General features: G+C 45.5%; 1 protein-coding gene across 1 annotated transcript; it reads left to right on the top strand.

Moving 5' to 3' along the window:
• The first annotated feature begins 55,164 nt into the window (after positions 1-55,164).
• On the top strand, positions 55,165-114,400 carry MARCHF7 (membrane associated ring-CH-type finger 7). The gene is made up of 11 exons (XM_082261330.1): positions 55,165-55,298; positions 86,950-87,114; positions 90,443-90,595; positions 96,381-96,555; positions 97,441-97,587; positions 98,088-99,186; positions 107,770-107,939; positions 108,053-108,162; positions 109,908-110,021; positions 110,468-110,516; positions 114,207-114,400. The coding sequence occupies exons 2-11, from the start codon at positions 86,956-86,958 to the stop codon at positions 114,236-114,238; spliced, it is 2,208 nt and encodes a 735-aa protein (XP_082117456.1). The 5' UTR covers positions 55,165-55,298; positions 86,950-86,955; the 3' UTR covers positions 114,239-114,400.
• Positions 114,401-144,179: the final 29,779 nt, after the last annotated feature.

Genomic DNA, 144,179 nt, shown 5'->3' with positions numbered 1-144,179 from the left:
CAGAGCAAATGAGAATCATGAGGTCAAAGGAACTGCCTGAAGAGCTCAGAGACAGAATTGTGGCAAGGCACAGATCTAGCCAAGGTTACAAAAAGATTTCTGCTGCACTTAAGGTTCCTAAGAGCACAGTGGCCTCCATAATCCTCAAATAGAAGACGTTTGGGACGACCAGAACCCTTCCTAGAGCTGGCCGTCCGGCCAAACTGAGCTATCGGGGGAGAAGAGCCTTGGTGAGAGAGGTAAAGAAGAACCCAAAGATCACTGTGGCTGAGCTCCAGAGATGCAGTCAGGAGATGGGAGAAAGTTGTAGAAAGTCAACCATCACTGCAGCCCTCCACCAGTCGGGGCTTTATGGCAGAGTGGCCCGACGGAAGCCTCTCCTCAGTGTAAGACACATGAAAGCCCGCATGGAGTTTGCTAAAAAACACCTGAAGGACTCCAAGATGGTGAGAAATAAGATTCTCTGGTCTGATGAGACCAAAATAGAACTTTTTGACCTTAATTCTAAGCGGTATGTGTGGAAAAAACCAGGCACTGCTCATCACCTGTCGAATACAGTCCCAACAGTGAAGCATGGTGGTGGCAGCATCATGCTGTGGGGGTGTTTTTCAGCTGCAGGGACAGGACGACTGGTTGCAATCGAGGGAAAGATGAATGCGGCCAAGTACAGGGATATCCTGGACAAAAACCTTCTCCAGAGTGCTCTGGACCTCAGACTGGGCCGAAGGTTTACCTTCCAACAAGACAATGACCCTAAGCACACAGCTAAAATAACGAAGGAGTGGCTTCACAACAACTCCGTGACTGCTCTTGAATGGCCCAGCCAGAGCCCTGACTTAAACCCAATTGAGCATCTCTGGAGAGACCTAAAAATGGCTGTCCACCAACGTTTACCATCCAACCTGACAGAACTGGAGAGGATCTGCAAGGAGGAATGGCAGAGGATCCCCAAATCCAGGTGTGAAAGACTTGTTGCATCTTTCCCAAAAAGACTCCTGGCTGTATTAGATCAAAAGGAGGTTTCTACTAAATACTGAGCAAAGGGTCTGAATACTTAGGACCATGGGATATTTCAGTTTTTCTTTTTTAATAAATCTGCAACAATGTCAACAATTCTGTGTTGTTCTGTCAGTATGGGGTGCTATGTGTACATTCATAAGGAAGAAGATTGAACTTAAATGATTTTAGCAAATGGCTGCAATATAACAAAGAGTGAAAAATTTAAGGGGGTCTGAATACTTTCCATACCCACTGTATATATGTGTGTGTGTGTGTGTGTGTGTGTATGTGTCTTGGTAAATCCAGGAAATGAACGAGCAGCAGCTTCAGCTGCCCACTGTAAAAATGGCTGCAGCCAGATTTAGTGGAGGGAGATTTCTGCAGCATATTTGACAAGTACAGAATCACAGTATACTATATGTAAAATAATATGCAAAGTGGCTCTGACTCACTGGGGGCATGTCGGACCTCAGTAGAAAAGGCCACAGTCCAACTCTGCTAAATAGCTGCAGGGGACTTTTTACTATAGCCATGGGCTGCTTTACCACCTAAATGAATAGTTTGACTCTGGTCACTTACATTTTAAGACTAGCGTTTAGGCTTTATGATGGATCTTACCCCCTGTATTTTTTTATTTCTCACTTAAGCAAGAATGCTATTCCCAAGCATTCACACCTAATGCAGTAGTGAAGAATCATTGCCAAAGCTACTGCCACCAATACTACCCAGCCCATGTGCACCCTGCACTCCAGCAGAGATCATTTATGTTTACATGTTGCCATTACTAGGGAAATGTATAAACCAAATTATTCCCCTCTGGAATGTAGAGTGCACATGTGTGGGATTGGTGGCAAAAATCTTGATATGCCCCTACCCAAAATGGAGGTGTAGAAGAGACAAGGCTGTTGGAATAAAGTTCACTGGACTGCAAAAGAAGGTAAGCCTGCATGGAAAACTAAGAAAGTATTTTACATTTGGCAAACAATGACATTTTTAACTGTACTTTTTTTTTCTTTAAAAAAATGTGGGTGACGCTCCTTTATTAAGCCCAGAACCAAAAATCGATTATATTGCAGCTTACCAATCATTAGATGTGGTGGCTGCATTTGTTTTCTTTTGTAGGCTTTGTTCCCTCTATTTTCACCTGCTGATCTGGCCAGTAGGAATGGGCTCAGGTGTGTTCGGGATCCCACCTGCCTGATCCCGCCAGGAAGCCGACACTGAACACCGCTAATCACAGGCAGTGAGACATTTCCCAGTCCGCAGCTGCACAGATGGGGAAATGTCTCACTGCCTGTGATTCACCGTGTGCAGTGTTGATTTCCTGGCGGGATCGGGCAGGTGGGATTCTGAACACACGCAAGCACATTTCTACTGGCCAGTAACACATCTCCCGTATCAGTGAGGCACAAATCTGGAGGAATGCACACAGTAGACATAACAAACAGCAGCCTCGTCAGTATGGGGGGGGGGGGGGAAGGGGGAGAGGGTAGTGGTAAGGCCCCTTTCACACTGTCCGCTCCGTCAGCGGACTCCGTTCTTCTCAGCGGGGAATCGTTCCGCCGATCCCCCACTGAGCAGGTGGATGGCAGCTCAGTCTCCGCTCTGTGTGCAGAGAACGGAGCTGTCAGGTTTCTGCTGTCCTCTATGGGGGAATTGGATGAGAACGGACCGCCTGTCCATTCTCATCCGATCCCATCCGATCTGATCCGCCAGACGGATAGAAAATAGGGTTTCCATCCGTCCGAAATTGACGGACAGGATCAGATCGGATGTCAGCGAACATGTCTCCGCTGACATTCACTGCCCCATAGAGATGCATGGGGCATCCGATCAGATCCGCCTGAAAAACGGACAGGATCTGAACTGTCCGCCTGTGTGAAAGGGGCCTAAATGTATTAGCAGATTTAGATACAATAACAGCAATACTCCAGCTCACACTTTATAATCAGTTACAGCTAACAACTTGTTTTATTTTGGGATAACAGTTTTGCATGAATAAATCAAAGCTGATCATTTTAATCAGCCCTGCCAGTGTTAAATGGTTTGTCTCATCCATGTAAACTGATACATTCTGCTGGAGAGATTTTGCTTTTGAAAAACAGCAAACTTACTGTGGGATCACCAGATGAAAAAGAAGAAAGAAAGCCTAAAAAAGAAAATGAATGCAGCCATCACATCTAAGAATTGGTAAGCTGCAATAAAATGAATGTTTGCTTTTGAGTTTAATACTGCTTTAAAGAGTAAGGATGGCCATACATGTTCCAATCCCTTCTACAAGTTTCCTTAAGTGCCGGTTCACACTGAAGCGGCATGACTTTCGGGGCGAAATGTGAAGTCGCTTGCACCGCGACTTCGGCACGACTTGCACGGACTTCATAAAATGAATGTCTATGCAAGTCGCTCTAGGTCGCCCCGAAGTAGTACAGGACCCTTTTTCTAAGTCGGAGCGACTTGTGTCGCTCCTATTAGAACCGTTCCTGTACTACACTATGGGACACGACGGTGCATGACTTGTCAGGCTGACCAAGTCGCCTGACAAGTTGTACTAGTGTGAATGGAGATTTAGATTTACCACAAAGAAAATAATATGAGGTCAAACAAACTAAACAACTTTCAATTGTATCAAATTAGGGAGGTGATTGAACTACATAATTTAAGGTAAATCTAAAGGAAACTTGTACAAGAAAATGTAACATGTATGGCCAGCCTATCTCCACTTTTGCTAAGAAAAAAACATTCCCCTCTGCGTGATCTCTGTACATTACAAGGATTTTAATAAACTTTGTTGCATTTTCCTACTTTTTGTTATTCTGAAGAAATCACTGTGTGTTTGTCTGTGTCTATGTGGAAAGTGAATCTAATGGGAGTGGTTTCATAAATAGCAATCAGCTGCAGCGCCTGCAGGGCTCTAATGGGGAAAATTGCAGGGTCTGCATCCCTTTACACGTGATTTCCTCTTGGGATTATTTCACCAAAATGACATTTTTGGTGCAAAATCTGACTTGTATCTTAGTGCGTGCAGACTTCTGGGAAAATCAATGAGCCAATCACACAAGCAGGAAATGATGTTTTTAGGGGGGGCGTTCCGTATGTGTGTATGGAACACCTCCATGTATTATTATTATTATTATTATACAGGATTTATATAGCGCCAACAGTTTGCGCAGTGCTTTACAATGTGAGGGAAGACAATACAGTTACAATACAATTCAATACAGGAGGAACTAGAGGGCAGGCAGCCATATTGCATTGCATTTACAGAAAATTGCAGAGCTGCAGACTGAAAAGGAAAGATAATTTTTAATAACATTCAATTACAATATGACTTGTGTCACAATTGTATACGCTATATTATTTTTTTATTATTATTTATTTATTTGCTATTTTTTTCCCCACAAAAGTGGAATTACCCGTTAGCCAAAGGACACGGCTATAAAACTCAGTTTATGATGGTAGAAAACCTTCATTTTCCCACAGAAGACTAAATATTAGCATTATTCTCAAAAAATAAAAAAAACATAGGCATCTGTGGGTCATTGTACACGGATAGATCTGCAATAACATAGACGGGAAATTTTTACACCAGACAGCTGTTCCATCAGATTATATACACTCAGTGTATGGTAGGACTCTATTACTGTAATAAACTTAGAGTTTAATCATGAAAAAAAATAGAAAATATTAAAACAACAACTTGAAGAACATCATTTTTTTTTTTTTTTTTTTTACATTTTAGGTGTCTTATTTTTGCGTGCCAATTTACAGCAGGCTACAATCTCAGCACTTCATGTGTTAATAAGTAAAAGATTGTGAAAAGTAGGTTTGTACTTTCACAAAGAACTCAAGAATCCTAAAAAGTCCCCTTTTGTGTCCCCCTCACTTGTCTGCTAATCCCATACAGACCTCAACGCAAGGCTCACAGTGCTACAATCTATTTGCCAGTTTGTTTTGCACAATATCAGCCCCAGACATTTGACATGTGATTGCTTTACTGCTTTGAATTTAAATTGTAGTTTTGTGACCATGTGAACACAACCCAGAGGGGTATCTGCTTCAGGCTCCCAGGAGTATTTGCACACAAGCAAAGCTACCATGTTATGCCTCCTTTGGAGAAGCTTTAGACTTCATAAAATGTAAAAAAAAAAAAAAAAAGAAAGACAAAATGTCAGAGTTTAAATAAATAATCTGCAAATAGTTAAAAACAGAAAAAATAACTTCATAAAATGTAACAAAAAAAAAAAGAAAGACAAAATGTCAGAGTTTAAATAAATGATCTGCAAATAGTTAAAAACAGAAAAAATAATAATAAATTATTTCTCAGTCCTGATAATAAACACATTTCTGCCACTAATATTTTTATTAGTAATTACCATTTTTGTTGTTTACTTAAGATGTTTACATATTTCAATAACTCGGTTATTTCAAATCATTTCTTCGTGATCATTTTATTTATTTTTTTTTTAACCAAAAAACAATCTTGCTGTCTATACATTTCTTATAATTCTATAAGAGAATATATTGGCAGACAAGTCAGACAATTGTTTAGTACTACTACTAATTAATACTGTTTGTTGCTCTTTTGAGTAGACTGTGTTTTGGATTATTTTTTGTAATGAAAAACATAATTAGAAAAACGAATAATCAAACAATATAATGCTTTTTAAAACTCCTTAATTAAAACAAGTGGAATCCATCTTTACTCTGCTTGGTTATTCTTGCTAATGAGAGCGTGTGTATTTTTAGAATTAGGTTAAAGAAAATGGTTCCAGTATATTCAGTTTGAAACAGAATAAGAAAGTGAAATTGCATTGTGTGTAGACAAAAGGATATATTTTCTGTTTAAAATCAATAGCCTTGACAGCTTGGTGACACCAAAGAGTCTGAACAGAATGCAGATGAATTACTCGGCAGCAAAGTGACTCATTGCAACATGGGGCTTAAGATAAAGATAATGCAAAGGGCAACCATGTGAGGTTACAAATAGCAACCAATCAGATGCGTTTTTTCTCAACAATTCACTCACTCTGGATTTTGAAAGATTGTTAATGAATGGTCACTAAAACTATTGCATTAAAACAATTATAGATAATGCAGGACAAGCAACTTAAAGCGGAATTCCGGGCACAAAAACATTTTTTCCATGAACATACCCCCGGGACAGTCAGGGCTAGTACATTCCACAATGGATAGCCTCTGATCTGTCCCGGTTCGCACTTACCTGCAAGAAGAAATACTCAATTATAAAATTTATTCTCCAAAGTTGCCATCTCTGTTGTGGGCAGCTGAAGCCAGCGCGATCCTCTTCTGCGTCCTCTTCTGTGTCTTCTTCTCCCAGAATGCGCCTGCACCGGCCCCTCTCGTCACTTTAGGTGCGGCGCCACATTCCTCCACAGCTTCTGGGCATGCCCAGAAGCTGTTTAGCAGGGAATGCGGCGTCGCACCGGAAGTGACGAGCGGGGCCGGTGCCGTCGCATTGATTCCTGGGAGCGATGACATTCAGCTCCCAGGAATCATTGCAAACCGGAAGTGACGGCGCGGGCCGCGGCCACAGAGGGAGGACATGGAAAATAGGTGAGTATTTCTTTCTACAATTACAAGGTAAGTAAAAAAAAAAAAAATAATCCTAACTATCCAATTCCTTTTCAGGTGAAGAAGAGCAAGCGGATGGCCACAAAATCGATTAGGTTGATTTTGTGCCCGGAACTCCGCTTTAAGGCACCCGTACACACGATAAGAAAATATGAAGGGAAAATTCGTTCGACGACCGATCTGTCGATTTTTGGATCGTTAGTGTGGTGCTTTCGACAGCCGACACCGACTTTTCGGCTGACAAAATCCTGATGTGCAGGCTATATCATGTTTGTCGTCCGTCAAAACAACGTCCGATTTTCGTCTCATTAGTACGGATTTTGACTGAAAAAAATCTTAAGAGCAAGACTAGGCATGCTCAGAGACGAAATAACACATACAAAGCAATCCAGCACATGACATCACTTCTGAAGTAGAATTCTGTCGTGCGGGAAAATTCGTATGAAAATAACCTCTTCACTTTCCACATCAGACTAGCATGCCACAAAAAACAGACGACAGATCGCTCGATAATCTGATCGTGTGTACAGGGCTTTACTCTGAAATTACAAAGCACCAGGAGCAAGCATGCTTCCTCCACCCAAAAGGGGAAGCTCCGCTTGTTTGCCCACACCCCCTCCACTGCCATTTTTTGGGGGAGGGGATGTCTGTCAAAACCAGATACCCACTCCCACTTCCGGATAAATTCGCCACATAACGATCGCAGCGATCTATGTATGAAATTTCGGGCCCCTCCCCATTCCGCCCCCCCGCTGCCTTCTGGGAAACACACATTTCACTTCCTCTTTCCCTTAGGCCCTGTTCACACCTGAGCATTTTTCAGCTCGTAAAATGCTCATCTCTAAAGTCTCAAAAACAAGCAAAATCCCATTCATTTCAATGGCCCCTGTTCACATATGAGTGTTTTGTCACCTGAAGCAAAGCGCCTGAAGCTTAAAAAAAGAACATGAGCTTCTTTTTTGGCAGATTACAAGCATTTTTGTTAGATGTCAATGCCTGTCTCCAAACACCTGCAAAAAATGCCAAAAAAAAAAAAAAAACGCCTGAAAAAAGCCAAAAAAAAATCAAGAAAAAAGCCCCCCAAAAAAAATGCCAAAAATAAAAAAAAAAAACAAGAAAAGCCTGAAAACGAAATGCTCAGGTGTGAATGGAGCCTTAAGCTGGATACACACTATACAACTTTTATTGTTTGATTTGCTTTAGATTTACCTTCAACTATGTAGTGCAAGGGCCTGCCTGATTGCATTACAAATTGAAAGGGTTTAGGTTTGACCTCATATTATATGGTTTTGGTAAATCTAAAAGAAAAAATCTAAAGATAATTGTATAGTGTGTATCCAGCTTTAGGGAAGATGCCAGCCAATGCACCCACAGCCGATGGGCGAATCGGCTAGGGGTGCTGACATTGCGAGATATCTGGACAGGTAAGTGTCCTTATATTAAAAGTCAGCAGCTACAGTATTTGTAGCTGCTGACTTTTCATTTTTTTTTTTGACAGACTGGAACATCTCTTTAATGCCAGCTTTCTAACATATTTCATCATAAAGGTATTTGGAAACTAAGGGCCCATTCACACTTAGATGTTACTTTGCGTGTTCAGGAAAACATATTCATTAGAATGGGCTGCCTAGCGCACTGCAATGGACCAAAATTGGGACCTGCTGCATTTTTGCTGGTGCAGAATAATGCAAGGTAGTGCATTTTGGTACATTACAGGTGCTGCATAGCAGGTTTGTTGTGAAGGTACATTGGGACGCCATTCACAATCAGCACATTAATGTGCATAACGTCTTACCGCAGCGCAGGGGTGTGAGTACACATGGACATTTTTGTACCTTTTAAATGCAAGCCTGGAAAGCAAAATATTCATCAGACATATACTAAGCATTTAGTGAGCATCTGCAGGGATAATTTCTGTAGTCTCCCAGAGCTTGCTGAAGCCAGATGCCTGCTGATGATTGTAAAACACTAATTAAAATATCACTCCTTTTTGAGAAAAAAAAAAATCTATGCCTGAACTGGAGCACATAATTATCTTTGCAGTGGAGTCCCCCCTTCCCCCCACATTGCAAAGGTTAAATGTTTGGTATTTCTAGTGGATAGAGAAACAGGCTGTATTACTTATCCTTTTCCCTGTTCCAGCAGACTCCAGTAAGGCTCTGGCCTGTGGGTGGTCCCTCTGCATCATCATGTACAACGCAGGGCTATTAACCACTTCTGGACCGGAAGGATTTGCCCCCTGAATGACCAGATTATTTTTGCGATATGGCACTGCGTTACTTTAACGGACAATTGCGCAGTCATGCAACGATGTACCTAAATAAAATTGCCGTCCTTTTTTTCCCACAAATAGAGCTTTTTTTTGGTGGTATTTGATCACCTGTGCAATTTTTATTTTTTGCGCTATAAACAAAAATAGAGCAACAATTCTGAAAAAATATATATATATATATAATATCCCCCCCCCCCCCCCCCAAAAATCTAAAAATCAAAATTTTTTAACATTTTAGGCCAATTTGTTGTCTGCTACATATTTTTGGTAAAAAAAAAAACGCAATAAGCGTATTTTAACTGGTTTGCGCAAAAGTTATCGTGTCTACTAACAACGGAAAAGATTTATATCATTTTTATTGTTTTTTTGGGTTTTTTTTACTAGTAATGGCGGCGGCGCGGCGATCTGTGATTTTAAGCTGGACTGCGACATTGCGGCGGACAGATCGGACCCCTAACTGACATTTTTGACACTTTTGGGGGGACCAGTGACATTACTACAGTAATCAGTATAGAAGGATCACAGGGGCTCTGTGATCATTCCAAAGAGAAGAACGATCAGCTGTGTTTACAACAGTTGCCCATCCTCCTCTCTCAGCGGGGAGCGATCGCGGGTGCCAGGCGGCAATTGGAGCCGCCTGCCCCATGCATCAGAGTCCCCGCCGCTGAGTGGAGGCAGGAGCGTGCCTTCAGCAACGCGCGCTCATCCCTTGCTGCAGGCGCGCAACTGACGTATACCTATGGCGGTTCACGCAGGAGGGCCAGCCTTTAACTGAAAAGGTTTTTTGTTTTTTCTAATCCGGGGTTCAGCTTTAAATAGGTATTCCCGGCATGGTATAATCTTACTTGGACCAATGTAATTATGTATATACTGTATGGGCGATGACCCTGAAAGTTGGAAATCACTGTAGTAGACATCACTACTACAATGATCCACTTGCTACTGGGACCCGTGCTGAATGGCTTGCCTGCTGCACTGTAAACACAAGAGAAAAGCCTTTAATATCACTTTAAGTATATACAGTATATATGAGTATAGAAAAAAATCAATTTTTTTCATCCATACTAAGTAAAATATTTATATAATAAACTGTTACATATACAGAGACAGGTGTTAGGCCCCTTTCACATTGGGCGGACGGTTTTGACGGAGTAGGATGACAGGTCCGTCTCTGCTCACTGTGCAGAGACAGACCTGTCAGAGTCCCGCTCTCCTCTATAGGGAGATCAGGTAAAATCGGACAGCCGCAAGACCCCCTGGACTGATGGCGAATGTATCACCACCCGTCTGTTTTCAGCAGGTCTTTTTGGATCGAATGCCAGGCGGGTGACAGGGGACACATGTCTGCAGACATTCTCCTCCCTATAGAGGGCAATGGGTGGTCAGATCGGGTCCGCCAGAAAAACGGACAGGCGGACCCGATCGGTCCGATTTTGTGAAATGGGCTTTAAAGTTTCATATACAGTGGGTACGGAAAGTATTCAGACCCCCTTAAATTTTTCACTCTTTGTTATATTGCAGCCATTTGCTAAAATCATTTAAGTTCATTCTTCTTCCTCATGAATGTACACATAGCACCCCATACTGACAGAAAAACACAGAATTGTTGACATTGTTGCAGATTTATTAAAAAAGAAAAACTGAAATATCACATGGTCCTAAGTATTCAGACCCTTTGCTGTGACACTCATATATTTAACTCAGGTGCTTTCCATTTCTTCTGATCATCCTTGAGATGGTTCTACACCTTCATTTGAGTCCAGCTGTGTTTGATTATACTGATTGGACTTGATTAGGAAAGCCACACACCTGTCTATATAAGACCTTCCAGATCACAATGCATGTCAGAGCAAATGAGAATCATGAGGTCAAAGGAACTGCCTGAAGAGCTCAGAGACAGAATTGTGGCAAGGCACAGATCTGGCCAAGGTTACAAAAAGATTTCTGCTGCACTTAAGGTTCCTAAGAGCACAGTGGCCTCCATAATCCTCAAATGGAAGACGTTTGGGACGACCAGAAACTGAGCTATCGGCGGAGAAGAGCCTTGGTGAGAGAGGTAAAGAAGAACCCAAAGATCACTGTGGCTGAGCTCCAGAGATGCAGTCAGGAGATGGGAGAAAGTTGTAGAAAGTCAACCATCACTGCAGCCCTCCACCAGTCGGGGCTTTATGGCAGAGTGGCCCGACGGAAGCCTCTCCTCAGTGTAAGACACATGAAAGCCCGCATGGAGTTTGCTAAAAAACACCTGAAGGACTCCAAGATGGTGAGAAATAAGATTCTCTGGTCTGATGAGACCAAAATAGAACTTTTTGGCCTTAATTCTAAGCGGTATGTGTGGAGAAAACCAGGCACTGCTCATCACCTGTCCAATACAGTCCCAACAGTGAAGCATGGTGGTGGCAGAATCATGCTGTGGGGGTGTTTTTCAGCTGCAGGGACAGGACGACTGGTTGCAATTGAGGGAAAGATGAATGCGGCCAAGTACAGGGATATCCTGGACAAAAACCTTCTCCAGAGTGCTCTGGACCTCAGACTGGGCCGAAGGTTTACCTTCCAACAAGGCAATGACCCTAAGCACACAGCTAAAATAACGAAGGAGTGGCTATACAACAACTCCGTGACTGTTCTTGAATGGCCCAGCCAGAGCCCTGACTTAAACCCAATTGAGCATCTCTGGAGAGACCTAAAAATGGCTGTCCACCAACGTTTACCATCCAACCTGACAGAACTGGAGAGGATCTGCAAGGAGGAATGGCAGAGGCTCCCCAAATCCAGGTGTGAAAGACTTGTTGCATCTTTCCCAAAAAGACTCCTGGCTGTATTAGATCAAAAGGGGGCTTCTACTAAATACTGAGCAAAGGGTCTGAATACTTAGGACCATGTGATATTTCAGTTTTTCTTTTTTAATAAATATGCAACAATGTCAACAATTCTGTGTTTTTCTGTCAGTATGGGGTGCTATGTGTACATTCATGAGGAAGAAGAATGAACTTAAATGATTTTAGCAAATGGCTGCAATATAACAAAGAGTGAAAAATTTAAGGGGGTCTGAATACTTTCCGTACCCACTGTAAATACAAAGACCATAAAGATGAATCACTGTAAAAGTGGAGACCTTTGTAGAGGTTTATTTAGGTTATGATGATGTGACAGCAATTTTGTCACAATATTTTTTCCTTTCTCAAAACACATTTCTGATTATTTCTATGCAAGTTCAACGCAGGATCACCAAGCTGCCTATTATATAATCTATAGCGCCATCTAGTGTGCAAACATATTATACTGTGGAAATGTGGCTATGGATACTGAAGGTGGGTCCTGAATATAGAGGATATTGACTTGTAAAAATCTAAATGCATTGGATTGCTAGTTTCTTTTGGGGACAATAAAACACAGTGAACTAACACCAGCAGACTTCATACTGGACTTCATGCCACTTGGATTCCTTGCCTCTTCACTCTTCCTCCAGACTCTGGGACCTTGATTTCCAAATGAAATGCAAAATTTACTTTCACCTGAAAAGAGGACTTTAGACCACTGAGCAACATCTACCCCAAATTCTTCACAATTGGACCACTGTGTTTTATCAAATCCAAAGTCAGCGCAGCCCTCTACCAGAAAATTCTAGAGCACTTCATGCTTCCCTCTGCTGGCCAGCTTTATGGAGATGCTGATTTCATTTTACAGCAGGACTTGGCATCTGCCCACACTGCCAGAAGTACCAATACCTGGTTTAATGATCATGGTATCACTGTGCTTGATTGGCCGGAAAACTTACCTGACCTAAACCCCATAGACCGTAGAGCACAGATGTCAATCTGGCGGCCATGCAGCTGTTGCGGAACTTCAAGTCCAATCATGCTTTGCAGTTACAAGTATGACTTCCATATGCAGAGGCATGGTGGGACTTGTAGTTCTGCAACAGCTAGAGGGTCGCCAGTTTGACACCCCTGCGATAGAGAATCTGTGGGGTATTGTCAAGAGAAAGATGAGAGACACCAGACCCAACAATGCAGACGAGCTGAAGGCCATTATCAAAGCAACCTGGGCTTCCATAACACCTCAGCAGTGCCACAGGCTGATCGCCTCCATGACACGCCGCATTGAAGTAAAGATTCATGCAAAAGGAGTCCCTACCAAGTATTGAGTGAATACTATACTGTACATGGACATACTTTTCAGTAAGCCAATATTTCTGTATTAAAAATCTTTTTTTTTTTATTGGCCTTATGTAATATTCTAATTTTCTGAGACACTGAATATATCACGCTGTGTGTATTTAATCTATATAATATATGAGTTTCACTTTTTAAATTAAATTAGTGAAATACATTTTTTGATGATATTCTAATTGTTTGAGATGTACCTGTAAATGAATACAGAACCAATGTGACATTGAATATTCACATGTAATAAAACAAAACATGCATATTAAAAAGTGCCTAAATCAGTTTAAATCCCCAGAGATTATAGAGGAAACAAATAAAGTAGAACTATAGGCACACATTTTTTTTTTTTTACATTTTGGATAGTGTAGGAGAGGGTTGTAACCCCTGTCAGATTATTTTCCGCCATCTGTGTCTCATTTTGGAGATTTACCTTCTGTGACGTACCTGGTTGGTGAGCTTGACTTGAAGAGGAAGACCTCTCGTTCACCTCCGGCTCAGGCACCACTGATAGTTGAACAGTAGGCGCAAGAGCACGGTGAGGTATGAGCGCCTGTGATCAGTCTGGTAGTCTGCGCTGGTAAAAGCCAAGGGAGAGTGCCAGGAAAAGGAGCAGCAGGCAGCAGGTAGATGAAGCAGGCTGGGTGAGCCAGTGGAGGACAGACTGGCACGGAGCTTGGTTGGCAGCTGGCTGTGGATGCAAGGTAGGGAACAGAAGCCAGATGACCGTGTGCAGGTCTGAAGGAGCTGTAGCAGGTTGGATGAGCAGAATGCACGGTCAGGCAAACTGGGTCGGTAACAGACAGATGTATCAGGCATAGATGGCAGGCAAAAGAGTAGTCGAGTCACACGCCAATGTCAGCAATGGTGAGGCAAATCAGGCAGGAACACAAGGCTGAAGACAGAGCTAAGGTCAGGGCACATAGCAGGTAAACATAGTCAGGAGCAAGCTGGGCCAAGATCAGAGATTTGGCACAGGGATCAGAAATAGGCACACAGAACACTGTAGACCAAACAGCAATTAGCCAGTACAGCAGCCCCATTTAAATAGGCCATTTGGCACCAGTATTGGTGACAGACGTGCTCCTGGGAATGTGTGTGCGCATGTCTATGCACATCTGCTCGGCCAGTTCCCGACCGGCACATACGCACATGTATGCGCCTGGGAATTCCATAAGTACTATGGCGAAGTCTGCCCTGACACCTTCACTTCCTGTCCCATAGCCAAACAGGAAATGAGAGAAAATCCTTGCAAGGGATCCATTGGGGTCCCCCAGGTCACTTGAACTAGTGTCTCCATTGTAATATTTCCCCTCAATTATGTTTCTGGGGAAAACCCAAAACGTAGAATTTTCTTTTACTTTTACTTTCAAATATAATGGTAACCAGGACAAATAGAGAGGGTGAATCTCCCTGGAACCTCCCCAACAGTAACAGCATACCTCCCAACTTTTTGAGATGGGAACGAGCGACACCTATCAGAAAAAGTATGTAGGCATTGGATGCCCCCTTAAAGGAGAATCATACAAAAAATACTAGTTAAACCACCAGTGTTTTTTTTTTAACACTACTATTTATTTATACTGGCTTTTGACATTTACAAATGCAGCAATTTAGAAATTGGATGAAAGGTTTCGCACTGGGAAACACTTTTTGAAAGATAAAAAGTGCTTTTTATATACAACTATACAGATCAGACCAAAATGAGGAACAAATGAGGAGGAAAGAGGGACAGAGGGACTTTGTTCCAAACCAGGGACAGTCCCTCGAAATCAGGGACAATTGGGAGCTATGGTAACAGGCAGAAGCAATAAACATACTAAACTTAGGGAAACTAGCAGAGTCCAGAAAAAACACACTGAGGGTAAGGTCCCTACAGCAACTAAATACAGAATGGTTAAAGAAACATTTTTCAGTTCAGCATTGTGGCTTTGAAAGTACGACAAAGAGCTAATAATCAGTGACTTTTGACCGCATGATTAAACATAAAAACAGGAAGCAACCATTTTCAGCAGTGCTGGCGCATGGAGTGCTGCGGATATTCAGTTGCTGGTGATTTTGAGACTTTGGAATTGTTAAAATAATTGACATTTTCCTACTTAACCGCTTGCCGACCGCCGCACAACTATTTACTGCGGCGGTCAGCCCCTCACAGGCAGAGCGACGTAGTACTACGTCGGTAGCCTGTGATGGTCTAGGGAGCGAGCGCGCGCCCCCCGGAGGCGCGCTCCCGCGCGGTCACGGACCCCCCCCCGCGCGTGTGACCGGCGGACCCGATGTCCGCCGGTCAATCGGCGATCATCAATGCACAGGGAGAAAGGCAGGCGGCTAATGTAAACAAACAGTCATTCTCCCGTGTAGAAGCAATGATCATACGGTTCTACTATGTAGGACCGTTGATCACTGTTCCTACACCTCAAGCCACAGCCAATCACAGTTAGAATCACGCCCCTAGGGACACACACCACCCCTCCCTCTCAAAAAAAGTTAACCCCTTCACTGCCAGTGTAATTTTACAGTAACAGTGCATATGTATAGCACTGATTACTGTAGAAATGTCACTGGTAACCCCAAAAAGGTCAAAAATGTCAGTCAAGGGTCCGATCTGTCTGCCGCAATGTCGCAGTACAGCAAAAAAAATCGCAGATCGCCGTCATTACGCGTTAAAAAAAAAACAACAAAAACGACAAAAATCTTTCCCTTTGTTAGTAAACGCGATAACTTTTGCGCAAACCAATCAAAATACGCTTTTTGCAATTTTTTTTACCAAACATATGTAGCATAAAACAAATTGGCTGAAAATGTTAAAAAATTTTGATTTTTACATTTTTTTTGGGGAATTTCATATAAAAAAATGTGAAAAATATTGCTATTTTTGCAAAATTGACGCTCTTTTTTTGTTTATAGCGCATGATCAAAAAATCGCACAGGTGATCAAATACCACCAAAATAAAGCTCTGTTTGTGGGAAAAAAAGGACGTCAAATTTGTTTAGGTACAGCGTCCCACGACCACGCAATTGTCCGTTAAAGTCATGCAGTGCCAAATCGCAAAATAGGCCCTGGTCAGGAAGGGGGTAAAATCTTCCGGGACTTAAGTGGTTAAAGTGGAAGTAAACCCTCTTATCGTATTCAGCCAAGGAAGCTGCCATCTTGGCCTCTGTTTAATCTTTAGTCATCTACCATGTCATCCCCATCCTGCACACAGCCATCTACCATGTCATCTCCATCCTGCACACAGTCATCTACCATGTCATCTCCATCCTGCACACAGTCATCTCAGGCTCAATTGAACCCCCCCCCCCCTTTTAAACCATGCCTAATATTTAGCGTATTTTAAACCACGCCCACTTTTCACTGCAGTTTTACTTCTCTTGCTTCTCATAGAACCACCCCCATAATAAATTAATGCCCCACCCACAGTGGCTTTCTGAACACACAGAAAAAAAAGTGTCCCTAAAAGCTTTTTGGAAATGTTGGCAATTATGGCAATTGGATTGTACATGTCTGAATTCTCAGAGACTCCGGCCCATTTACTCCAAGTTGTAGTTCAATGGGAAACATTTATGAGCTTTGCTGGTGAAAATATGTAAAGATTCTAAAGACTGAGCTGCAGAGTTCTAACCAGAGTCAGGTCAAGCAGTAAGAAACTTTGCACATCTGTATGTATCATTCTCAGTCAGATTTTTTATCTTGTTCTTTTGCGTTAAGGTGATATTAAAAGAGACGGATGCATGATGGATGCAGCATCTGTCCCCGCCACTTCTGAGGCCAAGAACTGAGCAATCAAAATCACTGATCGCTCAGCTCTTGGTCTTCACTGAGCAAAGACATGGTGACTGTCAGTTACTGGCTCTCTGCTTTGCCCCTCCAGCTCTCATTGGAGCCCTGGATTCTAGAGCTCTTAGCACGCTGATAGGCTGAGCCAGCTGCCGGTCCAGGCATCTGTATGGATCCCAACATTAAAGTCGACCTTTCTAGAGTCTGGACCGATTGAGTAATGCCAGCCGACAGTGGACTTTAGCCCGCTGTCAGCTGAATATGGGTCACAGGGGTGCAGAATAAATTGCACTTCTATGATTCCCAGGGGAAGAAGGGTCAAATGAGCTTTTACCCCTACTTCTCCTTTAAACCAAAAATGTAACATATTGCAGCTTAATAATCCTTAGATGTGGTGGCTGCATTTGTTTCCTTGCTTACACTCTGGATGAAGAAGCAACAGAGACACTTTCGGACAGCTGCATTGTTAATCTGGCGGAAGAGGAGTGTTAAATGTACTAGCAGATTTGGAAACACTAAAAAATTGCAGCCAAACTACAGCTCACACTTTTGAAGCAGTTACAACAAAAGCTTTTTTTTCTTTTGGAATAAAGGTTTAAATAAATGAAAGCTGGCCATTGTATTGCACCACTGTCGGTGGTAAATGGTTTGTCCCAACACTCACTAACTGCTACATTTACAGTACAGGTTGTTCTGTTGAAAAACAACAGAGTTACCGGCCAGATGAACAGGTGAAAATAAAAGAAAGAAAGTCTAAAAAAAAATAAGTGTAATGCAGCCACCACATCCAGGAATTGGTAAGCTTTATTATAATGAATGTTTGCTATTGGGTGTTATATCACTTTAAACATAGATTCTGTTTTCGTTAAACCACTCAATTCAGTGTTTGCTAAAAGCGAAAAGAGTCTTTCACAACACAGAAATTGAAGAAAAGTACATGAGAAGTTTGTATGCATTGTGCAATATGCTCCTTCACTTAAATGTAAGGTTTTGTAAAAACTGCAGGGGAGGGGGAGGCCTACATAGTCAGTCCCTGAGTTACAAACAAGATAGGTTCTTAAAGTGTTACTAAACCCAGATCCTGCATGGAAATGCATTTATTTTAGTAACTATAAACTGATAAATACCTTTTCTCATCAGCAGTTAGCGCAGTCTTGTGATTTCTTTCAATGTCTGGCCGAGCACTGGTTAACCATATAAGGTAGGGTGACCAGACGTTCCCGGTTTCCGGGGACAGTCCCCGGATTGAGGACACTGTCCCCGGAGCCAGTCTGTCCCCTGTTTTGTCCACAGATTGCAGGGGCAGCGCTAGGTGCAGGGCTGATCCTGGGCGGGTGCTGAGGTAGAAGGGGGGGGGGGTGGGGGGGCAGACATCCCCAGGTGGCACTCACCGACTGGGGGGTGTCAGGCCAGCATCACCCGCTGTGTCAGCTTTAATTTGAATCGCCGGTGCCCGCTGTCACACAAAGTCCCGCCTCCTGGTTTGGCTCCTTTGATAGACAACACAATTGTCCATTGCCAGGACATGTGCTGTATATCATAGGTAGGAGCCAATCCAGAAGGCGGGACTTGTGTGAAAGCATGCACCCCGCAGTTCAACTTAACCACTTAAGCCCCGGAAGATTTTACCCCCTTCCTGACCAGGGCCTATTTTGCGATTCGGCACTGCGTGATTTTAACGGACAATTGCGCGGGCGTGCAACGCTGTACCTAAACGAATTTGACGTCCTTTTTTTCCCACAAACAGAGCTTTCTTTTGGTGGTATTTGATCACCTGTGAGATTTTTTGATCATGCGCTATAAACAAAAAAAGAGCGACAATTTTGCAAAAATAACAATATTTTTCAAATTTTTTTAATATGAAATTCCCCCCCAAAAAAATGTAAAAATCAAAATTTTTTAACATTTCTGGCCAATTTGTTTTCTGCTACATATGTTTGGTAAAAAAAATCACAATAGGCGTATTTTGATTGGTTTGCGCAAAAGTTATTGCGTTTACTAACTAAGGGAAAGATTTTTGTCATTTTTGTTGTTTTTTTTTTTAACGAGTAATGGCGGCGATCTGCGATTTTTTTTGCGGGACTGCGACATTGCGGTGGACAGATCAGACCCTTGACTGACATTTTTGACACTTTTGGGGGTACCAGTAACATTACTACAGTAATCAGTGCTATAAATATGCACTGTTACTGTAAAAATTACACTGGCAGGGAAGGGGTTAACTTTATTGGGGAAGGAGGGGTTAAGTATGTCCCTAGGGGCGTGCTTCTAACTGTCATTGGACATGGCTACTGGTGTAAGAACAGAAATCAACGGTCCTTCATAGTAGAACCGTGTGATCTCCATTTTTACACAGGGAAGAATGACAGGCGGCTTTGTTTACATTAGCCGCCTGCCTTTCTCACTTCACGGCGCACGATCGCGTGTGACTGGCGGACATCGGGTCCTCTGGTCACACGCACTGACTTGTTAGGGAACGAGCCGTGGCGGGCGCGCGCTCGCCCACTATTGGCTCACAAGCTAGTGACAGGCTAGTGACGTACCGGTACGTCACTTTGCCTGGCCGGGGCTGACCGCCGCAGTATATGTACTTGCGGCAGTCGGCAACCGGTTAAAGCTGACACAGCGGGCGACGCCAGCTTGTGATGATCTGGTCGGCTCTCTTCTCTCTGATCCCCTGCACTAGTAAGGCTGCATTGCTGGACACTGTTCAGGCTGCATTGCTGGGCACTGGTCAGGCTGCATTGCTGGGCACTGGGCAATTGGAAAGCTGAGCCCTGCGTTCTTTATGTAGCGCACTCCTGAGCCCTGAATACTTTATTTAGCGCACTCCTGAGCCCTGCATTCTTTATGTAGCGCACTAATGAGCCCTGCATTCTTTATGTAGCGCACTACTAAACCCTGCATTCTTTATGTAGCCCACTCCTGAGCCCTGCATTCTTTATGTAGCGCACTACTGAGCCCTGCATTCTTTATGTAGCCCACTCCTGAGCCCTGCATTCTTTATGTAGCACACTCCTGAGCCCTGAATTCTTAATGTAGTGCACTCCTGAGCCCTGCATTCTCTATGTATCACACTCCTGAGCCCTGCATTCTTTATGTAGCACACTCCTGAGCCCTGCATTCTTTAACTAGTGCACTCCTGAGCCTTGCATTCTTTATGTAGCACACTCCTGAACCCTTCATTCTTTATGTAGTGCACTCCTGAGCCCTTCATTCTTTATGTAGCATGTTCCTGAGCGCTACTTAGCCCTGCATTCTTTATGTAACGCACTCCTGAACTCTGCACTCTGTTTTTTCTCCATCTTATCTTCATAACATTTAGTAGTCATCTCTTAAAAAAATTCTCATGGACGAAATGTGAGAAATAACGTATATATCATACAGTCATTCCATAAACACATACCACATACACTTCATATATCATTTGAGGAAAATAGGCATATAAAATAGTTTACCATTTGCCAATAAAAAATGTCCCTGGATTTCATTTTAAAAACCTGGTCGCCTTAACTTAAGGACTAGGCCTATTTCTGACACTTGTTGTTTACAAGTTAAAATCAGTATTTGCTGCTAGAAAATTACTTAGAACCCCCAAAAAATTTTTTATCAGAGACCCTAGAGAATAAAATGGAGAGCGTTGCAATACTTTATGTCACACCGTATATGCGCAGTGGTCTTACAAACGCAATTTTTCTGGAAAAAATACCCTTTTTTTAAATTCAAAAATAAGAAAACAGAAAAGTTAGCCCAATTTTTTTTTATATTGTGAAAGATAATGTTACGCCGAGAAAATTGATACCTAACATGTCATGCTTCAAAAGTGCGGACGCTTGTGGAATGGTGACAAACATTGGTACTTAAAAATCTCCATATGCGTCGCTTTACACATTTCTACAGGTTACCAGTTTGGAGTTACAGAGGAGGTTTGGGGCTAGAATTATTGCTCTCATTCTAACGATCACAGCACATGTGGGGTTTGAACACGGTTTACATATGTGGGCGCGACTTGTGTATGCGTTCTCTTCTGCATGCAAGCTTTTTTTATTTTTTATTTTACCTTTTATTTTTTATCTTTACACTGTCCCTTTTGCTCACTTTTATTCCTATTACAAGGCATGTAAACAAATAAGCAGCACAGGTCCTCTTTAATGTGAGATATGGGGTCAAAAAGACCTCATATCTAACATCTACTCTAACAAGCAAAAAACATTTTAAAAATTGAAAAAATTTCATTTTTTTTTGCAAGAAAAAAAATGGGCCCTTTAAGGCCGTTGGGCAGAGGAAATGTATGATGTCGCTCCGGTCCTTCAAGGCCATAGAGTCGAGTGGGGGCCAGCTTACCGTCACTCGACTTCCTGCCCAGGACTGCAATGGACCGGATTGTTTTCCCTGCTACCGACGGCTCAGGTAAGCAGGAAAAATGACCGGGAAGTGGCGGGCGTATCCGGCACTGGGACCACTTTTATGATAAAGAAGACCGCCGGCTGCGTAGAGAAATATATAGCAATCTGCTGCCATAACACCAGTATTTAATGTCAAAGTAGCAAAGTAAATACGCGGCAGGTGGTCCGGAAGTGGTTAAAGCTTGTAGGAGCAGTTTTCATTCTACTCTGTCCTATGAGACTGCATGACCCCTGACCCTCTGTCTGGACAGTGCTGATTGGGCCTGTGCTGATCACATGCACCATCCCAGAAAAAAAAAACTCTCTAGCAATAAACACCAAACTGAGCATGTGCAGAGTGCCACTAAGGCTCTGTACTATCAGTAGATGGATTGGGGACTGTGGAAGAAGGGGAGGATTAGAGAAGACAGGCTCAATCCCAGGCTCAATCATTAATCCCTTAGGTTCCAAAATGAGTATAACAAGCATGCTTAAGGCTCCTTTACGGCGTTCCGGATCACGGGCAGAAATGCTTGCAATCCCTGTAACTTTCAATGGCACCCAAATTGCGGCGCGGATTTGCCGTGATTGTCGCCCCATAAATCGCAGTAAAATCTTTCAAACAGATTAGCGGGGCGCCTGTCACCCAAAGCGTCCCGCGATTGTTTGTGCGATTGTACCGAGATTCATCGGGCGACAATCACAGCAAAATCGCGCCGCAATTTGGGTACCATTGAAAGCGTTTCAAAATCGTGGGCAGAATTGTGGCGATCCTGCCCGCGATCCGGGAATGCTGTGGTGTGAATGGAGCCTAATTGCATATACAGACTGATTTTACTGTTGTGGGTTTAGTAACAATTTAAAGGGTAAGTTCACCTTTACAGAAAATCTGTTTTATGAACTTACACGGACCCCCTCCCCACCCCCCAGGTCCCACTACACAGGAGTCATGCGATCTCCCGCTGTGAGAAATCAGGTCGCTGCTTTACCGGTCCAGGGATTTGAAATCCTTGCGGCTTAATCTCCTAAATGTACCTCTCAGCGTGTACCAATAGGAGGCATTCTAATTAGTTGGCGCCGTCACAAGGACAGTGCTGACCAATCAGAACCTGCCTAGCCCGTCCTGTAAGCGCTGTAGAAGAGGAGAGAAAGCCACAAAGATTTTAAATCCCTGGACCAGTAAAACGGTGACCTGATGTCTCACAGCTGGAGATTGCGGGACTCTGGTATAGCAGGACCGGTGGAGATAGGGAGGGGGTCCAGTGTAAGTTCACCCTACAGATTTTCTGTAAAGGTGTATTTTCCCCTTAAATTTTACCTATAGGTAAGCCTATAATAGTACTTACCTATACTATAGGTAGTGTAAATATCTCCTAAACGGGCGCCGTTTAGGAGATAATTACTGTGACATCACTGGCGCATGTGCTCTGAAGGAACGGCCACCTGTACTGTTCCTTCAGAGCCCTGCGCCGTGACTGGCTGCTCCGGTGCGCATGCCCTGGCCAGTCACAGAGCTGGAGTCTGCAAACCCGGAAGCAAGATGGGTGAAGATGGAAGCTGTCTCTGTGTCTGGAAGGCTTCCATTTCAGGTAAGTTATACTTAGGTAATAGAAAAAAAAAAAGCATGCAGCAGTTTATACGTTTGGAAGAGGTATATTTTTTAAAGCGGAGTTCCACCCAAAAATGGAACTTCCGCTTTAGGTATTCTAACCCCCTGACATGCCACATTTGGCATGTCATTTTTTTGGGGGGAGCGGGTACCTAGTTTTGACAGGTACTCGCTCCCACTACCGCTCGGAGCGCCGCGGCGCCCTGAACGGAAGTTCTCCTCTCCCCCTCCCTCCCTGCAATCTTCTGGGACATGTCAGAGGTCCCAGAAGATTGCCGGCCAACCAAGACGCGCAGCGCGACTCGCGCATGCGCAGTGGGTACCCGGCTGTGAAGCCGCAAACTGTCACAGCCGGGTGCCCACAGCAGTGATGCCGGCGCCGAGGGAGAGGATCGAGGCTTCGGGCGGCCGCATCGCTGGACCGTTGGACAGGTGAATGAAATGGCTGGAACTCCGCTTTAAGTACAACTCCCGAGTCCCGTCACAAAAATAATTTTTACGTTTTTTGGATAGCATAGAGAAGGATTAACACCCCTGTAATGTTTGTTTTGCTGTCTATGTCCCTGTTCAGAGGATTTCACCTCTGAATTGAGTGACGGAGTGAATTTCCCTTCCTAGGGGGAGATTTCCTCTCACTTCCTATTGTCTCCCTCCGTTTGTAAGTAGGAGTCGTATGTAAGTCGGATGTTTGTAACTCTAAGACTGCCAGAAGCTGACTGGCAACTTTCGGCCCAGGGGACAAGTACAAGCCCCCTCTCCCACTCTCCCTCTTCCCGGCCTTCTCCTGACCCTCATTCCAGGCTGAAGCTCTGCTCCAGGTACTCTCTACTAACCGGCTGAATCCGGGTTCCCGACCCGGCCAGCAGAGGGCGATTGGGGGGAGCTGGGACAGCATGGTTTGGGCTGGAGGAGAGTCTCCAGTGGGGCATGGAACTGGCCTCTGTTCATGCACAGTTTACATCATCCATGCTGGGGGGAGGGGGGGGGCCTGTGCTCTGCCCTGGTCTTCAACCCGCACTCAGTAGGTCAGTGGCAGGGATTTTTTACTTCTCTTCACCAGAAAACTTTAGGCATGTCTGTGGCAGAAGCGGTACAGCCTTTTTACAGGGGCATCAGAGCGGCCCAGGGGGCAATTTCCTCCCTGCCCCCTGGCCCAGTCCTCCCCTGGAGACTGCCTGTACATTGCCCATAACAACCCATCAGATGCCAGCTAATATACAGATCAGCTTGGAAAATGCCATCCTCAATCTAGTTTATGGTTCTTGCTAGGACCAGAATTTGTTATACCTTTTGAACCACTTATACAAGGTTGTTTTGTGTGATTACAAATCTTGCTGTGTACACAGATTTAAACAACATGTACAAGTGCAATAAGTGTTTTGTGCATACTATATAATTAAAATGAAATGTGTTTTGTTGCAGCAGGCTTATACAGATATAAAACATAAAAACTTAATGGAAGGTTTAACACCTTAGGCTGCACCCTTTATTCCACAACTAATATAATTGCTCTGGCCCTCATTTTTGTGTAAATATTTATTTGCAGATTATGTATATTAGGCCTCTTGCACACGAACGGAAAAAAAAATCCTGCTGCCATGTAGCAAATTTTTTTATGACCTGAACACAGGTGCATTTTTGTCTACGGGACAAAGCACACAGCTGCGTAAAGATCTGTAATGCAGCGATGCACTTAGAGCTGAAAAAATAAAATTACATTTTTAAATTTGAGTGCAGTCATTTAAATGTATTTATATGTATATTTGTGTGTATTAGGCCCCTTTCACACATGGGAGTCTGTCGGCGGACTCCGTTTTTCTCAGCGGGGGGTCGATCCACCGATCCCCCACTGAGCAGGCGGATGGCAGCTCTGCCTCCACGCTGTGAGCGGAGACAGAGCTGTCAGGTCCCCACTGTTCTCTATGGGGGAATCGGATGGGAACTGACCGCCTGTCCGTCAGTGGCGGCTGGTGAAGTTTTAAGATGGGGGGGCGCAAGACCCCGCCCTTCTATTTTGGCCCCTCCCATTTCTCAGAAGCCACACCCCTTATAGACCCCACCCATTTTGTCCCCTGTATTTTGCTTGCGTGAACCAATTCTCCCAATATATCACATATTAAGGGCTCCATCAGTACTAGTATATCCCATAAAAGGGAGCAGGGGCCCTATTATGGGATATACTGTGAGAGACACCCTATTATGGGATACACTGACTGAGAGTGGCACAAACCCCACAGTACAGGCCCCTTGTACAAACCCCACAGTACAGGCCCCTTGTACAAACCCCACAGTACAGGCCCCTTGTACAAACCCCACAGTACAGACTCCCTAGCACAAACCCCATAGTACAGACCCCCTAGCACAAACCCCACAGTACAGGCCCCTTGTACAAACCCCACAGTACAGGCCCCTTGTACAAACCCCACAGTACAGACTCCCTAGCACAAACCCCATAGTACAGACCCCCTAGCACAAACCCCACAGTACAGGCTCCCTAGCACAAACCCCACAGTACAGGCTCCCTAGCACAAACCCCACAGTACAGACCCCTTAGCACAAACCCCACAGTACAGACCCCCTAGCACAAACCCCACAGTACAGACCCCCCTAGCACAAACCCCACAGTACAGACCCCCTAGCACAGACCACACAGTACATGCCCCCTTTCAATGTAGTGACCAGCGTACATGCCCCCTTTCAATGTAGTGACCAGCGTGCATGCCCCCTTTCAATGTAGTGACCAGCGTACATGCCCCCTTTCAATGTAGTGACCAGCGTACATGCCCCCTTTCAATGTAGTGACCAGTATACAGGCCCCCTTTCAATGTAGTGACCAGCGTACATGCCCCCTTTCAATGTAGTGACCAGTATACAGGCCCCCTTTCAATGTAGTGACCAGTATACAGGCCCCCTTTCAATGTAGTGACCAGCGTACATGCCCCCTTTCAATGTAGTGACCAGTATACAGGCCCCCTTTCAATGTAGTGACCAGCGTACATGCCCCCTTTCAATGTAGTGACCAGCATACAGGCCCCCTTTCAATGCAGTGACAAGCGTACAGGCCCCCTGCAGAGGTATGGCAGTGGTAGAGATGGGATCAGGCAGAGGGATGGTGGTGGGAGAGATGGGATCAGGCAGAGGGATGGAGGTGGGAGAGATGGGATCAGGCAGAGGGATGGAGGTGGGAGAGATTGGATCAGGCGGTGGGATGGAGGTGGGCGGGATGGGATCAGGCGGTGGGAGGGATGAGATCAGGCAGAGGGATGGAGGTGAGAGAGATGGGATCAGGCAGAGGGATGGCGGTGGGAGAGATGGGATCAGGCAGAGGGATGGCAGTGGGAGAGATGGGATCAGGCAAAGGGATGGCGGTGGGAGGGATGAGGGCATGAGGCAGAGAGGGATGGCAGTGGGAGGGATGGTCATGGGATGAGGCAGAGCAGAGGGGGATGGCAGTGGAAAGGCTGGATGGTTGGATGATCATGGGATGAGGCAGAGCAGAGGGGGATGGCAGTGGAAAGGCTGGATGGTTGGATGATCATGGGATGAGGCAGAGCAGAGGGGGATGGCGGTGGAAAGGCTGGATGGATGGTCATGGGATGAGGCAGAGCAGAGGGATGGCGGTGGAAAGGCTGGATGGATGGATGGTCATGGGATGAGGCAGAGCAGAGGGGGATGGCGGTGGAAAGGCTGGATGGATGGATGGATGGTCATGGGATGAGGCAGAGCAAAGGGGGATGGCGGTGGAAAGGCTGGATAGATGGATGGTCATGGGATGAGGCAGAGCAGAGGGGGATGGCGGTGGAAAGGCTGGATGGATGGATGGTCATGGGATGAGGCAGAGCAGAGGGGGATGGCGGTGGAAAGGCTGGATGGACGGATGGTCATGGGATGAAGCAGAGCAGAGGGGGATGGCGGTGGAAAGGCTGGATGGATGGATGGTCATGGGATGAGGCAGAGCAGAGGGGGATGGCGGTGGAAAGGCTGGATGGATGGTCATGGGATGAGGCAGAGCAGAGGGGGGGGGGTGGCGGTGGAAAGGCTGGATGGATGGTCATGGGATGAGGCAGAGCAGAGGGGGATGGCGGTGGAAAGGCTGGATGGATGGATGGTCATAGGATGAGGCAGAGCAGAGGGGGATGGCGGTGGAAAGGCTGGATGGATGGATGTCATGGGATGAGGCAGAGCAGAGGGGGATGGCGGTGGAAAGGCTGGATGGATGGTCATGGGATGAGGCAGAGCAGAGGGGGATGGCGGTGGAAAGGCTGGATGGATGGTTGGTCATGGGATGAGGCAGAGCAGAGGGGGATGGCGGTGGAAAGGCTGGATGGATGGATGGTCATGGGATGAGGCAGAGCAGAGGGGGATGGCGGTGGAAAGGCTGGATGGATGGATGGTCATGGGATGAGGCAGAGCAGAGGGGGATGGCGGTGGAAAGGCTGGATAGATGGATGGTCATGGGATGAGGCAGAGCAGAGGGGGATGGCGGTGGAAAGGCTGGATGGATGGGTGGTCATGGGATGAGGCAGAGCAGAGGGGGATGGCGGTGGAAAGGCTGGATGGATGGATGGTCATGGGATGAGGCAGAGCAGAGGGGGATGGTGGTGGAAAGGCTGGATGGATGGATGGTCATGGGATGAGGCAGAGCAGAGGGGGATGGCCGTGGAAAGGCTGGATGGATGGATGGTCATGGAGGACTGACAGGACAGGAGGACCACGAGGACTCACTTACCGGTGGTGATGTCTTCTCTTCTTCCAGCAGATGACCTCCGCTCCTCGAGCTGCGGCCTGGTGAGGTGACCGGTCCGGTCGTCTGGATCAGATGCTGGTGGTCTCCTCTCCGGTGCCGCCGTCACTCCCGTCCGGTGTCCACCCGACTCCATCGTCCGTCCGGGTCCGGTCCACTGCTGAGAATGACGCACGCGAGTGACGTCAGCGGCGCTCAGCGGGGTCAGCGTCGGATGTCCTGGATGCTGTGATTGGTCCAGGCTGGAGGCTGGACCAATCACAGCCAGGAATCCACGAAGTGGGGGTTTCCAAGCAATGTGCCTTGCGCCCAGGTTACGCCCCCACGCCCCCCAGAAGGCAGCCAATCGGCGCCTCTTCTGGGTGGTAACCCCACCCCCCCCCCCCACATCGGCCGGCGGCGGCGGCGAACGCAATTTTTTTTTTTCAAACTTTATTGCTCGTTTTGTAATTTTTTTTTTCTTTTTTTAGGGGGGCGGCGCCCTGGCGCCCCCTATGCACCGGCCGCCACTGCTGTCCGTTCTCATCCGATTAGATCCCCTGGACGGATGGAAAATAGGGTCAGATTTGACGGACCGTATCGGATCAGATGTCAGCGGACATGTCTCCGCTGACATCCGATGCCCCATAGAGATGCATGGGGCGTCCGTTTAGATCCGCCTGAAAAACTGACAGGTGGATCTAAACGGTCCGCAAATGTGAAAGGGGCCTAAGTGTAAATTGCAACACTGGCAGCTGGAAGGAGATGAAGATTTTTACACATGTGTATATATACAGATGTTTACATGTCTGTATCTGCGTATACGTGATGTTTTTACGGAACATAACTTTTGTGTTTTTTTCTTGTAAAAATAGAGTATACACTGAGGCACTTCAGAAAAAAAAAGTCAGCAGCTACAAATACTGTAGCTGCTGACTTTTAATAAAAGGACACTTACCTGTCCAGGGATCCTGTGATTTCAGCACCCCAAACCAATTCTTTAATCGGCTTGGGGTGCAGGTGCCAGCATCTGTAGGAAAGGAAACAGGAAGTGAATCCTTTGCGGCTTCACAGCCTGTTTCCTACTGCGCATGCGCGAGTAGTGCTGTGCTGTATGAATGGTCCCCCCATCTTCTGGGACCTGAAGGCAGCTGGGGGGGGGGGGGGTCGGAAATGTCGTAGATTGCTGATCGGCGATCTTACCTAGAAGCAGAAGTGGGTACCTGTCAAAACCAGGTAGCCGCTCCCCCCAAAAAGAGCCAAATGTGACAGTGGAGGGTAAAAACAAGCCTTTTGGGTGGAGCTCGGCTTTAATGTGTACCAGCAGTTGTTGAAGTGTTTGTCAAACAAATATAGGAATGTTTAGACGGCTCGTCAGCATTGTATTAAGAAAATTCAAAAACAACATAGAAATTGTTATTGGATACTTTCCTCGTGATAGAGATACAGAGACCAGAAGACGCACAGGACCCTCTTTCAATGCAGACCGCGGCCGCCCTGGAGGTGTGTGAACTGGCTCCATTGAGTGCCGGTGTTCTGTCAGAATACAGCTACCTGTCAGTTTCTGCTACCGGAAGAGACTTTCAGACTAGAACAACTTACTGCGCATGCACCATGCGTTCCAACATGGCCGCTACTGCTAAAATAAATGTAAAATTCAGGACTTGCATGGGTGTAAGACAGTGTTAATTTTGGCAGCAAATTTCAATTTAGTTTTAGTCTTAGTCTTAGGACTAAAATGGCATTTTAGTTTTAGTCCTATTTTAGTCTTCTGCAAGTGTTTTAATTTTAGTCGTATTTAGTCGACTAAAACTCCAGTATATTTTAGTCGACTACAACGCCCTACATTTTAGTCGACTAAAACTCATTTTAGTCATCTATAATCAAATGGGTGTAGTTCAATTGTAATTTGTAAAGGCCCGTACACACGTACCGATCGTCGGCATACAAACGTCGGTGGACGAAGGATCTGCCGATTGTACGCGTGTTAGTATGGTGCCTCCGACAGATGTCTGCGCACAATCCGCGGACAAAAGTCTTTCTTGCAAACATGAAAATATTTGTATGCCGACACCAGAACGGACGATTGTTCGCCTGTCAGTACACAATTCGGCTGACAGACCGCAGATTTGCAAGACTGGGCATGCTCAGAAAATAGAAAACACAGGGAAAGTTAACCATTACATGACATCACTTCTGCAGTCGGCGGACAAAATTCTTGTGCTGTCCTTGTGCTGTCTTTGCACTTTTCAGCAGACACCGACATCCCGGGGAGAAAAGAGGAACATTTGTATGCCGACCATCGGTACGTGTGTACGGGGCTTAATGCATTATTTAAGCATTTCTCTACAATTTCCAAACTCATTATATACTACTGCTGGTCCTGGAGTGAAAAATCGAATATGTTATTATTTATGCTTTGAGCATGCACCAGTGTTAATTTTTGGCAGCAAATTTCGATTTAGTTTTAGTTATAGTCTTTTGACTAAAATGCCATTTTAGTTTTAGTCATATTTTAGTCTTAAGACTAAAATGCCATTTTAGTTTTAGTCGTATTTTAGTCATCTGAATTGTGTTAGTTGACGAAAACGTTTTAGTCAGTTTTAGTCGACGAAATTAACACTGGTGTAAGAAGATGTCCACCTCTGCTTCGTGTTCTGTCACATTATGAAACCTATTAGAACGCATATCGGCCATGTTGGAACGCATGGCGCATCCGCAGTATGTTGTTATAGTCCGTACGTCACTTCCAGTAGCAGAATCTGGTAGGTAGCGGTATTCTGACAGAACACCGGTCACACTTGCCTGTCATGCGAATTAGATGCAGGGAAACCAGCATCCAATTTGCATATGTGTGAACCCGGCCTTAAACTGGCCATACATTGTGCAGCTAGTGAGATGAAGGGAACAAAAACAGTCCTTCACATATACAAAGTAGATAAAGGAATCCCTCCCCTGGGACTAATTGGCTGCAGCTGTTGAACGAGGAAAATTTTTGAACATGTCCTTTCAGCAGTTGTCAATCAAACGATCAACTTCTCTCTGGAGGGGACTTCCACACACTGATTAAATTTGGCAAGTCCCTGCTGAATCAGCCGCATGTTGACCAATGTATGGCCTGTTTTAATTGCACACATTTGCAAATTCTTGTGGAAGTTGCACAGCTGTGACAAGCTAACCCTATCCTAAAAATGTGTTAGCACTGAGCACTAATCACCAGGTACTGGATATTCACAACCTTACTGTAATAGTGTGTAGATTGTGGAAAATAAAAGGGAAGTATGGCTAAAGCTCTTTTAGTCATACTTCTTCTGTGGGTTACAGAAGTGTACTTACCTGTGCTCTCCTGTGCCCCAGAAAATGTCGACTGTGGGCTAAAGTCATTGTCACAGAGCCGTTCCAGACTCTGTATGTAGCCCGACAATAATGTCCGGATCCAAATATACTGAAAAACAACAAGAGAAGGGAGCACCGACCTTGTGCATTACCACTTAAAAAATGTTTCAAAATCCAAAAAAGCATACATGGTACTCCCAATGCACTACTGCAGTAGTACTTTTGGCTCTGAAGAAGAGGGTTCTCCCTGGAAACGCGTCAGACAGGCATATACAGATGCCATCACGTCAGCCAGCACCATAGGAGTATCCTGGCAGTCCTGGAGGTGATTGGTTCCATTTTCCTTACATGTGTGCTATTATCATGTGTTTGTGAGTACAATGTATGCTTTTTTTGGATTTTAATACATTTTTAAAGTGGTAATGCACAAGGTCAGTTGGTCCTAAAGCGGGCAGAAAGACCCTAGGTGGTGATAACAAAGACCACACAAGACCACTCACCTTCCCACATAGCACTTGAGCACAGGAGAGATACTGTTTTGGATTATCTAATGTCCAGATTCACCCAGATGCCTAACATACAGCTGGCTCAGCTTCTCAGCGTGCCGTTTTGCAGCACCCATACTAGACAATAACACTCTACAGAGAGGTGTGGTGGCACCTTTTTTGTTTTCTGAAATGCATCGGCTGCTTTTGCACAGCACAAAGCATAACAAGTTAAAACTTCATAGCAGTGTGATTCCAGCCCTTAGGCTCCGTTCACATCTAGGCGTTTTGGGGCGTTTTTGGGGTGTTTTTCTGCTCTAGGATCAGCTCTCAAAACGCCCAACAAGACAAATCCTATTCATTTCAATGGCCCCTGTTCACATCTGAGCGTTTTGACGCTGTATACAAAACGCCCAACGCTCAAAAAAGTACATGAGCTTCTTTTTGGGCAGATTACAGGCGTTTTCCATTGATCTCTATTCAATCTAAAAACGCCTGCACAAAAATCGCTGTAAAAATCGCGGTAAAATCGCGGTAAAAAACGCCGCAAAAATCGTGGTAAAATCGCGGTAAAAAACGCTACGCTCAGGTGTGAATGTAGCCTTACAGTATGAGCAACAACAATGGGACATATTCAGTATAGGTACTACTGACTGAATGTAGATGAAAGTTGGTCTTACACTCAGGGCTGCTGATAAGGCAGCACAACTGGTTCTGTTGTACTGGGCCCAGGCCTCATCAGCTAAACAGGGGGGTCCCGGGCAGCTTTATTGTTCATTTCTGTCTAAATTAATACATTGATTTTTCTAGACCACACCTCCGCTCCAACTTGCTTACCAGTACTTAAATTACATTTCTCTAGGCCCCATCATGTCAACAGAGGGGCCCAGGAGGTGGGATCAGAGGAGGGACTTTATTTTTTTTTTTCATTTTCGGGGCGTATCCAGATAAAGTCAGTGCCGCTGTTCTGAGGGGGCAGGGTGGAGGCCGGATTGGGGGGGGCCCTATCAGGAACGCTGTATGGGGCCCCATGGTTTCTAAAAGCAGCCCTGCTTACACTAGGAGAATTTTGTTCGAATTTTTTAATTTTAGGGCCCCTTTCACATGATTTCATTCTGATCAGCAGGGAATCAGCTCACAGATTCTCTTCTGATCGGAGCAGAGCAGGTGGATAATATATCTGTATCTGCTCAGTTGCTGGAGAGTGGACACGGACAGAGCCTGCTCTGCTTTATGGGTGGCCGGGAGTAATAAATGTACTCTGCTGTCCATTTACACCCGACTACCTTCCGATTCAATCCACCCAATCAAAAGAGGACGGATCCCCTTGCATTTTTTTCGTGAACTGGGTCGGATCCAGAGGTAGGCGGGCGTACACAGACACAAATCTGTTTACACCTGCCTGTCCATTGGAATACATGCACCTTCGAAACAGGCCCACCTGAAAAACTGACAGACGGACCTGATTGGATCACCAATGTCAAAGGGTCTTAAGAATACTTGTTTGAATTTTCATGATTGGTCAGGTCAAATTGACATTAGTTTTTAATTTCCAATATTTTTTATTTAAATTTTGTAAAAATTATACAAATGGTTGAAATTTGAACAATTGTCAAGAAAAGAATAGTGACATCAAAATATTATCGTACCAGAAACAATTATAGGATTCCAGAAAATTATGTATACGAACCCAATTACATAGCAACATGTGTCTAATAATAACATCTGAAATCAGTAATCACCAACAATATCCATGTATCACATCAGTGTATTAGACGTCAACTGAAACCGAGCCATCTGGTCCATACAGAACTATCCTGTTCAAGTAAAATTCAGAATAACGAAGGAAGAAGAAAAAGGAAAAAGAAAAAGAGAAAGTAGAAATAGAAAGAGAGAAAAGAGCAAGTCAGATCCCATCCCCCCTAGAACTGTGATCCATTAAAACGTAGTATCTCATGTCACTTAATACTCAGGGAGCCTATAGATACGCTTTGACATACGTTTTTGACCACACTGACATGAAAATTTTTAACAGGGTATCTGGTTTATATTCCAGAAAGTCCATTCTGTCCGAAATCTAATGTGAACAGTAAACAAATTGTTAAATACTTAAAGCGGAGTTCCACCCTAATTTTTTACTTTACACCGTCAGTTAGATTAAAAAAACCTGAAAAAATATTTGGATAATTATAATTTTTTTTTTTTTTCACTTACCTTATTTTTAATGAAAATGAACTTACCTTCCTTCCTCTTCCTCCTTATGTGGCTTCGGCCCCCGACGCCACTTCCTCCATCGCATTGACTCCTGGGAGATGAGCGTCATCAATCCCAGGAGTCAATGCGCCTGCCCCAGTGTCCCTCGTCACTTCCGGGACAGGCGCGTCATTCCATGCTAAATGAATTAGAACAGCTTCTGGGCATGCGTAGAACCAGCTGCGGGATGACGTGCCTTCCCCGGAAGTAACGAGCATGGCATTCTGGGACTCCGACATCCAGGAAGAGGGACACGAAGAGGGACGCTACGGCTTCAGCTGCCCACACTGCAGATGGCAGTGCTGGGCAAGAAATTTTCAAGGTAAGTTTTTCTTCTTACAGGTACACTAAGCAGGGGACAGTTCAGAGGCAATCGTTGCTTAAATGCACCAGCCCTGACTGTCCTAGGGGTATTTTTATAAAAAAAAAAAAATTTTGGCCAGAACTCCGCTTTAACATTTGTCATGTCATCGAATATACTGAGAATTTTGCAAAGAATTTTTAATGAACGTTCGTTCGAAAATCTACTAGTGTACGGCCAGCTTAAAGCCCCGTACACACGCAACGATTATCGGCCGACCGATCGTCCGACTTTTGTCCAGAGTGGTGTTTTGTTGGTTGGAATGTGCCTAGACTGCACACAAATTTTCTCGCCCAACAAAAATCTACTTCAGAAGTGATGTCATGTGTTGGTTTGATTTCTTTGTGTTCTTTCTTCTCTGAGCATGCCCAGTCTTGCTCATCAGATTTTTCCCTGTCGAAATCTGTACTGACTGCACGAAAATCGGCCAACAAAAATTTTATAGTCTGCACACCAGATTTTTTTCGGCTGACAAGTCGAAGTCAGTTGTCGGAAGCATCATACGAACAAGCCGAAAATCGGCAGATCGGACGTTGGCCAAAAATTCCCTGCCAATTTTCGACGCGTGTGTACGAGGCTTTAGTTTATCTAGGAATTGCCCCAACCTTACTATGGTGCATGAACGTAACAAATGAGGACGTAACAAAATGCAGCTGCTGGCTCTTCATGTGCATCCAAAGCAATTAACTGAATAAAGGAGGTTCTGGATCACTTTAAAACATAAATGGGCAGTACCCAGTGGGAAGGATATTCTCCAAAAGCACAAACAAAACACTTTAATACACATATGGTCTTGCTAAGGAAGGCATGATTCACTTGAATACAATGTAGCTCCCATCTGTTACTTGTAACCTGCTATGCAGAGCTGTCAGCCCAACTATCTGCACATTCCAGAGGAAACGCAGGGCTTTCATACCACTTTCCTCATTGTCTGCCATACCGTCTCTGATATTTATACAGAAGATAGAAAAACAATGGAAGATAAAGTATAAAAGGGACACAGGTCATTGTTTGAAATCCTGTCTCAAAGATTTACACTGGCCATGCACTGTTATTTTGTTTTTAGTCATCCAGCAGAATAACAAAAAAAAACCCCAGATTCCTCTACAGTATATACACATACAAGGGGGATTGAGGAATCCTACCTTCCCCCACCGGGGCATTGTATCGCTGGTGTCAGAATACATTGAGCAGCAGCTGAAGCTTATTGGCTGCAGCCGCTGATCAAGGAAAAAATTTCAACATATCACTTCAACAGAAGAAGTCGATTGTTTAATTGACTTCTGTTGAGAAGGAATGACTGCATGTTGATTAAAATTCAGCCGATCTCTGCTGAATGGGTCAAATTTCAATCAGCGTATGCCCAGCTTTGCCTAAACCAAAGCATGGATGTAAAATGGCATGTAGGGCTGCCAATCACAGAGACTGCATCATAGGCGTGCACAGGGTGTGCCAGATGTGCCTGGGCACACCCTAATCACCCTGTGTGGTGCAGATTCCTGTTTGAACCCCTGATATTTCAGCAAAGCCCCCTAGCAGGGCTTCTACAAAAATTGTAAAAAAAAAAATGCCCATTTTGTATTGTGAAAATGCTTGAAGTGGCGTGTGTTTTTAATGCACATTATGCATTTTTTTTATATTGCAACAGCATGTATTTTTCTGTATCTCACTCTTGCAGCTTGCATGTTTTTCCCTAAACAAAATCTTGCATGTATACAGTGTGAAAATGTACTACATGCACTTATTGCTGAATTAACACTAATTTCTATGGGCCCCCAAAATAAGCAACGATTTTATAAAATCCATGCAGTCTGCATTTTCTGTCACTCGGTGCACTAGCGATAAAATATAAACAGATCTGATTGAACTGTATGACAATACAATTGCAATGCAATTTCCCTGCACTAGCTGACTGAGTTATACCGCTGGGATCCACTTAAATGTAAATGAAGCCTGAATTATTATTCTTTAGAAGGATCAGTTAACTATGTGTATTTTATATCAGTCAAAGAGACACCCTGGATGCCAGTCTAATCTCAGTGGAGCAATAGCAGTCATAGCAACCCATTCTTCTTGTGAGTTTGGTCAGCCAGGCAGTGTCCACACAGGTCCCCTGGTCCAACAAAACTACCCAAATTATGAACCGATGGGCATCCTTAAATGTGCTGAGTTTATAGGCTGGCAGAAACTACTGCTGAGAACAGGAGCTACGCCAGTGGTGCATACAAACACTACAGTCTGCACTTGGTTTAGTCCAGTGCTGTGTAAAACATCAAATACCTCTTTTTGGTGGTCCCCACAGAACAGTATTTCTCAATTACAGGTCTCAAGTATCCCTCCCTGGTCCTGTTCTCTTGATTGCTTGGTCTGCTTCCTTGGTGGTTTAACCTGTATTGCATACTTGATGATTATCACAATTGTTTTTGTAGCACCGTCCTAGGTAGGTGCAAGGAAAACGCATTTTGTGGCTCTTTTCTGCTTATCAGGAGAGTCAGATCTGTTAGTTAAGCCTGTCACATGTTTCCAGGTGTGATTTATTGTGTCTAAGGGAATCTCCCTACTGTATCCATTCAGGTTGGACAGTGGAGGAAACCTAACCAGTAGCACACCAGTTTATGGCTGTCTCAGTGGGTGGGCATTGCTGCAATGCATCCTGGGATTGGCTATAAATCCGGGGGAGCATGTGACAGGGTGTCTTTTGGCAGGAGCAAAGTCCCAGGAGGAGGTGGACGGCTGTCACTCCTCCTGCATGTGTGAGGAAGGTGGTTCAGGCAGTCGGCCTATTGAACCAGGTGTGGAGCTGAGCTGCAGAGGATCCAGAGAACTGACAAGTGGAGCAGCTGGCAGAATCTTGTGGGAAAAACAGTATCGTGAGTACCAGGGGATCTGCCTAAGGGTCTGCCTAAGAGAGGGGACCACTCCAGAGAGGTCAGGGGATGAAGGAGCTAGCTCACACAGAAAGTTGACAGTAAAGGGGGTACCGTGTAGTTGACCCTGAAGATTAGGAACAAACGGGGCGCCAGGAAGGACCCTGAAGTTGTTCTGCAGTACAGTCCAGTTTACCTCAGGATACAGTTTACCTCAGAGAGCTTATACAAATTTACTTCACAGCCAAGGGCAAAATGAAGCAGCGGCCTAGCCATGACTAGCACAATTCAGCATTACTCAAGTCGCCCCAGCCAATTGTGCATAGTGTATAAAGTTGGAGTATCCCACTCATTCCCTTCTCCTATCCAAGTTCCAAAAAAAACCAAAAGCCAAGCTACTGGACTGTTTCCTGACTGAGTTAAAACACTTGGGAAAAATGTCAAACTGCCATGTTGTTGCTAATGGTAGCCCAGGGGAACCCGTAACCAGCAGCTCCCAAGGGAGTAGTGCAACATTTTATTTGAGAGAGAGTCTCAAAACATGACCTTGTGGGCATCCTTGAGCCGAGAATCAAATTTCGAGCAACATTTCATTAGTTTGTTGGATGTCCTGGGTACATGAAGCCAAACACTTTCAGGTTTTTACTGCTATCTGTGCCCCTGTGATTCACTTCCTCTATTTATCCTGTTGACCATTGTCAATGGGACTGATTGTAAGGTAAAACACAAAATATGGAGCTGTCACCAGAGCAAGGATATAAAGGAAATCTTCAAACGGGGCCACCTGTCCCAGTGACAGCTGTCTAAGGGGGGATTTAGCTCACTTTGCAGAGATTGTCTTCCATTTCCTGTTGTGTTTACAATATGGGAATCAAAGGGAACTTTAGGTATGGGTCATGTAGCACTACCCTCAAAGGGGCCCCTGAGAATAAGCAGAGCTTTCTTGCTAGTTCAGAGGCTGCCAGACCAAGACACAGTTCCATACACACCGACAACACAGGCTTAGTCTAGGGCAGTGGTCCTCAACCCTGGCCTACAGGGCCCACTAACAGGCCAGGTTTGCAAGGTAACTCAAATACATCCCAGGTGATATAATTTGCTGCTCAGTGATTGCAGTACTCTAGTCTGCATCTCCCCAAGGTAATACTTAAAATCTGGCCTGTTAGTGGGCCCTGAGGACCGGAGTTGAGGACCACTGGTCTAGGGAATGTCTTTCTGTAAATTTATTGCGGCAATCCAAAAGAAAGAGGGATAGGGGTTCAGGATATTCCAAAACATTAAGAGAAATAAGCAGGAGGAAATAAAATTTAGCCAAAATCATCTTGTAATAGTCTTTGCTTGAGGTAAGAGGGAATGAGCAGTTCATCTAGAACTCCAGTCCCAGTCCTTACAGCAACCTCTATCACGTAGATCTCCAAGCACATGCAAATCTGGGATCTATAATCATAGTCTTGCCCACAAAGTCCAGGGACACCTGTCTACCGCCCAGGCTCCATGCCACTCTCTCAAGTCAGGAAGAAAAGGGTCCCTCTTATAGGCCAATCTCTGCAGGTGATTCCCTCTAGCAAATGTGTCTCAATCAGATCTCCTTCATGCCCTCAGCCAAGCACATTCTTAGGCCCAAACAGCAACTCCAGTACACAGGCTGCCTCCCAATGGCAGCAGCCCCAGAACAAGAACACTCTAAACAGGCCTCTCAAACATTTATCATTTCCCCCCACCATCTTCTAGGTGTCCCTGCCCAAGGATTGGCTGAGGTCTAATAAATATTCATAACTCAGTGGTTGACCCTCCTACTCTACTTTCTTAAGCTTCATCAAAGGGCAGACAGGAGTAGTCAACTACTGAGCTTACAGAAACCTGTTCAGACCTATAAGGTTGATTGCTGCTCCACTGAGTACAGCAGAGCCAACACATTTAATTCAGGCTGATTAGGACAGGGTGCTTCACTATTTTTGCATAGCTACATTGGTCCAGCTAAGACTAATGTAGGTATGCATGTGCCATACCTTGCCGATTCTCATGGAAGCTAGAAATCAATATAGTAGACACCCCTACTTCAGTGATCCCCATTAGCTTCTGGGTTCCGTGCTGAGCAAGTCCCTGTCTGCTTAGCCAACACCGGTGATTGCCCTGCCTCTCCACCTTGTCCAGTCAGAGATGTGCATTCATTGAGAAAATGCAAACTGTTCTCTGGATGCCATCTGTGGGTGGGTGCAGTGTAGTGCAGCGGAAATAACATGCATTCAGTCAAGATGCAGATAATGGAACTTGTATTGAAGTCAATGAAAAACAGTTCACAACAAGCCTGAAGGAAGCAAGCCCAACCGACAAAACTCACGGATGACAGCAGCATGTAAGGGAGCATGTCTAAGCCGAGCTGACAGCGTCTATCTGGAGAGGCAGAATGTGGCCTGGCCAGTCCGAGCCCAAGTGGGAAGGTTTCCCAGAAGAGTGGCGGATCCCTAAGCTTTCATTACTTATCTGGAACCTTTCCCTACCGCTTATACTGTTCCTGACAGACGGGTGACCTGTCCCTACACTATCCACACGATGAATGCATGCCAAACCCAGGAGCCCGGGTCTTAAACAGACTCTGCCTGCCCCAAAATGGCGACCAGGGTCACATGGGCTGTCAGCATTCAACCCGATCACAGCCCCAGTGACCCAGGAAACCACTTCCTCTGCCCTGCCACTGTGGTTGAGTGCCACCTGCAGTGGAGAAAACAGACTGCACCTGCCTACACACCTGAGCTGATGAGTGAGCTACAGCCTGTGTTCACTAAGCAGCAGGACAGTCACAGGGTTCCGGAAGCTAGCAGAAATCACTGAAGTGGGAGTGACTGCAACTGTTATTTCCAGCTTCCACAAGGATTGACCAGGTATAGCACATACAGTATATACTTACATTAGTCCAACCGATAACCATTATAACAATGCAAAAATATCCATTCCTAAACTTCCGCTTTAAGCCCTTCACTTTGCTATATTACAGCTTCTGCAAAAATCTAAATCTTCCCTACACAAATCAAGAAAGGAGTGTAAGGACCATCATACCCGCTTACAAGTGGCAGGAATGAGGGTTAATACTATGCCAGACAATGCCTGAACACAGTCCAGACAAATTCCTTTTTGTTTAAAACAAAGAGCTGTTACATAGAAGGAAATGTGGATTTATAAAGGTGTGTTACACCTTGCCAACATATGCTACAGAGGAGTGACTAAATGACAGAAACAAAACAGGTTTGATGGGAATTATTCTGGATTAGAAAAATAATACCATGGAACAAAAGCACAAAGCCTTATACAGTATATTATGATGAAAAAAAAATAGTTGAAAGCAAACTGTTGAGGCATTTAAAGCCCAAATGGGACCTTGGCAGTTAAATGTGTTGTGAGCTATACTAAAATAACACTGAAAGCCTAACTCCATTCTAAGAGAATAGTTGCAGGTACTCCCCTCTTCCAAGTCACCCCTTGTCTCCATCCCCTACCCACCTCCGAGCACCGTCCCTTGGTTCCACCCACTACCTACCTCCCAGTACCGCCCCTTTTAGAGAAAACAGAACCAAGTATAATTTTGTGCTGTTAAAGTGTTACTAAACCCAGAACCTGCATTCACTATATTTGGTCTCCCACAGTACACAGAACATGAAAATGCAAATATTTTAGTAAATATAGTTACATAGTTACATAGTAGGTGAGGTTGAATAAAGACAATAGTCCATCCAGTTCAACCTGTGTAGGTGTGTGTGGCTGTAATCATCTAACATAGCCCTTAATGTCCTGATCCTTGAGATGTAAGTCTAAGAGTCTTTTGAAAGTCACCATACTACCCGCAGAAACCACTTCTTGTGGTAGACAATTCCACAATCTTGTAGTCCTAACAGTAAAGAACCCTCCTCGTTGCCTGAGGTTAAAACGCTTCTCCTCTAATCGCATTGTATGTCCTCGAGTCCTCATGCAATTCCTTCGAATGAACAGCTTTTTTTCTAAGCTGAGATCCCCATTAAGATATTTAAAAATTGCTATCATGTCCCCTCTCAGACCTCTCTTCTCCAGGGAAAATAAATTGAGCGATTGCAGCCGCTCTTCATAGTTAGGGTCCTCCAACCCCCTAATCAGTTTAGTTGCCCTTCTCTGGACTCTCTCCAGCTCCAACACATCCCTCCTGAGGACTGGCGACCAGAACTGGACAGAATACTCCAGATGCGGTCGGACCAGAGTTTTATAAAGTGGAAGGATTATAAACTATAAACTGATAAATATCTTTTCTCATCAGCAGTATATAGCAGTCTTGTGACTTCTATCAGCTCCTAGTAAAGCTTGTAGGAAGAGTTTTCATTCTCTCCTGATCCCCTGTCTAGACATGTCTGGACAGTGCTGATTGGCCCTGTGCTGATTACACACACTCTCCCAAGAAAAAAAAAAACTCTCTAGCAATACACACCAAACTGAGCATGTGCAGCCGTCCCCTGCCTCTGTAAATTTCAGGCTATTTTCTGGAGACAGTGGGAAAAGAGGAGAATCAGAGACATGATCAAACAGCCTTTATAGACAATGCAAAGAATTAACCCCTTAGGTTCTACAGTGAGTATAACAAGCATGCTTTACTGCATATATAGACTGATTTTACTATTGTGGGTTTAGTAACACTTAGTAATTTGTATAGAGTTTGTTAGGGATAAATTAAAAAGCAGTAAAATAGATTCCCTGCAGCCAGCAACAATAGCCTCAAAGCAACAATAGATCCCTCCAGCTACAATAGATCTCCAAACAGCCAGCATTAATAAATCCTCCAACAGCCAATAACAATAGACCCCTGACTCAACAGTAGATCCCTCCCAGCAACAATTGACCCCCAAGCAACCTAAGACCCCCTCTCAGCTAGACCTATCCCTGAACAATAGATCCCCAAGCAACAATAGATCCTCCAGCAGCCAGCATCAATGGACAATCCAGCGCACCCCAGCACCCTTTGTCATTAGATACATTCAGTGTTGGAGGTGCTGGGACTGCATTCCCCCACGTTCCTGCTGAAAAAAAGCCTTGTCCATACCTTGTTTAATCTTTGCAATTAGTGGACAACTTTTTCTTTTAGTTTTAGTATGGATATGGTACAAGCCAGTTGTTTTTGGCTGTCTTTCTCTAAATTTTCCTTGACCCCGAGAAACAACAGAAAGCACAGGAATATCTCTACAAACTGAGAGGAAATCCCTTTTTTTAAACTGACAGTGAATTTTGTTAACATCTGGCCACCTATATAGATGTTTTGGGTCTGTCTGTGTCTACCGGATGCAAACTGTATGGGCACAAATGTAAAAGACTGACATCTGTTTGGCTCCGATTCAGCAGGAGATCTGCTCACAGATGCCCTGCTGATCTGGACAGACACTGCCCCGTGTGAAAGAGCCCTCAAACATTGATATAACATATTTACCTTTTGTGGTTTAGTGCTCATAAAAAATACCATTCTAATTCATTCCACAGCTGGCTATGACTTAATACACCTGGAACAAACTCAGTGTTTTGTTGCACAGGTTGTGCAAACAACAACTTCACTTTTTTTTTCATATTATAACACTTAATGTGATACTAAATTCTCAAACATGTTAAACTGACCTCCTCTGTGCAGTTGGTTTTGCACAGAGCAGCCCAGATCCTCCTCTTCTCGGGTCTCTCTTTAGTGTTCCTGGCCCCTCCCTCCTGTGGAGTTGGCCAGACAGCAGGCAGCTTGCAAGGGGGGCTCCTGAGCCGAGCCACAGCTCTGTGTGTCAATTAGGGCTGTGCATCTTCACTTACCTCACGATTCGATGCGATTACGATTATTAGGGTCGCGATTCGATACGATTCGATTCTGCGATGCATCACGATGCATCACGATTACTGCCCAATGCCCATGCCCAGCCCACTGCCCAATGGTTTTCAAAACTTTATCAAAAAAAACAAACAATCAAGCAGTCACAAATAAAAGAATCCTTTTTATTTTCATTTGCTTCAAAGGACACTTTCCTGGACCCTGTCATGGCCTGCAAGCCCTGCATACTTTAGTGCACTTGCACTGCAAATATATAGGAAGGTCTGAAAATGCAAACAGCATAGCAGAGACAGACAACAACACTAGTATTTTACTAGAAGTAACAGTAAAATTAGTAAAAACATGTAGTAGTGCAGTTTACTGCTTCATAAAGACCTGGGTGGATGTCCCACACCTTCCCCAATCCCCCACAGCACTGACAAACACTGAGAGTGAGTGAGTCCCCCCCCCCTTGCCCAGACCCCCACACTGACAGAGACCTGGAAGTCCCACACCTTCACCAATCCCCCACAGCACTGACAAACACTGAGAGTGAGTGAGTCCCCCCCCCTTGCCCAGACCCCCACACTGACAGAGACCTGGAAGTCCCCCACCTTCACCAATCCCCCACAGCACTGACAAACACTTGAGTGAGAGTGAGTCCCCCCCTTGCCCAGACCCCCACACTGACAGAGACCTGGATGTCCCCCACACCTTCCCCAATCCCTCACAGCACTGACAAACACTGAGTGAGCCCCCCCTTGCCCAGACCCCCATAGCTGACTGACACTGACAGAGACCCCCAGGCCCCCACTGACACTGACTGACCCCCCTGGCTGCCAGACTGCCACAGCAGAACAGTACCCCCGGGCCCCGACCGACCGTCCCCTGTCCCAGGCCCCCCCCATCACAGACATCCCCCAGAGATACAGACGAGAGACCCCCATGAATGATTACACAATTATTTGTTCGGACATACCTGCTGTGTGACTGTGTGGGTTGTTGTGCACTGCATTGCAGAGGAGGACAGGTGCTGTGCTGCTCTCTGGGCTCTGTGGCGGGCGGCTGGCGGCACTGGCAGTGGCGTGGCGGCTGGGCCTCCAGGGCCTGTCGGCTACGGTGAGGTGAGGTGAGGCTGGCGGCGCTGGCTGGCTGCGATGGGGACGCACTTGGGGCTCCTCGCTCCTGTGTGTGAACTCACTGGACTGGCGGCTTCTGGCTTGGATGGCTGGCTGGCTGGCTTCTAGGCCGCAGGTGGGACGCCGATACACGCGGGGGATGTCTTGCTGCGCCTCGGCCCGGGTCAAAGAGGCGGAAGGGGAGGGGCGGAGCCTTTTTATTAAGCTCCCGCCACTAACCCGCCAATCAGCTGCCGATCCTGCGATCTTGTGATTCTTTATTTTTTTTCCCTTGCACGATAGGGCGTGGCCACGGCTGATGACGTCATTTCATATAATCTATTATCCTGGCAGCCCGCATCGATGCAGAATCGCGAAGGGTCGAATCGCGATGCATCGATCTTTCGATTATATTCCCCAGCCCTAGTGTCAATTCAGACACAGAGCCGTGACTCAGCCCCGCCCCCTCCCTCTCCTTATTGGTTCACTGACTTTGATTGACAGCAGCAGGAGCAGTGTTGCCAACCCCCTGAAGTGAAATTTACTGGCAGGATGCCAAAATTTACAAACGGCATCAATTTTTTACTGGCAAAAAATCATGAAATTAACTGACAGAGCCGCATTTTTTACTGACACTGCAAAAAAGTACCTAAAATGTCAGTTTTCAGTGCTAAACAGTGCAAATATCAATATTTAAACTATAGACATGTAGCTAGTGCTATTAGCAAAGTGTTTACGTTAAACAAAAGTCAAAAACCATATTTCTCCTTTTATATGAAGGTCAGATTAATATACCATAACCCAGCCAGCGCAGAGTTCTCCCATATATAAGAGTGTATAGGTTTCCCCCTTACAGTACAAGGGAACTCTGATGTAAAGGGGAATGCTGCAGATTATGATCTAAGGGGGAACTCTGATGTAAGGGGGGGCTCTGGTCACCAGAGCCCACTGAATTCTCCTTTACTTTAGAGTTCCCACTTACATCAAGGTCTGCAGCATTGTCCCCTTTTTTTTTGCTAAGGTGGGGGGGGGGGTTACTGATATAAGGGGAACCATTATATCATTGCCCACTTACATTATTGTATTCACCCCCCCCACATCAGTGAATAAACCCCCCCCCCCCCCGCTCATACTGGCCTGGCAGCGCTGTCGCTGACCTTCTCTCAGGTGCACCGTGCAGGCACAGTCAGGCTGCTCCAGGTTGGTGGCTCTGGTTTTATCTCCTAGTCTCCTCTCCACAGTCCACACACGTCTGACTTCTCCCATAATATCCATCCCCGCTCTCACTGTTGATTCCTCTCCAGATTCCCCCTCAGAAACTACAGACATGATAAAATACAAGAGATGGTCAGAGATTGCAGACATGATACAAGAGGTGGTCAGAGGACGCGCACAGGTTACAGGAGATGGCTAGAGGATGCGTACAGGATACAATAGATGGTCAGAGGATACAAGAGGTGGTCAGAGGATGCGCACAGGATACAAAAGGTGGTCAGAGGATGCGCACAGGATACAGGAGGTGGTCAGAGGATGCATAAATGGTACAGTTGGTGGTCAGAGGTTGTGGACAGGATAGAGGTGGAGGTCAGAGGATGCGGACGGGATACAGGAGGCGGTCAGAGGATATGGAAATGGTACAGGGGGTGGTCAGAGGATGCAGACAAGATACAGGTGGCGGTCAGAGGATATGGACAGGATACAAGTGGCGGTCAGAGGATACGGAAATGATACGGGGGGTGGTCAGAGGATATGGTCAGGATACAAGTGGCGGTCAGAGGATGCGGAAATGGTACAGGGGGTGGTTAGAGGATACGGACAGAATACAGGAGGCCGTCAGAGAATGCGAAAATGGTACAGGGTATGGTCAGAGGATACGGACAGGATACAGGAGGCAAGCAGAGGATACGGAAATGGTACAGGTGGTGTCGGAGGATGCGGACAGGATACAGGTGGCAGTCAGAGGATACAGACAGGATAAAGGTGGCGGTCAGAAGATGCGGACGGGATACAGGAGGCAGTCAGAGGATATGGAAATGGTACAGGGGGTGGTCAGAAGATACAGACAGGATACAGGTGGCGGTCAGAGGATGTAGACAGGATACAGGTGGCGGTCAGAGGATATGGACAGGATACAAGTGGCGGTCAGAGGATACGGAAATGATACGGGGGGTGGTCAGAGGATATGGTCAGGATACAAGTGGCGGTCAGAGGATGCGGAAATGGTACAGGGGGTGGTTAGAGGATACGGACAGAATACAGGAGGCCGTCAGAGAATGCGAAAATGGTACAGGGTATGGTCAGAGGATACGGACAGGATACAGGAGGCAAGCAGAGGATACGGAAATGGTACAGGTGGTGTCGGAGGATGCGGACAGGATACAGGTGGCAGTCAGAGGATACAGACAGGATAAAGGTGGCGGTCAGAAGATGCGGACGGGATACAGGAGGCAGTCAGAGGATATGGAAATGGTACAGGGGGTGGTCAGAAGATACAGACAGGATACAGGTGGCGGTCAGAGGATGTAGACAGGATACAGAAGATAGCAAGACAGAGATTGTGAACTTTTATGATTCTGTACATTCCCACCACTGCCATTCTTGTCGGATAACTGCTGTCTGTGTCTGCCAGTGAGCATCACATAGATAGCAGCCAGCCAAGCAATGGATGGATGTTGCAGGCCAGGTGGTGGGACTCACTCGATGTTAAAATTAGCTTGTATGCTTACACTCCACTCACTCACCAGAGGGCTGCAGCCAGGGCAGGGTGTGCTCAGTGCCGGCTGGTGGCAATAGTCAGGGCCTTGGAGGGCCAATTTGGGGGGTCGGGTCCGCGCTGTCCGTCTCTCGCAGATATTGGTGCCGCCAGTCCTCCAGCTCCCCTGCACTGTCCACACCACAACAAGTCTCCTCCGTCAGCCCGCAGCTCGGCTCCTGGCATTTTAAATTTTATAGGCCAGCGGCCATGTGGCAGGAAATGCGGCTTGTGGCATTACATCATCAGTGGGCAGTGCGGACTCAGGATCGGATTGACTTGGGGATTTCTGGAACTGCACATTCGCAGTTCTCACCCGAGCCTGTCGTAGCCATTTAGACTGGCACTTTTAGCTCCTACGGCCATTTATGGGCAGGAGAAAAAATGCCCTGTTTTTCTGGGCTGAAGGTAAATCTACGGGCAGTTGGCAACCTTGAGCGGGAGTCGAAAGCTCTGCTGTGTCTCAGCCAATCAGGAGGAAGAGTCCTGGACAGCCGAGTCTCTCTTACAACATTCCTTGATCGAGATGGGCTCAGGTAAGTATTAGGGGGGATGAAGAGGGCTGCTGCACATAGAAGGTTTTTTTCTTAACGCATAGAATGCATTAAGATAAAAAAAACCTTTTTGCCTTTATGGATGCTTTAAGCCCCATGCACACAGGCCGAATACAGACATCGGGCAGTTCCAAAAAACGGCTCATATTCGGTCAGTGTGTACGACAGCTGGTGCGACAAAAGCCAGCTGTTTGGCCGGCTTCTGTTGGACGTGCATGCTGGAAAACCAGCAGCCAACTGTCTCCCAATCAGTGCTCTCAGCCAATGGCAGAAAGCAGTGATCAGAGTGTTCTGGCATGGAGGCAACCCCCTGTAAGAAAACAATTGCTCAGCGGGGGAGATCACTGTACTAACATTGGATAGTTAGTACAGTGGCTCCCACTGAAGCTGACAGTTTTTTTGTTTGTTCAACCTGCTGGGTTGAACGGAAAAAAACGAATAGTGTGTACCAGACTTTAGACCGGCCATTCTCTACCAGGGTTCCATGAGCTGTGGCTGATTGTTTCCTCCCAGATCTGGACCAGGGCATCACTGAGGTCCTGAACAGACTGAGGTGCCACCTGTTGGCGTAGAATGGACTGAAAAATAATGTCCCAGAGGTGTTCTATTGGATTTAGGTCAGGGGATACCATTCAATGGTATCAATTCCTTCATCCTCCAGGAACTGGCTGCATACTCTTGCCACATGAGGCCGGGCATTATAGTGCACCAGGAGGAACCCAGGACCCACTACACCAGCGTAGGGTCTGATAATGGGTCCAAGGAATTCATCCCGATACCTAATGGCAGTCAGGGTACCATTGTCTAGCCTGTATAGGTCTGTGCGTCCCTCCATGGATATGCCTCCCCAGACCATCACTGACCCACCACCGAACTGGTCATGCTGAATGATGTTAAAAGGTTGCATAACATTCTCCATGGTTTCTCTAGACCCTTTCACTTCTGTCACATGTGCTCAGGGTGAACCTGCTCTCATCTGTGAAAAACACAGGGCGCCAGTGGCAGACCTTCCAATTCTGGTGTTCAATGGCAAATGCCAATCAAGCTATTGGTGCCGGGCAGTGAGCAGAGGGCCCCCTAGAGGACGTTGGGCCCTCAGGCCACCCTCATAAAGTCTGTTTCATGAGGAGACCTACTGCGGCCCTGTCCAGCTCTCCTGGAATCTTCTCCATGCTCTTGAGACTGTGCTGGGAGACACAGCAAACCTTCTGGCAATGGCACATATTAGTGTGCCATCCTGGAGGAGTTGGACTGCCTGTGCAACCTCTATAGGGTCCCGGTATCACCTCGTGCTACTAGTAGAGACACCCACCCTAAAAAATAGGGTTCTGTTCCGTTCCAAAAAACGGAACAGAACTGAAAGGAGGAAAATCGGATGTCAGCGGATGGTATTCCGCTGACATCTGCAGTGCCATTCACTTACATTATGTCCGCAAATCATCCGCAAAAAAATAGGATGATTTGCGGACACACGGAGCGGCCGTGTGAAAGGACCCTTAGGCCTCTTTCACACAGGCGGACCGTTCAGATCCGCCTGTCCGTTTTTTTGGCGGATCTGAATGGTCCCCCCATGCATTCCTATGGGGCATCGGATGTCAGCGGAGACATGTCCGCTGACATCCGACCCGATCCGATCCGTCAAATCTGGACAGATGGAAACCCTATTTTCCATCCGTCCAGCGGATCGGATGGGATCGGGTGAGAACGGACTGACGGTCCGTTGACATCCGATTTCCCCCATAGAGATGCATAGGGAACTGTCAGCTGTATCTCCGCACGTGTCTCGTGGCTCATCCATGCATGCGCAGGGGGGCAAGACACACAAATGCATTCTTGCCAAGGCGAGAAATTAGGAAGTGTTGCTTTGTAGAACAAAAAAAAAAAACACACATTTATATCCATCTGTGAGAGAGGGAGGGGGGATACAGACATTTACCTAAAGTGCTTGTAAATGTTGAAAATGTTTTACCTTCGTGCATTCTATGCACGAAGGTAAAAAAACTTCAGTGTGCAGCTCCCCCCTCAGCCCCCCTAATACTTACCAAATATAAATATATATGTGACTGCTCAACGTTAAAGCCAACCCAGTGAGAGGCCGTATACAGTATACTGTATGCAGAGATGTATAGTAACTAAGTAGAACTACTTCACTACTGTACTTAAGTACCGAAAGGCGGTATCTGTACTTTCCTAGAGTAGAATTTTTTTCTCCTACTTCCACTTTTACTTCACTACATTTTTTCCATGATTTCAATACTTCTACTCTGATATATTTTTTTTGTGCTGCATAGTTACTCGTTACAATTATAAAAATTACCACTGCCAGAACAGTAGATGGCAGGTTTCATGAAGCTCAAAACATGTGTATTATCATCGCATACGAAAAATAAATGCTACTGTATGTATAAATAAAAGCTGCATTTGAAATAATAAAAAACAATATGATGTTCAAACTTTTTACTTCTTTCTTTAATAACTACATAACACAGTACTTGTACTTTTACTTTCAGTACTTGAGTAGCAAAATGTTTAAAAAAAAAAACTACTTGCAATACTTAAGTTCAAAAAATTACTTCTACTCAAGTCACTTTTTGATTGAGCACTTGTACTTTTACTCAAGTATGGGTTTCGAGTACTTTATACAACTCTGGCTGTATGTGGCCAGCTGGCAGAAAGTGCATCATAAAATAAGGGCAGAGACAGCCGATGTTTGTTGTGTTTACATCGGGAGTGTAGGGATGTCATGGAGCTTTTTCACAATACAGAGGCCGGCACAACTCTGCCCAGTCTCTCTCTAAAGCAGTAGGTGACTGCTATAATGATCTATTACTGGACGATTGCTGGGGCTGGGCGCTTTTCTGAGCAGTCCTCACATACAAGGACATACAGTATGTGTACAGGGGCGTATGTGTACAGGATAGTATGTGTACAGGAACGTATATGTGTACTAGATAGTATTTGTACAGGATAGTATGTGTACAGGAATGTATATGTGTACTAGATAGTATTTGTACAAGGCTGTATATGTACAGGAATATATATGTGTACAGGAATGTATGTATACAGGAATGTATATGTGTACTAGATAGTTTTTGTACAGGATAGTATGTGTACAGGAACGTATATGTGTACTAGATAGTATTTGTACAGGGACGTATATGTGTACAAGGCTGTATATGTACAGGAACATATATGTGTACAGGAATGTATGTATACAGGAATGTATTTGTACAGGAATGTATGTGTACAGAGACATATGTTTACAGGGACGTATGTGTACAGGAACATATGTGTACAGGAACATATTTGTACAAGGACGTATGTGTACAGAGAGTCGTATGTGTACAGGGACATATATGTACAGGAACATATGTGTTCAGGAACGTATGTGTACATGGACGTATGTGTACAGGAACGTATGTGTACATGGACGTATGTGTACAGGAACGTATGTGTACATGGACGTATGTGTACAGGAACGTATGTGTACAGGGACATATGTGTACAGGAACGTATGTGTACAAGAATGTATTTGTACAGAACGTATGTGTACAGGGACATACGTGTACAAGAACATATGTGTACAGGGACGTATTTGTACAGAAACGTATGTGTACAGGGACATATGTGTACAGAAACGTATGTGTACAGGGACATATGTGTACAGGAACGTATGTGTACAAGAATGTATGTGTACAGGGATGTATTTGTACAGAACGTATGTGGACAGGGACATACGTGTACAGGAACATATGTGTACAGGGACATATGTGTACAAGAACATATGTGTATAGGGACGTATTTGTACAGAAACGTATGTGTACAGGGACATATGTGTACAGGAACGTATGTGTACAGGGACGTATACCTCTGAAATCTACTTTTAAAATCAAAATGTTCTTTTTTTTTACATTTTCAAAGTATAACTAAAAGCAAAACTTTATGTTTTTTTTAGTTTTGGATAGAGTGGAGTGGGATTAGAACCCCTGTCAGGTTTTATTGCTGTCTGTGTTCCTGTTAGGGAGATTCACCCTATTTTTCCTGTTATCACTGAGTGTAAAAGTGAAGGAAAATACCATATTTTGAGTTGTCACCCGAGCAGAAATAAAGGAAAATCTTTCAACAGGGAAAATAGTTCTGGTGACCCCGATTCCCTCACTTTGGAGGGACTTCCTGTTTTGGCTATGGAACAGAAAATGAAGGGAAATCTCCCCAATGTGACACAGATGTCACATAAAAATAAAAACAAAACAGTCAGGGGTTTAAAAACGATTTCCGGACTGCCCACTGAATGTATATGTCATTACTTTGACGTTATATACCGTGGTTTTGGCAGCAGGTGTATTTTTTTTATACAGCAGGCGATCCTCTTTCACATAAAAGTAGTCCAGGCTGTGGATTCACCACGGGATCACTTTTGTGGGCAGCGGGAGAGGTGCCCCCCGGTAGCGGCGAAAATGATCCAACCCTGTGTAGTGATGGGCAGGAAGTCAAGTGAAGGCAAGATGGCCCCCACTCGACTCTATGCCCCTGGAGGACCGGAGCGACGTCAAACGTCACTTTTTTTTTGCTTTTAGGTGTGAATGAGAGATCTGAGGCTCTGTCTTCCCTATTTCTATTACAAGGGATGAATTGCTTGTAATAGGAATAAAAGTGATCAAAAACATTTTTTGAAAGTGACAGTGTAAAAATGAAAAGGAAAATAAGAAAAAAAAAATGTAAAGTGGCCCGTCCCTCCGAGCTTGTGTGCAGAAGAGAACGCATACGCAAGTCGCACCCACATATGTAAACAGTATTCAAACCACACGTGAGGTATCGCCGCCTTGGTTAAACCGAGAGCAATAATTCGAGCACAAGATCTCCTCTGTAACTCTAAACTGGTAACCTGTAAAAAATCTGATAGCGTAGCCTATGGAGATTTTTAAGTACCGTCATTTGTCGCCAATCCATGAGCGTGCCCAATTGTGAAGTGTGACATGTTAGGTATCAATTTACTCAGCATAACAATAATTATCTAAAAAGATTGGGCTAACTTTACTGACTTCTTATATTTTTTTTTTTAAAGTGTACTTTTCTCAAAAAAATTGCGTTTGTAAGACCACTGCGCAAATACGGTATGACATAAAGTATTGCAGTGATCTCCATTTTTGCCAGGATCTCTGCTAAAAATATATATATAATATTTGGGGGTTCTAAGTCATTTTCTAGCAAAAAATACTGATTTTAAAGCGGAGTTCCGCCTTCCTCTCCAAAAATTAAAAGTCAGCAGGTACACATACTGTACACACACTATACACATACCGTACACATACTGTACACACACTATACACATACCGTACACATACTGTACACACACTGTACACACACTATACACATACCGTACACACACTGTACACACACTGTACACATACCGTACACACACTGTACACACACTATACACATACCGTACACACACTGTACACACACTATACACATACCGTACACATACTGTACACACACTATACACATACCGTACACATACTGTACACACACTGTACACATACCGTACACACACTGTACACATACTGTACACACACTGTACACATACTGTACATACACTGTACACATACCGTACACACACTGTACACACACTATACACATACCGTACACATACTGTACACACACTGTACACACACTGTACACATACTATACACACACTGTACACATACCGTACACACACTGTACACATACTGTACACACACTATACACATACCGTACACACACTGTACACATACTGTACACACACTATACACACACTGTACACACACTGTACACATACCGTACACATACTGTACACACACTGTACACATACTATACACACACTGTACACACACTATACACACACTGTACACACACTATACACATACTGTACACACACTGTGCACACACTATATACATACTGTACACACACTATACACACACTGTACAAATACTGTACACACAATATACACACACTGTACACATGCTATACACACACACTGTACACACACTGTACACATACTGTACACACACTGTACACATACCGTACACACACTGTACGCACACTGTACACACACTGTACCCTACACATACTGTACACATACTGTACACACACTGTACCCTACACATACTGTACGCACACTGTACACATACCGTACACACACTGTACACATACTGTACACATACTGTACACATACTGTACACACACACTATACACACACTGTACCCTACACACACTGTACACATACTGTACACACACACTGTACACATACTGTACCCTACACATACTGTACACACACACCGTACACATACCGTACACACACTGTACACATACCGTACACATACTGTACACACACTGTACACACACTGTACACACACTGTACACATACTGTACACATACTGTACACATACTGTACACACACTATACACACACTGTACACATACTATACACACACTGTACACATACTGTACACACACTGTACACATACCGTACACATACTGTACACATACTATACACATACTGTACACACACTGTACACACACTATATACATACTGTACACACACTATACACACACTGTACACATACTGTACACACAATATACACATACTGTACACATACTATACACACACTGTACAAATACTGTACACACAATATACACACACTGTACACATACTATACACACACACTGTACACACACTGTACACATACCGTACACACACTGTACGCACACTGTACACACACTGTACCCTACACATACTGTACACATACTGTACACACACTGTACCCTACACATACTGTACACATACCGTACACACACTGTACACATACTGTACACACACACTATACACACACTGTACCCTACACACACTGTACACACACACCGTACACATACTGTACACATACTGTACACATACTGTACCCTACACACACCGTACACACACTGTACACATACACCGTACACACACACTGTACACACACTGTACACACACTGTACCCTACACATACTGTACACACACTGTACACATACTGTAGCTGCTGACTATTAATATCAGGACACTAAAGCCCCGTACACAAGTACTGATCGTCGGCCGAACGATCGGCCGTCTTTTGTCCAGGGCTGTCTCGTCTGTTGAAAACTGCAAAAGACTGCACATGAATTTTGTCAGCCAACAACAGCCGACTGCAGAAGTGATGTCATGTGATCGTTAACTTTCCGTGTGTTTTTTCTTTTCTGAGCATGCCCAGTCTTGCAAATCTGCTGTCTGTCGGCCGAAATCTGTACTGACTGGCGAACAATCGGCTGTTCTGGAGACGGCCAACAAATATTTTAAAGTCTGCACGCCAGATTCTGTTCGGCCGAAAATGCGATGTCGGCTGTCGGAAGCATCATACTAACAAGCCTACAATCGGCCGAATATTTACGGCGGACGATCGGTACGTGTGTACGGGGCTTTACCTGTCCTGAAGTCCAGCGATGTCGGCACCGCAGCTGATATTTCCATCGGCTGCTGCCGCCGCCATTGCCGGTAAGGGAACCCGGCAGTGAAGCCTTGTGGCTTCAGGGCCGGGTCCCTACTGCGCTGCGCATTTCTATTGGCTCGGTGGTAAGGGGAAGGAGGCGAACTTCCAGGACGTACAGCCGCGGCCCCATGTCCCGGAAGTGAGGAAGGGTACCTGTTAAAAACAGGTAACCCCCCCTGAAAGGTGCCAAATGTGGCACCGGAGAGGGAGGGGGATGAAGCAAAAGAGCGGAAGTTCCACTTTTGGGTGGAACTCCTCTTTAACTTGTAAACAACACGTGTCAGAAACAGGCCTGGTAATTAGGTGGGTAAACTCTCTCTTTAACCAATATGGGAAAACATGCCTTTAACTCCACTTTAAATCAAACATAAAACAAGCACTTCAGATATGCCGATATGACACCTTCAGATAATGTTTTATGAAAAACACAGGAAATGTATAGGGAAGCTAGACAAATCTTCAAAATCATACACAGCCACATAACACTCCTTCCCGTTCCTTCCCGCCCGCATTTGCCCATAACAAACATGGCGGCAGACGCGCACGCCGCCAGTCAAGGTCTGGTCACATGGTGTGGGTGAAGGGAAGGGCGTCGAGAAGAGGAGCGTTTCCATGTCACCTGACCTGCGTGCTGGGGCCCGTATGCCATAAAAAGACGACGCCATTTTTCCTACGGGTTGTGGCAGGCCGAGAGAAGCGGAGCTCGGACGGTGAGAGGAGGGGGAAAAGTGGCGGATGTGGTTTGGAGGGGCGGTCAGGGTAGCAGAGAGGGGAGTAGGAAGGGACTCCCCGCCGCCTGTATCGTCTTATGTTTACTATGATTGGTGTTCTAAGGAACGGTGCCAGCCCCGGCCATGTAAGCGGACCTGTCATGGCTGTGCGGGTTGTACAAGGCCTGGGCGCTGACACTGGGGACTTCTATGGAGATGAGGGGCTCTTATTGGCGGTCAGTGGAAATATTTAGTCTTTGCTTTGTCGTGGAAGTTCTGAGACCATGTCCCCCCCCCCCCCAATACAGGGGGAGAGGGTGTGGTCACTAGGGCTATGGGGGGAGTGACCCTGACCACTCTAGATTAACATAAGGAACAGACAGAATACCCCCCCCCCCCCCAAATACTAATGTATGGAGTATGCAGGGTCACTAGACAGGGTACCCCAATACTAATATATGGAGCATTCAGGGTCTCAATAAGACAGGGTCACCCCCCCAATAATAATAAATGGAGTATGCAGGGTCAATAAAATACAGGGTACCCCCCACCCCAATACTAGTATATGGAGTATGCAGGGTCAATACTAAAATAAGACAGGATAACCCCCCCCCCAATAATAATAATAATATATGCAGTATGCAGGGTCAATAGTAAAATAAGACAGGGTACCCCCCCCCCATACTAATATATGGAGTATGCAAGGTCAATAGTAAAATAAGACAGGGTACCCCCCCCCCCCCAAATACTAATATATGGAGTATGCAAGGTCAATAGTAAAAAAAGACAGGGTACCCCCCCCCCCCCAAATACTAATAATATCTGAAGTATGCAGGGTCAATAATAAAATAAGACAGGGTACCCCCCCCCTCCCATACTAATATATGGAGTATGCAAGGTCAATAGAAAAATAATAGACAGGGTACCCCCCCCCCCCCAATACTAATATATGGAGCATGCAAGGTCAATAATAAAATAATAGACAGTGTTACCCCCCCTCCCCCAATACTAATATATGGAGTTTGCAGGGTCGATACTAAAATAAGACAGGGTACCCCCCATATGAATATATGGAGTATGCAGGGTAATTACTAATATAAGACAGGGTACCCCCCCAAATACTAATATCTGAAGTATGCAGGGTCAATAATAAAATAGACAGGGTACTCCCCCCCCCCCCCCCATACTAATATGGAGTATGCAAGGTCAATAATAGACAGGGTACCCCGTAATACTAATATATGGAGTATGCAGGGTCAATAATAGACAGGGTACTCCCCCCCCCCCCCCCATACTAATATGGAGTATGCAAGGTCAACAATAGACAGGGTACCCCGTAATACTAATATATGGAGTATGCAGGGTCAATATTAGACAGGGTACCCCCCAATACTAATATATGGAGTATGCACGGTCAATAATAGACAGGGTACCCCCCAATACTAATATATGGAGTATGCAGGGTCAATATTAGACAGGGTACCCCCCCAAAATAATAATATATGGAGTATGCAGGGTAAATAGACAGGGTACCCCCCATAATAATAATATATGGAGTATGCAGGGTAAATAGACAGGGTACCCCCCAATACTAATATATGGAGTGTGCTGGGTCAATAATAAAATAAGACAAGGCCCCCCCAATAATAATAATAATAATAATAATAATATATGGAGCATGTAGAGTCAGTAATAAAATACAGGGCCACTCCTCCAATATTGGGGATGTGACCCTGTCTGCTCCAAATAACAAATGGAGCTCACACTCTAATATGGACTCTGTATGGTCTCTATATAATTCACTGCTCAGAAAAATGAAAGGAACACTTGTTTAATCAGCAGTACAGGAGTACAGCATCAGGTCATTAAACTCCAGGGATAGTGATGTGGTCAGTTATGTAGCAGAGGGGGTTGTTAGGCCCCTTTCACACATGCGGTCCGTTTTTCATGTATCCGTTGAAAGATGGACATCAATGCATCTCTATGTAAAAATTTACGTTTTCATCCGCTTCCTTCAGACCCCATTCACACTAGCGCGACTTGTCAGGCGACTTGGTCGCCTGACAAGTTGCGGTAGGTCGCCTGCCATTGATTAGCGCATGACCCGTTCTAATAGGAGCTCCGACTTAGAAAAAGGGTCCTGTACTACTTTGGGGTGACCTGGAGGCGACTTGCATTGACTTCAATTATATGAAGTCCGTGCATGTCGCGCCGAGGTCGTGGTGCGAGCTGTGCACCGTGACTTCACAGGTTGCCCCGGCAAGTCGTGTCGCCCCCTGTGTGAATGGGCTCTCAATGTCTGTTTTTTGGAATGCCCTATTTCTCATCTGTCAAAAAAAAACAGATCGGATGAAAAACTGATGTAAACGGACAGACGGTCTGTTTGTCATCCGTTTTTGCTTTGGTAGTGGATGTATAAAAAAGATACATTTTGACGTGGACTGAGCTGGTGAACTGAACAGACTGTATGTGTGAAAGGGGCCTTAATCAGTTTTAGCTGCTTTGGTGTAAATTAAAAGGTGCACTAGATGGGCAACAATGAGACGCCCTCCAAAACAGGAATGGTTTTACAGGTGGAGGCAACTGACTTTTTTTTTTTTTTTTTTTTTTCTTCTCACTGTTTTGCATTTGGCTAGGGTGAGTGTCACTACTGGTAGCATGGGGCCATTCTTGGACCCTATAGAGGTTGCACAGGCAGTCCCAACTCCTCCAGTATGGCACATCAATACGTGCCATTGCCAGGTTTGCTGTCTTCCAGCACAGTCTCAAGAGCATGGAGGAGATTCGGGAGCGCTGAACAGGGCCTTAGAAGGTCCTTGACCCATCAGCAGAACTGGTATCTGCTCCTCTGTACAAAGAGGAACAGGATGAGCACTGCCAGAGCTCTACAAAATGACCTCCAGCAGGCCACTGGTGTTAATGTTTCTGATTGTGTGGTCAGAGACAGACTTCATGAGGGTGGCCTAAGGGCCTGATGTCCTCTAGTGGTCCCTGTGCTAACTGCCTGGCATCATGGAGCTTGTTTGGCATTTGCTATTGAACACCAGAATTGGTAGGTCTGCCAGTAGCGCCCTGTGCTTGTCACAGATGAGAGCAGGTTCACCCTGCGCACATGTGACAGACGTGAAAGGGTCTTGAGAAGCCGTGGAGAATGTAATGCTGCTTGTAACATCGTTTAGCATGACTGGTTTGGTGGTGGGTCAGTGATGGTCTAGGGAGGCATATCCATGGAGGGGTGCACAGACCTCTACAGGTTAGACAATGGCATTCAGACTGCCATTAGGAATCGGGATGAACTCCTTGGACCCATTGTCAGACCCTATGCTGGTGCAGTGTGTTCTGGGTTCCTCCTGATTCATGACAATGCCCACCCTCATGTAGCAAGAGTATGCAGACAGTTCCTGGAGGATGAAGGAATGTATGCCATTGAATGGTCCCCATGCTATCCTTGCCTAAATCCAATAGAAAATCTCTGGTACATTTTGTTTCGGTCCATCCGATGTTGCCAGGTTGCACCTCAGTCTGTTCAGGAGCTCAGTGATGCCCTGGTCTGGGAGAAAATACCCCAGGACACCATACGTTGTCTCATTGGGATCATGCCCTGACGTTGTCAGGCATGCATATAGGCATGTGGATGATTACAAACTGAGTACAATTTTGAGTTACTGCAATGTAATTTCATCAAAATGGACTAGCCTGCTCATCACTTTTTCACTTTGATTTTGGGGGTGTCTTTGAACTTAGCCCTCTGTAGGTTGATAATTTTAATTTCCATCAAACAATGTGGAATCCTTTCATTCCTAACAGATTAAATCTACCCAGTCCATATCCGTATAGATATCCAGCATATCTTTCTCCATTGAGATCTAATGTGTTCCTTTTTTTTCTTTGAGCAGTGTATATGGAGGGTGGTAGATGGAATGTACTCTGTGTGGGTGGTGTGACCATGTCTGTTTCATATTGTATTGTTGGCAAAACCAGGTCAGCAATGGGCTTTAGACTGAAGGATGGCCAACAGTGATCATTGTATTCTGACAGTTGGGAAACCTCCCTGTCAGAATACAATAGTGTAGTGGGAGGGATTCCCCTGTCAACACTGACTGTTGTGGGTGGGGGAATTGTATAAGGAATGGCCAACTTTAGGGTCCTTTCTCACGAGTGATCTGATCCGCCTGTCAGTTTTTTTAGGCGGATCTGATCCTCCATGCATCCCTATGGGGCAGCGGATGTCAGCGGAGACATGTCCGCTGCCATCCGCATCCCATCCTGTCCGTGAAATCCGCACGGATGGAAACCCTATTTTCCATCCGTGCAGGGGATCAGATGGGAGCGGACAGTCGGTCCGCTCATCCGATTCCCCCATAGAGATGCATGGGGCTCTGACACCTCCCTCTCTGCACACAGAGCGGAGATGGCGCTGTCACCTGCCTGCTCAGTAGGGATCTGTGTATCCATCCCCTGCTGAGCAGCACGGATCCGCCTATGGAGGCGGGCCGTGTGAAAGAAGCCTTAAGCTGGATACACACTATCCAATTTTTGTGGTCAATTTCCTTCAGATTTACCTTTTCTATGTAGTGCAAGGGCCTGCCAGATTGCATGCAAATTGAAAGTGTTTAGGTTTGATCTCATATTATATGGTTTTGGTAAGTCTTGAAGGAAAGTCTTTAGAAAATCTTATAGTGCAGTGGTCTTCACAACTATGGACCTCCAGTTGTTTAGGAACTACAATTCCCATCATGCCTAGTCATGTCTGTGATTTTCAGAGTTTTACAATGCCTCATGGGATGTGTAGTTCCGCAACAACTGGAGGGCCGAAGTTTGAAGACCCCGGGTATAGTGTGTATGGCCCATTAGTCTTGGAGTGTATAAACCAACACTCCCATCAGACATTAATACTAGAACACCAATACGTTTGGGTCCCGACCTTCCTCAGGGAAGCAGCCATGTAACCAGCAGCTGAGTGGCTGTATTGGGTGCTTCATTATTCATAAAGTCAGTGTCTGTTGCACATGCGTATCATTCTTTCTGAGAGCAGATCTCTTGCGCATGCCCTGGTATTTACACTCCATCGAAATCACTGATTTTATAAATATCCTCCCACCGCTCACTACACAGGAATGGTGGGGGAAGTGGTCATGTGATGTCAGAAAACATGAAAGGTATTTCAATGCAACTTTTTAAACAATTGTTTCTGCACTGAAGTGAGTTATCAAAAAGCCGCACCTGTATATCACCTGAATACCAAAAGTGATGGGAAAACATAAAAAAAAGTGCTTCTGGTTACTATGCAAGAAAGAAATGAAGTATTTATTTATCCATGTACAGTCAAACAGTGGCTTGCGTTCAATATGGAAAAGTCCATGTGCAAAAATCAACGAAAGAATAAAGTGGAATGAAGGTGTATCTAATTTGCCTCAAGGTAATCTATCCCACTGGGTGGCAAACCATGTGATTTGTTGAAGCGGTGCTCCCCTCCCCCCTTTTCATTTATTTTTTTTCTCTCATGATCATTGCAAGATAATGCCCACCCACAGAACAGTGCCATTTTTTCTTAATGCTAAATACCTTTTTATATGTGCAGTCTGCACTTTCCTGTCCCAGCTGCCTAGGCGATTTCCCTAAGACTCCTGGGATATCGGCGTCTTCTATCCCAGAAGTTCTAGGGAACGCTAACAATAAAATCTCACAGGATTTCGAGGCAGGAGTTTCTGTGTTGACTGAGAGTTGCCATAACTGGGTGGGAAATTATGGCAACCTGTAAACACGCCGTGTCATTACTGCGCAGCCATGAGCCAGCTGCTTGGAATCCCGGAAGCAAATGGGGAACAGGCTTCAGTGCCCACTTCATGATTGGTCGCTGCCTGCCTTCTGGGATCCTGTGGATAATGACAAATTGGTAAGCTTTACACTTACAGCTGTAACCTAACCTAATTGTATGGTACAACTAACAAGAATCAAGGAGGATGGAACTCTGCTTTAAGGCCCCTTTCACACAAGCAGTGTAACCGAGCAGGCGGATGAAGGCTCCGTCTCCACTCAAGCCCCGTACACACGCACCGATTGTTGGCCGTAAACTTTTGGCCAATGTCCGATCGGCCGATTGTCGGCTTGTTAGTATGATGCTTCCGACAACCGACTGCAACTTTTCGGCCGAACAAAATCTGGTCTGCAGGCTATAAAACTTTTGTTGGCCGTCACCAGAACGGCCGATTGTTCGTCAGTCAGTACAGATTTCGGCCGACAAGTCAGATGAGCAAGACTGGGCATGCTCAGAGAAGAAAAAACACACGGAAAGTAAACCAGAACATGACATCACTTCTGCAGTTGGTTGTTGTTGGCAGACAAAATTCTGTGTGCAGTCTAGAGCACATTTCAACCAACACAACAACACTGGACAAAAGACGGCCGATCGGTCGGCCAACAATCGGTGCGTGTGTATGAGGCTTTACTTTGCAGAGACACTGAGCTGTCAGAGCCCTGCTCCCTGCTTTCCTATGGGAGAACGGATTGCCTCTGTTTTCATCCGATCCTCCAGACGGGTGGAAAATAGGGTTTCCATCTGTCTGGCTTTCACGGATCGGATTGCAGCGGGTGCTAGCGAAAATGTTGCTCCATAGGGCTGCATGGAGCATCTGATCAGGTCTGCCTGAAACTGACAGGCGGACCAGATTGGAAAGCCCGTGCAAAAGTGAAAGGGGCCTTAGGATTTCCACCATATACTTGCCCTCCACTGTAATCAAGCCTCTCAACAGATGGTTGCGATCCCCAATTACAGAAATCAAACATAATGGACCCACTCCAGGTGTCTCTAAATGGGGATCAGTTGGTCCACTGGGTTTCAACAGGATATTCCCCATTACAAACGCCACAACTTTAGATCCAACTCAGCCGCCATAGTGGAAAAGGAACATTGGCCGCATGTAGCGTGAATACAGTACTGCTAGTACACATTGTTAAAACGCCACAAGGTAATCTCATGATCAAGAACAATAAAAAGCATTTAAAGAGGTTGTAAACCTTCTTTTTTTTTTTTTTTACACCCTGCAAAAGAAAGACATAATGAGCTAGTATGAATCGTATATTAGCTCATTATGCAATACTTACCTCAGAACGAGCCCCCGCCGTGCCGCTCACTCACCTCTGACGGGCGACATGTCTAGTCGCCCGTCTTCCGGGATCGCGGCATTCGGCCATCTGATTGGCCGGAGCCGCGGTGACGTCACTCCCGCGCGGGAGCCGACAGTCACGGCACGGGGCTCTGAAGGAACGGCACGATCGGCCATTCCTTCAGAGCACATGCGCCAGTGACGTCACTGGCGACATGTAAGGTAAATATCTCCTAAACGGTACATGTTTAGGAGATATTTACAGTACCTATAGGTAAGCCTTATCATAGGCTTGCCTATAGGTACAAGTTGTAGAGGAGGGTTTACTTCCTCTTTAAATGACATTGGGGCCTTGCACGGCATCGGCGGGTGTGATGGTGCCACATGTTTAAGCCCCCTTCAACACGTTTCACATCAGGGGAACAGGAGCATAAACAAACATGTACTAGCAGTGTTCATGCTATGTTCCAGGAGTGTTGCGGGAAGCCACATGTGATTTGGACAGGATTTGCACCCCATTCCTTTTCAAATCGCATATGATTCTTTGCATTGCGATTTGAGCCCATTCATTTTGTGCAAAGGTATCGGTAATCAGGATTGGTGAGTCATGGAGCGCAAGTCCCGGTAATTGCTATCTTAAAAGTATCAGTGCTACCCTATTTTTAATCCGTTCCCTACTTGGGTGTACCTCTCCATAGACCTAATTTACATGTATACTAATAAAATAAATAATGCACAATTTTTTTAGCAGGTGAAGTGCATTTATTGTATGTAAAAAAAAAAAAAAAAAATAAATAAATACATTGGCAGCCTGGAAAACATTACAGCTGTAATCGGCAGATCTTGGTTGCAATGCAGGACTTTCAGACTTTTCAGTGTGAGCTGTTTGTACAGGCAGGCAGTTGCACAATGATAGGAAGCACCAATTCACTATCACAGTGCTCAACAGTGCCCTGGTAGTTCATTGAGAACTTTAATGCCTACAGCTGCAGAGGAGGTTGGTACTTGTAGTTCTCCCATTCACAGAACTCTCAAGGAATGTGGGTGGAGCCCCGCGTGGTGGCTTTTTTTTATTTATTTTTTACAGCAGGCGTGAAGATTCATCCTACTGTCAGAGGGGAGTGCAGGTGGGGGTTGGAGATGCTGCAACAGTAACATGTTACCCTGAATATGGGTGTAACCTGTTCTAAAAGGTGAACTTGTGCCTTAAGCTGCAAAGGCTGCTGTACAGGGTATACACATGCTGTGTTGCTTTGTACCCTGGCAAAAGTTCTCTCTCCTGTTATGTTTGGTACCACAAACGAATGCGACCCACTCGCGTGAATAGGGCTTTGCCATAAATGCAAGACAAATGCAGGGCTTGTGGTTGCTGAGCACCATTTTGAGGCGTTTTCAGACAACACAACTGTAAACAAGTACATACACAGCTTTTTCTTGGCTTTTATGGGGCGCAGCTGGTGAGTTTTGTGTTGCTTTGGTGTTTGCCATGCTAGTGCATTGATTTTTGTCCAGCTAATAAAGGCTTTGTACTAGGGATCGACCAATTATGGGTGAGGTCGATATGCCCCTTTCCCCCCCATATAATGGGTGAGGTCGATATGCCCCTTTCCCCCCCATATAATGGGCGAGGTCGATATGCCCCTTTCCCCCCCATATAATGGACGAGGTCGATATGCCCCTTTCCCCCCCATATAATGGACGAGGTCGATATGCCCCTTTCCCCCATATAATGGGCGAGGTCGATATGCCCCTTTCCCCCATATAATGGGCGAGGTCGATATGCCCCTTTCCCCCATATAATGGACGAGGTCGATATGCCCCTTTCCCCGATATATCGGTATCGGCCCTGGAAGGTATTGATATTGCCGATTTGGTGATTTCATTCTGCCGCCTTAGGCCACCTCCCTCGCCTTGGACAGCCTCGTCTGGAGTCGGCGGACTAGTCTCGCAGGAGTGTATCACAGCCATACACCACCCACAGCAGCCCAGTGCCAGCCAGCCACAGGCCCTGTGCCAGCAAGCCATTAAACAAAAATTAACATGCTCAGTACCAGATTTGTGTCAAATTGTCTTAATTTTCAAAACTTTAAATTTACAAAATATTGGCCCATATTGACTGAGACTGGTATGCGATGGCCACAATATCGGCAACGATAAACCAATATCAGTCGATCCCTACTTTGTAGGGTGGACAGGTACATCTTGAATAGATCTGGCAGTCATATGCTGGCAACATCCGCAAATGTCTCTTGGCCTTCCTCCTAGTTTAGAATTTAGGCTTGGATACTTTAGTTTAAATCTGCTAAACTATACTGGTGCTTCAAAACAAAGGAGTGCAAAGTATAACCATTCATATTTTTTAGAAATAGGCTGCAACCGAAGTCTGTACCCTGCTGGCCTGCTGCAGAGGACACTTTCTGTGTGAAAGCAGTGGTCTCTCTTCAGAGATCCAGCATGCTTCCTATTGAGTCACGGGGTATATTGATGGTTTCACCAATAGTTAAAAGAAAAAAACAAAGCGCTCTTGGTTCAGACTGCTCTAATAAAAATGTATAAAATCAAATGGCAGAAACTCACAAAGGTTGATGGTAAAGGAGTCCACTGGGTGATGCCGTCCCTCTAATAGATATGCAGTGTGCTGTGAGCTTGTGGAGCCGTGGAACAGGAGAGCAGGTGGCTGGTCTGTCTCAGGGTGTCCACGTCATCTGACAGGAATGAGCATCACAGTAGAGGGAGGAAGGGTCATGTCTGACACTGCTGGTATCCCGGGGCCCGGAAATGCACGACAGTTTCTGAGCATGCGCCAAGTCCGCAGTGGACATGTGTGCTCTTTCCTTAGGTGCTGGGGAGAGATTGTAATGCCGGCATTAACATGTTATGAATGCATTGGCTCCTGCTCCCCGCTGTGATGGCTAGTGGGGGATTTTGCTGTCCTGTGGGGAGGTGGGACTGGCTGGTGAGGCTTACAGCCTTGGGTTGGCAGTCCCCGCAGGAGGAAACTGCATTGGCAAGGCATCTCTACGGGAAGACTTGGGTGAGTAACTGACTTCACTAGGTAAGTAAACTACAGTGCACAGGGTGTTGTGATGCAATTGAGATACCTCAATGGTACTGCACATAGAGCAGATGTGTTGTGGTAATGTGTGTTTTGCCATGCTGTCACACCTGTGCATTTGTCCCCACACAGGTGTGAATGGGCCCTCAAAGTACATGCAGACTTCTGGTGACACACTTGTGTTGGAAAATCACTGGGAGTGATAACTGTCTTTGGTTGTCTCCTTCACACCCTAATTACCTCCTAGCAGTGCTTGTTTGGTTGCGTCACTGTTGAAAATCCTGCTGCATATGGCTGGACTGTAACCAAATGTGTTAAAGATCAGGTTGCTCATGCTGAGTCAGGTCATCTGGCCTAATCCTGATGTATGACTGGCTTCTTCCTCCTCGTGTTGTCTTTTATGTTCTGCCTCTTAGTGTGTTTAGATCTTCCCCTAGCCTGAATGGATTTTCCCGATGTGGTAAAGTGGTTGTATACCTAGACAGTAAATTGAGACAAGTGTTCACATTTCATAAGTGGCAGTTTACACTTGTGTGCTGCAAATTCTGTGCAGATTCTGCAATGCATCCAAATCTCACACTGTTCACCCTGAAATCTGTTCCCAAAACAGTGTGATTTGCAGAATTGGGTGAACACCCATGCCATCCAATTCTGGTACAGCCAAAAAGAGTTCTGCACAATTTTTTGTGGATTTGGTGTGATTTGAGCCATACAGAATAATGGCTCAAAGCACTGCTGAATCGCATGTGTGATTTGAAAAGGGATGCGGTGCGTTTCCAGGTTCAAAATCTTGCGCTTCCCGCACCATAGTGTGAACTGGCACTCAAACTGGAGAGTGCAAAATCTGGTGCAGCTGTGCATAGAAACCAATTGGCTTCCAGGTTTTATTGTCTAAGCTTAAAGAAGCTGCTGTGTTTTTATTCTAATGAATTCAGATTAGGCCTTCTGTGTGAAGCAGTGCCCCATCACTGTCCAGCCATGTCTTGGACTCTCCTTCCTGATTGGCTAAGACACAGCGCCATTGGCTCCTGCGGCTGTCGGGTAACTAATCAGAGGTGTAGGGCCAAACTGTAGCTCCGTGTCTAAATGGACACATGGCGCCTCAGCTCAGATGCCCCCATAGCAAACTGCTTGCTGTGGGGGCACTAGACAGGAGGGGGGGGGCAGGGGAAGAGGGACCTAAGAAGAGGATCTGGGCTGCCCTGTGCAAAGCCAAATGCAGAGAAGGGAATTATGTTTTTGAGGAAAAAAAAAAAAAAACTTTACAATTGAACAATCTCTAGTTAGAAGCTGGTCACTAAGCACAGCTGCACCAGCTTCTGCGTGCTCCAGTTTTAGTAGATCTCCAAGTGTCACTTTTGACTGCTGCTTCGTTCCTCTATCGGCATAAATCGTTTCTGACCAGTTTTCCTGACCCCAAGAGAAAAATGGTTGGGGAGGGACCTCCACCTAGACATCCAAAAGAGAGACCGCACTCAAAGATGTTAAATAAAAATCCTTAGGACTCCTTTATTCTCCATAAATCCAACAGACAGCAGACAGACAGTGCAATACACAGACAGACGTGTCGGGTTGATGCGTTTCACGATAAAAATCGCTTATTCATAACCTCCACCTGACAGCCTCAGCTCTGTGTTCCTGTGTGCTGTGTTGGGGGTGGGGGGTTACTTGCTCCAATCAGCTCTCCTCACTGAGCTCTGCAGAGTAACTTCAGCTTTCCGCCCCCCCCCCCCACCCCCTCCTGAACTCTCAGACAAGCTTTATAATTCAGCACTTTAACTACTTCCATACAGCATGATTTCTGGCACTCCGCTCCTACATGTAAAAATCTTTTTTTTTTTTTTTTTTTTTTTTTTTTTAACCTGTTACTAGTTTAGTTAGTGGAGGTCTTGGGCTAGAATTGTTCTCGCTCTAACGTTCACAGCAATACCTCACATGTATGGATTGAACGCCGTTTATGTATGCGGCCGCGACTAATGCGGGGATGGGGGTATTTTTACACTTTAATATCACTTTTATTCCTTTTACAAGGAATGTAAGGAATAGTGAATGACAACTCCTCTTAATGGGGATATCTGGGGTCAACAGGACCTCAGATCTCTCCTACAGGCTAGAAAGCCTGAAATTAAGAACAATCTGGGCTATTCCTCCTGAGATCAGTGCAGTATTGAAAACTGCCAGGCCGTGCGTGATGTCATCACATCGCGCCCGGGCCTCCGAGTCAGACTTGCTGGGACCATCTGGTCCTCCATATTCTCTATGGTGACCCTTCCGCCAGCGGCCAATTCCTTCTTGGGCTTGCTGATCATGAGTGGAAGGAAGCACCGGAGGGGGTGGGGATGTCAGCCGCTATGATTGTTCTTATAGTGAAGGGAATCGCCGGCTGAAAAAAATATCTGAAAGGCATCATTCAGATATCCCCACTCAAAGCCAAGGGTGTCCAATGATGGCCAGCGGTATGGAAGTGGTTAAATAGATGTAGAGAAGACTACAGATGCAGCTTATGTAGGAGGATTTTTACCTACACCTTGGGTATATGGAAGGGTGTACAACCACTTTACAGACAAATTTCATTTTGATTTTATGAAACGTTAGACCACGCCTATGTATACCTCTCCATGACAGGATGGCTTCCACTGGCTTTTACCTCCAGGCTTTTGCTTTCCAGTGGGCTAACTGTTAGCTGCTTCTGCATAGTAAGCCCGTAATTGACTTGAGCTAGGCTCTACTACACTTGACACACTAGGGATGTCACCATAATAAAGTCTAAAGTCTGCAGCAGCAAAAGACTGAGCCAGATGAGACCTGGAAGGTAAGTGGGTGTGTTTGTGGCATAGGGGGTTGGTGAGTGGTGGTCTATTTGGCTTTGTAAAACAATTTCAATCCCTAATGTCAATGTGTTGGCTTCTTTATCAGGATCTTATGGCTTAAGCTTATCCGGCGCAGTCATGGCATCTGATCTCTAGTAGGCAGTGATCAGAATCTCATGGAGTCCTCTGTTCACCTGACACTGGGGGAATTTTAGATGACCAACTTTTTTTTTTTTTTTTGCCTCTTGTCACAAGTACATTTCACACTATTGCACATAATACAGAAACATACATTACCATTGCATGTGTTTTTTAACCACTTTAAGATCAGGCCTCTTAATAAAAATCTGTATTTTTGCTAGAAAATTATTTGGAACCCCCAAACGTGTGTGTGTGTTAGATTTACAGTTAGGCAGTCAGCAAGTGGTTAACATGTGTTGTAAAAGCAACAGGGTCCTGGAAAAATCCTGATGTGCCTGCTGTACCATGTATTTCCTTTGTGTGAAATCCCTGGTGTTCCTGCCAATCTCTGCTTCCTGGTAAACCTGACCACAATAGGCATGAGAGCATAGCATGGTCAGTTCTCTAGCTCTGCAGGGAGCTAAACTCTCCTCCAATGACCAGGCTGGTACTAACCTGCCCCCTCTGCAGAGCCATTCACTGGGAACACCAGTGTGCTACTGCTGCTCCTTATGCACCTGAAAACGGAGGGTATGTTTTGCCTTCATTTCTATTTAATACTGAATGGATTGTTTACAAGGTAAGGGTTTGCATAAACTTAATTTTAGGCTTTATGAAGAGGGTCACAGATTCTGCCTTTTGGATGGTCTGATGTGGGTATCAACGGATGGATGAAAAACGGACTGTATGTGTGAAAGGGGCCTAAGGCTGTGTTCACGTATTTGCGAATTGGAGCGTTTTGAGCTTTATCCAATTTGCATGACATCTGAACCAGCAGCCTTTTCTCTATGGAGCCAGTTTACATCTTTGGGCTGACTGTGGTGCGTTTTTAAAGTCTTGTGTTTGTCAGTTTCAGGTGTGATTTCAAGTAAAAATTTGCACCTGAACTTGTGAACAAAACCGCAATGACTTCTTTTTTTAAAATCTCGCTGAAACCGTGGCTGGACGTGTGAACTGAGCCTAAGGGCTTCTTCTGCTCCATATAACTCGTGTGCATTGCATTGTTACAACACATTGCACTTTTTTTTTTTTTTTTTTTTTTTTTACTTTATTGAAATGGTATTAAATTCACTCTGTACTGCAAGAGTGCTGCTTGATGTGTGCTATGCAGACATGCTGCAATGGGGGTGCGGGGTGTAGTCTTTTTGCACTGAGCCTTTGTGGATTAACGCAGCTCTACACACTGTGAACAAGCCCTCGGTCAGTTACTAGCAACTTGCAAGCACCTGCTGTTTGTTTGCATTACAAGGTTTGCAGTCTGACTTCATTTTCTGTAGTATTAGCCCCCGTTCACACTAAGGCGACCTGGTCGCCTCACAGGTCGCCTCCCATAGGGAAGCTGCGGACCCGAACCCGAAGGTCGCGGTGCGAAGTAGCGTCGTTCGTATGTGAACGGGCACTTAAGGAGACAGCGCTCAAAAAATATTTACTAAGTAATGAATGATAATCAATTATTATAAGTTATAAAAATTATATGAATTATTCCTTTACATATGATCAGTAAACCATAAATCTAATTAAACTATAAAGTGACTGCCTTCAATACGGATAGGATACACAAATGATCGTTATCCTTTCAAATAAGTGCCAAGTGCAAAAAAGTCTGAGGTATTTTTTAAAGTGCTTGGTGCTCAGTGAGATCAAATGTCCACATGCAGACAAAGGAGGGGAATCCTTCACCGGGTTTTCAGCCCACTTACCAGGCGACCCCCCCCTTGGGGTCTAGCGTGGGTAAATGGTCCCTTTTATAATTGCCAATATTCCTATGTATATCGAGGGATCCGACCCGCTGGTTTGGAAAGGGCTGTATGGATATCCTCTATATACCCGTTGGTGCTGTGGTGGTCTCAGTAAGCCGCAAAAAACATATAGGGAAGCTCCATGTAGTATGCATAAACGTATTTTAATCAAACGTAGTCCCTTACATGTTAGTAACGATGTTGGAGCCGGTTTGCGCTTCAGCTGCGTTCCAAAAGGCGGTAGCAACGTAGGGCGTAGCACGGGACCCGATGCATTTCGTCATCAAACGTATGACGTCATCAGGGATTGCTTGGATTTAATTTTCTGCTTGGACTGAAAGAGAAGTGATGAGTGTCTTGGTACGAAGGTCTGAATGTGCCACTAGTATGTTCCCCCTTCCTCTTTACCTCCCTATATACAAGTCCTATCCGGATCCAGTGCTTGTCTCTGTGCTTCTCACAAGAGGCAACTGTGGGAGCCATTGGCTTTGGCTACTGTCAATCAAATCATGTTGGGGGCGGAGACAAAAGTCACAATGTGTGCATCTATGGTCGTGGTTTTTTTTTTTTGGGGGGGGGGGGGGGCATACCCACATGTGTGCCCCCATAGCACACAGCTTGCTATGGGGACACACACAAGACGAGCCAATAATGCCAGTGGAGGGCCCCAGAAGAGATTCAGGGCCACACTAATACCATTGCACAGAGTAGGCAAGTAGATTATTTCCTTCTCAACTTTGAGTTAGAGACTGAAAATGACCATGACCTTTTTGTTCCTGGATACCTTTTTAGACTTTTCCACAACTGTATCAACCGGCAAGTAATGGTTTGTTTTTTAAATTGATTTTTGGGGTCTTTGATGGGTTTGTTTGCTTCAAATTGTTAGTCTGTTGGAATGCAAAACCCACTTAAGTTGGGTCAAATGCATGTTAGGTCAGCAGCAGTCCCTATGCACCAACAGCTCTGCATGACTTTGGGAAAGTGTCCTAAAAAAAAAAAAAAAAACTGATGCCATCGACAAGCCCAAAGTCCCAAAAGCAGATCTCTCTGCGGATTCCCCACTGAGCAAATGGATGATAGGTCTGTGTCCACTCTACGAATGCAAAGCAGATACAGGCCATTTTTCTCTATGGGTTGTCAGATGGAAAAGGACCGCCTGTCTGTTTTCATCCAACTGTCATCCGATCCTCCGGACAGATGGAGAATGGATCCCAATTTGTCTTTTTTAAGCGGATAGAGAGCAATGGATGGTCTGATCAGGTCTGCCAAAACGGACAGGTGGTCCTGATTGGTCCTTCAGTCTAAAAGTGCCTGACTGTGTTTAGCATGTACTTTAATGTGCATATTCTTGCCATAGGTTCACTTTAACCACTTAGTGACCGCCCCACGTACATTTACTGCAGCAAGGCTCTGCGCCAGATCACGTACTTAGTATGTGATCTGACACGTCTGGGGCTTGCAGCGGTAGGTCCCACTGTCATACAATATCCTGGTGGATATCGGGCTGAACGAAAAGTCTGACCAGTTAACCTCCAGAGCAGGAGTGTTAAAATTTGTAACTTGACAATAAGGGGTTAATTTTATGCTATTGAATCCTCCTGTAGCTTAGGCCTAATGGCTCATGTCTTGTAAATATTTTATATCCATGTGGCAACACTGAAGAAATGACACTTTGCTACAATGTAAAGTAGTGAGTGTACAGCTTGTAGAACAGTGTAAATTTGCTGTCCCCTCAATCAACACACGGCCATTAATGTCTAAACCGCTGGCAACAAAAGTGGAGTATACCCCAAAGGGGAGAATGTCCAAATTGTGCCCAATTAGCCATTTTCCCTCCCTGGTGTCATGTGACTCGTTAGTGTTACAAGGTCACAGGTGTGTTAAATTTGGGGTTATCGCTCATTCAATTTGGTTACTGGAAGTTCAACATGGCACCTCATGGCAAAGAACTCTGAGGATCTAAAAAAAAAGTTACTCTACATAAAGATGGCCTAGGCTTTTGGATTTCCAAGACCCTGAAACTGAGCTGCAGCATGGTGAAAAGGACCATACAGCGGTTTAACAGGTCAGGGTTCTACTCAGAACAGGCCTCGCCATGGTCGACCAAAGAAGTTGAGTACTCGGCATTCTTACCCAGAGGTTGTCTTTGGGAAATGGATGTATCAGTGCTGCCAGCTTTGTGGCAGAGCTTGAAGGGGTGGAGTACACTGCATCAAATTGTTCTGCATGGCTGTCATCCCAGAGCAAAGCCTCTTCTTAAGATGATGCACAAAGCTCACAAACAGTTTGCTAAAGAAAAGCTGACTAAGGTCATGGATTACTGGAACCATGTCCTGTCCTCTGGTCTGATGGGACAAAGATACTTATTTGGCTCAGATGGTGTGCAGTGGCAACCAGGTGAAGGAGTACAGACAAGTGTCTTGCCTACAGTCAGGCATGTAGGTGGGAGTGTCATAATCTGGGGCTGCAATAATGCTACAGTCATTGAGGGAACCATGAATGCCAACATGTACTGTGACATACTGAAGCAGAGCATGATTTCCCCCCCCCCCCCCCTTTGGAGAGTGGGCTGCAGACCAGTATTCCAACATAACGGCCCCAAACACCACTCCAATGTGACCACTGCCTTGCTAAAGAAACTGAGGGTAAAGGTGATGGACTGGCCAAGCATTTCTCCAGACCTAAACTCTATCGAGCATCTGTGGGGTATCCTCAAACGGAAGGTGGAGGAGCATAAGGTCTCGAACATCCACCCACCAGCTCCGTGATGTTATCATGGAGGAGTGGAAGAGGACTCCAGTGGCAACATTTGAAGCTCTGGTGAGCTCCATGCCCAAGAGGGTTAGAGCAGTGCTGGAAAATGGTGGCCAAACAAAATATTGACACTTTGGGCTCAATTTGGACAATTTCACTTAGGGGTGTACTCACTCTCTCATCGTACTCCAGGGCAGCACGAGAGGCTCCTCCCACCTGAAACAGGAAACCCATTAGTCCGCCATTATTAAAAATGTCAGTCATAATTCAGACTAAGTTGATTCCTCAGGAGCTGCAGCCATTTGTGATTTTTTTTTTTTTTTTTTGTCTATTTGCAGGAGGCTCCCTGCAGGGGTGGGGTCAGGGGCTTGGCACATTGGGGCAAGCAGGCCCCCGCCTGAGGTTTCACCCTGAGGTATGCCAGCTGTCAGGATGCTGGAGGTATCCCGCTCCAAGACCATACCTAGTTTTGCCCCCAAAGATCTTCCAGGCTGGTTCAGCCAGCCTTGGCGATCCCTCTGGCAGACTGTTGTACCCACCCCCCCCCATTCGTTCCGATCTGCAGCCATCTTGGAAGAGGCAGTAGTGGTCGATGGAGGCCTAGTTTGCTGGGCGTCACTTCCGGGCAGTGGTGTCGTTTTCAAACAAGGAAACTAAAAAAGGATTCAACATGTACCTTTTAAGAAACATTGAAAAGCGGACCATAGGATACCAGGATGGGTCAATACAGTATGTCCACCAACCTGTATGGGGCAGCTGGGGGTGGGGCTGGAGCTGGGCAGGAAGCAGTTAAAGGTTCCTATGTTGTGGTTCCATTTCTGAGACTGACTACATCAGATGCCACCCCATCCTACCCTGCAGATCCTGCTGGTCAGGACAACTCCAAGGTAAGCCAGAGCACTCTGGAGTCTTTACCTGACCAACAAACTGCTTTTTCATTGTGTATGGCAACTGCCTGCCTCGCTGGGTCCTTTGTGCTTACTTGCAAAGACCAGTAGCAAGGCAAATTTCTTCCAGAATGGAGAAAACCCCTATGCCAGAAATCAATCAACAAATGGTGGCCAAAGATTCCCAGGGGTTCCTTTTTAAAGATGCTTCTTTTAAAAAGATTAAAACAATTTTATCCCCTTCGTACAGCCATATTGAGGCTCCATCCAGGCCAACACATCACCCATCTCATGCAGCAGGGGTGAGGTGGAGCAAGAATCTGATGCAGATGGCTCAGAATACGAAGGGGGGGCGCTTTGCTCAAGCTCAGCTAAAGAGGACCCAGTATCGGTAAGCTTTCTCGACACCGCAGGTGTCAAACACAAGGCCCGGGGGCCGAATGCCCACCCATGCCATTTCATGTGGCCCTCGCACCTCTCCTTCAGCTGCGGCACCCTCGTCTCTGTAGTTGGCAGCAGAGAGGACAGAACTTCTTTGCCAGATCCTGTGCAGCTGCAGAAAGGCTTGCCTTTGACCCCCTCCCTTTCTTAGCCATTTTCAGCAGAGAGGAGGGCATAGCTCCTATGGATCTTGCACCTATCTGTGCAGCCACAACACTACTTTGCCTTTGCCTCCCCTGGTCTCAGAATCTGGAAGCTGACTCCAGCCCTTCCCTGGTTCTCCTCCAGACCCTGCAATTCTTCCCAGATCCACCTGCATCTTCTTCTTCCTGACAGCTGCACAAGGTAAGGGGTGCATTGTGATGTAAGGAAGGTTGGGTGACTCTTGACTTCTGATGGTAGGGGGGTTCTTGACATCTCATGTAAGGGGGCATGGGGTCCTCTGGACATCGAATTCTACAGATATAACCGGCCCTTTGAGGGCAACCATAATGCTGATGCAGCCCACGATTATGACACCCCTGCTCTACACCATATGATGTAATGGTTTACATCTGAAAAAAACCTAGAACCTTTCCCTTACATGATATGTATGTATGTTCGTTCTTTACCCCAGCTAAATTAAATGCAGGTATCCGTTCAGAGGAGGATACTAAACCCTGGGCTAAAAGCTCGAAGGTTGATGCCTCGCTCGCCAGGATCGCAAACAAAGCTTTTGACTACTCTGAAACACTCAGTGATCCTATGGACAAAAAGATTGTACAAAAACATAGCACTTCTAAGATCCTGGGAAGCCGCAGCTGCAAATCTAAATCCAGCCATAGCTTCCACTTGCATGACCAGAACGCTATTAGTCTGGCTGACAGTTGCAAGAACTGCTAGAGGGGAACACCCCAAGGGAAACTTGTAAAAAACCATTCCCACTCTAACCAGAGTAGCAGCTTTCCTGGTGGAGGTGTCAGCAGAATCTGTGAGGATATCAGCCAAAACCACTGGCTAAATTCAGCTAGTAGAGGCCAGTGGCTGAAGTCATGGGAACGAGACATCACCTCCAAAAACTGACTATGCGATATCCCCTTTACAGGTGATTTACTGTTCACACCTGACCTTGAAGCTATATTGGACAGAACTGCAGCCAAAAAAGCTTTCCTCAAACCAAAGAGCAAGGGGGAAAATAGTTTCTCCAATCCAGAAGATTCAATAACTGGTCCAAAAAAGCGCTGGACACAACAAAACCAACTAGGCAAAGAGGAGTTTATCCTCAAGCTGTCCGTCCCAAAGAACAAACGACTGTCCCTCAGCCCAGAGATTGGGAGGGCGCTCCTCACCCGCCAGGGGAGGGGAACGCAGTTTCTCCGTTGCCCGGTAGCAATAGGCTGCTGGAGGGGGGGGGGGGGTTCTCTCCTCTCCTGACAAGGGGGGCTTTTCTGGCAATCTTAGGGTTTTTTCTTTGATAGGCGGGAGCAGACAAGGGCTTTTTTCATAACACTTTGAAGGTCCAAGTGGCAGCCCTATCTTTCCACCTGGTTATTAGGCTGGCGGAATACACTAGATTCCTTCCCTCGTTAAGGAAAGCCACACACTCTAAGGTGCAGCAGAACTCCAACATGGGACCTCGCCACAGTATTTAAAAAAAATTCCTCTTGGCACCCTTCGAGCCATTGGAGGGTAGTTCGGATAAATACCTTGCACTAAACAGTACTCCTGGTGGTGCTGGTATTGGCAAGAAGTCTGCTAAATTCCGTGTGTAAATATCCATGTGGTGTTTAATTATGTCAGATAAAATTCTTACACCATACCCATCCTTCCTACCAAGTGTCCAACTTTCTACAGAACTCAGGAGGTGGTTATTGCCTTCCTTCCAAATTCTATGGATAGTAAAAAGTCACTATCGCAAGCTTCATGTAAAAGATGCTGATGGCTTGCCTGGAAAGAACCAGAGTGTGGCAAAAAACAACCACTCTATTAATCCTCCATGCAGGAGTGAAAAAGGAAGTCTGCCTCAAAGTACGCTGGCCAGGTGGATAAAGCTTGCTATTCAAACAGCTTACCAATCACTAAACCTCGCCCCGCCGAGTGGAGTCACAGCCCACTCAACCAGAGCTTGGGCAACACCAGAGCAGATCTGCAGGGCTACGACATGGTCAAGCTTCAATACCTTTCCAAGGCATTACGGTATTGACCATCTGCCCAGTCAGGACCAGATATTTGGTCGCAAGGTGTACCATACTTTCTCCTCCCTAGTAAGTATTGCTTGACATCCTCTCAGGTGCTGCCCTAAAATACTTCTTAGTTACCAGGTACCTAACTGTTTCATTCATTGATGCAGGTACCTAACTTTTATTTCATTCATTGATGGACACGACACAGCTCCATATCTTGACCATTGGGGCTTATGCTGCCCCCTACAGGATTAGGACATTAGGCGGAAAAATGTTTACTATGCCTATAGGAGTCCCGGGGGGGGGGGGGGGGGACTATACTCCCACTTCCTGTTACAGGTCTTCAGTGTTTGTTTTTTTTATAATTTTTTTTTTTTTTTTTTTATTTCTAACCAATCGATCAAACTGCTGGACTGGGCTACAGACTGGATATTCTAGATCCTTATGGTCTCCCCAGCGAGCATGACCTTACCTCAGCTCCGTGCTAGGCCGGCCGTGACATAGCCCCACTGGACAGGGGCTGGCCAGTGAGTAAACTCCTTCGCGGACGCATAGCCCTGGTCACGACCCGAGTTACAGCGTGCCTCTGGCCCCGCAGCACCCCCATTCCAAGATAGTACAGCACCCCCATTCCAAGATAGTATTGTGGCCTGGCTGGAGCAATGCCCGCCCAGTTCCAAAGTGTGAAAAGTAGTGTTGTTCCCCCTTGGTGGATGTGGGCCCCTCCCTGGGATGGTCAGACCCCCTGCCTCTCCCGTGCAGTAGGAGCTGGTTTTGCCACTTGCTCCAGAAGAGGGGGGGGTTGGATGTGGTTGCTGGCTGCACTGTGGTGACAGTGGGAGCCAGACCGCGAGAGGAGTGAGCTCAATTGCCGCCGGCCTCCTGCGATCTTCGAAGACACTGACAAGAGCCGCCTGCCTGTATGTAAACAAAGCAGGCGGCTCTCCTGTCACAGGCACAGTGAGATTGTCTCAACTAATCTGAAACCTTTGAGTGCTGAAACAGATCTGTGAGCTATCGCTATAATTGTGCACAAACCAATTAAAATACGCTTTTTGAGATTTAAGATATGTAGCAGAATACAAACTGGCCTAAACTGATAAAAAAAATCTTTTTTTTTTTTTTATTATTGGGAATGTTTTATAGCGGACAATAAAAATATTGTGTTTTTTTTTTTTTTTCAAAATTGTCGCTTTTGTTTATAGCGCAAAATCTAAACCAGAGATGATCAAATACCACCAAAAAGACCAATTGTATTTGGGTACAGCAATGCACGAGCGCGCAATTAAGTAACGCAGTGCAGAATCTCAAAAGACCTGGTCATTAAGGGGGTAAAACCTTCCAGAGCTGAAGTGGTTAATGGCTGTGTTTTGGGGGGACAGCAAATTTACACTGTTAGGCTCGGTTCACACTTCTGCCATGCGGGAACGCTGCTAATATGCAGCCTGTTCCTGCATCGCAGCCGCACATCTGGCAGTTCACACTGCCATATGCGATACGCAGGGGGTGTCAATTAAATGTTAACGACACCCCCAGTTTGACCGCAGTGCGATCTGACAGTATGCACAGGATCGGATCTCACAAGTATTGACCACTGTGCGATCCGATTCTGAGGCGGCTCAAAAAATGCCTCCTGTGCGTGTTTGCTGTGGATGCGCTGCAAATTCAGCCTTACAAAGTGTATGGCTGAATTCGCATCCGCACATGAGATCGCATGTAATGAAGGAGCAGTGCGCTCCGAATTACATGCAATCAGCGCAACTGCAGAAGTGTGAACCCTGGCACTAATACAAGCTGTGCACTCACTGCTTTACATTGTAGCAAAGTGTCATTTCTTCAGTTTTGTCACATGAAAAGAGATTTACTAAAATGAGGGGTGTAGGTTTGTGAGATTGTATGTATGTATGTATGTATGTTCCCCCCCCCCCCCTTTTCTAATAAACTTTCATTTTATGTGAGAAAAGGCTTCCTGAGCATTCTGAATGCACTCCAGGCTTAGCAGGATTTGGGTCCCCTGTTCTGCTGGGCCTGTGTCTGCTTGCTTGGAGAGCTGTTTTCCTTCTGAAGCTTCTGGTGCAAGAGATCAAATGTCCAAAGGGGAGTAAGCCGTTCCCTAGCCTGAAGAGGAAAGCTGTGCGCTTGCTCGCTCCGTCAGGCTGTTTATATTTAACTCACCGCCCCATTCCTGAGAATCCTGTACCCTTCTCCGGCGGATGACAGCCGATCGAAGACTCTCTACTGGTAATTCCTGAACTTTTCTGGCTCTGATGGGCTAGAAGAGGGGTTTTGTTTGTTTTTTAGGATTTGCATTTCAAGTGAGAACTAAACCTTGAGTTTTTATGGCGGTTTTCTCAGCCTAGCTGTACTAGTACTGCTTCATGCCTTAATTGCCAGGTGACTCTATTTAATAAACTGCCACATTAGTGTTAATGTACGTGGCTGTGTAAAATGCTGCTAATCACGTAGTGCCTCAACCGGAAATTCTGCATTTAAGCAGCAGCAGTCATGTCTTACTACTGGAATTTAAAGAAATGTATGTCTATGACTTCAGTGCATTATTGGCTGATTAACCTTGCCTTCAAGTATAATCATATGCTTCTGCTGGTATCCCTTGGCAATTAAATGACAGTGCATTTGTTTGCAGCAACTGGTCAGGTCTGCTTTTTCTCAGTGTATTACTGATAATGGTAGTTGGGAGGGTTTATTTTATTTATTTTTTCCCTGATCACTGTGTGTGCGTGGCTCTGTCACAATCCTCCATCTTGGTCAGTGCCTGCATTGCCAGGGGGGGGTCAGCCTTTGCAAATTTTGATCAGCGACGGTAGTGTTTTGCATATGGTGAATCGTAGGAATTCTCAGCAATGACTATTGCAGGAGTTGGCCTTTTTACTATAGTGTCACGTGGGAGTTGACCCTTCGCTTCCTATTTCAAGCAACGCAAAAAAGTCTACTTGCCTACTCTGTGAGTGGTTTTGCACAGAGCAGCACTGATTCCCTGATCGGCTAATGCTTTGGGCCCCCCTGCCTTGCCAAGTGCCTCCATAGCAAGCTGCCTACAATGGGGGCACTCATGCGTGCTCGCTCCTGAGCCAGCACTATGCGTTCATAAATAAGACAGTGCTGCTCAGTCTCATTGGCTGTGATTATCAGCAGGAGCCTCTGGCTCCTGTGCTGCATCTCAGCCAGTGAGGGAGAGACCCAGGAGAGCCGCAGATTATATGTGAAGTCCCTGATGACCCAGATGGTATTTTTGCTTGGATAGTGGCTCTGTAGATTACCTCCTGCCCCACATCCTTCAGTTTAAAAAAAAATTGATGGTACGGGGTGGAAATTGTTCAAGCAGCAGCTACAGTTTGGGTGTTTTACAGTCGACCGGGTCTGTTGTCCATATAGACTGCAGGGGTGTATAGAGTGTAGGAATACATTGGATTGTGGTTTGGGGTGGGTTTTCTTATTCTTGGCCCATGGAACGGGGGGGGGGGATGCTGTGTATGACCAGCTTTAGATGTGAAGGTTGTAGTTGCTGGTGGTAAGATCTTGTCTTTGTCACTTGAGTTGAAAAGAGAAAAGTGATCGGTTTAACTACCAATCCCAGCCACCCCATGTACTGGAGCTGAACGAAGGTAAACGTGAAGTCCTTTCTGGGTGGTAACCCAGGGATAGCAAGTGCAGGATAACCAGTGGAAAAACTTGAAAGGATTTAAAGAGAGCACTTAATCTAAAGAATGGTAGAATGCAATTATCTAGTAAAAGCTAAACTAGCTTTTGGGTTTGGATAGTTTTTTAACTTAAAATCTATAGTAACCATTATGAGCTACTCTCATTGGCGTCAAAATTAAGAAGTAAACCACTTGGGCCCTTTTCTCCATCTCTAACCATGCCCCTTGGCCTGTGACTTGGGCAGACAGCAGTGGCACATGCATGTTGCAGGAAGGGCAGGGGGATTTGATGGGTTTGCTGTATTTGGCAGGCCATATCACATCTCTGAATTGAAAGAAGCCTAGTTAAAAAAAAAAAAAAAAAAAATGTTGGGACTGAACAATGACTGTATGCTGTCAGCCCTGGTTGCATGAAATCGTCAAATAGTGCAGGAACCTTTTTTCAAAATCGAGTCTGATTCGCACTGATTTCAATGGCTCCTTGGGCACAAATAGTGTGACTTGTCATGCGATTTTTAAATGGTCAAATCGCTTTACAAGTTGCGCTGGTGTGAACTGGGGCTTGGTGTACACAATGGAACTTTTTGGCCCTTTGAGGAACCTTTTTGTTCTCTGAAAGGACAAATGACTTGTGTTCTAGAGAAACCATGGCAGTACAAGCAAGCTGCAGTGTAAATCTCACACAAGATGCTTTTCTTAGTGTCCAGCCAAGAGTTTCACGTGGCTGGACTCATTCTGTTTGGTAAGCAAGATATGCAAATAGCTACATGTGTATTTATGAATCTAGAGTTGACATTGCAGTGCCAACCTTTGTTATACAACTTGTACATGATCCGGTGTCATGAACAATTGTCTCTTTAAAAAAAAATCTGTATGCAGAATAGAGGGCTTCCATTGCGGAGCTTGTTGGTGTACAGCCCTGTTCTTCTGACAATCAAAGGCTTTAAAAAACCCATTACACTTTTTTGCTTCATTGACACATTGCTCCATTTTCAGAACCATAGGGTTTTATCGCCCCCCACAGGAGTAGGACACTTCTTTCTGTAAGATCTACAATCAACTGCTGGGCAGCTAGATCCAAAGCTCTGTGCTGGGTGGGCTGTGACCTAGCCCCACTGGATGGGAGCTGGTCTGCAAGTTAAACTCCTCACGAGGTTACATATGACCAGGTCTTGGCCCAAGTCTCAGCATTCTGCCTGGCCAACAGCCCCCCCCCCCCATTTCGATGGTGAGGGGTTCTGTCTGGAGTGGTGCCCACCTGGTTCTGTGGTATGGGAAGAGGTCTCCCCCCTCCCTCTGGTTGCGGTGTGGGGTGGATGCCCAAGGATGGTCTCTTTTGTGTGGACCGTCTTTGTACCAAGTGAAGATGAGTATGCAGTGGAGGTGGCTCTCCCTTTTGGCACTCGCAAGCTGTCTCACACAGAAAGTGTTCCTTTATCCCTCCTATTTTAAGTTTGTCTACAAAGATTGGAAAATGTCCCTTTTGTGGTTCTTAAACTGTTTGCGGTGCAAGAAGTGGACCCCCCCATCTACAGATTAAACAAGGCAACCATGATTCTGGTAGTGGAATCCCCCGCCTTTAAAGATGCAGCTGACAGGAAGGCGGCGTCTGGCCCACAATATGTTCACTATTGCTGGTTCGGCGCTACGGCCAGTCCTGGCCATTTCCTGGTTGAAAACGATAGGCTAAACTTTTGTGCCATGATCTGCGGGGGGGGGGGTTTAACAGATTCCCCCTGCCTTGAGTTGGTGAACCATTTGGTCCAGGGGCTGTAATTTTATCTGCGATGCCTCTTGATGTGGCTCTCCTGAGTTCTAAGCAGTCTTCTGTTTTGTCGCTTAGGCGTTTTGGCGTTTATGGTGTTTCCACTTCAAGGCGATCACTTGTTTGGGACTACCCTGGAAGATTACCTTAAGAGTCTCTCACGGGCCGATCTTCATCCTGCTTTACAATCGCTGGCTTTGACGGCCTGGCTGTTTAAAGCCAGGCGCTGAAGGATAGAGGTTTGCCTGGTTTGTGATTCTGACACTGCTGAAGGTTAGGGAAGTCTACCTCTAGAAAGATTCATCATCGTATGGTAAAGTGTACATTCCATGGTGTGAGTGAATCGGCGTTCACTCTCGGTGGCTTGGATTTTATCCTTCCTTCAACAAGGTGTTAGCCTTGAGTACAATCAAGGGCCACCTGTCTGCCTTTGTGGTCTCCTTTTCAGTGACCCTTGGCCACCCATTCCTTGGTGCGTACTTTCATTTAAGGGATTCGACACCTGACTCCACTGATGTAGTCTCCTCTACCGCTGTGGGATTTGAACTTGGTGCTCTGTTCTCAAAAAGCTTTCAGGGTGCCAGAACTGGCAGCGTTATTTTGTCGTACCCCCTACTTGGTGGGCCATAAAGATAAGGTGGTTCTTCATCCACACCTGACACTCCTACCTAAGGAACTCTACTTCAGTTTGAATGAATACCTTGTGTCCCAGACCCACTCATCCCAAAGAATTTGCGTTGGATGCCCTGGATGTGGTTCAGGTGTAGCTGGCATCCATGGAGCCTCTTTGAAGGTAATACTCTTTGATCACAGACTGGCCAAGAAAGGGCTGTCTGCTTCTTCTGTGACCACTTCCACATGGATCAGGTGGTCAGGTTCCTCCTTTCCCTGTAAGGGTGCACTTGGTGCTTCTTGGGCCTTCCGTCCTGCGTCAGTGGCACAGATTTGCAAGGCAGCCACTTGGTCGTTCCTCATTTGGGGGGTGTATTCAGGTTGGGCTCCATTGTGTTTGGTTTTTTATTTATTTATTTTTTTTTTTTGGAGCTCCTGTTATCGGTTTCTTGTGTTTAGCCTTGGGATTTTTTGGTTGTCCCACGCCTCATGTTTGGCACTGTTTGGACTTGTGGTTCTGAAAATATGAGAGTGCTGTGTCAATCAATGAACGAAAGAAAATAAGATTTTTGAACCTGCGGTAATATCGACTTCGGAGTTCATTTACTGACACAACACCCACTCTATGAAGTTTAGATACTTCTGACACTGCTTGTTACTAAACTGAAGACCTCTAGCCGGGGGGTGGGATGTATACCAGCTAGGACTGGCCATAGGCGTAGCTTTTTTATTTTTTCCCCCTTTTTCTTTCCACTGCCTAGTGTCCTAATCCTGTAGGGGTTGATGTAACACTATGGTTCTGAATATGGAGTGCTGTCCGTCCAATGAACTCGGAGAAATTGATTTTACAGTAAATACAAAGACTGGTTTTGCGTTTCAAATCTGCACGAGTCACTATGGGTACAAAAAAACTACGATGTAGAGGGTTGGCAGCGAGTTTATAAGTCTTGCACTGGTCATAGGAATACAAAGCATAGGTTTTGTTCCAATACTACTTTATGGGGGGGGGGGGGGGCAATAGACGGGGCTGTTATAAAATCTTGGATGAGCCTTATTCCCGCAAACACACCTATGCTAACCATTAATAGACCCTTCTTTTATTTGTAAGTGGACAAACTTACAAAATCTGCAGGGGGCAACATAATTTCCCCACAATATTCAATTTGGTGCCTGTCCTGTCTAGTTCTACACTCATACCTTGGGCAGCTTCTTTGCTGTGCCATAGTCCAGCGTTCCTAATGTGTGCCACTGTTGGGTACCAGTCTATACAGCAGGACATAGAAGCCTGGTATACAGAACTGGTAGAGTAGTCTGTCCAGCCTAACCACAAGGAACCAGGTGAGGCAATTCCTGTAGATATGACTGTCTTTCATTGGAGAAGACACCACCTGACTGGATGACAAAGTAGTGCTAAATGGGACATGTGGACCTTTTTGTTCTAGTCCAGAATAATGCTATGAATATCCTTTAATTGTTTATCCTTTCCTACAGAGGAGTTGTGGCAAATTCTTTAATAAAGACCATTGTTTGGCTATAAAAGCAAATATCCCTAACTGAAGAATATTAGTATGAACTTCATAATAAAAAAAAAAAAGCTAGGGTTTTGGAAGGCATGCTGTCGTATATTCAGAAGCCCTATCATGGCAGCGTGTTGTGCTGTTTGGTGTCAGACTCGCATGAGTCTACAAAAGGCTGATGCAATGTGTATCTGCAGAGCAACCTGAAACTGACACAGGCCTTCTCACTGTCTTCCTTTTTGCTCTGGTGTCCTAGATAATCTAAGTATAGCACTTGTATGCAGAAAGCATTTTGCTTTAATGTGCCTCAAGGATGTAAGATCTGCAGTGTTGCAAACCTTTTCCAACTTGTGTAATACCCTTAGGCGTTACACCTTTATGGGGGTGTTCAGAAACTGCTGCGCCACTTTTCTGGAATTTCTTTCCTTTTGTTTGTTTTTTTTTTTTCTCAGTTTTAGGGCAAAGCAACATGTGGATAAGGCCCCGTTCACACTGGGGCGATCCGACTTCCCGGGGCGACCTCACAGGTCGCGGCGCGCTGCTTGCACCACGACCTCGGAGCGGCTGGCACGGACTTCATAACATTGAAGTCAATGCAGGTAGCTCCAGGTCGCCCCAAAGAAGCTCTGGACCCTTTTTCCAAGTCGGAGCGACTTTGTGTCGCTCCTATTAGAACGGGTCCACAGCTGATCTATGCCAGGCGACCAGGTCGCCTGACAGGTCGCCCCAGTGGGAACGGGGTCTAAGACACCCTGGAAATTATTTTTCAGATATGTCTTTTTTTTTTTTTTTTTTTTTTTTGATCTGCATTTTTACAGCTGCACTAAAAACGCGCTGGTATAAATTGGTCCTCAAGCACTTGCAACTCGTTTCTGAAAGAGGCTGGGGCACCAAATGTTTAGGTAGTAAATGCCACTCTTGCATTGCAATGCAATGAATGCACAGAATTCCAAATAAATAACTTCAGTTTGTATCCTAAATTAAAGTGGTTGTAAAGGTAGAAGGGGGTGTGTTCCTTTAATAAACCTTCGTGCAGGACCCCCCCCAAAACCCACTATTGAGCCCCCCCACGAGAGCCTTGCCTCTCCACCAGGGACTTGCGCTCCTGATTGGCTCCGGCTACTGTCAGTCACAGCCAGTGAGCCAATCAGTCGAGGGGGCGGCCCTGAACCATGGCTCCATGTGTGAATGGACACAGCCGCAAGTCTGGAGCGCACCTGCTTGGGTGCCCCAGAGCGGCTTGCTGTGGGGGCAGGAGGGAGGAGCCAGAAGCAGCGGCAGAGGATCCAGGCTGCTCTGTGCAAAACCACTGCACAGAGCAGGCAAGTATAATAGGTTTGTGGGGGGAAAAAGACTTGATCACTGTAAGACCACCTCTTTTGGCATACAGAGAGGAACATTCTTTAGATTCTGCACAAGTTGTAGACTGGTACATGAATTTGGTGCATGCTGAAAATCTGACCCTTTAGCAAAATCTGTTTACGCTAGCTGTTACGTACTCCAGGAATAGTGTCTTTGCAGCGAGTGGAGCTTTCTTTACACAGAATGCAGGGTGACCTTTTTATAAAATTTGATTAGCTGGGCTAGGTAACATCTTAGACTGTTGCCAGCCTAAAATGCAGATGAAAAATAAAGTATTGTAAATGCTTGTACTAATTTTGATCTTCTGTAAATGTTTGTTTTTCTAAATTTTTCTTAGAATGTGCCCTTTTTAAAATTGCTAGAAAATGTGACTATTCCGGGATAGCCAGTTCTCTAACAGCCCTCTCCCTCCTTCTGCATCTTCCCCCTCACCTCCCCTACATAACCTTTCTTCTGTAGCTGGCAGGGATGAGTAAAGACTACCTATAGTGTCACTTGATTGAACGGCTGACTCTGCTTGGGCTGATGATCTAACACCCAAGATGGTGGCATCCAGCAGCAGGGCTTTTGGATGTGTACATAAGGGAGGCTTTTACAGGTAAAGAACATAAAGAAGAAAAATGTCAATGTGTTAAATATCTTATGAAAAAATATAAATTCCCCATCCCCCCCCCAGAGGACAATGCTAAAATTTTGAGTCCTCCACTTTTTTCAGTGACAGGAGTCATCATGGGACAGTGGGGTGAGTCTAATGTTTGTAGGTCTCAATCCATCTAGCATGCATATGTTAATGCAAGGCCTGTGGGTCAAATCCGGCCCTCTAGACCAAGTCGTGTGGCCCTCCCACCCAACAGCCAAATTGTGACAGAACTCTATTCTGCCACCTCTGGCTCACCCTCTGCCCCACTCTGCTGTCACTTATAAACACAGAAGGCTTCTGTGCTTACAAGGGAAAGCTTTGCTTTCATTATCTTCCGGATGTAACGGATCCCTCACCAGGGACAGCTCTCCAGAATCTTGAGAGTAAGAACAATCTCTCCCTGCAAGGCTGCGCCACCTAAACAGAGTGGCATTACAGAGCCTCCTTCATGGGAAGAAAGGTGCGAGGAAGCTTTGGGGTGTGTTGGTGTTGCACACCTAACCCCTGCATTCCGTACACAGTGCACTCATTTACTCTATACATGTCTTATTCCTGAAATGGATACATAGGCTTGCAGATAAAAGCTGCCCTTTGAGGGCAATCGCACTGCTTATGCGTCCCGCAATAAAATTGAATTTGACACCCATGATCTAGCAGGTAGCTCCTTTTACATACAGTATTCAAGTAATCAAGTAAGCAATGAGGATGGTGATCTATCTCTAGTCTTTAAAAATGTTTTATTAAAAAAAAGACTGGTGCAAAGCCAGTGATTCATGGGTGGTGACCAGTTAATCAGTGAAAGAGCACTGAATACATAGACTCCAGGCATGTAGCCAATATGATTTGACAAAGCAGCGATGCTTGTATACTGCTTATGAAATGTTCACCTCTGCAATGGATGGTCCTTGTAAAGCACATTTGATTTTACCCTTCTGTATTTTTTTTTTTTTTTTTTTTTTTAGGTTGATATGGAACCTAAGCCATCGCGATTGCCCCGACGGATAACCGTCCAGCCTTCCCATTCTTCACCTTTAACGACCAGGATGTTTCGATCAAACAGGTTAGGAGGTCAAAGTGAAACCTATCGCACAAGTGAAAGCTCTTTGAGACATGACTCAGACTTTCAGGTGAGAATATATAAGCTTTTTAACCATTGCCTAACAATGTTCAAAAATATACTAAGTTTGTGATCTATAGCTGGAAACGTACAGGGCTAGCAGACTCTTGGTTTGTTAAATATTGATGCAGAATGCACAGTGGGTTGTATGAATACATGCTAGTTTCACCTTAAGGCTCAATTGCACACTAGCATTTTTCAGAAGCTTAAAGGCTAGAAAAATGGTTTTAGACTTGTGTGCTTGAAAGCTGCCTAAAATGTAGGTTTAGTCTCTTGTACTGCTGAGACTTATTGCTGTACTGCATTTTTTTTCTTAGCCTAACTCGACACTGTATGTTCCTCAAGACCACCAATTTGTTTCTCTTGGTAAATTTGGGTTAGTCAATATAGTGGTGACCAGTGGCTGCTCTGGGCTTCTGCAACATGAACTTTACCATTTCTGTATAACCTGACACAATATTGACTAAGATTGCCATTGATGTGTTATTGACTCCTGTCATTATTTACATACACTGGGGGGGCCACTGAGTCTGGCATCTGGGGGGCCACCCTTGTTCAAGGGGGCTTCCAGATTCCGATGAGTTCCCTGCCCGCAGACCCCCACAACCACCGGCCAGGGTTGTGGGGATGAGGCCCTTGTCCCCATCAACATGGGGGCAAGGTGCTTTGAGGTGGGGGGTGCAGAGCTCCCCCTGCCCCAAAGCACCAACACCCCCCCCCATGTTGAGGGCATGTGGCCTGGTGGGGGGGGGGTGGGGCCGCTCGCTCGTCCCCTCCCCTTTCCTGGCCTGCCGGGCTGCATGCTCGGATAAGGGTCTGCTATGGATTTTGGGGGGGACCCCACGCCATTTTTTCGGCATGGGGCTACCCTCCAATTCCATACCGGACCCGAAGGGCCTGGTTTGGAACCTGGGGGGACCCCTACGCCGTTTTTTTTTTTTTTTCCCCTTTTTTTTTTTTTTTTTTTGGCGTGGAGTTCCCCATCAAGATTATCACAGGGAAATTCGCGCCGCAAGTCGGATCATCTTGATCCGACTTGCGGTGCGACTTCCATTCAAATCAATAGGCTCCCATAGGGAACCATTGATTTTGAATGGAGGCAGAAAAAACGCTGCTAAAAGCAGCGTGGCCAAACATCCAATAATGCCAATGGAAAAAGCTACTGAAAGCACGTTAACAGCTGCTTTTTCCCGGTGTCAGAACTAGCCTTGCAGCACGTTTTCTAACGTCCCATGTACATGGAGCCTAAATTTTTTTTTTTGTTTAAAGATCTGTCCTAATGGATGTTGGACAATGATGTAGGTGTAACTTGACTCATGTTGCTATTTTTCTTTTAATGTTGGGAATAGCAGGTTCAGGGAACTGCTTGGTAGCTTTGTGCGGGAATTTGGTGCTAAGTTTGTGGCCCTTCACAGGCTCCAGAGGATGAATTGGTTTCTCCATCAGTGTGGATCATAAAATATCAACAGCTGCTGTACTGAAAGATACCAATTCATGTCATATAGGGAATATCCAGATCTACGTCATGGCTACAGACTTTCGTGAAAGGTAAGTCTCAAGCATTCTCTTGCCACGTTTCCATGTGCAGTGCTTCAAAACGAATGCAGAATAAATGTAATAAATTGCAGCTTAATCATTTGATATGGCAGCTGCATTTTGTTCTCCAAATCTGCCAGTAACTCACATCCTGTGCTAGGGTGACAAGGCTTACTCAGCATACTATATTAGGCAACTTTTCACCCAAGTACAGGACTGCACAAATCTCTCCCAAAAAAAGCGCACCGGCAGATACTAGATTTCTGGCACAATCAACAGGTATTTTTGCAGTTTTCGAATAGAATATGCTTTCAGTGATCTATTTTACAAGGCTAAAAGTGGACCTTTTAGGGGGGGGGCTTTTTCATTTTTTATTTGCCATGTGATTTACTGTAAGATTTCTCTGTATAATCACTTAATGGTGCAGAAGTTATCAGTGATAATGTTGCACATTTCTGGCTTGTAATAAAGGTAAACTTGCTTTCATCTGCGCCAAAGCAAAGTATTTTCCATTGTTTCATTGCCTCCTTCTAAATCCTAGCTGGTTTTGATCTTAAAGTGGTTAGAGGCAAAAGGGGCGTCTTTATTTATTTATTTTTTTTGTACTGTTGACATGTTCTCTGCTTTGGGGTAAAAACTTTTCAAAAGATGCTTCCACCCCCTTGAACATGTGAGCTCCATCTCAATTAAGCACTGTGCCCATCTACAGCAGCCATTTGCTGTCAGTTTTGAATCCTTGGGGGGGGGGGGGGGGGGGCAGGGCTGAGACACGCTGTCTAGTAATGACCCCCCACAAGTGGCCCCATAGCAAACCACAGAAAAGCAGAGACTGGGGACCGCTGTGTGCAAAACCATTACTCAGAGCAGGTAAGCATAACCGGTTTTCAAGAAAAGCTTTAAAACTGCTTGTTAAGGTAGTAATGTTCCGCTACAATAGGCTTTTTTTTTTTTTTTTTTTTTTTTTTTTTTTTGCGCCCCCTTTGAAACCATTAAACCACTGGTTAAAGCTTGTAGGAGTTTTCATTCTCTGGACTGTCCCGTGAGGCTGCAGGACCCCTGACCCTGTCTGGACAGTGCTGATTGGCCCTGTGCTGATCACATGCACTGTCCGAAGGGAATAAACTGCAGAGTGAGTCCAATGCTTTGTACTTATCAGGAGATGATTAGGAACTTATGGAATAAGGGGAGGATCAAAGACAGAATCAAACTGCTTTTTTACACCATTTGAAGAATCAACCCCTTCGGTTCCACAGTGAGTAACGAGCATGCATATACAGACTGATTTTATTGTTGGTTTAGTAACACTTCAAAGCCAAACCCCAGCTAATACTTCATAGTTGCAGCAAACAGTTTTTGTTTTGGGGGTTTTTCTTTTAACAAAAAAAAACACTTACTGGCTGGATTACCAGATGAAAATGAAGCACGTAAACGACTGTAGCCATCACATCTAGGAAATGGTATGTGCTGCGATATAAAATTTTAATAGCACTTTAACTAAAATGAAGGGGTCTTGTACCATAACTAAACTGAAGCATGCAAGTACAAGATCTGACCCTCATACTTCCACTCCTTTCTTGAACATTTTATTTTTGTCAGAGCTACAATAACAGAAATGGTGTGTTTATGAATATTTAATTTTATTTTGTAAGGTTTAGTTTCATGATCTCCAAGAAACCTGCCAGGTCATGTCTTTTCTAGGCAGATTGTATGTTCTGGTTTTGTGGCAGTGGAGGAAACATATTTTAATGGCATCCATCCCGTTACTGTAATAGTGTAACTTGTGGTTCTTGTGTGTTGATTAGGACTCCAGCCCATTGCGTTCAACTAGAGACTGGGTTTCCAGAGAGAGGGAAAGCATTGAACCATCTTGGAAGACTCCATCCAGCTATCAGCGCTGCTCAGGGACATATGATCGCCCAGTATCTGGAAGCTTCTTGGGAAACAGAAGCAGGATTGTAAGTAACTTTAGAAATTTGGGGGGGGTGTATTTTTCATTCATTGGCCACTTATTAGGTACACCTGTTCAATTGCTTGGTAGTGCAAATCAGCAGCTCCATGTATTTAGGCATCTAGATGTGGTGAAGACTAATTGCTGAAGTTCAAACCGAGCATCCGAATGGGGAGAAAGGGGTTTAAGTGACTTTGACCGTGGAATGGTTAGTGCCAGGCAGGCTGCTCTAAGTGATTCAAAACGGCTCTTCTCTTGCGTCCTCCGACAGTCGCCGCCCCTCATAAGTCATCACTAATGGGTATTGACTTCCGCTCCGCAGGAGTAGCTAGGCATAAGACTTGGTTAAGAAACAAAAGCATTTAGCATACACACCCATGGGGTCAGTCCCACTGGTCAATACCCCCCTCCAGTAATCCATCCCAACTCAGTTTGTCTCTGCCTAGGGTCAGGAGTAGTCGGGCTTCCCTGTGCTGGGGCTACAGTCTCAGCCTTTCTAATCTTTTCTTTGATTTTATTTGCAAAATGTCGTGTGTTTTTTTTTTTTTTTTTTTTTCTTTGCTTTACTAGTTTGTTTTTGTCAGCTTTAGTTTAGTTTACTAGTTTGTTTTTGTCAGCTTTAGTTTAGTCGGATCTTCGGACGAAGATGGATTTGCGGAGCTGGGAATCTGACTGGCCGCCCTGGCTCTCCAGGGCTGAGGGTCAGAGGGATCCCCAGCCCGCCATCGAGCGTTCGGCTATGGTTCGCCCTGGCATTAAGAACGACCCATCCCTGCTCGCAGCAGGGATGCGGCCTGTGAGGTGGCTACCTCACTGAACACATCTGCGATGCTGCAGTGTCCTGTGTTTGGCTAACGCATTCCCTGTCATCTGAGGACAGCGGCTTTCCGTTAGAGGCACTCCGCGCCATCCGGTACAGGTAAGTTCCTTCTGTGTGGGGCCTCTGTCTGGGGTGGCAGTCCTGCATTGCTGTGTTTCCCCTTGTCTGTTTTTGTGGGGCTCCCTGATGCGATCCCTGTGGGGGTCTTATTACACTGCGGGCGCTGTGTGGGTTTGGGGCCCCCTCCCCTGTGTCACTTCGGTGTTTTGGGGCGCAGACTGTGTACGGCGGCCGCAGCGGTGTAAACCGTACGGTACGCAATTTTAGGTATGGGCAAGCATGTCTGGCTTCACTATGGGCTTGTAACAGCTTGCTGTGTAGTGTTTTTTTGCGCCATCTTGTGTGTGGCAGAACGATCGTTCCGACCACATGGCGGCCATCTTGTCGAAGCCTCCCATTCATTTCTATGTGCAGCCATTTTCCCTTGGCCTTGCAGCATATAGTTCAGCCTCCGATGACCTCACTTTCTTTTCCCTGGAGCAGCGATCGGTGTGGTAACACTCTGTGGAGCTCTGCAGACTGTCTCTTCCATAACTGTTTTTTGTCCTTCCTGGCTCTTTTTTTTTTTTTTTTTTTTTTTGTCCCTCTTTGGGGGGAGGGGGGGGGGGTGTCTGTGTTCACTGTGTATATAGCGGTGGGCTGCGCACTCCGCAACGATTTTAAAGGGCCAGTACTTTTTTTTTGTGACTTTGTGCAATGGAATCTCAGGACAGTAAATTCCCTCCAGCCTTGGTGGGGGACTCCAGTTCTGCCTAAACCCCTGTTATACCTGATTTGGCCGCTGTAGTGGCGTCTTTAGTGTCCAAAATGGAGGTGCTGATGGCTTGAACGAGCTGCTAGGAAAAGGCCTAGACTGTCTTTCTCCTCTGATTCAGATGGTGATGTGGCTTGCATGCCCTTTTCAGGGTCTCGTTCGTCCCTGCACCCACTGGTTTCTGAGGGGTAGGTGGAGGGGGTGGATGATTCTCCCCCGGGGTCGCCTGAACGCGCGACTATGGATGCGTTGATTTCTTCTGTGAAAGACACTTAATTTGGAGGATGAGCCCCATCCTCTGGGCATTGTGTCCTTTTCTGTTTCATCACACTGAATGAACTATGGCACAATTTAAGCCACAAAACAAGGGCAAACCCTTCAAGGGCCAAGGTGGCCAGAAGAAGCCCTGGGTGGGCAAGCAGAAGTGCGGCCATTCCGGTGCGGCGGGTCAATCCGCCTCTGCCTAAAGGGACGCCCTCACCCGTTTCAGGGGTGGGGGACGTTTGCGTGGTTTCCTACAACCTTGGCTGCTCCGAATTCCAGACAGGTGGGTTCAGGAAATCATTCGATCGGGATACAAGATCAAATTCCTTTCCCGGCCGGCGGACAGATTCTTTCCCTCACATCTTCATTTGACCCCAGGGCGCCTACAGGACCTCCTTGTCGAGGGGGTGATTGACCTGGTCCCTCATCGGGACAGGTTTCGGGGGTTTTATTCGAATCTGTTCACTGTGCCCAGAAAGGAGGGCAAGGTGCCTCCGAATTCTGGACTTAAAAGCTCTGAACCGCTTCGTGTGCGTTCGAAAGTTCCGTATGGAATCCCTCCGCTCGGTGGTGGCCTCCCTGAGTCTAGGGGAATTTCTGTCTGCATCTCCCCAAGGTAATGCTTAAAATCTGGCCTGTTAGTGGGCCCTGAGGACCCGAGTTGAGGACCACTGATCAAAGGTACCTCCGGTTCGCCATAGCGGAGGACCACTATCAGTTCGTGGCGCTACCTTTCAGTCTCGCTTCGGCTCCAAGGGTCTTTACAAAAGTGCTGGCGCCTTTTCTGGGCCTGCTGAGGGCTCAGGGCATTGCGGTCTTGTGATATCTAGACGATCTCCTGTTAAGATCGAGTGCCAGTCAGAGCCTACTGTGCGATCTGTCCACTATGGTGCAGACGCTCCAGGAGTTCGGATGGACCATCAACGTACAGAAGTCAACCTGTCTCCTTTGGTTTGTCTTCCCTATCTGGGAATGGTTCTGGACTCTGCTCAAGCAAAAGTGTTTCTGCCGGAGGACAAGCTCCGGACCCTTCAGGACGAGATCAGGTTCCTCAGGGACAATCAATCCTCTTCACTCAGGACCTGCATGCGGTCCCTGGGGTTGATGGTATCCGCCTACGAGGCGATACCCTTCGCTCACACGGTGTCTTCAAGCGGAGATCCTGGCCAGGTGGGACAGGCTACCTCAGTCCTTGGATCTGATTGTCTCGTTGAGTCGCCAGACCAGAATGGATCTTCTGTGGTGGCTTCAGTCCCCGGCGGTGTCGGAAGGAAGATCCTTCGTCTGTTACTGTGGACAATGATTACCACGGATGCCAGCCTGGGGAGGAGTACTGGGCAACCTGTCAGCCCAGGGCACTTGGTCGGAGGAGGAATCCTCCCTTCCACTCAACATCTTGGAATTGAGAGCGATCAAACTGTGTCTCTTCCAGTGGTCGGATCGACTTCGGGGCTGTCCTGTACGGGTACAGACGGACAATGCTACCGCGGTGGCTTACATCAACCACCAAGGGGGCACCAGGAGTGCCCGGGGGGGGGGGGGGGGTGACCGACATTCTGTCTTGGGACGAGACTCGTGTCCCAGCGATTTCGGAGATCTTCCAAATGCTGTGCGCAAGGTGGGGATCCCCAGACGTGGATCTGTTTGCGTCTCGGCTAAACCACAAGGTGGTAAGGTTTGTGGCAAGAACGCGCGATCCTCTGGCGTACGCCTCGGATGCGCTGGTGGCCCCTTGGCATCAGTATCGTCTGATGTATGCCTTTCCTCCGATTCAGTTGTTATCCAGGTTCCTTCGCAGGCTGGCCTCGGAACCGAACTTGGTGATTCTAGTGGCACCGGACTGGCCACGCCGGTCCTGGTACGCGGACATCGTTCACTTAGCAGATCTTCTCGCATTGGCAGCTGCCAAGGAGGCTCGACAGCTGTCTCAGTCGCTTTACAGTCGCTGGCTTTAACGGCCTGGCTGTTGAAAGCCAGGTCTTGAGAGAGTAGTTCTCAATGGACTACAACGGAGCCGGTGAGCGCTCTCATAGTTTTGATGCATCTGTGTGCTGCCCGTACGATGTATGGACAGACTGCTATTCTGAGTCTGCAGGAGCTTGACGTTGCTGCCGCGATCTGCAGAAAAAATAAATGCATTTTTGTTGCAGGTTAAAGGTGCTTTTTTATATATTTTCAAGTGTCGCACCAAATATTTAGATTTTTCTTTTTTTAGCCTTTTCTTCGGCCTAAGTGTTTATTTTTGATTGCAACTTACACAGACATATTTGCAACACACAGACATATTATCAGGAACATCTACACCAGCTTTCTGTGGAACTCTAGAGTTGCAAGGGGCTCCATGAACAATGAGACACTTCTGCCTCCAGATAAACATTCACCAACACCATAAAAAAAAATTGCTTAAAGTGTCTTCCCAAAGACAAATTTTATAGAGCATTAATCCCAGGGACAATCTTGCATGTACTGTGAACTGTAGATATTCAGTCATTAGCAGGTGTTGAGCCCAGAGAGTTTCAGGGTTTCCATCATGCTTAAGATAAATTTTAGACCGGCTGATCTTGTGTGAATTGCGCCAAATCGGTAGCCTGAAAGATTTACTTCTAGCAAATTAAGGCAGAATGCTTGGTGACTTTTCACTTAAAGAGGTTGAAAACCCGTGCATTTTTTTTTTTTTTTTTCCACCCTGCAAGAGAAAGCCATAATGAGCTAGTATGCATCGCATATTAGCTCATTATGCAATACTGACCTTAGAACGAGCCCCACTCACCTCTATGACGGGCGACATGTCCAGTCGCCCGTCTTCTGGGATCGTGGCATCCGGCCATCTGATTGGCCGGAGCCGCGGTGACGTCACTCCCGCGAGAGCCGACAGTCACGGCACTCTGAAGGAACGGCACGATCGGCCGTTCAGAGTGCATGCGCCAGTGACGTCACTGGATGCATGTAAGGTAAATATCTCCTAAACAGTACATGTTTAGGAGATATTTACAGTACCTAATAGGTAAGCCTATGATAAGGCTTACCTATAGGTACAAGTTGTAGAGGAGGGTTTACTTCCTCTTTTTAATATGAGCAACATCCTTTTTTGTACAGAACAATCATTCTGGTCAGGTTTTTGATTCTAAGAAGTGATCTAAAAAAACTTTACTGCAGAGGCTGCTATCCAGATGCTTTGCCACTGTAATTTAGGTTTGTGATCACGGTTGTGCAGAGCAGTGCTCATTGACTAGAATGTTAAGTTTTGGAAGTTCTCAGACTTTGGAGCCAAATATACATTCTGGTTGCAGACTGTTGATCTGAGACAGGTCAGTGGTGGGTAGAAGCAGTTTTTACAGCAAGATTTAAACTTGCAGCTTTACACAATCAATGAAGCTGATTTAGACCATGTAATCCGAAGTCTAGGGTGGTGTGTTTTGGTAATTTGTGAAATGTCACTTTACTCTGGCCTGTATTTCCTCCTACTGTTTACTTTTTATATTTTGAGTTTGTTTTGTGTTGGGGATTCCCCCCCCCCCCCCCCAACCTTGAGTGGGTACCCATTTCCACTCTGCTCAGAATTTGGGCCCCCTTTCTCCACCTACCTCTTGAGACATGCATGTCTTGGTCCATTCAGAAAGTGCAGTGGGGAACCAGCTTCCCACAGGCAAGATGGTAGTGGAAGACCAGCAAAACCTGCCTGTGTGAAGACCATTGGATCCCTGTACTGGTAATTGTGTGTTAGCTACAGTATTTTGTAGCTGCAGACTTAATTTTTATATAGATCACTAAGCACAATACTGATTTTAGCTAAGAACTTGCCTACCTGGTTATTGATTTATAATCCATTCCTCTTCTGCTTAACAATGTTCTAAGCTTCAGGTGCTGATGTTTCCCAATTTTTGTCCTTTTCAGTCGACGGCATCATCACAGCCATCTTGGTATGATCCTTTAGAGAGGTCGCAGAGCACTTACACTGGACTGGGCAGCCAACAAGACTGGGATTCTAAGAGACCTAAACTATCCTATTCTGGATGTACCCCTCTTAATGGTGGAAGGACTACTAATTCCAACTATACCTCCACTTCAGGTATAAGGCTACCCTAAGGTGTTTGAAAGGCATGTATTGAAACCAACTTGGCCACAATGGACCAAGTTTAAATTAAACCTGAGAATATTCAAAGGCATTCAGAAGATATAACCTGAGGCTGCAAATTTCAAATATGAATTCAGTTATGTATTGCATATTGATTGCCTCACTGAACAAGCTGTTTAGCCTGCCATATAGTGTTGCACCTAGTACTTTTGATTAGGTATGTAGTAAGAGTTTCAGTCCAAATCCAACTTTTGTAAAATATTTGGCGGGGGGAGGGTGTGTGAGGAGCTACTCTATTAGTACTCTTCTCCAGTGCTGTTCCCACACGCTCGCTGCTCATATTGCCACTTCTGTCATCCATGTTTATCTATAGAATGTGTAAAGGGTGGGTTCAGTGGATACTTAATCATAAAATCTTAGACTACCTGCTGCAAGTGTTTTGTATTCTCTGCAGCATGTTGGTGCTAAAATTACTGGGGGGTAGGGTAAAGCTCTCAGGGGGCACATGCAGTGCAAAAAATTGCTTTCATAATGGATCCCTATTTTCTCTTGTAAAGACTGAGGTCTAATGCTAGCCTAGAGAGCTTCAGAGTTTTGCATGATGAACTCTATTCTGAAGTGTTCAAGAGGAAGTAAACTCCCATAAGTAATTTTTTGTTGTTGTTGGGTTTGGATGCACTAAATAGGATGGAATACTTTTAATACCGGTTTCGCTATGCATTTATCCTAAACATGAGTGCTTCACGAATTGTTCTTGTGAAAGACTGTATTTTGGCAATTATTGGCTCTTTAAATCCTACTTCATGTGTCCTATTAAGTTGCATATTTTGTAATGTGTTGCTTGGTGCCTACATAACTGACAATTCTCATCTTGTCCAGAATCCAGCAGATATGGGCGCTTTCCTAGGACCTCTCCAATGTTGCATCCTGAATTATCAAGGGAGCATGATCGGGACAGAAGAACAGACACATCTATACATGAGCTTGGTGATTATGGGCATAGAAATGGTGATATCACTTCATCATGTGAGTGAATTGGCTTGTGCACAAATGTATTTCCAAAGAATTGTCGGCACTGAATTTGTATGATATGTTGAACCTAGTTGAAGATGCGAATACCCTCGTATGAAACTTTTTTATTTTTACGTCTTTAGTTGCACTTTCCCTTCATACCAATAACCTGTCGGATAAGAAATAATGAAACATTGCTAACTTATTCTGTGAAGTCGCAAGCTCCAGTTCAAATGTCCGTGTGGTCCTTTTTTTCCTCCCCCCCCCCCTTTTTTTCAAAAAAGATAAAAAATTATTTCAGTTTAGCTAACAGGAAGTGATATCTTTAGCAAGACCAACAGGTATTTTCTGTGCTTGCTGAAAACTGGCCTAGGAAATGCATATCTGTATAAGATTTAAAACTTTTGGTCTTAAGTCACCCAACATCTTGACCAAGGGGACTAAATATCTAAAGGCACATAGAGAACTCGTTAAATTCCATAATATATTAACCTGATTAACTTGTATCTTTGCAGATCTTCAGGACAGAGTTTCTTCATATGCACAAGGCGCTAGACCAAAAGACAACTCTCTAAGCACAGTCCGACTCAACACATCAGTCAGCCGCCAGTTGCCTTCACAGAGCCCTTCATTAACTAGAGATTCAAGCAGGAGTGCAAGAACAACTTACAGAGACCTACGCTTCCCACAAAGGGACCTTTCCTCTGAGGTTCAGCACTCTGCAAGTCGAAGTGAGGCTACATCACGGAGTACTTTAGGAAGAATCTCGCCTTCATCACAGATACCAAGAAGTGACCAAACTACAGATGGTGATGGCAGGCGTACAACAAGGCACCTCTTGTCTCGCCTTGCATCTAGTATGTCTTCCACCTTCTTCTCTAGGAGGTCCAGCCAGGATTCTTCAAGTGGAAGGTCACAAGATGCAGAAGAAGCACATTCAAGTTTACATAGTGTTACTCCTGAAACCAGTCCTACCATCCCTGCCAACAGTGAAGCACTAGAAAATAGGCCTTCTGAACAATCTCAGGGATTTGCATTTCTTAGGAGGAGAAGATGGGGCATCTCAACAGTGTCTCCAAATCAGAGTTCAGATTCTGATGCTGAAAGCTACAGGTCAGAAGATTCTGAAACTAGGACTTCAGGATCATGGCTGCCTTCTTTCAGGAATAGATGCACACCACTGTTCTCTAGAAGGAGACGGGAAGGAAGAGATGAGACTGCCAGAGCGTCCTCTACCTCTGACACTAGCAGAATACACAATCCTTTTAGAAGGGCATCACATGAAGATTCTTCATTAGATGAAGCACAAAGCAACTCTCAAGGGGCTTCTGCAGCTAGGAGTTCTCCCCGATCATCGGACTCTCCTAGTAGCAGTTCAGCTGCTGCCACTATAGCGGAGACTCTCTTCAGCAGGAGAAATTCAGGAATTTCAGGCATGCTTCCTAGCTCTCTCCTACACTTCTCAGTGCCGGCTGCACTAGGGAGTTCCTTATCGGACAATGTCATGATAACTGTAGATATTGTTCCCTCAGGTAGGACAAGTGATGGCCAAGAAAGTGAAAAGGCTCAAGACTCCTCAAGAGACCCTGAGAAGCTGAAGAAAATTAAAGAGAGGTAAATGTGTAGCTTAAACGCTGTCTTATACAATTTTTTTTTTTTTTTTGAGCAGAAGAGTGTAGCAGAGATGGGAAAAGAGAAGTATGCTAAAAGCAGTTTATACAGCATAAAAGCAATGCTTTGTGTGCTTTTCTAACATCTATTTATCTGACTGGTATACAGTGTGAAGATTTAGCTGGAACTTTCAGTCGTGAGTCGTAGGACTCATTTAGTGTGTCCTAATTCTTAACCCAAACTTAATCTGCAGTCTACTTTAGAGAACCAGACTTGCACTTGCCTGTTGGCTACAAAAGGGTAAATACAAAAGATTAGGATTTTTATTTGCTGGAATAAGTTTTTTTTTTTTTTTTTTTTTTGTTTTTATATTGAAATTATAGAAACCTTATTTTGTTCATTAGACACAGCTCCTGATTCTTCTTAACCATTATACCCCCCCCCCTACAGGAGTAGGACATTGGGCAGGAAAAAGCTTGACTATGCCTATGGGGGCAGTCCCAGGGGATATACACCCACACAGCTATATGCATTCAGTGTGTGTTTGTTTTTTACTGTAATCAGAGAGAACTGCGTCCGTCAATGTACTTAAGAGAAAAGGATTTTACGGTAAGTCAAAAATCCAGTTTTGGCCCGTCTACTAGATCGAGTTCCGGTCTTCTCCTCTGGGAATGTTTTTCTTTCGACCCTGCACTTGTCACCAGACCGCTTACGGGGTCTCTTTGGGGCAGTGCAAGACTTGTTACCTCAAGGGTGTTCTGTCCCCGACTTCAGAATGTGTTTCTGTGGTTATTTTACAAACCTGTTTTATAGTTCCCAGTAGGGAAGTCAAGGTGTTCAATTCTTGACCTCAAAGCACTAAATTGCCTTGTGTGGGTACAGAGGTTCCTAATCGAGTATATTAGCATGGTAGTGGCATCCCTGCATCTGGGGGATTTTCTGGCTTCTATCGACATTAAGGATGCCTACCTTCACATTCTATGTGTGGGTCACGGCACTTCCTCCACTTTGCCGTGGGCGAGGAGCATTATTAGTTTGTGTCACACTTTGGGCTTGCCTCTGCTCCTCGGGTCTAAATGAACGTGTTTGGGCCCGTTGTTGGCCTTGTTGCATCAGCGGGGGTTCGCGGTACAGGAGTATTTATGGACAATCTATGAGCGGAGTCACCGACTGCTGATGGACAATTTGGAGACTACTCTGCGAACTCGAGCGGAGTTCGGCTGGATTCTGATCCTTCAGAAGTCTGCTCTGGTTCTGTCCACAAGCTGGAATTTCTGGGTATGACTCTGGACTCTGCTTCAGCCAGTGTTTTCTTCCTCTGGATAAACTTCAGAAATTGCAGGATGCAATTCAGCTTCTGTTGTCCAGCAGATGGTCATCCCTCAAGACTGGCTTGCAGGTGCTGGACCTGATGGTGTCTGCCTTCGAGGCGGTTCTGTTTGCAGTTCCTCATGAGATCTCTGCAAAAATTCTGGTCAAAAGGGACAGGGATCCAGTCTCTAGACAATCTCATCCTGTTGAGCTGGTGTATCAGAGGGTCCCTGATTTGGTGGCTTCGTTCTCTGGCACTTGGACAAGAGTCCAGACTGCCAATCATTGTACTGGAACTCGGAGCGATCAGACTTTGGATCCGTACCAGACACCCCCCAAAGATAACTTGTCCACTGATCAAATCGTACAATCTCACAGCCGTGGCCTATGTTAATCCCCAAGAGGGTGCAAGTGTTCTGGTGGCCAGCATTCTAAGGTGGGCAGAACGCTTTGTTTCAGCCCACCCTGCCGTACACATTCCAGGGGTGAAAAATTGGCAGACAGAATTGCCGCAGTCGACAGGCATTGGACCAGAAGAAATGGTCACTTCATCTGGAGGTGTTTCATCAGTTTCCAGTGGGGTGGACCTGTTGGCCTCTTGTCTCCATGAATGTACTCGGGTTCCTCTGACCGATTCCCTTAAGATGCACTTAGTGGCTCCTTTGGGTTGGTATTGTCTCTTTCCCCCTCTTAAACTTCTGCCAAGACTTCTGCGCAGGATCGAGGCAGAAGGTATTCCGGTCATTCTAGTGGCTTCAGACTGGCCTCGCCGGTCTTGGTATGACTCGTCGCCCATGCTGCTTGGAGACTTCCTCTCAGGGAAGATCTGCTGTCCCAGGGGCCAATCTTGCATCCGGTTTTAGTCGCTGGCTTTAATGGCTTGGCTGTTGAAAGCCGGGTGCTGCAGGATAGTGACTTGTCTGAATCGTTGATTCCTATGCTGCTAAAGGCTAGAAAATCTACCATCTTACTTGGAAGATGTAATTTGTGTTTTCTCTCTTGGGGTTCACGCTTGCTCCTTTTCATGGCTCATATCTTGGCCTTTCTTCCAACGGGGGTTGAGCAGCGCCTGGCCTTGAACAATCAAGGGCCATGTTTCGGCTTTGGCGGTTTCCTTTCAGCGACCATTGGTCCTTCATTCCTTGGTGCGTACTTTTTATACAGGGGAGTTGACACTTGGCTCCGCCAGTGCGGGTTTTCATTGCTGCCGTGGGACCTCAGTTTAGTGTTGCCAGTTCTCCAGAAACTTTTTCAAAAAATCTTTGGGAGGTTCCTCTGTTTACGTTGCCCTAGAAGGTGGCCTTTATTGGTGGCTATCGCCTCTGCATGCAGGGTGTCTGAGCTAGCGGTGTTGTCTTGCTGTTAACCTTAGCTGGTGGTTCAGAGATGAGGTGGTTCTTCGCCCTTGTCCATCGTTCCTTCGAAAGGCCGTCTCTTGATTTCCATTTGAATGAAGACATTGTGTTGCCTTCCCTGTGTCCCAGATCTGAAATATCCCAAGGAAATTGCTTTGCATTTTCCTGGATGTGGTTCGTGCACTCAGGTTGAGTCTGGCAGCTACCGGGTCTTTAGGGGGTCTGGCACACTATTTGTACTAATGGACGGACCTTGGGAAGGGTTGTCCCTTCTGCTGTGACCATTTCCAGATGGTTAGACAGGGATTCAGGCCTATTCAATTAGGGAACGGAGGAATCTGAACCTTGTTATAGCGCACTCTACTCGGGCACTTAGTGCTTCCTGGGGCCTTCTGTCATGAGGCATCAGTAATGCAGGGTTGATGAGGCAGCCATCTGGGTTGTCTGTGCTGTCTGTCAATGAACAAAAGCAATAATGGGGTTTTTGACTTACCGTAAAATCAATTTCTCTGATCATTGACTGACTCAGCACCCACCCCTCTGTGGAGTTGGCTTCCTTCTGACGCTGCTTGTAACAAAACTGAGTGCCTATAGCGGAGTGGGCCTGCCCATAGGCGCAGTCTAGCTTTTTCATAGTGTGAACTAGTGCGGTTTTAAATAGTGCAGGTGAATTCCTTGATGAACATCCAATAACAGCAAGGGTAATTGATGCGCGTTTTGATCACCAAGTGCACCTCCCACTGATTTTGATAAAATGCTTCCTTACCATAGGTCTAGACTCCAAATTGGAGTCTAGACAGGCGTTCTAGGCAAGTATAGAAGATCCAATCTGCTTCCGCTATTATATTGCAGCTGGTGGTCCTGTCATGGCTGATAAGATTTACTCCATAGTAGGGTCCATGGAAGGAAGGGTAAAACTGCTTAATAGTTTATCTAAAAAAAATCCATGCTAAACACTTACAGAAATCCGGTATAAAACTAGCATTAATAGATCTAAGACATATTACAAGTCAGTCGACCGGTATACAGGGTTGGCGTGCATGGTACCTCACGGATATGAACTCCACCTTATTTATTTCTTGTTCATAGCTAAACAGTTGGGCTCTAAGGCACTTAACTTTTTTGCTGCCACAGTAGCAGGGGGATGTGGCAGAGCAAAACTTAGACTAGACAGAAAAAAAAGCTTTACCACGCTTATGGGGCAGTCCCAGGGGATATACTCCCACTTCTGCTATATAGGCACTCAGTTTTTTTTTTTTTTTTTTCCATGCCTAGTCAAGAACTAGTTCCTTGCTGGGATCTCTCTGGTCCTAGCATTTTTGATTAAAAAAAAAAAAAAAAATTCTTTGTAGTTCAAGAACAGAAAATCAACTGCTGGACTGGGTGATGACTGCATATTCTAGATCCTTGTCTCCCAGCCAGCGAGCGTGCGCAGGCCTCAGCTCCACGCTAGTTCGGCTGTGACAGCCCCATGGCTGGTGATTTAAACGTCTCGCAAAGGTGAATACAACCTGGTCACGGCCTGATTCTCAGCGTGCCTATGGCACACTGCACCCTGATAGGGTGAAGTGGGCCCCTCCTTTGGACTTTGGACCCCCAGCCCTTCTAAAGGGTCACTGTGGGCCTTTAAATTTAGGCCACGATTTGCAGCCTGTAGCCTACTAGGTCATGCTGGGCCATGTGGTTAGCTTGGCTCCTCCCTTGAACTGGTTGGCACAGTGGGGAATCTTCATTTTTAGTGACTTTTTTTTGTGGCTATATGGGCAAGGATACTCTGCCTCATGTCACGGCGGGTAGCCCCCCCTTTAGGGGGCCATTTCCTCTATGGAGGGCAACCCCCTTGTTTGTGAGGTCTCATGGCTGGTTCATAATTGGACCCTTGGCCAGTGTTCCCTTGTGGGATTGCAGTCAGCGGCCTCCCCTGACTAGGTTTTGGGGTGAGCTTAGTAGCGACCCTACTGGGTATGCGTCCACGCACTTCGCGTGCTCTGATAGCGAGGATGATTCCTCTTTTGCAGCCACGCATGAAAAGGTGCTGGTGGATGCGCTGATTCTATCGGTGCGGGCAACTTTAGAAAATGGAAGCTGCAGTTTTTTTTTTCTTTGTACCTGCAGAGCCTCAAAATTGCAAAAGACATTCCCTTTTTCCGCCTACTTTTGACAAATTGAGCCAGTTGGGTTGTCCTAAATGCAAGACAGCATCAAAGCATTTAGTTATTCAACACTCTTCAAAGATGTAGTCTAAGTGGTCTCAGGTTTCCAGTAAATCAACCCTAATTCCGGTGGAGGAGTCTCTGGCTTTTAAAGATCCCTTTGACAGAGCCATGACCTTGGTATGCCACATGTTTACTGTGGCCGATTCGGTCCTTGGGCCTGTTTACCAAAGCCTTGGTGTCCCGACTGTCAGAGGGCAAAGATTTTGCACCAGCATCTGGATGGGGGAACAGTTTCTCCCTGCCTTTGCCGAGCTGGGGGACCAGTTGGTCCAGGGGTTGCAGATCGTCTTTTTCTGGATGCGGCTCCCTTATGCCCCGTACACACGTGCAGATTATCTGCAGACTTTAGTCTGCAGACTTACCTTTTCTATGTAGTGCAAGGGCCTGCCGGATTGCATACAAATTGAAAGTGTTTAGGTTTGACCTCATATTATATGGTTTTGGTAAGTCTGCAGACAAAAGTCTTCAGATAATCTGCACGTGTGTATGGGGCATTAGTCTCTACGCTGTCCGTGACAGCAGTGGTCCTTCGGCACAGGATATGACTGAAATGTTGGTCTGCGGAGCAGACTTCGAAGAAGGTCTTATCTGATCTTCCCTTTGTAGGGGATTGCCTGTTTGGATCCTCCCTGGATAAGATCCTTTAAGCAGGATCTCAAGACAAGGGATTTAAGTCTGTAAGGACCTTTCTCCAGAGGTTTCAATGGGACCTGGTCTGGTAAACTGAGAGCCGGTCCTTCAGGACCCATGGACCTCCCTGATTAAAGACAAGTGGGTCCACGAGCTGATTCGGTCCAGCTACAAGATCAAGTTTTGGGCTTATTCTCCAGAAGTTTCTTTCCTTCCAACCTGCTTTTATCCCCAGACCGCCTACGAGGTCTCTTCAGGGCGGTGCAAGGCTTTCTACTACAAGGTGATTGTTGCGTTTCCCGAATCAGAATGTGTTCGAGGGTTTTCTTCAAACCGGTTTACAGTTCCCAGGAAGACTAGGTACATCCAATCCAGGACCTCAAAACTCTGAACCGCTTTGTGCAGGTACAGATGATCCGAATGGAGTTCATTCGTACAGTAGTGGCATCCCTACATCAAGGGGATCTGCTGGCCTCTATCACTATCAAGGATGTTTACCTTCATAATCTGTCGGTCATCCACGCTTCTTCTGTTTTTGCTGTGGGCAGGGAGCATTCTCAATTTGTGGCATTACCCTTTTGGTCTCACCTTGGCTCCTCATAGTGTTTGGAATTGTTGTACCAACAGGGGATTGTGGTATTGGAGTACCTGGACGATCTGCGAGCAGTCTGACTGCTCTGATGGACAACCTGGAGATTACTGTGGACTCTCAAAGCAATTAAATTACAACTGGAACTCCTGCAATCTGCTCTGGTTCCGGCCACCAAGTTGGGACTATCTGGGTCTGCCTCTGGACTCTTCAGCCAGGGTGTTTCTCCCATGGGACAGGCTCCCAAAGCTACAGGATGCAATTTGGCTCCTGTTGTCCAGCAGTCAGTCACCTCTCAGAACTTGGAGGTGGGTGCTGGGCCTGATGGGGGTCTACCTTGACGCAGTTCCATTTGCATGGTTCCACACAAGACCTCTGCAGGGAGATTCTTGCCAGCTGGGACAAGAATCCAGTCTCTAGACATCTCTGATCCTGTTGAGCCAGGGTAGGAGAGGGTCCCTGATTTGGTGGCTTCTCCCCCCTTCTGGCACTTGGTACAGAGGAGAGAGATTTTCCTTGTCCGGTCACCACAGATGCCAGCCTGGCCAGGTGGGGTGTCGTTCTCAGCATCAGACTTGTCTGGCTCATTGGATGAATCGCCTTCAATCACCAAGGGGGCACATGAAAGTGTCCTGGCAGCTCTGTAAGTAGCAGACCTTCAAAGGTGGGTCCAACGCTTCATTCCAGCCCTCTCTGCTGTGCATTTTCCAGGGGGAAAAAAATTGGCAGGCGGGTGTCGTCAGGCATTTGTGTTTTTTCATCAGTTGTCCCCGGCGGGGAACGCCCGAAGTGGACCTGTTGGCCTCTCGTCTCAAAAGGAAGGTTCAGAGGTTTGTGGCACGGTCTCGGGATCCTCTGGCCAACGCCACAGACGCACTGGTAGCTCCATGGGGCCAGTATCGTTGGAGAGCCTTTCCCTCAAGACTCCTGCAAAGGATCGAGGCAGATGGTATTCCGGCCATCCTAGTGGCTCAAGATTGGTCTCGCCGGTCTTGGTATGCAGATTTGATACGGTTGGTAGATGATGCTCCTTTGAGACTGAGATGATCTGTTGGCCCAAAGGGCAATCTTCCATCTTGCTTTGCAGTCTCTGGCTTGAATGGCTTGGCTGTCGGAAGCCAGGTGCTGAGGGATGTCTGAATCCATAAATTACACGCTGCTGAAAGCTAGTTAATCTACTTCTAGGAAGATTTACCATCACGTTTTGAAGAGCGTACTTTGTGGGTGTGAATCTCTTGGGGTTCACACCCACTCCTTTTCGGTGACACGAGTTTGGCCTTCCTCCCAACGAGGTGTTGCGCAGCATCTGGCCTTGGGTACAATCAGGTTTGGCCTTGGCGTGTGTTCCTCCCCAGCCTTCCAACATCAGGTGTCAATGATGCCGGTTTGTAGGGCGGCTACTTGGCTGGCTGTGCACACTTTTACAAAGTGGATGTCCTGGCATCTGCGGATGCTGCTTTAGCTGCAAGGTTTTGCTAGCTGCTGTTTTGAGGACTAGTCCTCTTGAGGGTGTGTCTCACGTGAGCGCCAGTTACTGGTTGGGCTCCATGTTACTGGTTGGCTAGGTTTAGCCTTTGGGAGGGTTTTTTTTTTTTTTTTTTCTTTTGAGGTTTCTTGATGTTTCCTGATATTTCCCACCCCTCATGTTTGACACTGCTTTGGGAAGTCACAATGGTCCAGATTCTGGAGCTGTCTGTCAATGAGCGAAGAAAATTGGATTGGTCTTACTGTAAAATCCTTTTCTCTGATGTTCATTGATGGACTCGGCATTCACCTCTCGAGTTGGGTTATTTCTTCTGATGCTGCTTGCAACAAAACTGAGTGCCTATAGCAGGAAGTGGGAGTATATCCCCTGGGACTAACCCCATAGGCGTAGTAAAGCTTCATGCCTAGTGTCCTACTCCTGTAGGGGGCAGCTTAACCCAATGGTCAAGATTCTAGACAAATCTTTTTTTTTTTGGGTGGGGTCTTGTGAAATTGCAGCAGAAGGTAACAGATCTTCTTCCCTGCCATAGAACCTATACTGTGTGAAGAGCTGTGAAAATGTTGGGTGGAAGGAACCTTTAGGTAAAACTGCAATTTGTATGTATTTGTATTAGCGCTTTTTTTTTTTTTTTTTTTTCTGGAAGCTCTGCTTGCTGGTTTCTTAGTCAGGATTGTGGTGCCAGCACCTGATTGCCAACTCGAATTGGCTCAGTTGAAGACACTGCTGGATCCTTGGACAGTTAAGTGCCCTAATAAGTCAGCAGCTACAGTATTTGTAGCTGTTGACTTAGAGGTACAGGCTGCCCCCCAAAGTACTTTGTAGTACTTTGACTTTTTTTTTTTTTTTTTTTTTCAAACCAGCCTCAATCTTGTATTAAATGCAGTTATGAAAATTCTGGATATGTAAACTGAAATGGGTGGCTATGCCCAATTAATGTGTGGATATACATGTTCATCTTGTGGGGTTTTTTCCTTAACCCACCGAACATTGTCTTTTCAGTCTCCTACTAGAGGACTCTGAGGAAGAAGAAGGTGACTTGTGCAGAATATGTCAGACTGGAGCATCCAGTCCAAGCAATCCCTTTATTGAGCCATGCAAGTGTTCTGGTAGCTTGCAGTACGTTCACCAGGACTGTATGAAAAAATGGCTGCATGCCAAGATCAACTCTGGTATGTACAGCTTGCTACTTTCTCTCTCCATGTTGATCTGCAAATACATGTATTTTAACAGATACATGCTTTGAGTAGTTTGACTTTTTTTGTGGTGTATTGTGATTTTTCAGGTTCTAGTTTGGAAACCATAACTACATGTGAATTGTGTAAAGAGAAGCTGGATCTGAACTTGGAAGATTTTGACATTCAAGAGCTATACCAGGCACATGCAAATGAGAGGGCAAGTATATTTTCTCTCAAATCCTAGAGCTTAAATTTACTGATATTCTTGTCAAGTGCAGCCTTTTTCTTTTTCAAACAGTGCTCTCTAAATGCAGATATTCAAATTAAATTTTTCTACAATTCAGACGCACTGCAGTAGGACATGGCCATGTACAAAGGGAAATCGCATTAAGAGTACTTTACTTTTTTGAGTCGGGCTATGTGAAATTTTCACTAATAAATGAAAACTGTCCTTTGTGCTTTAGTGGCATAGATATTGATGGTGCCAGGCTTAAAAAAATGGATAGGTACATACTTTTTAAGACTTAACCAAAACCTAATCCTAATTTGCCTTAGGAGTGTGTGGACCCATTTTGGGTTTTGCATGGTGTTTGTGTTCTCAGTATGCTGGTTGTGTGGGGTTTTTTTTTTTTTTTTTTTTTTGCAATAGTAGTGTTTAGTCACTGCTGCTATCAAGTGCAGCTAAATATGCCTGAATGTCTTCCTTGTGCATCTGTATTGTACACTAGTTAAAGGCAATAGTGTGCATTACAACTATGCAAGATCACCTGTGGAATTTTTTGTACAGTCTAGTCGACATGAGCAGACTGACGTATTGCTCATTCTACTACCTTTTTCATGTAATAGGCTGGTTACCAAGCGCCACTATTGGTAATTTCCTGGTCGGCTCTAGGAATTTCCAAACTAAGGCACTCTTGGTGAGTAGTAGGTTAAAGTGACTCTATATATAGGGTGTTCTGTTTGAGAGGAGAGAAATACTTGCTCTGTGGAATGGATTTGCACGCTGCTTGCTGTGTGGGTGTTCCATAAGAGCATGGCTAGGCACCCCCCCCCCCCCCCGCTGTAAATGACAGCAGGAGCCAGTGGCTCGCACTACTCTTAGACAGTCAATTAGGGGAGCAAGCCTCTGCTCTCCTGCACTTTGCTGGATTGAGATCGGTCTCAGGTAAGTATATAGGGCTTTGTTTCAGAAACTTTTCTATCCTAATGCATAGAATGCCTTTCCAACCACTGTAAGCTGTGGTAGAAATCCACATTGTGGTGCTCACTGGGTTTGCAAAAATTTTATCTTACAAAAGGAATATACCCACTGTGCTGTACATGGCTTGTGCAGAAACCAGAGCTATGGGAGGGGGCCCAGCATGCCCATCCAATACAGGCAGGGACAAGAGCAGCAGTGATTGGTCTTAAAGGAAATTCTGCTCAGGCAACTGTTCATGCTAGATTATTGCACAGATCTGGAAAAGAATACAAAACATTCAAGTAAGAATATGCAGGCTTCATTTATTTAGACAAAATTGCTTATCCCGAAGTTCAGCTTTAGATGGAAACTGCCTTAAGGCCAGGCTTAGGATCCATAGGCAAGGCCAGGCTTTTGGATCCATGTCACACTATTGACCCTATCACTAGAAATGACTCTCCAGGAAAGATGGCTGAAGAGCACACTAAGCTGTTCCTGGGGAGTCTTTCCCTCCCCAGGCGTTGAAACTGGTAGTATCTCCTTTTAGCCAGCCAGGGAGCAGTGACGGCTCAATACTGCACTAGTTCAGCCAGTAAAGGAAGTGCCACATAGTAGATTAGCGTTCTCTGCTCTTGGCAATCTGATCATTTGCCAGTTGCTGATGGTGACAGTATCACTAGTAGCATGGCCCTAAATGTTGACGTAAAGTGGCATAAAAATGCATTCTATTTTTGTAAAGCCATTCAAATTGACTGTTTTGCTTCTCCCCCCTCTTTCTGCAGGCTGAATATGAATTCATAAGCTCTGGATTGTATCTGGTCGTCTTACTGCACTTGTGTGAGCAGCGCTTCTCTGACATGCTGGGGGCAGCGAATGAAGCAAACACTCGGGTTAGAGTGAGTTCATGCACCAATAACGCATTAAACACAGGCCTAGGTGCAGTAGTCCTTTCCTGCCTTTGTGCCTTTTTGTTTTTTTTACCACTTCAAGTTTTAAACCCAAGCTGATTCTGACACTTCTCACACGTATTGTTTTTTTTAGGAAAAACATATTTGACCCCCCCCCCCCCCAATATATTTTCTGAAAGCAAAGGCCATGGAGGATAAAATGGTGGTTGCAATTTTTGTCATGTTTGCACAGTGGCTTATCAAATGCACTTTTTCAGGACAAAATTACACTTTTACTTGATAGAAAAAAAAAAGTTTGTCACAATTGTACAATCAAATGGTAAAAATAGGTTTTCACTCATGAAAATGTACCTGTATATCTGTACTGAATATAAAGTGTGTATGGTTTTGGTTTTTTACAAGTTGTGTTTTTTTCTTCCCCCTCCTATCTTCAGTTTATCAACCTTGCCAGGACCCTCCAGGCACACATGGAAGATCTTGACAGTAAGTATACAGACCCAAGTATAAAATTTGTACACTTCCAGTAATCCAGTCCTGGTATCATGCGTCCTAGGGATGTTACGATTTCACAGAAAGTGACCGCTTTTCCCTGACTGTTTGTTCGCAATGATGCTAAACTTTATGGACCCTGCCAGAACATTAGAGCACCACAATTTGTGTTCCGGATGCGTTTTGTGATGCATGCTAGGGTTTCCTCCCTGCCTAAATTCAAGAACTTTTTTATTTTATTTATTTTTCCCCTCACTCTAGATGTTCCATACAGAAAATATAGCATGTTCTTTTGTTGTGTGGTGCAAACAAGGGCCATTGGAATACATGGAAAACACTGCATGTGTTTCTTGATGCATATTAAAAACTGCAATAAATTTCTAGGGAGAATTCATGGTTTATGCTCATGTGATTGTACTGGCGCAAAATACTGACTGGTAACAGTTGATTCCCCCCCTCTTTTAGAATAGGCAGCGCTTGTTTACGCACCTGTGTACAATGAGCTGCATTTTAGAGCAGTAAAAATGCTATACTGAACTTTCTCTTGCATCTTCTGACAGACACAGCTCTCAATGCTTCTTCACTTATGGGTAATGCGCAATCTACAGGAGTAAACTAGGCAGTGAAGTTTTCAGATGACATGCCTATAGAGGCTGTCCCTCGCATTACCCCAGACACACTGCTCTAAAATCAGTTTCTTGCTGCCTAGTGAAGGAGTAGGACCTAGGCTTCCCTGCTGGGTCTGCTGTCTCAGTTTTTATATTCTTTTGAAAATGTTTTTCTCTTTACTCCCCATTGCTAGCTAGTGTCATCCTCCTGGTGAGCTACAAGCGACAGTCGGACTGGGGTTTCGCACTGGATAATCTAGATCCTTATGGTCTCCCAGCCTGGCCTACGAGCGTGAGCAGGTTGTGGTCCGCCCAGGCCTCGCCACGTCAGAGCCCCGGTGGATGGGGACGAGCCTGCGAACGGATGCTTCGCCGGGTCGCATCAACCTGGAATGCCCTGAGTTGAAGCGTACCCCTCTTGGCTGACGGCACCCCCACTCACTGTGGGAGGCTAGCTGTTTCGGAGCGGAGGTCCATGGTATGGTGAGTGATGCTACGCCCCCCCCATGTCTGTGGGACAGATGTTTGTGGGGGGTGATATGGGCCCACTCCTGGGGGATTACAGGGCTGCGTCCCTCTAAGATCCCACAGGCCTGTCAGGTACTACACTCCACACTCCCGCTGGGGGGTTTGAAGATGTTACCTGGTCCTGGGGGTCCCTTTGGGGGGTATTCGTGCAGTGGCCTCTCTCCTGGGTTGCCTGTGCATTTGGTTCTTGTTTTCGGCCGCCATTTTGGGTGTGGGCATAGGCTGCATCAGTGTAAGGGCTGCAGCCATTTTCCCTTTGCCTCCTGAGTGTTTTGGCGCCGTTTTCAGGCGCCATTTTAAGTGTGGGCATAGGCCGCGCTATATGGGCAGCGGCCATTTTCCCCTTTTGCGTCCTATGTTTTTCTATTGGTACCATTTTGTTTTTAGGCTACATCAGGTGGGCTCGCCTCTTGTGATTGGTTCCTTCCTCCCAGATTTTTCACATGCTGGAAGACTGACTGCAGAGCGGCTGCTTCTCAGGATGCTGGTACAGGAAGGGGATTTTAGGTCCTTTGGGCATTCTTTGAACACCCTTGGCTCCTGTCAGGACACTTTTTAGCATTAAAGGGGGACTCCGGCCCTCGCTGGTGTCTTTCTGCAGCCTTAGAAACTCTGGCGTCAAAGGTGGATCTTGTGATGAAACTGGTTTCTACCAGCAAACGGCTGATGCCCTCTCAGTCCCCTGATTCAGAGCCTGATGTGGTTGCCACGGGCAACCCACTCCCTGAGGGATCCCTGGCCTCACTGTCAGATGGTGAGGAGTCCTCAAGCTGCAACGCGGGAACGCAATCTGGAAGCACTGATCCGTTCGGTAAGGGAAACCTTGTAATTAGATGATGAGCCCTCACAATCAGGAAAACTGGTTGTCTTCGGCTTCCGCAAAGCCCAGAATTCGGGTCAGGTTTTTCCTTGTCCCGAGGTTTTTCACAACATTGTGAATGGTCAATGGAGGCGCATTAAGCACATGCTGGTGGTTCCCAAACGCTTTCAGCGCTGTTACCCCTTTGCAGACGCAGTTTCCAATCGTTAAACCGTGTCACCTAAGGTGGATCGCACTGTTACCCGGTTGAATAAATCTACTGTGGTACCAGTAGACTCCCCTTTTAAGGACCTGGTGGACAGGCAAATGGAATCCCTTTACCGTCACCTGCACTTGTTGGCGGGTTTGATTCTTAAGCCTGTGTTCGCGTCCATCCTGGTTTCTCAGATGGTGACGGAATGGGTCACAGTACTTAGGAGCAACTTGTCCTTTGAGTCGGTTCCTCCAACTCTAATTGTGCTCATGGATCAGATGGCCCAGGCCATGGTGTACCTGTGTGATGCGGCCCTAAACAGGACTCCTCTGGCTGCCAGGGTGTCTGCAGTGGGGATCGCCTTACGCCGCATGGTGTGGTTGAAGAGCTGGTCGGTGGACCAGGCTTCTAAGAAGGCCGTAACGATTCGGCCATTCGGTCGGTGGTGGCGTCTTTAAATCAGGGGGATTTTATGGCCTCAATCGATTTTAAAAGATGCGTGTATCTGCACATCCCTATTTACGAGGGTCATCAGCGGTAGCTCCGATTAGCAGTGGTGTAGGAGCACTTTTCAATTTGTGGCATTACCTTTGGTGAAGACTCTGGGAGCGGAAGCTAGATCAGTTTTGGCCCCAGTGCTAGCTTTGCTGCACGAAAAGGGATTGCGTTTCTCAGTTATCTGGATGATCTCCTGTTGTGGGCGAGCTCTTGTGCCACCCTGTCAGGCGACTTGACATTCACGGTTCAGACGCTTCAGGAGTTTGGGTGGACCATCAACTCCCAGAAGTCTGTGCTGACCGTCAGTACCTCAGGATGTATACTGCCAACTGCTCAAGGTAAGTGAACTGGTGCCCAGAGGGATATGGTCTGGAGTGACGGGGGGGGGGGGGGGGGGCAATTTTTAGGGCGGCAGAAATCCTTGCATCGCTCCCTGTCTGGGGTAATGCCATGAGGAACAGCCCCTATGGACTTTTCACTGCCTAGTTTAGTCCTGTAGATGGCGCATTACCCATAAGTGAAGAAGCTTGGAGAGCTGTGTCTGTCAGGACTCGGAAAAAGGATTTTATGGTAAGTTCTTACAAAAATACAATTTTTTTTTTTTTTTCCAAGCTGCAGTGTGCAAGAGGCTTAATTCTTCCATCCCCCCCCCCCCCCCCCATATCAAGTACCTATACGGGGAATCCTGTATATGTAGAAAATATGCTGGATGCCAATGTTGACCACTCCTGATGGGAGCTGTCGGTTATGAAGAGATGAGAGCAGAATGACCTCAGTTCCTCAAAGGCACCATCCAATTTTTAATTTGCATTTAGGGACATTATCTGGCTGGGATGGTTGCAGAGATGTGGGGAATTCGTTTTTGGAGGATGTGAGATGGCTTGAAGGGATGGTTTCTGGGAATTTTGGTGTCAGAGCTTGCAGGGTTGGGGCAGGATTGGTTAAAGGGGGAGTGAAGGAGGAACAAATGTGTTTCATTTCATTCTCCTATGAGGAGAAAATCTAACTTTGCTTGTAACACTGTTAATTCTTTTCAGCCTCAGATGATTCAGAAGATGAACGGGTGTGAAAAAAGGTGCATGGTTTTCCTGAAAACATGTTACCTCTTCAGAAAAGATGACCCGCCTGCATATATGCAGAGATTTATTTTCCTGAATACTCCAGTGCTTGTGATGCATATCGAATCACTCTATTGCCCTCTATTCACTTGTTGCACTTGATAAGCAATCTATAAATACTGAATCGGCTTACAAGAGATTCCGTCATGGGTTACAAGAACCAGTCTGGCCTTTCTTTTTTGTAACCTTTAATCTGCCTTTCTTTTTGTTTGCTTAAAGCATTGACTGTTCCATTATGTTTTTTTGTTCTGTTTTTTTTTTTGTTTGTTTTTTTTTTACATGTTGAGCTAGGTGGCATGTGTTCAGCCTATTTCTATCCTATAGTATTTCCTGCAGAGATGACCATTTTTGTGCTGAACTGCCAAGAGCACAGCATATCCATCCTGGGAAATCTAGCGATATCACAGAATGGCCAACTCCACCATGGTCTTCTCAAGGGCACCTGTCTATTAAAATGTAGTGTTTCAGCAAAAGAGGCAGAATGTGCCCCGGGTTCTTGTTACCCTTCTTAAGGGTTAAAACACCATGCCTTATTGCAGGCTCCTTGTTTTATATAATGCCTACCCTCCAGTGTTGACTGTTTGAAAGGGTTTTTGTATAGCTGTCTGACTTTATCTAGGTCTGCCTTGGGACTCTTTTTAAGTAAGGGGCAATATCTTAAAGACTTGATTAAAATCATCCTTTTTTTTTTTTTTTTTTTTTTTTTTTTGTCGATTTCCAGATATATAGCACATTTTTTTTTTTCAAACCAGAAAAAAAACTTTCCATAAATTTAAAGTAGAGGCTACAAATTTTAATCACTTGTAATTGCAAAAATTGTTAAGACTTCTGTATATTCACTTAAAAAAAAAAACACGTTTAATGTTTTAGTTGTACAATGGAAATAAAGATGTTGTATGAAATGTGGCGTTTCCAGGAGTTTTTTTATTTATTAAATCTTTGAGCTCAACAGATGACACTCTGTCCAGGGAACAAGGTTCTTTCCAGGAAGCTGTGAGACAGGACCCTCAATTTATCTTTGTACTGCCATACATTCCACTCTCCCCCAGCATTTTACAAATGAGAGCTATTTGGACACTCTGTACACTGATCTGTGTGCTGCTCATTCCTACAACAAAGGGAGGGAAGGAAGAGGAACTAATCTTGGGTGCATATCCCAGGTGGTTGCATAGTTTTTCCATTCACCCTCTTCCTCCCCTGAATATCTCAGCTCCATCCTGTAGTGTATAGTAAAGCCACCTCCTACCTTTAAAGGGTAACTCCACTCCTCCATGGGGAAATTAATACCCAGATGAAGTCTTTTTTATGACGAAACGTCGGCGACTCCAGACTCAATTGTCCACACGCCCCTTCCATGAGCCGGCTATCTGCTTTCTATGCTGATTGGATACAAGCGGGATGCCGCTGTTTGGATCCTTAATTACCTAACCTATGTCCCTGTTCTGTTCTACCTATATGAGTCGTTTTTTTAATACATTATTTTATATATTAAGGGATTACGCTATGGTCTTTTTGTACCACCTTTTTCCCCACATCCTTATCTGACCTCTACGGAGCTACCTTAAGGAATTTATTATCTCCTGATGTTATTGATGACTCTTTGCAGTGCCTGAGATCCATGCTATATCTGGCGAGGCTCTTTCATTTGAGTAGCCATGGCTGTCTGGCAAGCTGCTTCTTACACTTGTGCACAGAGGTGTCGTTCCCCCCCCCCCCCCTTCACAGAATTCCTGGGTGTCATGAGGAAGAATAGATTTACATTTTTGGATTCACCTTCAAATATGGGACTTTCTTGGTTCTCCAGTCACTCTTGATTTGTTGTGTGTGTGTGTGTGTTTGTTTTTTTTTTTTTTTTTTTTAGATGACTTTTTGAGTTTATCACTTTTTATGTCACTTAATATTTTAGCGCTGCACTTTTTGGATTAAATAGAGCTGCAGTTTGGAAAAATGTTAAGAACATTCAAACTATCTGTAGTGCAGTGCAATATGGCTACTTGGAGGTTCTGTACACAGAATGCCCCCCAGAAACCTATCCTGCTTGTGTGATTGACTTGCTTATTTTCCCAGAAGTTTGCACTGATCAGATTTCTCTAGCCATTGACAGACTCTGCCTCATCTTATCTTCATGAGCTGTGGGTTATGCTGCCACCTGCAGGAGTAGTCTAGGCAGTACATTAGTACAAAGTTTTACCTTGGGCTTGCTTGTTCCTGTTGTGGATCCTGAGGCCTTCATAGTGTCTGTCTCTGACCGCATGGCTCGCCGTGGGCAATGTTGTTTTTCCCCATAGACTTGTATGGGGCAGCCATTTTCCCTGAGCTTCCTATTGCAACTGTATGAGCAACCATGTTTGTGTAGCCTTTGTGCTGCACTGAGCAGCGTGACCTTTCATTCAGGCGAGATCACTTCCTGTGCTTTGTTTCCTGCTGGCCAAGGTAATTTCTTGTCTTTCTGCATGCTGCTGGAATGATCAGAAGGACTTTTCTCTGAGGTGGGTACAGTACTGGGGTCCTTGCAGATATATCCCTGCATGCTCTGCTGTTTGGTTTAAAGGGGATCTCTGCAGACTGCTGCGATCGGTGGTGGGAACCGCAATCTGCGCTTCTTAAAACGTCAGTACTCCATTTTTTTTTTTTTTTTTGCAACTTGCAATATGGAGTCCCAAACTGAATTCACCCTCAAACCCACTCTGTGCGACTCCCGGACAGTCCGGATTGCAGTCGCTGGCTGCAATTTCAGCAGCTCTGGAAAGCCTGGCGACCAAAGTTGATTTAGTAATGAAAAAGGTTGATAGTCGAAAACGGCCGCTGCATTCTCCGTCTATGGAGGTGTCCTCTGATTCAGAGAATGATGAGGTTTCCCTGGATGCTCCCCTTCCTGAGGGGGTTGCTGTCCTTGCAGTCAGATGGTGAAGAGGACCTATCCTCTTCAGCCGCAGCATGGGAACACGCTTTAGTGGAGGCCCTGATTATTTCAGTACAGGACACTTTAAAATTGGCTGAGCCCATGCTGGCAGGGACATGGGTGGCTTTTAGCTCCCAGAAGTCTCAAAAAGCTGGCAAGGTTTTCCTTTGTCCTGACACTTTTTTTCACTATATTGTGAATGACCAATGGCAGCGCGTTAAGCACGTGTTGTGCCACAACGCTTTAAACGCCGGTATATGTTTGCTGAAAAGGTCTCCGACCGTTGGACGGTGCCACCTAAAGTGGACCATCCTGTCTCCAGATTAAACAAATCTACACTTGTGCCTGTGGAAGATTCCCGGTCTTTACGGATCTGGTGGACAGGCGGGTGGAATCCCCTTTCTGGCATCTTCACGTGTTGGCGGGTTCCTTTTTTGAAACCGGTTTTTGGCGTTTCTCTCAAACTGTGACCGAGATTGGGGGGGTTTGCAGGAGTCTTTGGACTCCGAGAATCTTCCTCCAGAACAGCTGGAACTGTTGGACCAGGTGATCCAGGCTCTGGTGTTCGTGTGTCTATGGATGCGACTCCCCTGGGGCTAGGGTTTCGGACTTGGGCATTGCCTTGTCTCATGGTTTGGCTGAAGAGCTGGTCTGCTTACCAAGCTTCTAAGAAAGCCCTGGTTTACGTCCCATTTCTGGGACAGCGTTTGTTTGGCGACTCATTGGATGAGTTGATCAAGGGCTTGACTGGTGGGAAGAGTACTCTTCCTCAATCCTCCAAGGGTAAGACTCCCCGTACAAAGCGGGGTCCCTCTTTTTCTGCTCACAAGCTCTTCTTTTTTTTTTTTTTTTTTTTTTTTCGTGCCTCTTGGGCGCTAGAAAAATAAGCCATTCAGAGCTTCTGGAGGGGCTAAAAAGCATTTGGGGCAAGCCCCAGGCCGGTCAGCCCGGTGCTGCAGAAGTCCTCTTCAGCGTGAAGGGGTGCCCTCATCTGGCTCAGGGGTGGGGGGGACATTGCTCTTCTTCCAGCAACCCTGGACTTCCTTCATTCAGGATGATTGGGTTCGCAAATTGATTTGTTCCGGGTACAAGATCGAATTCTGGTCCCGGCCAGGGGACAGGTTTTTTCTTTCAAATCTTCGCCTGTCTCCAGAGCGTTTGAAGGATCTGCAGGAGGCTGTGCAAGATCTCCTGGCTCAAGGGGTGGTTGCGCCGGTTCCACTGAAGGAACTCGGGAACACTCAAGGTTTCTATTCAAACCTGTTCATGGTGCCCAGAAATGAGGGCAAGGGGTGTCAAATTCTGGCTCTGAACCACTTTGTGCGGGTGCAGAAGTTTCGAATGGAGTCCATTTGGTCAGTGGTGGCATCTTTGAATCTGGGATTTTTTTTGGCTTCCATCTATCTCAAGGATGTGTATCTCATGTCCATTTTTGAGGGGTACCAGAGATTCTGCGGTGGCAGAGGAGCACTTTCAATTTGTGGCGTTAACTTTGGTCTTGCTCCCAGAGTATTTACCAAGGTCTTGGCCCCTGTTCTGGTTTTGTTAACGTCAGCGAGGTTTCTCAATTGTAGGATATCTGGACGATCTCCTGTTGCGAGCAGTCTCCCAATTAGATCTGTTGGGCAATATCGCTCACGGAATCAGACCCTTCAAGAATTCGGGTGGACGATCAATTTTTAAAAAATCTGCTCCAAGCCATCAGTACGGGTCACTTATCTGGGGTTGACTCTCGACTCTGCTTTTTGCAGCGTCTGAAGTTTGCCCAGGGAGAGAGACCCTCACCAGTGCAGTCAGGTTGCTGATGGGAGACCATCAGTCCTCCCTGCGGGCTTGCATGAGGGCCCTGGGTCCGATGGTGTCGAAGCAGTCCCGTTTCCTCAGTCTCACTCGAGACCTTTGCAAAAGGAGATTCTGGCGAAATGGACAGAAGATTCGCTTGAGTAATCTTACAAAGTTGGCTCCTTCTTGATGACTCAGGTCACCTGCCCTGTGCCAGGGCAAGTCCTTCTGCCAGTGTTTTGGATGGTGGTCACCAGATGCCAGCTTGTCAGGCTGGGGTGGATTGCTAGGGAAGCTATGTGCCCAGGGGCCTTGGGCGATGGAGTCTTCCTTGCTAATCAATATTCTGGATCTGAGAGCGATCAAGCTCTGCCTGCTTCACTGGATGGGTTGGCTACACTGCTCTCTGGTTCAGACAGACAATGCTGTGGCTTACATCAATCATCAAGGGAGCATCGAGTGTCCTGGTGGCTGAGATTATTTCAGGTGGAACATGTCCCAGCTCTTTCTGCAGTCCACATTCCAGGGGTGGAGAATTGGCAAGTGGATTACCTGAGTCGGCAGGTGTTGGATCAAGGGGAATGGTCCCTTCATGTGGAAGGGTTTCATCTCCTGTGTGCCCGGTGGTGGACTTGGAGGTGGATCTGTTTGCATCTCGCCTCAACAGGAAAGTTCAGCTGTTTTGTGGCCAGGTCTTAGGATCTGGCCGATGCCAGACGCTCTGGTGGTTTCTTGGAGCCAGTAGCTCCTGATTTTATGCTGTCCCTCCGCTCGTACTCCTGCCAAGGTTTCTTTGCTGGGTGGCGATATAAGGCATTCCGGTAGTTTTGGTGGCACCAGACTGGCCTCAGTGGTCTTTGTACGCAGACCTGATGCAAATGGTCGTAAACCCTCCATGGAGACTTCCTATGCGGGAAGATCTACTGTCTCGAGGACTGAATTTTCCCCCCTAATGACAGGCCATATTTTTGCGATTTGGCACTGCATTACTTAAACGGACAATTGTGCGGCCGTGCGATGCTGTACCGAAATAAAATTGTTGGGTTTTTCCACAAATAGCTTTCTTTTAGTGGTATTTGATCACCTGTGCAGGGTTTTTTTTTTGCGCTATAATTAAAGCGACGATTCTGGAAAACATTTTTCATCTCTATAGAACATGCTCAAAAAAATGTAATCAATTTCTTAACCTTAGGCCAATTTGTTTTCTGCTACACATTTATGGTAATCGCAATAAGCGTATTTTGACTGGTTTGCGCAAAAGTTTTATCACATTTACGAACTACGGGAATGTTTTTACTAGTAGTGGTGGCGATCTGCGTTTTTTTTCTCAGCACTGACATTGCAGTGGACAGCTCGGACCCCCTAACACATTTTTTACACTTTGGGGGGGAACCAGTGACATTACTACAGTAATCGGTGCTAAAAAATTTGCACTTACTGTAATGACACTGGCGGGGATGGGGTTAACATTGTGGGTGATAAAGGGGTTAAATGTGAGCCTAGGGGATATGACTGGGGGGCCTGGCTTGTGAAATGATCAGACAGACCTGTGATCCTATATGGAAGGATCACAGGGGCTATATGATCATTCCAGGGAGAACAGTCAGCTGTGTTTACAACAGCTGACCATTCTCTCAGCTGAGAATAATCCTGAGTGTCAGGTGCCATTTGGAGCCGCCTGCCCTGTGCATTGGCTTCCCCGCTGCCGAGTGGGGGTGGGAGCTCTCTCTAGCTGCAGATGCGTGACCGACGTAGGTTTGTCGGTTTTCGCAGGAGGGCCGCACTGCTGGAGTAAAGGGGATGGTCGGGAAGTGGTTAATGAAAACATTGTTGCCTTCTGTCCTAAGACTAAACATCCCAAGGAAATGGCCTTGCACACTTGATGTGGTTCAGGCGATAAGGGTTTATCTGATGGTTACTGAGTCCTGTAGGAAATCAGACTTTGTCCTTACGGACTATCCTCGCAAGGGTTTGGCTGTGACCATTTAGAGATGGATCAGGCAGCCAGTTGTTCAGGCTTATACAGGTCCTTCTCAAAAAATTAGCTTATTATTATTATTTTAATATTGATGATTTTGGCATACAGCTCATGAAAACCCAAAATCCCTATCTCAAAAAAATTAGCATATCATGAAAAGGTTCTCTAAACGAGCTATTAACCTAATCATCTGAATCAACTAATTATCTCAACACCTGCAAAAGATTCCTGAGGCTTTTAAACTCCCAGCCTGGTTCATTACTCAAAACCGCAATCATGGGTAAGGCTGGCCATACACTATACAATTTTCTTGTTCAACTTTCCTTTAGATTTACCAAAACCATGTAATATAGGGTCAAACCTAAACACTTTCAATTTGTATGCAGTCAGGCAGGCCCTTGCACTACATAGTTTAAGGTAAATCTAAAGGAAATTGAATAAGAAAATTGTATAGTGTATGGCCAGCCTAAGACTGCCGACCTGACTGCTGTCCAGAAGGCCATCATTGACACCCTCAAGCAAGAGGGTAAGACACAAAGAAATTTCTGAATGAATAGGCTGTTCCCAGAGTGCTGTATCAAGGCACCTCAGTGGGAAGGAAAAAGTGTGGCAGAAAACGCTGCACAACGAGAAGAGGTGACTGGACCCTGAGGAAGATTGTGGAGAAGGACCGATTCCAGACCTTGGTGGACCTGTGGAAGCAGTGGACTGAGTCTGGAGTAGAAACATCTAGAGCCACCGTGTACAGGTATGTGCAAGAAATGGGCTACAGGTGCTGCATTCCCTAGGTCAAGCCACTTTTGAACCAGAAACAGCGGCAGAAGCGCCTGACCTGGGCTACAGAGAAGCAGCACTGGACTGTTGCTCAGTGGTCCAAAGTACTTTTTTCGGATGAAAGCAAATTTTGCATGTCATTCGGAAATCAAGGTTCCAGAGTCTGGAGGAAGACTGGGGAGAGGGAAATGCCTGAAGTCCAGTGTCAAGTACCCACAGTCAGTGATGGTCTGGGGTGCCATGTCAGCTGCTGGTCCACTGTGTTATCAAGGTCAGGGTCAATGCAGCTAGCTATCAGGAGATTTTGGAGCACTTCATGCTTCCATCTGCTGAAAAGCTTTATGGAGATTTCATTTTTCAGCACGACCTGGCACCTGCTCACAGTGCCAAAACCACTGGTAAATGGTTTACTGACCATGGTATTACTGTGCTCAATTGGCCTGCCAACTCTCCTGACCTGAACCCCATAGAGCATCTGTGGGATGTTGTGAAGAGAAAGTTGAAAGACGCAAGACCCAACACTCTGGATGAGCTCAAGGCCGCTATCGAAGCATCCTGGGCCTCCATAACACCTCAGCAGTGCCACAGGCTGATTGCCTCCATGCCACGCCGCATTGAAGCAGTAATTTCTGCAAAAGGATTCCCGACCCAAGTATTGAGTGCATAACTGAACATAATTTTTTGAAGGTTGACTTTTTTTGTATTAAAAACCCTTTTCTTTTATTGGTCTGATGAAATATGCTAATTTTTTGATAGGAATTTTGGGTTTTCATGAGCTGTATGCCAAAATCATCAATATTAAAACAATAAAAGGCTTGCACTACTTCAGTTGTGTGTAATGAATCTAAAATATATGAAAGTCTAATGTTTATCAGTACATTACAGAAAATAATGAACTTTACCACTATGCTAATTTTTTGAGAAGGACCTGTACACTCAAGGGTCAGGTTCCTCCTTTCCCTGTGAAGGCTCATTTTACTAGAGCACTCAGTGCCTCTTGGGCTTTTTGCCATCATGCCTCGGTTGTACAGTAAGGCAGCGACTTAGTCGTCTGTGCACACCTTTACCAAATTTTACAAGGTGGATTTGTTGCCTTCTTCCGATGCCTCTTTTGGCCGCAAGGTTTTGCAGGCTGCTGTTTTTCATAAGGTTTTTCCCTTATGAAGCCCAACCAAAACATGAGCATACCCAGGTAAAAAGACCCCTAAGAATGTTACCCAGTTTCCTAGGTTTAGCCTTTGGAGTTTACATTACTTTCTGGTTTAATTCCCCCCCCCCCCTCATGGGGGGGGGAATAAAAATTAGCCGCCCCCATCGCCGTTAGCGCACGCACGAAATAAAACGTATATGGAAGTCGAGCCGCAAATTAAATCACTGCTCAAACACGTGAGGTATCGCTGTGATCGCCAGAGCGTGAGCAATAAAGAGCTGCACTAACTCTAAACTGGTAACCGTTAAAAAAATTTTAAAGCGTTGCCTATTGAAATTTCTATTGACCGTAGTTTGTCGCCATTCCACGGGTGTGCGCAATTTTAAACTGTAACATGTTGGGTATCTATTTACTCGGCGTGACATCTTTCACAATATCCAAAAAAGGCTAACTTTACTGTTTCGTTTTTTTTTAAATGCAGTGAAATGGGATTTTTTTTTTTTTTTTTTTTTTTTTAATTTTTCCAAATAATTGCGTTTTAATGACTGCTGTGCAAATACCATGTGACAAACATTACAATGACCGCTATTTTAGTCTCCAGAGTCTTTGCTAAAAAAATAAAAAGTTTGGGGGTTCTAAGTAGTTTTCTAGGAAAAATTTAAATTGTAAACAAAGTGTCAGGAATAGGCCTGGGGCGAAAGGGCAATACACACTATAAGATTTTCTGAAGACTTTTTCCTTTAGACTTACCAAAACCAGATAATGAGGTCAAACCTAAACACTTTCAATTTGTATGCAATCTGGCAGGCCATTGCACTACATAGAAAAGGTAAATCTGAAGGAAATCTAACAACAAGTTGGATAGTGTGTATACAGCTTTAAGTGGTTAAGATGGCCTGGTATTGAAGGTACAGAGTTTGCAAAGTGTTATGTGCTCCCTACAAGTGACAGAGCTGCGGTCTGAGGATTTGCTGTTCAGGCCTGAGAAGTGCATCCTGGGAGGAATGGGAGATGGTTCCCTTACACCTGAAATGCATAGTATGTCTCAGCACCCCTTACAGCTTGAGAGGGGGCTTTGGGGGAAGGGTTATCGGGGGAGTACAAATGGATTCCTATTCAAGAGAAGCTGTCACTTTTTAATGCGAAGTTTCATTTTCTTACTCTGCAAAGGGAATCTGTCAACACCAAAACCTTCAAGAATTATATTTTTATCTGTGTTCTTTACAACCCATAGTCAGGGAACAGATTCCTGTGTCCTGTATGACTCACTGCTACCTTCAGGTGATTGTACACTGGCAAAATGTTAAACTTTCGCCTCCATTTTGGGATTAAGCTGATGGGCAATCTAGACCAATTTCCTTGTGAATGAGCATAGTGCGATGCTGGAGGTAAATTTTGACTTTAAGGCTAAGATGATCTTTTGTGAATGGTAAAATGCACTAGCAAACATGGATGTTTTTGGCTATTTCTGTAATCTGGTGCTTCTGCTGGGTGATAGGCCAGACTAATACTCAATCGTCAATGCCTTTTATGGAGTGTATATTGGGGACTTGTCAGACAAGTGTGCAGGGCATGATGAGTCCTAATGTTCTATGGCACTCAAGATGAGCTACTAAGTAATTTAGCTCTTCATGCAGTTACTGTAGTTTTATACATGAAGCCCTTCCTGTACTGTCTCTAGGTTTTTTTTGGTGTGTAAACCTATTAACCACTTTACCACTGGAGGATTTTGCTGTCTTACGTCCAGGCCACTTTTTGCGATTCAGCGCTGTGCGACTTTACTGACAATTGTGCGGTCGTGCGACGCTGTACCCAAACGAAATTTACGTCCTTTTCTTTTTCCCCCACAAACAAAGCTTTCTTTTGGTGGTATTTGATCACCTCTGCGATGTTTACTTTTTGCGCTATAAACAAAAAAAGAGCGTTTATTTTGAAAAAATAACAAGATTTTTAACTTTTTTTTTATATGAAATTCCCCCCAAAAAAATATTACAATTTTTTAAAATTTTTGGTCAATTTTCTGCTACCTATGGTTGGTAAAAAAAAATCACAATAAGCGTATTTTGATTGGTTTGTGCAAAAGTTATTGCGTTTACTAACTAAGGGAAAGATTTCGTGATCTATCATGTCTGTACCACTTTGGACCACTGAAAGGCCTAATCCAAGACTTGTTCTGTGAAACAAAGACACTACTTTGATCAGCAAAGCAGATCTGGCTTAAACACTATCTAGCTGCCTGACAGACTACCCTAACAGGTCCCCTTTAAATTCCTATTTATTTCCCATAGTGATGGGTTGAGGGAAGCCTACTTGAGGGAAATGGATTACGGGAAGGTTATTTCCTTGGCTCAGAAAGCTAGACAAGTTTTTACACCAACCTAAGACTTCCCTCCCATCTGAATGTTGGCATGCCAGTTGTGAAAATGCTCTATATACCAGAAACTCCCTATACACCTGCCTGCAAATGAAATAAAAATCAAGCAGAAAGGAGCTTGGTAAAATGTGTTTAACCATACTGTAGAGATCAGGTGTTCTACCGGATGTCTGAAACAATAATCTACTTCAACACCATTGGGTGCCTCCCCCTTTTTTTTTTTCCTAATACTTATGAGGGATGCATTAAGCAGAGCCTTACTTCAGAGTAAGGCCATATTAGTAGCAGACCACTCACATTAGCTTACTACAACCAGGTTACGCTAAGAGAGTGATCTGAAAGATGCATATAGATCTGTAACCTATTAAGTTGGATATACGGGTCAGATAAGTTCTGATACTGCATCTGTAGGCCATAATACTTCTATGAACAAAGTTTTTAAAGGAAAGAGGAGGATATTTTATAACCTTTGAATGACCTACAACCTTACCAGGTTTCAAGCAGAGGGAATGTCTCTGGTATGGCCGAATGTAAGGGATTGAATTGTCTGACATCTCAGTGGGGGCGTGTCCGGAAGTGGGCATGAGCGGTTGCGCTCCGTAAGCCTCGTCAGAGACTCCCTCCCTGCAAGCCTGGGAAACCTACCTGAAAGGCAATTGAGGGACCGGGCATCGTGGAGGAGACATAGGCGGTGAGCCCCGCGGATCCATTACCCGACACCACTGGAGCTTGCCTGGCGGTTTGTCGGTTCACAGAGGCGGTGACCGGTCTCCTAGGTAGAGCGGCTACCCCGGAAGTACCTCCCCTCCCGATACACCCACGTGGCAGAGTACGGGACTGGCTCCGAAGGCCGAGGACGCTGCCGGCTGGAAGACGTCCCCGAAGAGCGGAAAGGAAGGAGGCAGGAGACCAGAGTGGTGTAAAGGCTGCGGAGGCGGCGGTGGGCTTCAGTTGCTTGGTCCTCTGCCCGGGTCACTGGCGGAGCCTGGATGCCTTGGGCCGTGCTAAGCGGCGGTATTGACGCTGTAGAGCCGCACCGCCTCCTAGCTGGGATGTGCAGCTGGTCGGTGGAGCTAAGCATGTGAGAGGAGAAAAGGAGAGTGGCAAAGAAAAAAAAGGAAAAAAAGAGGAATACACAGCAAAAGCCCGTTACAAAAGAGAACATCTAACAGGAGAAGGTAACTGTTGTAACATTGTGTGAAACTTATTATATCTACCTTTTTCGGTCTGCTTGACTAGCAGGAAGCTTAGAGATTGTAGAGAAGGAGAGATGTGACCCCTAAAGGAGAGAGTGTTGAAGAAGGGACAAAACTCAGACTGTGAATGTTACTACCTGTTACCCGTTATAATTCTCGGTGTATGGTATGGAATAGAATTGCGGAGGATATACGGCTGAAGTATGATTTAGAGGGATATCGCAGAAAGTGGAGAGAGAGTGGTAGCCCGGTAAACCCTACATTAGCGGCCCTACACCTTGTAAAATAAAAAAAAAATTACTATGACCCTTACAAAAAAAAGGAAGGTTAAAATGAACACTGTAAAAAACTCAGGGAAATCGGAAGGAGAAATAAGGAAATTTCTATCTACCAGCCAGATACTAACAGCAGCAAGTAAAATGGCGGAGGTAGGAGACACGCAGACAGAGTGGGACTCAAGTGGCATGACAGACTCTAGGGCTACATCTCCCTCGCAAAAAAGAGATATGGGGTTCAATTTGAAAACTCAGGGAGAAGAGAGCATACCCTCGTTGAATTCCCAATGGGCCGCTCAAATGGCTGAATTTAAGGCAATGATAGGTTCCCTTCCAACCAAGGCTGACATGGAACAGTTAGTAGGGCGAGTTGAGGAGACACACAAAAAAGAGATCCAACTTATTAAAAATGAGATCACGGTATTGTCTTCCAGACTACGAGAGGAAGACGCAGAAATAGCTGCAATAAAAGAACGGTTGTTAGCACTGGAGAAGAGAACAGAACAACAGGGTGACAGAGATGCTAAGTTACAGCTACAGGTGGAAGACATGGAAAATCGAAGTCGCCGTAGTAATTTGAGAATACGAGGGTTAACAGAGTCATTAAAGAGTCCACAGCTGGAGGAATCAGTTGATATGCTATTCAAAAACATCCTGGGGGTGAATTTCCCAGGCAAAATAGAACTGGATAGGATACATAGAATACCAGGCCCAAGGAAAAAAGATCAGGAAAAACCTAGAGATGTAATTTGTAAGCTGCACTACTATTCCCAGAAGGAGAAGATTTTGAGAGAAGCTCGGGAATCTAGAGTTTGGAAATTGCAGGAGATGGACATACAGGTGTTCTCGGACATTTCTAAAGGAACTTTACAGAGAAGAGCTGTCCTGAAACCTATTTTGGAATTAGCCAGAAGTAAAGGCTGCACGTATAGATGGGGCTTCCCATTTGCAGTAACATTTAACAGGGATGGACGTTTTTTTACGTTACGCAACTTTCAAGATAGAATAGCCCTTTTTGATTTTTTGGAGGTTCCACCTATAGAGGTTCCAAATTGGCTGGGAAGATTACCAGGGAATTAGCTAGGGATTACAATGGGAGATAAGGGGGGAGGGGGAGGGAGAGAGTAGGAAGTGAGATCTATTTAAGATAATTGATGGATATATGGAACGTTGTTGGGGCTTTCTTTCCCCTGGGAGGGGTTTTTTTTATGGCTTCCTTTTTTTTTTTTTTTCTGTTGGTTTAGCACATTCACAAAATGTGAGGAGCACTATATATATATATATATATATATATATATATATATATATATATATATATATATATATATATATATATATATATATATATATATATATATATATATATATACTTTTTCTTCTTTTGTTTTGACATAAGCACACTTTTTGACACATACGTAAATATGAGGGGTAAGCCCCTCAAGAATTTTTGGGGAGAATTTTTTTTTTTTTTTTTTTTTACACAATATGCATACAATAGGCACACTTTTTGACACATACGTAAATATGAGGGGTAAGCCCCTCCTTAGGGAAATTTTGTTTTTTTTTTTTTTTTTTGTTTTTTTTTTTTTTTTTCCCCTTTCAGGGGGCGAGAATGGAATATAGATCTGTTAAAATCTATAATGAAATGCCATAGGTTGGCTACTCTGCTCCTTCCCCCTTCTCCGGAGATGATCTTTGAAAGATATGAGAAGATGGGGAAAATGGGTATTGGTACACATAAATAAGGATAAAGTACGGGATAGTTAAGTGATTAGATAGAAACCTATATAAGGTGGTATGGCTCCCCTCCGTCTCCCTCTCCCCTTCCCGCTTTCGGTTTGCCTTTTACTTCTCACTCCTTCCCCCTTTTTTTTTTTTTTTTGTTGTTTTCTTCCCCCTCTCCCCAGGTCTCCATCCCCTTTTCTCGCTACCCCCATTTCTGGCTTTCTCCCCGCCCCGTTTATCTGTCTAAGTTTATTCCTTGCTGGTATATATGGAGGGAGGAGAGGGGGAAGTGATTTGGTTTTTTTTTATTAGCTATACAAAATCGGGGGGGAGGGATGGGCCCCCTTAATAACCTGCAGGAGTGAGGGGGAACAGGAGCCCCCTTTTTTCTTTTTTTTTTTTTTTTTTTTTTTTTTGATTAATATTAGTCCTTTTTTTTTAAGGTAGAACTATTATGAAGAGTTAATTTGTTATATAGGGAGTGTAGGAGAGCTTTAAACTGTTATTTAATCAGAGAGGAAAGGCATATCCAGATATTAAGGCTCCGGAGTGGGGGGGGGGGAGAGGAGAGGGGGAGGATGGTAGGAAATAGGAAATATAAAGCATCTTAACAAGGAAGGAAGGGAGGGAGGAGCGAGGAAGTTTGTGACTGCCCCGGGCACTTACCCCTAGGAAATCAAGAACACATTGTGGTGGTAAAACGCCGTGTGTTAGAAGGATTTAAAATCCGACCTGCGGAACCCAACCAGGGTGGGTATTGTACTCCCCCTGGAGGGGGGGTTCCACAGGGAAAGGGAAAGGAGTGAAAGAGAGAGGGAAGGAAGTGTGTTTGAGTGAGTGAGAGGAGGAGACTCGGTGGTGAAGAGTGGGTGAGTGAGTTTTTTGTGGAGTGAGTTGTTTTTCCCCCTTTTTTTTTTTTTTTTTTTTTTTTTTTTTTGGGCCTCTCCTGAATATTTGCCTGAGGTAATCAGGAAATCTAGCTTAGCCCCATTATGGAAAATATAAAAATAGTCTCCATAAATGTAAAAGGTTTAAATACTCCAGAAAAAAGGATATTACTAGCAGAGCTTAAACGTGTGAAGGCAAACATAGCGCTAATACAAGAAACGCATTTTAAAACGGACAGGCTACCATATTTGCAAAATAATGCTTACCCATTTATATATCATGCAACATACACACAGTCTAAGTCTAGGGGAGTATCGATATTAATTGACCGTAATATACCATGGCAGCTTGAGGAAAAAATATGTGATGACAATGGGAGATTTCTCTTCTTAAAAGGAAAATTGGGGGAAACCCGGATGACGATAGCAACCCTTTATGCACCTAATAAACAACAGGATAAGTTTATAACTAAAACATTAAATACGCTTAGAGACTTCTCCCAGGGACAACTGATATTAGGTGGGGACTTTAATATGCCACTGTCTCCCACGATGGATGTATCCAGAACTAAAATGGGGCCCTCTGAGAGAATAGGTAAACGGATGATAAGGACGCTACATAAGGAGCAATTGATAGATGTGTGGCGACTCCAGCACCCGACTGAAAAAGAATTTACATTCTATTCACACCCACATGGAAGCTATTCGAGATTGGATTTCTCTATCGCTCATTGACAGACGTAGTTTTCTTGATTCTCAAGAGCTGGGTTATGTTGTCTCCGCAGGAGTAGGACTAGGCAGAAAGACAAAACGTTCTGGCTCCACCTTAGGGGCAGTCCCTGAGGGTATATCCTCCCTCTCTCTGCTACAGGGAATCAGTTTTTTTCTGTCTAGTCAGGAGTAAGGACCTAAGTTCCTTGCTGGGATCTTTTGGTCCTGGCAAGACTTTTTTTCTTTAAGAAAAAGACATTTTTTAGGTAGTTTTCTCCAGTGTTTTTTTCCTGTGAGATCTTCAAGCAAAAATGCCGGACTGGGCGACACTTGTGGTCACCCCAGCCGGCCTACGAGCGCGCGCAGACCATGGCATTACGCTTGGTCGGCCGCGACATATTCAAGTAAGTATGCGGGGCCGGGCGACGGGCTGGATGTTGAGATCCAGTGGTCACCCTGGTTTCTGCCTACGAGCGCGTGCAGACCAGAGCTCCGCGCTGGGTCGGCCGCGACGGAGTCCCAGTGGAGGGACTGACCTTGCGAGTTAAAAGTCTCGCTTGGACGCCAGGTACCAGAGAGTCGAGGCGTCCGGAGTGGTCCACAAACCCCCACCCCGGTGGAGAGGGTATTGTGAAGAGAGGGTGCCTGTCGGTTCGGTATGGTGAGTAAACGTTCCCTTTTTTCCTCGTTATGAGGCAGTATGTATTATGGGCCCCTCCATATATGGTCAGTATATATCTGATACTTACAAGTCCCCCTTGTAATACAGCATGTGTTTGTGGAAAGTGGACTTGGTTTAAGAGCTAACACTCTACCCAGCAGACTGTAACATTACAGCAGACATAGGAGGTATAATCCTACCTTATGTGTAGTGTATCTTCTGTAGATCCATATATCGCCTCTTAGCAGAGATGCAGGTGGATGTGCTGGGAAAACGATTTCGGCGGTCCGCCGCCATTTTGCCGTAGACCGAATGCATGTATGTCCTCAGGTCACGCCGGCCGCCATGTTTTTGGAGTCTTATGTATCTTCTATGGGGGCGGCCATGTTTTGTGAGCCCAGCTACCTCGTGGAGAGCTGGGAACGCCGGAAGGCGTACACAGGGGGCGGAGCCACGCCTTCTACCCGGGAAAAAGCAAACAGCTCCTTCCAGTCTGTGTAAGACAGACGCTGACTGCAGTTGGTTGGAAACTTCGCTGCATCGGTTGGTGAGCCTTGGGGGTCCCTCTCTCTCTCTGTGGGATCGAGAAGCAGGTACTCTGAGGGGCGCTATTGCGCTAGGGGGAGACACACAAAAAAAAAAGTTTTTTTGTTTTGCTGGCAAAGGTGTCCTGTATTAACATGGACCCTGCCACTCATGTATCTCCTCCGGATCCCCTCGAGGGGTCTGCGGGATCCTCCAGCACCCCATTGACAATTGAATCATTGTCAGCTATTATGGAAACTTTTGTGTCCCGGGTGGAAGTGGCTTGTCAGGGACAGGGCGCAAGAAAGCGACCCCCGCCTAACCCCATATTATCTGAAACCTCGGATTCAGATTCTGAGCCCATTTCTGCAGTTGCAGGTACTTCATCTGGGATTGGTGTCTCGGGTCCTGTCTCTTCAGACAGTGAGGAGGATGTTTCGGCATCCGCCATAGCCCGAGAGGAAGCGTTGGTAAACACACTCATTGTATCTGTTCAAGAGACCTTAAGGTTACAGGGTATTCCATCGGAAATAGCTGAAACTGAAATCCCTTTTGGGACTAAAAAACGCATCAAAGTGGCGAAGGTTTTTCCATTGCCCAAATGTTTTGGCAATCCAATCGAAGAAGAATGGCGTCTGCCAAAACGCACTTTTACTATTTCTAAACGCATTGACAGGCGTTATCCGTTTGAGGAAACCCTTATTAAGAAATGGACAGAACCACCTGTGGTGGATTCACCAATTGCTAGACTGAATAAAGCCACGGTTATTCCTTTAGAAGACGCTCCGTCTTTTAAAGATCCAGTGGATCGCAAGATAGAAGCTATGTCTCGCACCATGTTTTCCTTGATTGGATCAGCTTTCAGACCTATAATAGCTATTGGTCTGGTTTCGCAGGCTGTAACTGAATGGACCAAGTGGTTACGCCGGGACTTAGAAGAGGTCCCTCAGGCAGTATCAGATTTGTTGGAACAAATGGTACAGGGGTTACAGTTTGTGTGTGATGCGGCGTTAGACGCCACTCCATTATTGGCGCGGGCATCAGTCTCAGCAGTGGTTCTCAGGCGTACACTGTGGCTAAAAGGTTGGTTAGCCGACCAAGGTTCCAAAAAAGCATTGGCTAATATCCCCTTTTCAGGAGAGCGTCTATTTGGAGCCAACTTAGATGAGATCATTAAAGATCTCACGGGTGGAAAGAGCACCTTTTTACCGCAAAATTTTAAAGGTAGAGGAACTCGTCAAAGACGAGGGCCTTCTTTTTCTGCTCACAAGAGGTTTTTTCGTCCCGCGGGTGAAAAAACTAAGTCCTCCAAAGCTCCTGCAGGAGGCGTCAGGGGTCGTTGGTCGGGCAAGCAAAAGCCCGCCCCCTCCAGACCTGAAGATAAACCATCCAAAGCCTGAAGGTGCGCCCCCACCCATAACTGGGGTGGGGGGACGTCTTCGCCGGTTCCCGGATCCATGGCTTTCCAGAATCCCGGACAAATGGGTTTGCGAAGTCATAAGGTCAGGGTACAAGATCGAGTTTCGATCTCTCCCACCGGCGCGATTCTTCCCTTCCAATATCCGACTATCCTCAGATCGTTTAGAAGATCTGCGGAGAGCAGTCACAGATTTACTACAACAAGGAGTGGTAGTCCACGTTCCTTGGACAGAACGGTTTCAAGGGTTTTATTCAAACCTGTTTACAATACCCAGGAAAGAGGGCAAAGTGCGTCCAATTCTGGACTTAAGAGCACTCAATTCTTTCGTCAACATAAGAAGATTCAGAATGGAGTCCATTCGCACGGTAGCAGCCTTCCTGCATCCAGGGGATGTCCTAGCGTCCATAGACATCAAGGACGCCTATCTTCACATTCCCATTTTCGCAGGACATCAGCGGTTTCTACGCTTTTCCGTAGAGGAGAACCACTATCAGTTTGTGGCGTTACCTTTCGGTCTCGCCACGGCTCCGCGGGTCTTCACAAAGGTGTTGGCCCCAATGTTGGCACTTCTGCGCCAAAGAGGTATATCGATCCTTGGTTACCTAGACGATCTTCTGCTTCATGCAGAGTCTCCTCAGACCTTGCTACAAAACCTAGAAATTACTATGATTTCTTTACAGGAATTCGGGTGGCTGGTGAACCAGCAAAAGTCATTTCTGGTTCCCACCCAGAGGCTCGAATATCTGGGTCTAATTCTAGACACAGTCAGGACAAGAGTTTTTCTTCCGGTAGGGAAACTCCGAAAGATTCAATCAGCAGTCCAGTTGTTACTGTCCAACAGCTGGTCTTCCCTTCGGACTTGCATGAGGGTTCTGGGGTTGATGGTGGCTTCATTCGAAGCAGTCCCATTTGCCCAGTCCCATACCCGAATTCTTCAGCAAGAGATTCTTCTCAGATGGAATCGGAATCCGGAATCCCTGGACAATCAGATCCGATTGAGCAAACAGACCAGAGAGTCTCTGGTCTGGTGGCTTCGGTCTCCGATGCTCAGCCAGGGAAAGTCATTTCTGCCAATATATTGGACGATAGTGACCACGGATGCCAGTCTATCCGGATGGGGAGGAATTCTCGGTCAGTTATCTGTCCAGGGACTTTGGTCCCGGGAAGAATCCAGGTTACCGATAAATGTATTGGAACTGAGAGCGATCAGACTTTGTCTGATTCACTGGACCGAGCAGCTCCAGGGCAGCCCGGTTCGGATCCAGTCGGACAATGCCACGGCCGTGGCTTATGTCAATCACCAGGGGGGCACCAAGAGTGTCCGAGCGGCCAAAGAAGTGGCTTACATTCTTCGCTGGGCGGAACGATTTGTTCCAGCAATCTCTGCGGTGTTCATTCCGGGGGTGGAGAATTGGCAGGCAGATTATCTCAGCCGTCAGACCCTGGATCAGGGGGAATGGTCCCTCCATCCAGACGTTTTCCACCAGTTGTGCCTACGGTGGGGCACCCCGGATGTGGATCTGTTGGCATCACGATTCAACAGGAAAGTTCAGAGATTCGTGGCTCGCTCCCGCGATCCTCTAGCAGAAACCGCAGACGCACTGATCGCCCCGTGGGGGCAATACCAGCTAATATATGCCTTCCCTCCTCTCGCGTTACTGCCAAGACTTCTTCGCAGGATAGAGGAGGAAGGAATTCCAGTAATCCTGGTAGCTCCGGACTGGCCTCGTCGAGCTTGGTACGCCGACATGGTCAGACTGGTGGCGGACGTCCCGTGGAGACTTCCTCTCAGGGAGGATCTACTCTCTCAGGGACCGATCTTCCATCCTGCTTTACGATCGCTGGCTTTAACGGCCTGGCTATTGAGACCCAGGTGCTGAAGGACAAAGGTTTGTCAGCTTCAGTTATTCCTACTCTAGTTGAAGCAAGGAAAGCGACTTCCAGAAAGATTTATCATCGCACATGGAAGTCCTACATTGCATGGTGTGAACCTTTGGGGTTCCGTCCTCGGTCTTATTCGATTAGTCGAATATTGGCTTTTCTGCAACAAGGGGTTGAGCAGAAACTGGCCTTGAGTACTATCAAGGGTCAGGTCTCAGCATTAGCCATCTTCTTTCAGAAGCCTTTGGCTACTCATTCCTTGGTGCGGAACTTCATCCAGGGGGTGCGACATCTGGCTCCGCCAGTGCACGCGCCGTTACCCCCCTGGGATCTTAATTTAGTGTTGTCGGTTCTTCAGAAACCTCCCTTTGAAGATATTAGGGAGATTCCTCTACCCACGTTGTCCCAGAAGGTGGCCTTCTTGGTGGCTATTACTTCTGCACGCAGGGTGTCAGAACTGGCCGCATTATCTTGTCGTTCACCATATCTGGTGGCTCATAGAGATAAGGTGGTTCTTCGTCCGAATCCATCCTTCCTACCAAAAGTGGTTTCAGAATTTCATCTGAATGAAGAAATTGTATTACATTCTCTGTGTCCTAAGCCCAGTCATCCTCGGGAGTTTGCTTTACACTCCTTGGATGTGGTCCGGGCGATCAGGGTATACTTGAAAACGACAGACTCGTTTCGCAAGACGGATTCACTTTTTGTGATCCCAGATGGACCCAAAAAGGGGTTGCCTGCATCTGCCGCGACCATTTCCAGATGGATCAGACAGACGGTAGTACAGGCTTATTCTATTAAGGGTCGGGAGCCCCCGTTCCCTGTTAAGGCGCACTCCACTCAGGCACTTAGTGCGTCATGGGCCTTTCGCCATCAGGCGTCAGTGGTCCAGGTGTGCAAGGCGGCTACCTGGTCGTCGGTGCATACCTTTACTAAACATTATAAAGTTGATGTAATGGCATCGTCTGATGCCTCGTTTGGCCGCAAGGTTTTGCAGGCCGCAATTTGAGGAGACCAGTGGTCTACCTCGAGGGTTTTTTCCGTTGGAAAATTTTTCTTTAGTCTCATTCTTTGTTTATAATGAGCCGTTAAAACTTCTAGTTTGGCACCGGTTGGGCCTTCTAGATTGGATTTGATTTTGTCAATCCCACCCCTCATTTGTGGCACTGCTTCTGGATGTCCCAGCTCTTGAGAATCAAGAAGACTACGTCTGTCAATGAGCGATAGAGAAAAATGGATTTTTGTAAGATCTTACCGTAAAATCCTTTTCTCTTAAGCTCATTGACAGACGTAGTACCCGCCCCTCTATCATTGAGTTGGGTTAAATTCTCTGTACTGCTTTAAAACAGAACTGATTCCCTGTAGCAGAGAGAGGGAGGATATACCCTCAGGGACTGCCCCTAAGGTGGAGCCAGAACATTTTGTCTTTCTGCCTAGTCCTACTCCTGCGGAGACAACATAACCCAGCTCTTGAGAATCAAGAAGACTACGTCTGTCAATGAGCTTAAGAGAAAAGGATTTTACGGTAAGATCTTACAAAAATCCATTTTTTTTTTTGGTACCCCATGCTTACCTGCAGGCGGTTATATATACAGGCATAGATAGCATAGCGTGGTCAGACCACGCAATGATCACTATGATATATAGTGCCTCCTCAGCCGAGTCCAGAAAACGATTCTGGAAACTTAATGAAAGCTTGCTTCAGAAAGAGGAAGTAAAAACGGAAGTACAGAAGGAGCTGAAGGACTATTTTAAAAACAATGACCAACCAGGGTGCACCATTGGTTTGCTATGGGAAGCACACAAGACAGTAATAAGAGGAATACTAATTAAGCATGGGGCGAGGATAAATAGGGAAAGGAATAAACAACTGCAAATACTATTGGACAGACTTAAAGTATTAGAAACAGAACATAAAAAAAAAAAGGCAGATGCAACATTAGGGGAGCTGAGCATAGTAAGAAAACAAATACTAGATATATTACAATACAGAGCGAAGGCCGCGATACAAATATCAAGGAAGACAGCTTATGAATCAGGGAACAAGTGTGGGAAGACCTTGGCAAGATCCATCCAAAGTCAAAAAATAAGATCATATATCCCACAGATTGTGTCACCAGAAGGAATTAAAAAGGTCATACCAGAACAAATAACGGAAGAATTTAAAAACTTTTATGCAAGGCTCTATAATCTACCAGAAATAGGCAAAACGCAAGAGGAAAGGGAAGAGTATTTAGCTAAATCCGGGTTACCGAAACTTACAGAAGAAGAGAAAGAAGATTTAGAGAGTCATATTTCAAGGGAGGAAATAGAACAGACTATAAAGAAGATGAAAAAGGGTAAGGCTCCAGGCCCAGATGGACTGACACCACAGTACTTCCATGTATTGGCCCCCATATTGGGACCATACATGGAAAGACTGTTCAACCAGAGAGGGGTGGAAGGGGCACTATCAAGAGACACGTTAACAGCATATTTAACATTGATACTAAAGGAGGGAAAAGACCCAGCGAACTGCGGCAGCTATAGGCCTATTTCACTCCTAAATACGGATTTAAAAATTTATACAAAAATCCTAGCAACTAGATTGGCAAAGGTAATGGCAAAAATAATACATCTTGACCAGGTGGGATTCATGGCATCGAGAGAAGCCAGAGACAGTACCACTAGAGTTCTAAATCTAATACATATAGCTACCAAATCGGGTACCCCAAGTGTTATACTGAGCACCGACGCAGAAAAGGCTTTTGACGGAGTCGAGTGGGCCTTTATGCAGTCGGTGCTCAGACACATAGGAGTAGGAGTAGGGGAAGTGATGCGAGAAAGGATAGCTAGAGTATACTCTAATCCAACAGCAAGGGTAAAGGCAAATGGGACGTTATCAGAACCTTTCAGTATTAAAAATGGTACAAGGCAGGGGTGCCCATTGTCCCCCCTGCTCTTTGCATTAATATTAGAACCATTTCTGAATAAGATTCGACTAAATCCGGATATAAAAGGCATCAAGGTAGGGAAAGAACAATAGAAGACTGCAGCATATGCGGATGATTTATTGTTCACATTAACAGAACCAGAAATTTCTACACCGGTACTTTTGGAAGAATTCAAACAATATGGTGAACTATCAAATTTCAAAATAAATTATGGGAAGTCTGAAGCGCTAGGTATAGGAATAACAGACGTAAAAAAAGCTAGATTAAAGAGCAATTTTAAATTCGCATGGGTAGATAAGGCCGTAAAATATCTAGGAACTCGTATAACTGCAGATCTGGCCCAGCTATATGAACTAAATTTAATACCCCAGATGGAAGAAACAAAAAAAACATTGGAGCAATGGAGAGGGGGCCTTCAATCTTGGTTTGGTAGAGCAAATTTAATAAAAATGAACATCCTACCAAAATATCTATATATAATGAGGGCTCTCCCAATTAAAATACCAAATAATTTCTTCAAAATAATAAATGGATTGTTCGGTAGATATATATGGGCCGGTAAAAAACCACGCATAGCCCGTAATAGTCTGACATTACCAAAAAATATGGGGGGGTTAGCAGTGCCTGACCTACGTAGATATTACCATGCTATTCATTTGAATCGAATATTAGATTGGTGGCATCAGGTAGATTCAAAAAGATGGGTCCAATTAGAGCAAGCGCAGACGTCAGTAACATTAAAAAGAGCGATCTGGTGTTATAAGACACTTCCTAAAACCCTGAGGACACACCCTTTAATAGGAAATACGCTAAAAATAGGTCACCAGCAGACCCTGAGACAATGTCTTACCACAGCAGAATCCCCACTGTATCCGATTTTGGGGAATCCAGAGTTTGTACCTGGATTAAACATTCAACATTTTAAAAAAATAAGGGAAACGGGACAAGTTGATGTTAAAGCATATATAAATCAGCGGAGGTGGCCCCCAATATCTAAGTTAATAGAGAAGGAAGGACCATATGGTCTTTGCCTATGGGAAGCTATGCAACTCCGACATTTTTTTGAATCTCTACCAGCTCCGGAAAAATTTGAGAGGCCCTTAACATCCTTTGAAAAGCTATGTGAGAAAACAGGAGGAATAGAAAGACCTCTATCTTTCCTATATAAAACGTTGAATACACCTGTAAATCAACCAAGATTAGGATGGCTAGAAAAGTGGAAACAAGAACTAAACATAGAAATAACAGAGATACAAAGACAGAGAATGTTTAGGGCAGTATTCAGACCAACAAAATGTACTAAAATTCAAGAAATAAATTACAAGATTCTAACTAGGTGGTATAATACACCAGATAAGTTACATAAATGGTACACGCAGGAGTCGGACAGGTGCTGGAGGTGTGAAGTGGGAGAAGGTACATTGTTTCACATATTTTGGACCTGCCCGGAGATAAAAAAATATTGGATAGAGATAGGACAAATAGTACATAAAGTAACAGGGTATAAAATTGAGGAAGATGCGGGTTTCTGTCTATTACATATATCGGAGTGGCCAGTAGGGAAATATGAAAAAACAGTTTTGCCTCACATGATGAATGCAGCCAGAGCGTGTATACCTTTATTTTGGAGAAAAAGACAAGCTCCGGCGGTATTTGATTGGGTTAGAAAGCTAGAATATATCAATAAAATGGAAGATCTAGTGCTTTCGGCACAACATAAACAGGATCAATATAAAATGGTATGGAGAAATTGGAACCTGTTTATGGGCTCAGAGGAGGGGAGGCAAATGTTAAGGTCTCTACCTCAGAATGAGGAAATTATAGGCTAGACTTGGAGGAGAGGGGAAGGGGGGAGTTCCTATATTTTTTTTTCCTTGTTGAGGGGGAACGATAGTGGAGTATGTTGGAGGGGAAGAATGGGATTGAATGGGGAGTGTTGGGAATGAGGGGGGGGGGGAGGGGGGTTTTAGGGGAAAAGGAGGAAAAGGAAAGATATGGTGAAGAAGATAAGGGGATTATAGATGAATTCAGGACCTAAGTAATAATTGAGATAAGAATATAAGGAAGGAAGGTAAGGATAAAATGAATAGGAGCAAAAAGGAGACTTGCTAACTTGATATTGCCTTGCCCCAGGGATAATACTGGTTAAGTGATAGTAAATGTCTAGATTGGAATTTACAGAGGAGTAGAATAGTCCTCTGAGATGAGAAAAGCCTAAAGTGTATGATGATTTGTTAGAGAATCAACCTTGTTCTTTGTAATACAATGTACATGTAATGATTTCCCTTGAAAACAAAATAAAGAGATAAATATAGAATTGTCTGACATCTGAGGTTTCTGCAGCCAGAACACCTGGCCCCTCCATGTCCCTGGGAAAATAAGGACTGAAATAACATGTATAACTAATATCACAAACCTAGAATATCATACATTGTGCATTACTGATGCACAGCACCTGAAAATGGATGTAGACAAAGGCACAAGCATATAGACAGCAACGTTGTGCAGCTTGATAGACCAACCCAGAAAAGACCAACTTCAATGTTGTGTATTTTAAAAGTGCAAAAGCTAGGGCTATATAATAGGAAAAACGTCTTCACGGTTGAGTAATTCAGATGCACAGCCAAATGTAAAAAACAGAAAAGTCACAAACATCCATGTTGTGTATTTTTGAAGTGTAAAAAGGTCTGCACTATAACCAATATAAACACAAAAAAAGCTCCAGGCGCTTGTCCCTTAAACAGATTCCTGAAAAGTCATAAATCCAAATGTTGTAATACTATGGCTGTGATCAATTGTAATCAATTACACCAAGGCTGCCAAATCCCTAACATGGGATGATGTTCAGAACTGTCAATACTATAAAAAAGAATGGCGCTCTATGGCATACATGTAGGAAATTGCTGTACGGATAATGGACAAGAGAATGTCTCAGGATGAACTATGAAAGTTTAATGAAATCGCAAAATGAAAAAATAAACATAAAATTAAATGGTCAGCCAAACCAGTCCTTGAACCTCCAAATCTCCCTGGGGTGCTGTGGGGGTCCCTGGTGGTGAAGGTAGGGAAATCCAATCACATCAGGTGGTGCCAAATGGGGAGAGGCAATCCTGTGTGGCACAATACGTCACGGCGGTGATGATCGGCTGAATGGGTACTGTGTGCGGCCGCTACACAGACCCAGCCGAGTCGTTGCGGCAACCAGAAGCTTGCGAGTCATTGCCAAGATCCAGCCCGGGAACCTATTGATCTCCCGGCCGTCACTTCTGGCGATGTCACTCACGTGTCATTTCCAGTAACTACGGAGGATCTGGCGACGGGAGGACGACTCTGCTCTGGGTCTGTGTAGCGGCTGCACACAGTACCCATTCAGCCGATCATCACCGCAGTGACATATTGTGCCACACAGGATTGCCTCTCCCCATTTGGCACCACCTGATGTGATTGGAAAACCGCACAGCTTTCACTTGCAGGTACATCAGTTTCACATCATGTGATTGTGATGAATGATGCATAAACGAGTAGTGATTTAAAATCATTCCAGTGAGTGCACTACTGAAGCAGTCAGTGCAAAACTGATAGAATAAAAAGCTAGACAGTGGATTGGGGTGGACACTAGTACTACTACACTTTTCAATACTCCCATTTAAGTAGAACAATATTATAGTGCAGAAAGAATAACATTTCAGCATGTTCACCTGTTAAATGGTTTCTGTTTTTTTCATATATTGCTGCCACTTCATTAACACGCTCACTTGGTAAAGGAGAGGAAAGAGGAGCAGCGAGGTATCTTCTAGCATGAGAGGCAAGTCTTTTGAAGCGTGCCTCCTTTTCTTTCCACCACTGAAGAGATCACCACTTCTGTCAATTACTGGTTCCTTCAAATAGAGATGAAGTTAATCATCCAGGCTCATTATTGCAGATTCAGAAGAATCCTCTGCATGAGGCCCCAATAAAACACTGAACATGCCATTAATTCGACCACGGTGAAGAAGATTCTCTTCTCTTCATTGTCTTCTTTTTTGACATTTTTCTGTTTTTGCAGCATCCTGCTGCTCTTCCAGATTATAAAAATGCTGTTCTGGACTTGACTTTTTGGCAGGAACCTCCTGTTGAATATCTTCTGTCAGCCATTGTTTTGCCTTGGCCAAAACATCGTCAGAAAAGAAAGCATTGTTCTTGTATCGAGGATCCAAAAGACTTGCCAGCACAACATCTCTTCATGCTTTTCAAAACCTATCAAAGTGCTCTGACTTGACAGACCATCATTTAGAAGTTGGAGGATGCTGTGTGCCATGCAACTGAGGTCGAACCCATCAGCAAGCCTCATGCTTTTCTGCATGTTTGCTCCGCTGTCTTGAAGGAGCACAAGCATCACTCTATCTTTGTTGATGCTCTTCAAGCATGCCTAGAAACATTTCCCTACTGTACTCAGTGTGGGATCCTTGCATCACTTTTGTATTCAACACCAATTGCCTTTTTGTCCATGCGCTGTCAATGAAGTGGCATGCAAGACTCAGTGACTCTGTCCTGACCAGCAGTCAGTTGTGAATGAGTGATTTGCCAGCATTCTCTGGTTGCAGCATAGTCTTTACTTTATCAAAGTTCTTTTGGTGAATATTTCCCAGCATTTCGGTTCGATAATACTTCTCACTCTTCAATGTGTACCTTGCTTCAAATATGGACATCAACTGCTTAAATCCAGAGACAGACACCATTTTAAATGGCTGGTTATCAGTGACCATCTCTGTGATTACTCTGTGCAGTAGTTGGGATCTTCCATTTGAATTTATCCACCTGTTGTTTTTTTTTTTGTTTTTTTTTTATGAAACATCTTATTGTTGCCTGGAATAGTGGAGGAGGTAATTCACATTGTGATTGTAATTCATTTTGTTTCTGTGCTGCATGATATAATTCAACATGATGAACTCTTAGATGGGCCCAATGATTTGAAGTATTTTTGTTTTTTTTTTTTGCAGTTACTGATACCTTGCTTACATTGTTTGTTTGTGCATGTGTTGCACACTGCTGCTTTTCTTGGAGATTGTTTAGACGAGAAATAGTTCCAGATCACACTTTTACTTTTTCTGTCTGCATCTATCTCCATTGCAATTTGAAAGAGACAATATAAGCTTAAAAAATTTGCTGGGTGGCTGGCTTGCTGGCTGGCTGACACCCTGTTGTGGCTGGCTGGCTGGCTTGCTGGCACCTTGTTGTGGGGTGGGTGGCTGGCTGGCACCCTGTTGTAGGGTGAGTGGCTGGCTGGCACCCTGCTGTGGGGTGAGTAGCTGGCACCCTGCTGTGGCTGGCTGGCTGGCACCCTGTTGTGGGTGGCTGGCTTGGTGTCACCCTGTTGTGGGGTGGGTGGCTGGCTGGCTGCTGGCACCCTGCTGTGGCTGCTGGCTGGATAGCACCCTGTTGTGGGGGTGGGTGGCTGGCTTGGTGGCACCCTGTTGTGGGGGTGGGTGGCTTGCTGGCACCCTGTTGTGGGATGGGTGGGTGACTGGCTGGCACCCTGTTGTGGGGTGGCTGGCTGGCAGGCACAGGGCTGCTGTGGGTGGGTGGCTGGCTGGCTGGCACTGGACTGCTGTGGATGGCTGCTTGTTGCCGGTCCGTGGCGTGGCGGAATTGCGGATGCACAGCACAGTGCCTTGTGACCCCACACTGTCTGAGGCAAGGGAGGTGGCCTAAGAAGGCAGAACATGTATAATTATAGGCCCAGCTCGCGGGGACACGTCGAGCAACACACGCAGTGACGTCACATGTGCGCCGCGCATAATATCGGCAATTTCCGGGGGCCGATACTGATCTATCGAGAAAAATGAATATCGACCCTCCGATAATCTGCTTTGCCGAAAATCGGTCAATCCCTAGTCGAAAACCTTTAATGTTGTGTGTTTCTGATTTAGCTGCCCGGGTACAGTTATGTAACCAACAGAAATGTTACTAACAACTTCATGTTGTGAATTTCTAATGTACAGAAAAATAAGGTATAATAGACACCCACAACTTTCAATGTGGTGTATTTCTTGTAAGCAAAAGAGTCATATAGCCAAAATGAACTTAAATGTTGTGTATTTCTGATCAACAAGCCACAGTCAATTCAGAAAAAGACAGACAATTTAGTGTTGTGTATTTCTGATGAGCAGCAAAACAACCAGAAAAGACACAAAAAAAACTTCCACATTGTGTGTTTCTGATACACAGCCAGACAAGGCTTGAAGTCAGTCATGATGAATTCAAGAAACAGCCAGCAGAGGGCAAAATCTATCATAGGCATAGTTTGGACTCTAGATCCTAAACTTTCATCCACCAGAGGAGAACCAGGGTAGTTCCAAATAATGGAAGTCTAAGGTGGGTGCATACAACTCAAGTAGTAGTAGCTGTTTCCCTACCATTGCATAAGTATGAGTAGGCGTAGTTAGATACAGGGAGACTAAGGTCTTGTGGCCCTTAGTCTCCCTGTATGGGTGACTAAGGTCTTGTGGGCTAAGGTCTTAACGAGTACAGACCTGGAGATCAATTAAGTCAGCCTCAGGAAGAGGTGGACACAATCTTAGCTTGGAGGCAATCAGACACCTGAAGGGCTTAACAAGCAAACATTAAATATAAATTAGTATATGTAGCTCTTGTATAGAGGTTTGCACTCAGAAACCCATCAATCAGGGTTGCAGAAAAACATATTATGTTTCTAGTTCATCAGGGGGTGGGCAGTAGC

This window comes from Pelophylax lessonae (assembly GCF_965119305.1).
Source record: "Pelophylax lessonae genome assembly, chromosome: 6".
Lineage (NCBI taxonomy): Eukaryota > Metazoa > Chordata > Amphibia > Anura > Ranidae > Pelophylax > Pelophylax lessonae.
This window is presented reverse-complemented; position numbering and strand designations above follow the sequence as displayed.

What these genes read in the sequence shown, in the direction of transcription:
- MARCHF7 (XM_082261330.1), top strand. Translation starts at nt 86,956, where the DNA reads ATGGAACCTAAGCCATCGCGATTGCCCCGACGGATAACCGTCCAGCCT. An exon ending in TGGGAAACAGAAGCAGGATT is followed by an intron (nt 90,596 to 96,380) that starts GTAAGTAACTTT and finishes TGTCCTTTTCAG; the next exon opens with TCGACGGCATCATCACAGCC. An exon ending in CAACTATACCTCCACTTCAG is followed by an intron (nt 96,556 to 97,440) that starts GTATAAGGCTAC and finishes CATCTTGTCCAG; the next exon opens with AATCCAGCAGATATGGGCGC.